The 143,067-nt window shown below is 47.0% G+C and overlaps 8 protein-coding genes, 1 long non-coding RNA gene and 1 other non-coding gene across 10 annotated transcripts in view; 4 read left to right on the forward strand and 6 right to left on the reverse strand.

The window, feature by feature from the left end:
- Positions 1-1,796: 1,796 nt before the first annotated feature.
- Positions 1,797-1,869, reverse strand: trnar-acg (transfer RNA arginine (anticodon ACG)). Its single transcript has one exon. It is a non-coding gene; the product is annotated as a tRNA-Arg (tRNA).
- Positions 1,870-7,308: 5,439 nt separating this feature from the next.
- On the forward strand, positions 7,309-15,643 carry map1lc3b (microtubule-associated protein 1 light chain 3 beta). The gene is made up of 4 exons (XM_048973024.1): positions 7,309-7,598; positions 10,955-11,010; positions 13,215-13,321; positions 14,148-15,643. Exons 1-4 carry the CDS (start codon positions 7,559-7,561, stop codon positions 14,320-14,322), a joined length of 378 nt encoding a protein of 125 aa, XP_048828981.1. The 5' UTR covers positions 7,309-7,558; the 3' UTR covers positions 14,323-15,643.
- A 657-nt stretch (positions 15,644-16,300) lies between these two features.
- On the reverse strand, positions 16,301-35,422 carry zcchc14 (zinc finger, CCHC domain containing 14). The gene is given in 15 exon segments (XM_048973019.1): positions 16,301-18,235; positions 18,328-19,255; positions 19,257-19,474; positions 20,179-20,331; positions 20,435-20,544; positions 23,186-23,274; positions 23,501-23,596; positions 23,598-23,775; positions 24,305-24,350; positions 24,586-24,680; positions 24,769-24,851; positions 26,567-26,638; positions 27,181-27,251; positions 31,454-31,580; positions 33,836-35,422. Coding segments are annotated over 15 exon segments (2,952 nt in total). The 5' UTR covers positions 34,466-35,422; the 3' UTR covers positions 16,301-18,179.
- Positions 35,423-38,364: 2,942 nt separating this feature from the next.
- jph3b (junctophilin 3b) lies at positions 38,365-71,328 on the forward strand. Its single transcript, XM_048973341.1, has 5 exons — positions 38,365-39,947; positions 50,450-51,251; positions 60,266-60,390; positions 66,998-67,950; positions 70,808-71,328. The coding sequence occupies exons 1-5, from the start codon at positions 39,566-39,568 to the stop codon at positions 70,886-70,888; spliced, it is 2,343 nt and encodes a 780-aa protein (XP_048829298.1). The 5' UTR covers positions 38,365-39,565; the 3' UTR covers positions 70,889-71,328.
- Positions 71,179-72,642, forward strand: LOC125706799 (RNA-binding protein 6-like). The gene is made up of 3 exons (XM_048973634.1): positions 71,179-71,238; positions 71,325-72,125; positions 72,156-72,642. The coding sequence occupies exons 1-3, from the start codon at positions 71,179-71,181 to the stop codon at positions 72,507-72,509; spliced, it is 1,215 nt and encodes a 404-aa protein (XP_048829591.1). The 3' UTR covers positions 72,510-72,642.
- A 3,637-nt stretch (positions 72,643-76,279) lies between these two features.
- On the reverse strand, positions 76,280-89,362 carry klhdc4 (kelch domain containing 4). The gene is made up of 12 exons (XM_048973040.1): positions 89,168-89,362; positions 88,746-88,837; positions 88,234-88,312; positions 87,880-87,978; positions 86,975-87,111; positions 86,438-86,530; positions 84,530-84,692; positions 82,850-82,928; positions 82,179-82,387; positions 80,472-80,883; positions 79,237-79,344; positions 76,280-76,726 (listed from the first exon to the last, which is right to left on the reverse strand). The coding sequence occupies exons 1-12, from the start codon at positions 89,264-89,266 to the stop codon at positions 76,539-76,541; spliced, it is 1,758 nt and encodes a 585-aa protein (XP_048828997.1). The 5' UTR covers positions 89,267-89,362; the 3' UTR covers positions 76,280-76,538.
- Positions 89,363-96,397: 7,035 nt separating this feature from the next.
- Positions 96,398-115,436, reverse strand: slc7a5 (solute carrier family 7 member 5). The gene is made up of 10 exons (XM_048973038.1): positions 114,644-115,436; positions 109,879-110,004; positions 104,427-104,532; positions 103,176-103,220; positions 102,350-102,473; positions 101,922-102,025; positions 101,504-101,600; positions 100,736-100,885; positions 100,062-100,239; positions 96,398-99,966 (listed from the first exon to the last, which is right to left on the reverse strand). Exons 1-10 carry the CDS (start codon positions 115,212-115,214, stop codon positions 99,911-99,913), a joined length of 1,557 nt encoding a protein of 518 aa, XP_048828995.1. The 5' UTR covers positions 115,215-115,436; the 3' UTR covers positions 96,398-99,910.
- Positions 115,437-125,561: 10,125 nt separating this feature from the next.
- On the reverse strand, positions 125,562-133,834 carry ca5a (carbonic anhydrase Va). Its single transcript, XM_048972832.1, has 8 exons — positions 133,710-133,834; positions 133,199-133,379; positions 131,538-131,735; positions 129,418-129,536; positions 128,713-128,808; positions 128,338-128,400; positions 127,890-128,048; positions 125,562-127,791 (listed from the first exon to the last, which is right to left on the reverse strand). Exons 2-8 carry the CDS (start codon positions 133,338-133,340, stop codon positions 127,627-127,629), a joined length of 942 nt encoding a protein of 313 aa, XP_048828789.1. The 5' UTR covers positions 133,341-133,379; positions 133,710-133,834; the 3' UTR covers positions 125,562-127,626.
- On the forward strand, positions 132,624-133,378 carry LOC125706245 (uncharacterized). The gene is made up of 2 exons (XR_007381951.1): positions 132,624-132,676; positions 133,154-133,378. It is a non-coding gene; the product is annotated as an uncharacterized LOC125706245 (long non-coding RNA).
- Positions 133,835-138,505: 4,671 nt separating the features above from the next.
- Positions 138,506-143,067, reverse strand: part of uba2 (ubiquitin-like modifier activating enzyme 2) — a 7,274-nt gene continuing 2,712 nt past the window's right edge. Inside the window, exons 6-17 of the mRNA XM_048973193.1 lie at positions 143,042-143,067; positions 142,330-142,397; positions 142,118-142,239; positions 141,938-142,037; positions 141,358-141,509; positions 140,968-141,061; positions 140,768-140,880; positions 140,512-140,667; positions 139,912-140,008; positions 139,687-139,792; positions 139,471-139,610; positions 138,506-139,336 (exon numbers count right to left, since the gene is read on the reverse strand). The exon at positions 143,042-143,067 is cut by the window's right edge and continues 96 nt beyond it. Of these exons, the coding sequence (XP_048829150.1) occupies positions 139,140-139,336; positions 139,471-139,610; positions 139,687-139,792; positions 139,912-140,008; positions 140,512-140,667; positions 140,768-140,880; positions 140,968-141,061; positions 141,358-141,509; positions 141,938-142,037; positions 142,118-142,239; positions 142,330-142,397; positions 143,042-143,067 (1,371 nt within the window). The 3' untranslated portion in view covers positions 138,506-139,139. The remainder of the gene's footprint in view (positions 139,337-139,470; positions 139,611-139,686; positions 139,793-139,911; positions 140,009-140,511; positions 140,668-140,767; positions 140,881-140,967; positions 141,062-141,357; positions 141,510-141,937; positions 142,038-142,117; positions 142,240-142,329; positions 142,398-143,041) is intronic.

The raw sequence follows: 143,067 nt of genomic DNA on the forward strand, positions 1-143,067 counted from the left end.
AACCTATACCTGATACAGGGTCGGGACTGAACTGCCATGGTAAAAATTGTCTCGCAGTGCAAAAAGGTTGAGAACCACTGTACTAGATAGTTGAAACGGAACCATCATTAAAATTGCAGAGCTTGCTACATTTTATTTTTCATGTGGGTCAATTAACTGCAGTGACGGGGGACTTGCCTTTACTTTCCACGCTTTCAGCATACCTGAAATTAATGGGGTTAAGGGGCTAGCTCAAGGGCATGACACTGATGTGATTACTCTGCCGGCCACGGGACTCAAATCCACAACCTTCCAGACATGGACTCAGATCCATAACTTGCTGATCTGCACGCCATACTAATGTAACGTAATGTAACCTCAGCACACTAACTCACAAGTGGCGACCCAGAATTCACACTGGATGTGATCACGCCACATGCCAGTGGAGTTCCTGGGTGTCATGACCAGTGCGGCACAGTTACACTTGGGGGCCGGAGCCCAGGAAGAGATACACACACAGACGCCCTCATTCTCATCTCCACCTACGTACACACCAAGGGAACATGCAGCTGCTCGTATATAACTGCCAACGACTGAAGGCAACACATTCTCATACATATTGTATGAGGGTATACCAAACTGCAATGCCACAGCTGAGTTTAACAAAACAGCAATTAGTACGGCAAATTCCCGAAGCTAAAAGGAAGATTTAATTACTCAAAATGCCTTTAAGTTAACATTTCTAGCAAGGCTAATGAAAGCGTCACTAGTGAGGTTTGCAGCGCTCGGATGTGCTGCTTAAAGCGCTTTCTGTGTGCTTCCGCTCCTGGCTGTAATTAGTCGGCTCCGCAGACAGGGGACAGCGTTTCCTATCGATTCTGGCTAGGCTAGAATCTCGTGCCGTATTGAAATCTGCAAACGTCCTGGTAATTCATGTCATCATACCAGTTGTCTAGTTTTCGATGCACTATACCATCGATTCTGTATTGCTTAGTAGGCTTCTGCTTGATTTTCTATTTTGATAGAAAATCCTTGGAAAACTGTTCTTGCCTTTAATCAGTTGTCGATGTATCAAACGTAACATTTCTGAATGCTGTTAGTTTTACGTGTTTTAAGTTGTTTAATCGGAAAAGTTATGGAATATTATTTAGCATTATGTAACGTAGAATATAAGTATTATGATATTATTAAAAAGTATGCCAAATATCCATGATGCAATTAGTACAATGTAAACATTATAATGTAATCAACACCATGTAATCAAGTGAGTAGCTACTTTATGTTAGTCCTGAATCTAAGAATATCCCCTTTTATTAGCGTGTATTTTATCACTATGTTAAAGGACAAGGGATTCGCCTGAGTTCACCAAAAGTACACGGCTGGGCATTTTTTTAAAAACCAAGTGGAGATGGTCACGCCACCATTATGTTCGGTCGAGGGACCAAACAGTAAAAGAAATGACTGACAAACTTATCACCTAGGGGTGTGGGTTAAGGGAAAACATAATGATTGTGAATGGTTGAATGAATGATGATATTGTTAAATGATAAGAACTTGTATAAAAATTGGTGTAGAACAGTATTGGACACACTTTAAGTGTGTAACTTCATTGTTGCAATAAAGACTGAATTTAGATTACACAAGCGGCTTCTGACTTCTGATTTGGCGGGGAAGGAAAAACCACAACAAAGTCATAAAGTACATAAACTGCTTTAAGTCACAAATTAGCGGAAATGTATGTAAATCTTCAGTTATTCAAAAGGAGACGAAACTTGAAATTGTTTTTTTTTTCAGATTGTTAGATTAAGAAAAAAATGCGAGCCAGCCAGGAGTCGAACCTAGAATCTTCTGATCCGTAGTCAGACGCGTTATCCATTGCGCCACTGGCCCGACGAATGAATGTGTTTCTGTATGCTTCTATATCAAAATATGCGAAGTATTTTTCAATTATTTCTTTTTTTAATAATATAAATTGATCTTTTCCCAGAGTTTTATATAAGTTTGCGCAGTTCGCGCTATATAAAAACGAGATCTTTGTGATCTTTAGATTTCGAATCAAATGGTGATTATACCAAGCGAAAACGGTAAGGTTGCCGTTAAAATTAACCAACAGTATCGCCGATTATACGTATACGTATGTATGAATAAAAGCATATTTCAAAAACTACTAACATGTGTGTTTTGATTAAAGTTTTTTTTAAAGAATTACAGTTACCTTCACAGTTCTTTATGAAATATTGGTTTATACCCTCACATGACAATAAGTAATTAGTACTGAGACATGTAGGCTAATAAAAAACAAATACAAGAATGCGGAAATAATCAGAATTATATATACTAAACAAAAAACTGCAAACACTGTAAATTCTGTGGAGTGCATCATGTGTGCCAGTGTTTCTAAGTTACGTCAAGTAGGTTTATGTGTCATTTCAGCCATATGCACAGTATACAGTCAAACATTCAATCAAGCATTGTTCCTCCAGGACCAAGGTACACAAAAAAACAAAAGGACAGAAATGTCACAAGACTAATGTTTACTTTTAATATGGAAAATGAATCAGTGTAATTACATTGAAAGTGTATTAAGAGAAAATAACACATGCCAACAACTATAAGAATACAGAATTGCATAGGAATAAATAAGAAATTTATACAAATAAAAACTACAAACACTGAAAAAGTAATCAGTATAATTGTGTGTGTGTGTGTGTGTGTGTGAGTGTCATTGTTCTTAATGTTTTTCTTCTTTGTCCCAATAATCACCTGCCAGGTTCTCACTCAGCCAATGGCACTGTGGCTTTCCCCTCACAATACCAATAGCTAAGATACTGTTTATGTGTGTGTGGCGTCCTCTCTTTTGGTGCATTTCCACTGCCACCAACTGAGCCATACTGAAAACTAACGGTTTTCCCTTGTAAATTATCTGAGCCATACCTGAGCCGTACCCACACTGATATGACCCTGCTTACTAGCAGAGTCGAAACTGTGACCAAACCAAGTTGGTTGCATCACCACTGTCTGATTGGTTGAAATTGAGATACTGGTGTTCTGTGCTCAACCAGCTACTTAAAAAGTATTACAGAACAGCTGAATTGAATGAATTCATAATGCTAATTTTCGCAAGCACATGCTATTCCGCTAAATTAGCATATAGTAAATCATGATGTACACCGTGTGAACAGCAAATAAGCATCTCTGCCGGTTTATATTACTGGGGCTCTCCAAACCCATGACTAACTTTACTGCAAGTCTGTATGCCAGCCTGCTCCCTCTGTAACTTCTACCTGTGGTATCGATGTGTTGTGTATGGCAAATCAGATATTGATGAACCCTGAAATGGTCTGGCTGTTGCAGAGTTATTCACAGGGGGAATGAAAGACAATATGAGGACAGGGATACTTAGTTGATTGCCAAGGGAGGGTACAAAAGGAAGGGGCACTAGACCTGAACCTGTAAATCCTTAGCTAGCTGCATGGAGCGCAGGGTCTGGGCCTATAAATCCTTAGCTAGGTGCATGGGGAACTAGGCCTGAACCTGTAAATCCTTGGCCAGCTGCATGGGGTGCAAGGTCTGGGCCTGTAAATCCTTAGCTAGCTGCATGGGGAACTAGGCCTGAACCTGTAAATCCTTAGGTAGGTGCATGGGGAACTAGGCCTGAACCTATAAATCCTTGGCCAGCTGCGTGGGGCACAAGGTCTGGGCCTGTAAATCCTTAGCTAGCTGCATGGAGAACTAGGCCTGGGCCTGTAAATCCTTAGCTAGCTGCATGGGGCGCAAGGCCTGGGCCTGTAAATCCTTAGCTAGGTGCATGGGGCTCAAGGCCTGGGCCTGTAAATCCTTGCCCAGCTGCATAGGGCACTAAACCTGGGCCTGGAAATCCTTAGCTAGCTGCATGGGGAACTAGGCCTGAACCTGTAAATCCTTAGCTAGCTGCATGGGGTGCAAGGCCTGGGCCTGTAAATCCTTAGCTAACTGCATGAGGCACTGGGCCTGTAAATTCTTGGCTAGCTGTATGAGGAACTCCCCAGCAGTGTTTAGAGGAAGGACAAAGACATCAGGCTTCTCTGTGGAGATGATGATGAGACTGTCCTTTTGAGCTGTAGAGCAGTGTTAAACACTGGTGCCTCTGAAGGATGTTTGCTATGATGAAGAACATTACACTCCTAAGCCCATGTATGTCTGCAGTACCAACACGTGAAAAGATTTAAGGCAGCTCACCTTGATAATTCAGTATTATTTTGTGATGCAAAAAGCTTTATTAATCAAGTTTGATTCTTTGACTTACCACTGTGTAAGTGTAGTGCTGTTGACTTCTGACCATTGGGTGGTGGTCTCCTGCATTACCTGTACATTGTTTAAAATGCACTCCCTCATGTGCTTCTACGTAGAGATGAGTGTCCGCCTGGACAATCTGACGCCATAAATCTACTTTGGGTTTGGTTTTGGCTTCTAAAACCTCCACAGTTGCTACAATCAGGCCATAGCTTATGTGCTAAAACCAAGCACCCCACAATGAGCAGAAACAATCTAAATCAACTAAAGGCTTAAGAATCGGGGTAATGGGAGATAATTAGCACAACAGTTTTCTTTATGGCCCAGAAGTATCCTTTGTTGAAGCTGACCACATGATGTGGTGTACACTGTGTGTTCCTCGTCGTAGCGAGCAAACACACGCCAGAGGGCAACAATGTGGCTTGACCCCACGTATCAAAGGAAGGCTGTGAATGTCTTCAGAGATTGAACTATTATGGCTTGAAAAACACAAAGGTTGAATTTCATCATACAATAGACATACTGATCCATACTAATCAATTTCAGTTTCTCATATAAAGTATAAGCATAAGACCATGAGAAGGTGTTTATGTGATAATTGCAAAATCAAATACATAATTATTATGTAAAACCGTTCTCAATACAGACTCAGTCAAGGTAGTTGAATAGGCAAGTAAATTTTCTGTTTCATCTTGGACAAAAATCTTTGGCTTACTACTGACACTTGTCTGCTTTTTAAATAAATACTTCACCTGTTATTACCTGAAAAATATTCATATTATATTAATTTACTTCTGAAAGCTTAACATGTCTATTGAATGACGAAATATGCCTATATTACAACAAATACACAGCTCTGCTCGAATCTTGGTAACAGCAGATAACGTGATTAGCCGTCTCTACCAAGAATTGATGGAATCTTGGTAGCAGGAAAAACTGTGATTGACTGTCACTACCAAGAAATACCTGGAATCCAGAGCCATTCGGCTCTGCTCGAATCTTGGTGGCAGGCTAAAATGTGATTGCCTTTCGCTAGCAGGAATTACCTCAATCTTGTTAGAAAGAGGAAATGTGATTGGCTGTCGCTACCAAGAATTACCTGGAACCCAGAGCCATTCGGCTCTGCTCGAATCTTGGTAGCAGGAAGAAACGTGATTGGCTGATGTTACCAAGTATTACCTCAATCTTGGAAAGGAGAGGAAATGTGATTGGCTGTCTACTAAGGATTACCAAGAATCACCTCAAGTCATAGTTGCCAGTGGGTACCAAGTGGCCCTACAAGTGAGTCGGTTGCCGTATGCTTATACATCAAAATATACTGCGTATTTTTTATATTTTATTTGTTTTATTAAAAATTAACATACATTTAGAAAGTTATGTATACATTTTTTATATATTCAAATTACATTAGACATTCAGAGAAAGATCTCGTACTTTTAGCATGAGCAAAGCACAGGAATTTTTGTTTACCGAACCGACGAGTTCACAGTAAAGACTTAGTCTCATATGTTATTTTGCCCAGATCGACAGGTTCAGAAAGACAAAGGTAAACGCAAGTCACTACTGTCACTTAGATTACTATAAGAACTACCTCTGGAGGGTATCTGCTTACATGTATTACCTATCATGTGTGTTTTTTGTGTGGAATATAATGTATAACAAATGTAGTGAGTACATTAAGCCTATACATTTAATCTAAACACAGGAATTATACTACAAAGATAACATTAATGTAGTGGAGTAAATGCTTGTCACGTGGGTACTCAATAGCAACAAAACAATAGAAAATAAAGTGGACCAATTATACCCTACAAGCAACACAATATGGCAGTTGGACGCATTTGTAAAACACTGGTGCTTCTATTTTATATTTTATTTTAGTTGGTCTTTATATCCAGATAAAATGAATTGGTAAAAAGTACAGTTTTCATTGCAACAGTAGATAATTACAGCCAAATAAGATGAGCTCCCAAAAGGAACACATTCTGTGTACATTTTTATATTATAATGACAATATTGTTTACTTGAATTAAATGATTTTAGAAGCATCAGATTCCCAAGATTTTAGCTGCTCTGAAAGACCAGGATCTTTCAGGAGCTGTATTTTGAGCCATGTCTGTAAGCACAGGCCAGTCAGACATGCCATGACTCAGGCCTGGATTAGAGAAAATCAATGTAAGGAGTCAGTGGTGGGTAGCTACCAAGCTTATTCTTACAGAGGTTAGTTTTACGTGATAAACTGAAGCAGATCAGATGCAATTCCATAATGTACGCGTCTGCACACATTTTAGTTGCGAAGAACAAGAATACTGTAAAATCATGCTCGCTTTCTTTCTTCTTCTGGAAAACAATTGTGGGAATGGAAAATGCCTACAGAAGCTAGTTACACCAAACGCCAGTCCAGCCTTTGGTAACATCCAGTCCAGTACCTCTTCAACATATAGATGCATGGTTTCCATCTGCTGGTAGTTTGTAGGTAACACCATCTCAATGTCAGCAGCAGTAATAGTACAATAACTCATTACCAGCATCACCCTTTTTGCAAAAATATTTTGGTTCTCCGTGCTCAAACAAAGACACACATACACAACTCGATTGCCAGAATTACTTTCTGCATTTCGACTACGTGCGTCCGTGGCCGAGGTTCGCTTCCATTATAACAGCTTCTCCTTGAGCTGGTAATATTATATCATCATATGTCAAAATCAAAATACGTTATTATTTTACAGTAGCAAATGTTTTGTTTTACCGCAATATATATAAAAACACTTTACCTGTGTATGTAATATGTAGGTATTTCATGTGAATTATGAGTTAGCTTATAGATCCCTGTTAAGCAATACCGTATTATTATATTAATAATTATTATTATTCTTCAGAATTTGGTGTTATAGAATATCTATTTATATTAACAAATATATAATACACTGGAAGTGGATTGTATTTCACAATTTCAGAAAGAGCAGCATTGCGTTGACTTTAACGTAATGTGCTTCTTTTTCACACGACTTCATGTCCCATCAGGCCCCTCTGCCAAGTCCCCGCCCACTACGTTTCTCTCTGTGGACATAACGTTAGTCATCAGCTGACGGGTTTGTTTTGTTCCTTAAGGTGGACTCACCGTACGAGTTTAGCTGGGCGAAGGTGCGACGCAAGGCACCATTCCTGATAACTTGTTCTCTTGAAATCTCCTGTTTTTATTTAATTTTATATCATCGCCAATAAGCTATACAATAAGTAATCTTAATCGGCGTCGCGAAACAGGCGTCTTGGCCTAAAAAGGGAAGCGGTGTGACCCCCGAAAAACATGCCTTCCGAAAAGACGTTCAAACAAAGGAGGACATTCGGTGGGTAACGATGTATTTATGGCTGTAATGATGTAGGGTGTGTAACGGGATCGCGCGTAGATGTGTTATTAAATGTATTTCAGATCCGATTCTTTGTATGCGTCTACCCCTTAGTTATATATACACCGCTGTCACAGCCTAACCAGGTAGTTGAAAATGCTAATCCGTACCCCCGAGGAGAGGGAGCGGAGTCCGCCTGTCACCCTCCCGGACAGGGTCATGGACGATAGGGCGAGGATTAGAGGAAGGCTGAGGGGCGGACGGTGGCACCGTGATCGCGGCCCCTCTCCGGTCCCCGGTCCTTGGAGGGTGGGGAAAAGAACGAGGCCCACAGAAAAGAAAGTAAGATTAGAGTGACGCAGACTGACACCTCGGCCTTGTTTTTGGTTTCTCTTAAGTAAAATCGAAAGGATGCAGCCCGCCGTGCATCGCCATTTCCCAACTGTGACCTGCCACTGTGTTTATACTCGTTTTGCGAGCGTGTATTTGAAATAAATTTGGCTGTGTAAATAACAACTGACCCCCACTCCAGCTCCAAATATCAGAATAAAAACGAAAGCACAAAGAGATCGTTTGATGTCGGACTTCGTACTTTTATAGCCCGACAAAACAGTTACGTTCACACTCACATGACGTACTTCAAAATATGTCTAAATATGTCTTATTAAAATAATGTGACGTGCTGACCGTTCTGTAAAGTACTTTTTAGATCTTTTTCGTGGAACACAGGTTGGCTTAATGTTTAGAGATTTCTTGTTTAATCTCCATGTTATGTATTTCCTCCTGGAAAAGCATACTAGCATTGCACAATATTAAACTTCACATGCATGGTGTAACCACCAGTCAAGCTTGCGTGAACACTGATTGTAATGTTCATTAATAGATGCATTATGATTACTTGTGAAACCTGACGTATTATTTTGAAGAATCGTATATGACTACAGTGATAATTGTTTGATGGTAAACGTTTTTAACATGTGTGATAAACGTACCCTGTACATAAACTCTTTAGCCAAGTTTCTTTTTCAGTGTCGGTAAATTCTCAGGTGAACAGCTCCCTGTTCAGGTTTCTGCCTTACCCATTACTTAATTAAATATCAAAACCTTAAGCAGGCGCCCTATGCACAGGGGCGGATTAGCTCATTTTTGGAGACGAAGAACAAACAGGGTTAGGGTTACAATGGAACACCAATAATGTGCCAGTGGTAAAACTGCCGATTAGGGTGGGGGTTGGAGTGCTGTCGGTATATTTTGCCCAATCGGGGGTTGGGGGTATCGCGCCCGCGGGTCGATCGGCCAGATTTTAAGAAGTTTAATCATAAAATCTTTTGCTAGGGTTATTCTTGCATTTTTGCACGCGTTTGTTTAGTTGTATTTTCTTTACATCTGTTCGCAATATCTATCTCCACCAGTCTCCCGGTATAGTATCAAAAACACGGGAGGTGCATTGTTAGTCTTGTATCTTTGCGCTGTTTTCTTATTCTGTTGTGGTGTAGATTTGAGTAGTAACGAGTAAGTAAGTAACGAATACCAGGCTATAACGAATCGACACGAGTATTCAGCCGTTCAAGTATTCGTTGCTGCCAGTAACGAAATGACTGATCAAACCGCCCAATGCGACGTCTGTGCCAAGTGAATTGATATTTTCTAAGTGACCAGCTAATTAACGAGAGACGTAGCCGGCTGTCAGCTGAAAAAGTGCAAATGCTCATGTTCCTTATGAACCACGATCTTCGTTCAAAACTGTATGAAAAATAGCTAATTACAGCTTGACAGCACATTGACTTTTGAGTTAACTGACTGCATGATAAGCCTATTTAGTTATATAAGCGTTAGAATAGATCAATTGCATAAAATTAATATTCATAATACAAATTACAATATTCAGATTTTTCTTTTTTTATAATCTTTATTCAGTAGGCCATATTTTTTATATAGGCTCTCAATTTTGAGAAAGCAATCGTGATTGCAGTTTTTACAACCAGCAATAGCATCATGCCTCAAATTACGCACACTAACGCGATGCTGCTAATCGCTGTAGGCTTACGGACCATGGTACGGTATAGATAGCACCATTCATTATTGTATGCATAGCCAACCCAAGTAGTAACGAGTACTGGGTAACGAGTATTAAGTAAGGAATACTGGACTGCAGAGTACATGGTAGTAACGATCACTCAAAAGTAACGGATAACCACATCACTATTCTGTTGCGCTACATCGTGCCTGTGCGCTTGGGCAGCGGGTCACGCGAAGTATCAAAATAGAATAGTCCATTACAGCTGGGATAGGGGCAGCTTTGTCTGTCCTAAAATCTGTCGCTAAAAATGCATGTTATAATTTTGCGATATAATATCATCATTTAAAATGTAACTTCTGGAAATTCAATCTTCTGGGGCCTCTAATTTGTGGGGCATCAGGCAGCTGCCTAGCCTTATCCTAAGTCCACCTGTTCTTTGAGAACACTTGGTGTATACATCCATCCATCCATTTTCCAAACCGCTTATCCTACTGGAGTACCTAACCGGAGTACCCGGAGGAAACCCCACAACGACATGGGGAGAACATGCAAACTCCACACCCATGTGACCCAGGCGGAGACTTGAACCCGGGTCCCAGAGGTGTGAGGCAACAGTGCTAACCACTGCACCACCATGCCGCCCCTTACAGTGCTAACCACTGCACCAACCTGCCGCCCCTTACAGTGCTAACCACTGCACCACCATGCCGCCCCTTAAAGGAGCCAATGCGTGAAAAGACAAATCAAGTAAATGAAAAATAAAACTGGATCAAAACACAGATTTTTATAGTGTCTGATATTTACATGTGGGATATATTTGTGGGGACTTTGGTATCACTGTTCTGCTGTTGAGTTGTTTAAAGTTTTGTGTGCACAATTGGATGGTGGGCTTTGGGCGTCATGGCAACAGCTGTTGTCCCTTAGCAATCCTTGGTGTTATTATTCAGGCAGAGGTCCATAGTGGTATGATCAGCGCTGACAATTCCAACGCTGATATTTCCTCCAGGATTTTCGCTTGCCTTTTAGGCCTCGCTGGCTGTGTTGGGGAATGTTCAGCCCCAGAGGAGCTTCTGGGATTGTGATTCATTGTCAGCATTTTTAAAAGCTTTTCCTAGCAAGCTCGGTTGCTGTCAGTTACACAGCATATCATTGGTGTTGTCAAGGATGGGCTTGCTTTAAAAAACAAATCCCTTAGGAACCAGCTCTTCTAATTACTTCCTTAGTTTCCTTGTAGTACAGTAACAGCTTGGAGAAGGTTTGTGTTGTCAGGAGTGAAACATGTTTGCTCGAGAAAGCGTGAAAACCAAAGCTGATGTTCATGGTTATTTTTCTGCAGAACAAAGAGTGGAAGATGTCAGACTGATCCGAGAGCAGCACCCCAACAAAATTCCAGTGAGTACAACCTTTTGGACCTTATGATATTTGTAGTGTGGAGGGTGTGATACTGACTCGGAAGTCTCTGAGGATCACTGTGCTGTCAGGACAGACAGCACAGTTTTAACTCGCAAAATAATATCGCGTCGGCAACATTTCCTGCTTTTGTTAAACACACAGCAGACAGTGAAAATGTCAGAAAAATTTAATCTGACTGGCTGTGGTTCTGGTGCTGTCAAAGCCATAGTGGAAAGCATTTATTGTTTAGGTAAAAATCTGCTTAAAAAAAAAATCGTACCAATTTACCGCAGGTGAGTATGCTCTGATCGCTTGATGTATATTCGCTGAGGCTTTGTTTGTACAAGCAAGATAAGCAACCAGGTGTTTTTGCGCCCCCCCCCCCCCCCCACCCGTCAAGCGATCAGCTTCTCCCCCCCCCTCTGTCAGGTGATCAGCTTCTCCGCACTCTCTCGTGATGGGAAATGTTTAGCCAGTGCAGACCAGAATATCTCTCTTTAAGATCAGTGCTGACGGCTCCCACCACTGGGCCGTGGTGCTCGTGCCTCGCGAGAAAAGCTGACATGCTGTGTAACCTGAGCCCTGCTTCAGCATGTTCAGATGAGGAACCCTTCTGCCGAGCTAAACAAAAGGAATTGAGGGGAGGCATCGGTGGGAGACAGAGCCCTGGCCAGTACAGGACCCCAATCCTGGGAAGCCTCTGTAAAGTGGGATAGAGTGTCTCTGGATGTGGTATCAGAGGGTGAGGGTGGCTGCGTGTCACGCACCGCTGACTGACCCTCCCTCCTGGCCTGGTGTGGCTCACATTGCTCTCGCTAATACTCGCAGTATGGTAGTTAATAAGGTATACCAGGGTATTCTGAAATCTGTGGCTTTCCGTACCATACTAAGTAGCAGCCTCATTCACTATGTAACGGTGAGCTAATGCAGCCGTTTGAGTTGACATATTATAGTTCACATCTCTGGCCACTAGGGGCGGGATGGAACAGAGTCACAGTGATCAGTGTGTTGGGCTCTTCACACGGGTGAGCGAATTGGTGAAGATGAAAGGCGCATCTGCTCAGCCTTTCCTCTGGTGGAAATCCAACAAAACCCAATCATGGTCAAGTGCAGCCCACAAATACTTGTGTATCTGTGCACCAAATACAGCATCCAAGTGAATATTCAGCACAACGGGGAGCGCCGTCCCCACACAGCACTCGCAGCTGAAACCACATGCTTGATTTCTAGCAAAAAAATCTATATTAGATTGACATGCCAGTCAATGGGCTGAACCAAAAGACGTGTCACATGGGTGTTGTAGTCTTTCTGTTCAGATTGATCATGGGTTTTGTTTGTTAAATGTTCATTGTGATTGTAGAAGCCACTCATTTAATTTTTGTTTAAATTCATTCGTTATTTTGTTATTTTTAGCTCTATATAATCCATCCATCCATTTTCCTACTTCGGTCGTGGGGGGGTCCGGAGCCTATTCCAGAAGCAATGAGCACGAGGCAGGGAACAGCTCAGGATGGGGGGCCAGCCCATCGCAGGGCACATTCACACACCATTCACTCACACATGCACACCTACAGGCAATTTAGCAAGTCCAATTAGCCTCAGCATGTTTTTGGACTGTGGGGGGGAAACCGGAGTACCCGGAGAAAACCCCACGACGACATGGGGAGAACATGTAAACTCTGCACACATGTGACCCAGGCGGAGACTCGAACCTGGGTCCCAGAGGTGTGAGGCTAACCACTGCACTACCATGCCGCCCCTTAAAGGAGCCAATGCGTGATAAGACAAATCAAGTAAATGAAAAATAAAACTGGATCAAAACACAGATGTTTATAGTGTCTGATATTTACATGTGGGAAATTTACATTTATTATATAAAGCCCCCGCTTTATATAATAAAAATTTTAAATATATTACAATTAATTGTAATACACTTTGGTCATTTGCATTCTGTTTAAATTCAATTAAATCCTTTTGTTAATTTGTTTGTACACAAACTCTTGTAATAAAATTTAGTACTATATGACTTTAAATAAGACTGATTGATTAAAAATAGCACTTCAGGCAATTAATTTTTCTTCTCAGCAAACCCCTCGCCTAGAACAATGTTGCCTTTGAAAATACCACCAAAAGACAGTATACCTGGTTGTAATGCCTGCAGGCTATGATGCCATGCTGAGGTCACACATGTCTGTCCCTTACAGGTCATCATCGAACGGTATAAGGGGGAGAAGCAGCTACCTGTTCTGGATAAAACCAAGTTCCTGGTTCCTGACCATGTCAACATGAGCGAGCTGATCAAGATCATCAGGTACCAGCAGTCTGAAGTTCCCTGTCGCCTAGGCGGATCGCTGCATGCCCTGCGGGGTTTCACCGCTTCCTGGTCACCGAGTGCTATTTTAGTACCAGGGAATCATGGGAAACTGGCCAACAGGAAGGGATCCTCTTGTGCGAATATGTCACCGTTGTTTTTAAAAGATGTGATAGAACATGGCCCGGAATTACTGTGGCTGCTGTTCTTTAGATTTGAATTGGGTGTTAGTGAGGTTTCCTCTCCATAAGATGCATATAATGCAGCCTATGTGGAGTAATGGAAATACCTTTCTGTGAAATCAGGATGACATTTTTGTCAAATTCAAAGAGGTCCGCTGTGTCTGTCGTGCATATCATATCATTTCCACGCATTTGTGGGCTACATAATTTCAAAGCTGATGCCTAGTGATGAATACAATGAATTCTGTACAATTTTGGTATGTATTTCCGCTCAATTTCCATTTAGGTGTCCCTTCTGTTGTCTATGTATAGTATGTTTGTGCCTTGTTACTATTGATTGGGTGGGTTGAATTGTAAACTTATTTCTTTAGCCAAGCAGAATGTCCGCTGTTCAGATCTGGCCCTTCACTGAACATTAAATAAATATTAAATATTAAATGATAAAGCAAATCACAGTTGACTGTATTATATTTTATTGTTATGTCCGTAAATATGAGTTATGGTCACTAATAATATTTCAGTGCATTTTGCAGTCCATGTATATGTTTTTATTTTGATTAGTGTTTGCAAAGAGTGTAGATAATCCTGGTCTCTTCCACTTCATCAGTGATAAATTTGTTTGTGGTTCTGTGTTTGGCCACTAGGCGGCGCCTACAGCTGAACTCCAACCAGGCCTTCTTCCTGCTGGTGAATGGCCACAGCATGGTGTCTGTGTCCACAGCCATCTCCGAGGTGTATGAGCGCGAGAAGGATGAGGATGGCTTCCTCTACATGGTCTATGCCTCACAGGAGACCTTTGGGCAGGACCCCCTCCTGTAACTGCCCCCACTACCCCCTCTTCGGTGATCACGCCCTGAAACTGACAACAGTTAGCCAACCCCAAGTCCCATCCCTAAATTTCTGTCCTTACCTAAACCCCTTCTTCCTTCTTATTATAAACGTCAGAGAGAGCCCTCCTTCCTGCCAAAGAGACCCCACTGATGGAGCCCCGAAGTCCTGTCCCTGGCCAGGATGCTGGGCAAAGCAGCACCCTGTGTATTGTTTGGGCATCAGAGACACGAAAGCACCGGTAGATCGATCACACCAGTGGGAGGTTTAGTGAGGCTTCTTCAGTGCTCTTCAGCCACTGTGTAGCTGGAAAAAAACAACCATCTCATGGAAACAGACTCTCCCCCTCCCCTGCCCACCCCCCCCCCCCCACTTAGAGAGCTGAGTCACCAAGCATGTTTACACCAAGTAAATAATATTGTTGTAGGCATGTTTTGTGAGAAGCTGTAGCGAGGCCGGAGGTCCACGCTGGCCCGCTGAGCTACGTTGCAGCATTTCTCTCTTTGACTGCTGGTGGCACTAGCCTACAGATCTCCGCCCCCTAAGAACCTTCATGTAGTGCTGAAGGGGGTGATGGTGACCATTCACCTTCCCGCTTCTAAATTTCTTTATTAGGTCTCTGGGGTCTTCATTTTAGGGAAAAAAAAAGAAAGCAAAATGTCTCCCAACTTCTCAGCAAAAATGTGGAACTCTGGGTAATATTCACTGTGCTGCCGAACACTTCTTAGACTGTAGAGTAGCGGAGTAGGATGATAATGTGTCGGTAAGAAGTGGAAATGTAAAATAGTAAATGGTATATAAAGTAATCAGCATGAATGGAATGCAACATACCTAAGAGGGTTCAGGAGGCTGTGGAGCAGGTCTGGGCATCTGCTCATGGCAGCCGGAGTGCATGACCCCCTGGCTAAGATAGAGCTGCCCCCTAGTGTGCTTTTATGGTATTTAATTTTGTCACGTCTGCCATTTTTACCCCTTTTAAATGTGTGCTGTACCTTTCATTTTGTTTTGGACACCCTTTTCTTTGCAGGCAAGATGCCTTTTATCTTAAGCTCTCTTGCAAGTTAATCTTTTTTTTTTATTTGTTTTTATTCTGTGATATTTTCTCTGTGTAAAATAAGGTTTAATAGTGGTGTAGTTCATCATGGAAGACATGAATGTGCGACTGCCCTAACACAGGAACTGTTTCATCCCTAATGGTCTGTCTCTCTATGCCCCCCCCCTATTTACTGCTAAATGTTCATATTCACAGCAATACTACGTCCTTTCTCTTGTATTTATGCTGGTATTTTAAGAAATAAAAGAGAACAATATATGTGTGGGTGAGTGTTTCTGTTCTGCCGGTTTCCTTGGTGCGGTGGCCCTGTTTTCTTCGGGTTTGGCTTGCAGAATGATCAGCCTGCTTCACTGCACTGTGAGTGTGGGGGCGGAATGTGAAGAGGTATCCACACACACACACACGTTTGAAACAGACCTGTTCCACTAAGCGTGAGGGGTGATGTGTGATTCTGCTGGAATGCAGCAGAAACAAGCAGATCCCAAGGTGCTGTTGTGTCCTCAGGCATGAACGCTCACTGCAGCATCTAGTAGGCGGCTGAGATGGAGAAGAACGGGGCTCAGTGAGGGTCAGACATCACAGCTGAGCCAGATTCGAGCCCATGGGCCTGTGTGCCGGAATCTGGGCCATCCCCTCGCTCCACACCGGGTGCTTATTTGTAACTTAAAGTGATTCTTTTGTCTCAGTCGCCCCATATGAGTGTCCCTTATGGGCCCGATATCCAAGGTGTACTCCACCGAACAAGCTATTGCCTCCAAGGCTATGCTAGCAGTTCCATGAATACTACCTAGTTGGATGGAGGAGAATTGTGTGTGTGTGTGTGTGGGGGGGGGGGGGGGGGGGGTTATATAGCCCCTACTGGATTCTGTCTGTCAGTTATGACTTGTAGCACCAAGCACACAGGCAACATTCAGATATCTGAAACATGTTTAATGCTCTTTACAAAAAGATTTCATTTCAGACATATAAAATGTACAATTTTAAAACTGTCTAGTTTCTGTTTGAACGGAGTAACAAAATACAAAAAGGTGGCGTTACAACATCAGATCCACTACATGTAATCAAAGGTTTATATTTTTAAAGAACAGGAAAAAGTACGTTATTGGGCTACATGCAGCCTGGGTATATGCATGGAGAGGGGTTCTGGTGGGCAGTATGACTGCCAGCTCCGCTTGGCCCCTCTGAAAACCATCTCTGTCTATCTCTGAGCAGCCCAGCTCACCCTACAAAGGCTGTGATGTCATGATGATGTCAGCACACTGCACACCATCATCTTGGTGAACTGTGTACATCCAGTTTTTCCTACTTGTCGCTTAACATCGCTTCCATCGTTCCACCATGATATACAAGGCTTTCATAAATACATGTGAAGACTGATTATACTGAGGAAAAACAATTCATTAGTGTTATTTTCTTCTCGTTGATATACATAGTTCTAATAAATTGGACCACGTAAGCCTAGCAAATGCACATAACGGTCCAGGAATTCAGTCAGCCTGTTCAGAATGTTCCCCGGGCTCCTAATCAGCATGTGGGCCAAGGTTTGTTGTTTACTCTCTTTGGTAATCTTCATTCCGGATGGCTTCCGGACAAAAGTCACCTGCTGTGGAGTTTGACTGTTAGTGAAACTCCCATGTAATCCAGGGCCAGTGATATTTATGGGTTTATTTTCCCAGAGGCTTTTACTGGAAGACTGCACTGGAGAGGATTCCAAAGTTCGTAATCGACACATTTTACAATGTCGGATCTTTTTGACTGACAGCAGTTACACAATTTTAGTTAATGTGTGTGAAACCTTACAGCCTAATTCTATAAAATAACACACATTATAATTATCATGAAACTTAGATATTGTGTTTTTTCTGTCCCGAAGCCTTATTCAAACTTGAGTATGGCTGCCTGTTTCTGCTGGTCTTCCTGTCTAATTCCTGTGCCACAGACTGGATGCAGCTTCAGATCAGCCTCTTAGACCAGGAAGAGAGACCCACAGCATCACACACCTATCTGACTGCCTGACAACACGCCTGCCTGACAACACGCCTGCCTGACAACACGCCTGTCTGACAACACGCCTGTCTGACAACACGCCTGTCTGACCACACGCCTGTCTGACCACACGCCTGTCTGATCACATACTTGTCTCACCGGTCCTTCAAAACAAACTGCTGAATTCAATATGGTTTTAAATGAACACAAACATGTATCCATATATGTCCTCTGGAGGTCATACTGATCATGTCAAGATTTTTGTAGTTTAGGGTGAAAATGCATTTTACAGATAGACAATCTGGTCTGTAAATACTGTAAATTATTGTACATTTAAAATTTCTGCAAGTACACAGTTCTGAAAAGTCAGTTTTAAAAATAAGTACTTACAAACCGTAATGTGTGGCACCTGAACACCTCTCCTTTGTTTCCTTTTTGTGATTTTTATTACCATGTAAGCAAGATGCTGCAAAGTAAACCATGTGAACTCCTGTCTACCGGGCAGAGGTGCTTCAGACGGTGGTAAGGGCATGGGGGGGGGGGGGGGGCACCACCTTCCCCAGAAGTGCTTGTGATGTCACAATGCCAGCCAGCCCACAAAGGGTTCTAAGGAGAATTAGAAGGCCCCTTTCACATACACGCGAACCCATCACTTAGAGCCCCGCCCACATTCCTGTGTTCCAGGCTCCTTCTGATCACTCCAAGCAGCGTGCGGAGTGGCAGGTTCCAGTCAAGATACAGCAGGCTTCAGCGTGTATTTGAAGGTGGGGGGGGGGGGCAGGGGTCTGGCCTGCTCCATTTCAAGGCCTCAATCTGCAGAATCTTGACTGTCAGATGGGGGGGCGTACTTCAGCCGGAAGGTTCCTGGAGGAGAAAAAGCCCTGGTTAGTGACCCGGGGGAGACGGGCGTCAGAGAGTAAGCGACGCACATGGGCAGCCTGCCGCCGGCCTGCTACCTTGCTGGCCAGATTCCATGAGGGGCTGCTTGCAGTCCTGCGCCCAGTGCCCGCTCACGCCACAGTTGTAGCAGGAGACGTTGCCCTTCTTCTGCTCGCCGCCCGCATTCCCCACGGCCACCTGCGGCTGATAGATGCCAGCCGCCGCCCCCAGGAAGCCTTGCATGGGTGGCAGCACCAAGCCCGCCTGTGTCTCATGGGGCAGGCTGCCACTGTACAGCGGTGGTGCCACCAGGGGGTAGGAGAAGGGAGCGCTGGCACTGTGGGACTGGGGGTGGGGCCCGGCCAGCAATGGGCTGAGGTGCAGCAGGGGCCCAAGCGTGAGCACCGAGGGGCCCGAGAAGGGGTGCTGGAAGTAGCCTGCGTAGCCAGCAGGCAGGGCGCAGTAGGAGCCACAGCTGCCGCTGCAACCGCAGGAACTGCAGACGCACGTGGGGGGTTGCCCGCCTGCCCCGCCTGAGCCGGTCTCCGTAGAAACTGGGCCGGATGTAGGTGGGGCGGATGGTCCGGGGTGACCCTTTGCACAACGGGTGCTTTCAGGTGCTGTCACCACGGCAATGCTGCTGGCAGTGGGGAAGGCTGACCAGGAGGCCGAGAAGTGTCCCGTGCGGTGAGGGGATGTGGGAGGGACCGAAGGAGACAGCTGCGGCTGGAGGGGGGGCCGCGACACATGGTGCAGGGTGTTGGAGGTGGCTGTCGGGGCCGTACTTGTCTCCACCATCAGGCCCGGGGGGGACCGCAGAGCTGCCAGAGTGCCCTGGGGGGCAGCTCCAGGAGCAGGGCCATCGGAGAGGAGGGCCGGTGCCATCTCCAGACTCAGGCCGGGGAAGCGGCTTTCCAGCTGCATGCCAACTGCCACGCCTGGACACATGGGCTTGGCACGGTCCTCCGAGCAAAGGGGGGACAGGACGGAAGGGGGGGGCGGGGGGAGGGCGGGGCTTGCGAGGGGGACCAAGGACACGCCCAGGTGAGAGGAGGGGCAGGACTTGGGGAGGAAGAGGCAGGTGGTAGGGAGATGATGACGAACAGGCGTCATTCTGGACAGGAAGAACCTGAGCAGTGGGTCGGCTTGGTCCGCTCGGCACCGTATGGTTCAGCAGCACACAAGTCCGCTCTCTGTCCCCAGGTTCTGACCCAGTTTCTGTTCCTATGGCAAGATAAGCAGCAGGGGATGTTGTGGCATGTTAGAGTAATACAGTAACCAAGATACAAACTAAATTAGATCTATTCCGTACTGTTCTCACACAGCTCATGGCCGATACAATGTGCACAAGAAGTCTGAAAAAGTGTTTTGTTTAGAGTTACTGTGTTCACAAGTGCCTTCAACAGGCATCAATTCCTTCCATTGCTGCCACACAGTGCTGCTGCATTTTTGAGGCAACTGGTCTCAAAATGATTTTCATCCACATAATGTTTTTATGAAGCAGTTAAGATCCCTGAAACATTTTCTGAATTTTCACGTTCACATGGTCAAGTGTCGTCTGCAGTCACCCTTTACTTTCAGCAGCACTGTTTCAATTTTGGGGTGATTTGATTAGTTCCAGTTCCAAAATTTCATTAGTTCCAGACCTTCACCCATACAAAGTCCTTCAAATACTTTTGGAGTTATCATGCTAAGGGGATCAAGTGTGCATCAGCTGACCGGTCCCAAAGCCAGATGTATTCCCCATCCAGGGAGCACAATAATTGTAGCAACATAAATAAATTGTGACTGTATTATACAGACTATATTTTATATTTTTACACTCTATATTCTACTGTATTTCTATATTTTTCTGTTTTTCAAGGGTACAGAAATGCCTGACAGGGTCCTAAGTAGTCTGTGTGCTGCGCAGGGGCTGTGGTACTTACGTCTGCGTGGCTCTGAGGTTACACTGGCTTTAACCCTGTCAAGGGCCTCGTCACGGGGGGCCATGGGGCTGGAGGGGGAACTGGAGTACCCTGAGGAGGAACCGCTGTCCCGGGGGAAAAGGTGCGAGCTGCTGTCCACCTCTACGCGCAGTTCTAAGATGGAGGCAGCCAGATACACACACACATACATACACGTGTTGTTTACATACGTGTGAGTCACTGATGGTGGTACCGTGGGTGCTGAGTGTGCGGGTACCTGCACTGCTGGTGCTCGGCGCGATGTGGCTGGATGGAGCCACCCTGGCCACCCCACCACAGGTCACCGGGAACTGGGAAAGCACATACCTCTTCTCGGACTTCTCCCTACTGGCATGGTAGGGGAAGAACACATGAGGGCAAAAAACATGTTTTGATTTCGCGCGGGGGGGGGGGGGGGGGGGGGGGGGGGGGAGGGGACATGTCCATTTGTTAGAGGTCAGCTCGTTAGTGGACTATCTTGTTCTCGTCCACCTGTTTCTAGAATGATACCTGATTTCACGGATTCCAAATTAAGGTTCCCACGCTCCTGACCGGGACGAGCAGCTGGAAGATTGTGTTTGTACTGCATTCTCGGGAAAAGGGCATTAAAGACGGCCGACATGAGGGAGGAGGAGTCACACAGGGTGGCTTGTGGAGAACTACATGCCCAGGTGGATCGTAGATGGGCTCCCGTCATTCCGGGGGCTCGGAGACAAACATGAGCATGTTAAGGACCCCACTGCCGGCCCTCTGCCCACGGTAACGCCGCACTGTGCCGCTGATGCTATTTTAACACCCAGGCCACATATTCGGTTTCCCTCACATGAGATAGGTAGGGATTGGCAGCTCACTCGTGTAAATGTGATCTCACGTTGTAGCGGATCGAAAACTGACCCATACAGTAAAGCGCCGAGAACACGGCCATTAAAAGTAAAAATAAGCAGCGCCTATTAAGACAGAAAGTATCCTGAGGGAAATGCAGCCCTGTTTACCTGCAGGGCTGGTCAGTTCTCTCTGCAATTACAGCCAGGCTGGGGGCCTGTGGCCGCCGCGGCAGCCATGTATCACAGGGTACATGGGGAGCCGGCCTTCCACACTGCCTCCCCAGGCCATGGTGGCCCTGCATCACGTGGTACATGGGGAGCCGGCCTTCCCCATTCCCCCCCCCCCCAAGGCCACAGCAGAGCGCACATCTCCTGGCACACACGCCCCCTTGGCACTTCCGCACCTTCCAACCCACCCTGCCCAGTTCCGCCTGCTCATAAGGACCAGCGTCAGGTGTCTGAGTGGCGCTGCTATGGCTGGGAATATGTGCCACCGAGTGCCTTGCATTAGGATGCCCATCCCCGGGACGGAATGAACCTGCAAATTGCCCACGTATCTGTGTATCTGAAAATACACATTCTCGGAAGGCATGAAAATTACACAGAACAGCAAAGAACTTTCACCCTACTCGCACCCTACTTTCACCCTTATCTGATTATAAAGCAATCATATTTATCTGCTGACAGAAGTTCTCCACTATCCTCCTACTGGCTCCCTTCATCAACACTTCCATGGTCCTGGGGTGTTTCTCATTATGAAGAAGGCAAAGATCGTACTTGTGTTCTTGGCAAGACTGGTCTTGCTAACTTGCTAACTTGAATCATGGGATTGGTCTCGTTTGATGAGGATGCAACCTATGCATCCTTCAAATTAAGGGCTGGACAAGAACGACATCCAGGGATTTTTACGGTCCTCTGTACTTCTGTTCTTGAGTATTGGACCTGTACTTCGGCAATGGAAGATGACATCAAACGGGTATGTGGGAACACAAGAACGGTCAAGTATGCACATTGAGAAGCAAACTTGGTCTCAGGCTAACACTGGATGCTCTTTCTTGATACTGATCAGTCACGGGAAGTTCAGCCAAGCCAGGCTCAGCCTAGCTGGCTCCCTGACAGCTGTATGCATGTAATGAACTATCTGCCTTGCTTTGCTTTGGACAGAATAATCTTCCAAGTGAACAATGATAAAACTATTCTTGTTTACTGTTTTATTTACTTCATCATTGTTAAACTTAAGCCTTTTAGGTGCCTTTGTGTATAGCAGGCTTTCCCAATTGCCAGTCCAGGATTCTACTAGGAATGCTGGGGGGTTTGGGGGAGGGGTTGGTTAGTTTCCAAAAATAAAGCATAAATTTGCAAGACACACCTTTCATACAACCCCTGATGCATCCTGATTACACGTAAAAAAATCGGAACTTATTCAATCTCTCATGACAGCTGATCTACTCCTCCCCGCTCCCAATCCCCATCGGCAGACAGGTTCTACCAGGTCGTGACATTTTTGTATGACATGTACAAGTTCGGGGCCTTTGAAAGGTTGGGACACCATACTCTATAGCACAGCCCCCGCACCAGCCCCACACTCCCCAGGACCTCAGACAGGTCACCAGCAGCAGGCTCCAAGTACAACACCCTGTTGGTGTCGTTGCACTCTGGCCTACAGCCTTACAGACAGTACAAAGAGTCAAGCAAATCGGCAAGTCCTGCCCCCCCGGGGTACAGACGGGCCGATTCCAGGCCGCGGGGGTGAGTCAGGCACCCAGACACTCTCACAGTCACTCCTATCAATATTCGTTCACTAGGCGCCCCTGGAAGGAATCTTACACGTGAATGAGAGAAAGTCTAAGTGCTACAGACGTTAGGTTAGCTTAGGTTATTCTAATTCAGGGCTGCCCAACCCTGGTCCTGGGGATCTACCACCCTGCAGAGTTTAGTGCAGCCCTAATTTAACGATTTAATGATTTAATGATTCTGGGTGTCACTGATACCAGGGACTGGGCCCCCAATAAGGGCGTTTGCCCTGGATGTGGCCTAGCCTGTTCGCTGGCCTCCTTAACTAAACGGTCTGGTTTTCCCCACCCAAGCCCTTCTCCCCTGCACATGCCCCGCGGTGTGGCTGCTCCCGCTTGGAGTGTGAGCTTCTGTAAACCAGCGCCACTCACTTTTGCAGTTCCAGCTGGGTCTTCAGCTTTTTCTTGGCCCCCTGTGTGAGGTCATACTTGTTGAGGTCCTCCTCGGTGAGCGCCAGGAACTGGCAGGAAGACAGAGAAAGGGGAGGCAGCTTAAGATGATGCTGCACTCATAAGTAAGGTAACTGGAACCCTTCATCCTCCAAAATCTCACACCCAAGCTCCTCCCACCAGCTCATAATTGGCTACCTCTACTGTCCTCTAATTCCTCCCACTCAATCTTCTCCCATAATTTCCACAATTTTAATCCCCCCAAGCCTTTGCGAACCACGCCTAAGCCCCACCCACCTTCTCCATGGTGAGCTGCTTGAACACAGGATAGTACTTGTGCAGACGCAGTTTGCGTAGCCAGTCCAGGATCCCATTCTGCTCCAAGTTGGCCTGGGCCTGGAGGGCGGGGGTTGGAGGCCGGATTTACCAGGGCCAGGCAATCCCCAGTGGGCCCCCCGCCGGAGGGCAGCCGGGGGGCCACTCCAGGGGATGGGAAGTGAGTGGCTGAGTGAGGCTGCAGGGGGCAGTGAGAACTGATGACGGGCTGGATGCTGGCCACTCCGCAGACCGGCCTATTAGGAGGGATCATGGGGGAAGAGAGAAAAGGATCAGCTCGCCACAGGCAGACGCAGATGAACCACCAAGAACAAAGCAAACAGTGCTGACACTTTAAAGCTGATACACACAGAGGATATGCTGAGGTTCGTCACATCTAAGTAGATCATAACCAGCTTGAATGCCAGACTCCCCCCTCCGTACTCTAAAGTGGTACAGTCCAGCCGTGAGCAGCAGTGCTAACTACGTGGTCATCAGTGAGATGCTGACAGCTCTCCGGCACTGCAGTACGCACTCCTTGGTTGGCATTTCCTAGTGACAACCAAAGCTTGGAACGTCACACATTCCCATTACTACAGGGGCAGAGTATGTGTCCAGTGTTTATACGCGTGCGTGTGAATCACAAAATGGTGCAACCAAAAAATGACTGCAAAAGTAACAATTTAAGTGTCCACAATGAATCCGACAATGTTAATTCCTATTGTTTTCTGCATTTATGTGGGTCCGTCCGCGTGTGTCCACACGTGGGTGAGGACCATGACTCACCTGGGCAAACTACTGGCTCCTCTGTATTGCAGTGAACAGCCAAAATCTGTGTGGGTGGGAAGAGAAAAAGTATTTTAGAGAAAAAAAAAAACACTCCCACCATTGAGCGGCATAATCACACACATTATTAAGCAGCACACGCTCGCACACTGGGCTTTGAGCTTCATGTTACATCCCATTGTGAGATCACAGTCACACAATTCTGAACTGCGACCGGAGGACGATTACAGCCCACTGACCAAAACATAACGCACACACAAACCACTGTCGGCCTGCCTTACTCGTGTTGGGAGGGAACTGAGGACTCATGGCAGGACTGAAGAACTGCCTGACCTGCTCGTGCATCAGCAGGTGTGGTGGCAGCTTAGCCAGGCACCTTGAGAGAGAATGCAAATGGCTGAGAGCCGCCGTCACTCACAGCATCGCCACCTATCTGCAGGAGGACCAAGGTGCTGTAACCTCACCTGGGATCTGGCTGGTGTGGGGGGTCCAGGGGAGACAAGGACAAGTATTTCTCAAGCCCATCATCTGGGAAGAGCTGGCTGATCTGAGAGGCACAACACAACAGGTGTTTGCAGCCAGGAGCAGACTGGCAGGGTGCAAAACATAGCATCTACAGACCCAAAGACAGCTAAATGGGACTATATATCCAAATCACACTGTCAAACTGATCTATTGTGCTTTAATATATTTGTGAAATATATAAAAAAAATGTGATTCGTGTGATATAATAAAATTATGGTGTACTGGTAGCTCTGAGCTACAGTCACGTTATACTACGCAGCTACGTGCCGGACAGGTGTGCGCTATGATTGGTTGCTACACTCGCTCTGCACTCGCACTCAGCTCATGGGTGAGAGGTGAAGAGGTCGGAGTCAGCTAAGCTAACGCCGCTTTACAACGTGTCGCTCTCAAAACCCAAAAGACGAAAAATTTACTTGGAAAACCGCCAGTTCCAGAGCGAATGGATGACCAAACGTTTATTTGTTTTTCCTGTCGCGACGACTAATAAACTGGTCTGTTTACTGTGCCACGAATGCATATCTGTCATAAAAGAATACAACGCGAAGAGGCACTGCAAATCAAATCGCGGCTCGTTTTCTGCCAGTTTTCCAGAGAGGCAAAGTACAGCGTCTGCTAGTGTCATTTCAACAGAGTCAAGTCGCCCAAGGTCGGCCCTACAGATTACGATACAAGAGCTCTACTTTAACAATAAGTATTAAAAAGTTAAAGAAAATGGATATGTGTCGTTCGTTCATACTAATATAATATCTATTATCATCAAGAGTAATTTTTTAGCCATTAATTGACAAATGTTCTGTGTAGCCCATGAACCCCCAGTGATTTTCATTTTCGGCCCACTTGCTACTGAAGTTGAACAGCCCTGTTGTACGCAGTACACTGAGGAAAGATAACAAGCCAATCACACAAAGAAGGCTCAACTTAATGACAGAAAAGACAGCGACCCGTGAGCCAGGTCATGCTAACTCATGCATCATTTTCTGTATTCAACCTTATAAAAATATATGCAGGCTTTTTTCCAGTCTTTTGGGATTTCTCAAGTCTGTTGAGCAATTTCACAGTCATTCCTGCAAAGACTATGCCTAGGCTTGATTCTTTGTTCGATTTTTTAATCCTTCTGGACCTTTCTATTTTATAAACATAAGTGAGGGGAAGCCTCACTTATCAGGGGCCACATGGGGGTGGGGCTCTCAGCCATGTCTGCTCCTAATTGATTAATGGAATTCTTGAGCAATAACTAACTTCAACCTGAAGACTAGGTGAAAACCGGTGCTTTACCATGAGACAAACATCCGTCTAAAATCTAACGTTCTAAAGTAACGTAACACAACAACTTCATAATCCTGTATTAACATGTGACAACTAATTTTACAATCCTTAAGGGGATATATGATCATTTTTTCCTTAAAATATTGATAAATTATTAAATCAAAACGTGGTTGAATGTTAAGATTTTAAGGTAAACCATGGAAAAGTTGTATGTGTGGTTAACGTATATATGAATGTTTAGGTACATTTCGGTCAACAGGTAAAAAAATCTCAGATTTAAAAATATATCCGTTTTGTTAGCTCCTAATAACAGTTACATTCTGACTGACAGCTGACACCAATAATGAATTGAAAGCAATTTAAACTCCTGTGAAATTCTGTGGGTACACTAACCTGTTGGTAACCTCACCACACCGTGTTAATGAGATTCACACAGAAGTACATGTCATCATCCTCCATCTTGGACCTTACCTTGGACAGAAATTCCATCACGTCCTGAGAAGTCCGGGAGACAACAGACACCGTGGAGTCTGACCACAGCACCTTGAAGACAGGAAGTGACCTTTCACATCAGGGGCACAGACCCAGCTCCTGTGTCTAACGTCACCGCCTATCATCACTGCAGCTGGGGGGCTCTGGATTGCCGCTAAAAAGACTAGCTATCAGACGGCTGTCAAGTCTCAAGTAGCATTAATAATTTTGCTGCGTAAGAGGCAGCACAGATGGAGCTACAGAGGAGCTACAGCAAAAGGTGTGGTTCTGCTTCAGAAGAAGAGACAGATGGAGGTACCCAGAGATGCTGGACCATTGCTGACCTTGGAGGATTAACAGCACAGACTGCAACCTTAATAAAACAGCAACAGGCAGCCCCTTGACCAGGGAGAGAGCCGGCAGGCAAACATTTGAAGCACTCCGTCCTCTCTGAGCCCAGGAGAGCTGTACGATAATCGATGTGGCACTTCTTGAGCACTGCAGAGCTGAGCAACAGACACCACAAGTAACAGAAAGGGAGAAGTGACCCCCCCCCCACCCTGCGGGGTGTCAGGGGGTCCTCCCTGCACTGGCCGGCTGCCCTGCACTCTCACCTCGAAGGTGTACTCGCCCGCCTTCTCCGCTTTCTGCGTCAGGCTCTTCAGCTCAATCCTCTCGATGTTTGCTGGAAGACGAAAAAGCATTTCATTAGCACCTTGTGTCTGAACGGGGGGGGGGTGTTATGGGGAGGCGTTACGCTCCTGCTTAATCCCAAAGCCCCAGGGGGGCTACGGGGACACGCGGTGGGTGGTGGGAGAAGTCAAGGGGAGCAGGGGCGGGGTACAGGGGCACACCCAAAAACAGGAAACGAGCAGCACACACACAGACATGGCCACCCTTCCTGCTGACCGGTGCTGAATGAACATGCTCCACATGAGGAATAAGCAGATACAGAGAACTGCCCCCACCTGCCTCCCACCAGGAAAAGTCCCCCCCCCCAAATGCTCTCAGACAAGTGTGAACACATCTGGAATGTGCTGGAGTGTCATTGCAGCTCCCCAGGGCCCCGCGTCCACGCCCCCCACCCCGCGCCGAGCCCGTTTTGCTCCCTCCATTAAAACAGCGAACACATTATGAACAGAATACCCCCTCCCTGAGTTAACGCAGAGGAACAGCTGGGGTAGGGCGGGGGCAGAGCGCAGTGGGGGGCAGGCGATCTGCTGACAGAGGGCACTGCCACGCTGACCCCAGTGCATCGCCAGGCATGTGCACAAACACCTGTGGTATCCCAGCCCCTCTGCACCCCCTCTGGTGTCAAGCTGACTAAGGCTGCCTATTTTTAGGCCCGGCATGCAAGGCAGAATGTCCCCCCCCCCCCACCCCAAGCCAAGAGCGGTCCGTCTGCATGGCCCCACACGATCTGCCTGGGCCTGAGCACATTCCACAGGTGTCTGCCCTCCTCCCCCCAGCACCCACCAACTCCCACAATGCACTACGCCAAGCCTTTCAGCCAGCTAGAGGGAGGCGGTCCCACACCAGCGTCCTTGGTCAGGGTGGCCCAGGATCAAGCAGGTCATGTGTGAATGGCATGTGCAGGAAGGAGACCCAACGGCAGCACAAATGCGCCGCAGAGGATGCTGGGAAGTCAGCGTGCTTCACAAGCGCCCGCTCTGTCCCCTTGGGCCAAGCCCCCTGTCCCACATCCTGCACCCCTGGGAACACAGACATGCTGGGAATTCCCTGTGTGGAGTAACTGCTCATCATCATGGAAAATCCGGAATGTGCTATGAGTGTGACCATGGCATGGGGCAGGGCGACCCGACCCGCCGGCACGCAGAGCCGTCGCGACCATGACCGACAAAGCGGCGTGGCTTGTTCCATTTCCGCCGTGTTTCACTAAATTTACTGATTTGCATGGAGCGTGTAGGTTGTCATGGGAACACCCTCTTCACATGGCACAGATGGAATCCTGTGAAGCTCACACCCCAGCTGGCAATCCCCGGAATCCAGCCAGCCAATCAGAGCCGTGGCCGGAAGCAGGAGTGCATCCCATTGGCCGATGAGACAGAACACGCACTGGTGGGGCCGGTGCTGCCTGCCACAGACACCCATCAGTTAACTACCAGGACAACTGATACACGCACATATAAGGTATTAAATGCAAGCATTAAAACATGAGCAAGATCCTGCTCACCTGAACAAACAGGCTGTAAGCACAGCGGCAGGTCGCAGCGCAGGGCGCCTACTCCGGCAGCCGGGGAAAGCTGAGCTCCTGACACTCAACTTGGGCTTCTTCGTTACACATGCAGCGTTTAAGGCGCAGCCTGAGCGGGCAGACTGGGTGCCGCTCGGAGGCACATACATTCGCCACACCCCGCCCTGGTGCGGCCGAACACCCAGACCTATCAGCGCGGGAAGCCTTTGAGGAGGGGCGTCGGTACCTGAGCTGCAATACAGAGCCAGGCAGGTACAGCGAAAGCGAGGCACAGTGCAGCCCGGTGGCTCAGCAGCGGCATGCACTGAGAGCGGGCAGTCCGCCAGGCGGTGAGGTAATGCAGCCAAGCAAGACCCGGTCAGGCAGGGGGGCCTCCCAGCAGTCAGCGCCTGCCCCGTGCCCCAGGACACTGGGCTTCACATTGCATGCCCGCAACTGATGGACCATAACCCCCCACCCACCAAAAAAAACAGGCTTAGGGCCACCTGAACATACTTGAATTAGCAATCGTGTCTGAACCCCTGCTGGACTCGCACTGCCCTGACGGTTTGGTGCAAACCTCAAGCTGGCTGTATACTTTAAATTTTGTCTAGAAAAAACACAAACGAACACGTTGGCAAGAACAATATATCGCATATGTAAAAGCAAATAAATGTATTGCGGCGAGTGTGCTTGTCATTTTAATGAAGGAGATGACAGTTCTTTTAAAATGGAAGTTTCTTTATTAACAGCCGCGGTTAATACTAGCAGGGGCAGGCAGCAATTTACACAACAGGGTTACACGCTAAAGAAACACATGCATTCCACGGCAAACATTCCACGGCAAACATTCCACGGTTACGATATTTACCAGAAACACAAATGCACGAGTACACATATTAAATTAATTTACAGATACACACAGTGCAAAGTCTGCCAGTAACTGCATAAGTAGTCCAGCTGACTGTGTCACAAGGATGTGGAATTCTGACCCTGACCTTTAACCCCTGTACCAGAGGAGCTGCACCAAGAGGAAAGGGCCAATCGAGGACAGTGAGAGGGATCGCAAGAAACGAAACAGTCGTGGATCACTGCAGTGCTGAAAGACTTATACAATCTCATATTTCCAAAACGAAGCCTATTTCATCCAAAGAATATGGCCACCTTCAAGTTCACCTTCTGTGTGCATCATCACACCTGCCCCATCCCTGCTGCCACACCCTGCACTGCTGCCCTGCCATGAGACCCGCCCCACCCTACTACCCTGCGACAAGCCCCGCCTCCAGCCCCACCCTGCTGACACACCCCCACACAGAGAGAATGAGGAGAAGCTTCTTCCCTCAAGCTATTCGGTGTATGAACCAGGACAATAACCAGGATGCGAGAGAGTGGCAGTGATGGAGTGACATCATCAACCATTCACTCTCCCCCCCAACACATAACACGGTGGGCTATATGTATTATATTATATATTACATTATAGCATATCATGCACTCCACACTTCTATGCCATCCCACCGTAAACTCCTTGTTCAATGTTATTCTAGAGTGCAATACATGTACATAGCAGAGATATATTTTGTACAGCCCTGTATATAGTACAGGTACTACTATATGTTTTTCATCTCTTTTTATATAGCGTACAGTGTTTTCATCTACATTTCCTTGGAGCAGTTGCAATAGTCATTTCACTGCAGGTTTTACTATGTATGATGATACATGTGACAAAATTTGAATTTGAACACTGCTGCCTCACCTTGCCACTAGGTCCGCCCCACCATGATGCCCTACCCCACCCAACTGTCCCTCCCTACAGCCCCACCCCACACAGCTACCATGCCCCACACAGCTACCATGCCGCACCCTGCTGCCCCGCCTTGCTGCCACGCCCCCCCACTACTGCCCTGCCAGGAGCCTCTCCTTGCCCCGCCCTGCTTCCCCGCCCCAAGCCCTGACCTGCCTCATTCCGTCCACACATACAAAACTGCCCACAGGCAGGTAACAGAACGTTACAGGACTCGCGAGTGCCGATCCTGGCAGGCACTTCCCATGTGATGTCCCACCCCTGCAGATTCGCATGATCCTATTAAGCGATAAAAATAAAAAAATGCATCTTGGCAGGTGTTTGCTTTTCAGCCTGACCTCATCCCCTCCCCCCCTACACATCACATTTTTTTAATGTGGGACGTTCACCCCAGCAGCCCCATGGGGGGGGGGGGGGGGGGGGGGGGGCATTAAACTGCCAGCAAGAGAAACAAGAGATTTTTCCCCCAACCTTATAAAAAAAGGCACTTGGAAAATTATGCACAGAAGTAACCAATGTTGGCCCACGAGGTTAGGGGACTTTCCCAGCAGCGTACGAGGCAGAGCAGGGCTGCGCTCAGCCTCACGGACAGTGACATCATGGCCACTCTGCCAGCCATGCGCCGTCTGAGTCACCTCTGCAACGCGAGTCCAGACAGCCAAGCCAACCAGAAACAGCTACCCTCGCTACCAGCTCGACATCTCCCCCCCTTCGTGAAAAGCTGCAAGGTATGCAAGCCCTCTGCGCCTTCCCAGCCCGAACCTCCGAACCTCGTGTTTGTGCTCTTTGGAAGCATCTCTCTCTCACTGGTGGCTCGATGGGATTGATCTGCTTCTATCCAATACCCCGCAGGAAAGCAGAGGGTCTTTTGGCTGCTGTTGCCGCTTACCTTTATTGGTCTTTCCCGCATGGACCTTAATCAGCAGCTCCTGGCCAGACAGTGAGGAAGCCTGTGATTGGGAGTCCAGGCCACTGCCATCGCTTCCATGCCTTGTCCTTTCCTCTCGGTGTAGTGCCTGTAGTACAGGGGTCAAAGGTCAGGGTCAGCATTCACACGACAGCAAAACCCAACTGACATCATGCCACTAGAATGATCGAAAGGTTGTGAAGTTGTCAACTGACTAAACAGAAGGACTCATCGTGTGGTTCGCTGACTCAGGAGCCCAAACGCATGAGCTCGTCTTCAAAAGGGCAACCTTGCAGTGATCAACCCAAAACGGAGAGTCATTCCAGTGAAAACATCCAGCTGTAAAAACCAGTTGCTACTGAACCACAAACTCTGGAGCGTACAGCTGGATGTTTCGCCAACGTGTAACCAGAAGATGCTCCTACTGCCAACGTGCAGGTGAACGTTCAAGGGAAGCCAGTGACCAGCCACTGAAGCTCGGCCCCTCCTGCAGACCCAGCTCACCACTCCCCCGATCACCCCCACCATCTGTTTCCACTCCCCGGAAGAAATGATGCAAACCTCTTTATATCTAAGCCACTGACTAATCGGCAACATTTCGTGCCTCTAACATATTTTAAACACCGAAGGAAATGATCAGTCATGGCTAATGTGGCCAGAACTCTACAGGGACGGCATGCGGACCGGCTGCAGGTGTATAGACCTCCCTGCCCCTCCCTCCCATCGAGAAGGAACACACACCATGGCTCCTCCTCCACGCCTCCCGGTCCAGCAACTCTGCCGACTAGAGCCGCACAGCCAAGCCCATGTGCCTGCAGCCGCCGCCATCACCGCTGCTGCAACCCACGCGCAAGCCTGCCAGAGCAGCTCTGGAAAAAAAGACGCAACCGCTGGGGGAAAGCTGCGGCGAGGGGGGGGGGGTTCTGCCCAGAGTCCTGTCAGTGAGTAAGCACAGCCGATCACCCTCCCCATAATGATTAGTTGACTTCCTTTATTTGAGCTGGGCTTCTCCTGCCACTGAGAGTACAGGAGAAGCATCTGGCAAAGCGCTGTCACTAGTGAGGCTTTGGGCGGAGCCTAAAGCCCCGCCTCCCATGACCAAAGGGGGAGGAGCTTGTGGTATGGCAAAGCCGTGCTCAAACGGAGCGAAGCAGAGGCCTCGGCAGTGGGCGAGCAGTTTGGGCTTCCTGGTGACTCACATGAGTCTCACACGGTTTATTTCAGCATAAAGAAATGTGCTGAGCAGCACTCGACAGAGGCCAAGACTAACAAAAAAAGCAAAAAAATGCCCCATTTCCTGCAGCCCTGGGTATTTTTTCCTCCACAGAGATGTATTTACACAGTTGGGCTCTCTGTGCCCTTAATTGAACACAGAGACGCGGAGCCCGTCTCCAGCTGGGCACAGAGAAAAATGGGCTCCTTGTGCCGCCTGAAGGATGTGAGCCTCTCAAGGTGCCCGAGTGGATGACGACGCGGTCACATGACCTCTTACACATGCCAAATTCGGAGCCAGAAACACGGATTACCTTCCAAGCCCAAATGTAAGCTGCTGTCTCTGGGGGGCGCTGTCCAGCAAGCCCGGCTTCCACCACGGCTCCCTGCCGCGTCCATCACCAGCGGCTTACGGAAAGTTTCTGCTCGAGACCCCAGATGAGAGACTCCCACGACCCGCCGTATACCTCCTGCTATCCGTCACGCCACATAAGCAGTTAAGCTCTCAGCTGAATTAATTATTTCCCTAAATAAACCAATTTGGCCTCATCTGTCAGGGCTAAGGTTGTTCTGGGCAGACAGCCGGAAAATCAGGGCCTGGTTTCAGCGCCTGACGCCGAAACACCGCTTTCCTCCCCACGCTCTGGCAAGACCCCTTCTCACCGGCTGGCGATCTGGCTCCAGCTTTCCATCCGGCAACTTCCAGCTGGACAAAGGCAAAGGGTGGACCACGGCTCGCCGGGGAGGGGGGCTGGAGGATACAGCCCTCGACCCAGAGAGACATTGTGGAGGCAGGCGAGACGACAGGCCAGTAGGGGAGGGTTTACTCGGCGCAGCCAGGCCCAAAGCGCATGCTGCTATCCTGCCACGCTTACGGGCTCAGCATTTTAAGGGAAGGGGCTTTTAGCCAAAGCAGCACAGGCCATCATCCTTTAACAGTTTACCTGTGTATGACTTCTACACAAACGACTCAGGGCCAGTGTTCTATCAGGCATAAAACACACACTCCCACCCCCCACCACCTGCATAAGTTAAACGTCACACCTGTGGCCACTGAAATCCACCGGAAAATCGACGCTAAGCCGTCAGTTATAGCTTAACATATGTTATTGCAACAGTTCCAATATAGAGATAAGCTGAAATGATACCAACCTTGTGAGAACAGGGGAATCCCGCTGGGCAGGAGTTAAGGGTGGCATTGGTGATGTAGGTTGTGATGGTGTTGGCTGCGGTCAGGGCAGCGAGGGCACTGGTCCCCCCACTCGCATGATTCCCACTGCAGGCCGCCTGCACGATGCTCTGGATCTGCGTCAGTTCCTGCCTGAGGACCTGCTTCTGGTGAAAGCTGAAGGCGGGATGGTTGGAGGCCATGGTGAAGAGCAGGAGGAACTGGTCCCCCGTCTGGCCGTCATTGAGCTGCAGCCCATAGTTGTTGATCACGGAGTCGATGTGGGTGAGCGTCCTGAAAAGTACCCCTGCTGCTCCCCTGTTGTCCGAGTTCAGCAGCGCTAGGGAGATGAGCAGTTTGCTGCGGACCACCTCATCCGTGATGTTGGTCAAATTCGCTAGGTCGGCTGGGTTGTTGGCCTTGATCTCGGCATCCCTGAGGGAGTGGTAGTCTTTCCGGGCCAGGTCCTCCAAGCAGGACCCAAGAAAGCGTAGCTCGATGGGAACGCAGAGGTCAAGGAGCCCACAGAGAAACTCAGCCCTCTTAGAAGAGTTCAGCTGGGAGAACCAGCGGTAAACTCCCTCTCGCTGAAGCAAACACCTCTTTTCAACCATCTTCCAGCAGCTTACGGAAAGTTAAAACAACGTAGTATACTGATATAAGGTCATTACCAGTTATAAGTGTTCTTGTGCACTGAAACCGTCAGCAGCACAAAGGCGCGTTACTTGCATAGCTGGATCGCCGTCATTAAAGAGAGTAGTCAATACTCCCTTTTGCAGAGAATATGTGTATAAAACTTGGCAATGGGGGTATTGTAAAAAGTTGTGAACTTTATCACGTGATCCACTCCCGTTAGATAAATCACTTTTTTACAGTAATCGATCACGTTTAGAAAACGAACAACTTCTTTGCGACAGAAAGATCTGTTTTTTGCCTGAACGTAAATCCATAATTGTTTTGTATTGTTTTTTTATTCCTTCACGTCCCTCTGTAAAAGAATAAGCTTATAAGACAGCGTGTGTCGGTCTGTTTACTGTACTCCGGGGCATGGCGCAGACCGTTCAGTCATCTCTCCTCCCTCGGATACTTCTCGGGCTCACCACGTCATTCCCTTATGGAAAGGGACGGTGCGAGCTGGAAAAACACACAGGGAAAACACACACACAAACACACCGTCTCAGCGTGGCAGGAAAACGCAGGACCCACCTCCAGGTTTTCATCGGTGCAAAAGCAAAATCCATCTCCTGCAAACAGTTTCACTTCATGCATTTGCCATTCTCGGTCCGGGACCTCCGAGTCCCGAATTGTTAGGGAGGGTCGGCCAAAAACACAGGATCACATACAAACTCCACAAACTCCAGCTTTCCTATCAACGCAAGAAGGGGATCTCTTTTTGTTTAATCACATCGCCGTTATAAAGCCGATCCCCGCATTCGTCCAAAAGAACAGGTAAATAAGTTTCCAGCCGCCCCCCTCCGAAGGGGTAGAACGGCTCAGGAAAAAATAAAGTAATATGATTTCCTCTCTCCCTCTTCAAATCATACCCTTCCTTTGAAATGGATCAAAACAGCTGTCTGGTTTACCGTCCCAAACGCCACACATTAGCTCTGCCCTGCAACCAAATTTACAACTACGATTGGCTGTGTCGAACGTCAATAATAGCGGGCTTTAGCGCGATTGGCCGAGGTAGACTACACTCCACATATCTCTCACATGCGCTCACGCTTCTGTGGATTCTGACAGTGAGGTACAGTATTCATTAAAGAAAACTCTGCGTCTTCATAAAGATTCATGTCGAAAATATCGGAAATATATTCATGTCGTAAAACTAACCTGTTTCTTCGATATATGTTGGGTTGACACTTCGTTTTGAAAGTTTCAATGATAAGAAAATGTACAGAGCTGGAGTAAAACGTCGACCATTCTTCCCAATGAAAAACTTCATTGAATTCTGACTTGATTCCCATGTCAGCCGCACTGTCAGTCCTGTCCTCCAAGCGGCTGGGCTATGCACGGCAAAGTTCCCTCTTTGTCCACGCACTTCTGTGCCCAAGCTACGTGGGATATCTTACACAGTAAATAAACACTGGGTTTGGAGTGAAAATATGGCTGTTCTCTTAGAATAGGCTCAACACGGATTTTTTTTTTCTTGCCTCGATGAAAGCTCATTTAACCCAGCCGGTAGCATTAGTAAAGCTGGCATGTTTAAGCAAGTCACATTTTAAAAGCTTTGATATTAGCGCATATATAATGAATTTCTGTACGATAAATATCAATTACATTTGCGAAGTTAAAATACTAGAAATTGTCACATTAACTAGCATTAACCCTGATGGTTTTCTTAAAAAACTGTCAAACTCATTCCGGTAGGTAAACTCCAGAAGCATCCCAGCCATTTAGCCGATGGGCCACTTGAGGGTGCTGTTGTCCTGCTACCGGAATAAACCGCAGTGAAAAGCGGGACGCGTAGGTCGCTTTTAAATGCGTGCATCTGTTAGTGCTGTAGATGTGTGATGTATCAATGTTTCATTGACATTTTCTCTACCATGTCGAACGTTTTCTCAGTTTTTCATTCTATTCGAGCGGACGGAGACTTGAAAGAGGTTATTATGCATTTTGCCAAGATTTAAAGCACATTACTTGTCCTGAGATTTGTAGCGTTTTCATTGTGCTATATGCTTCGCAGACACGAGTATTATTAAGATCTGCTACAACTACAGGCCAGCCTATTTTTCTTTTTTTTTTCAGATCGATTATGTGGCTTGGCCGTTCAGGGCAGCTCTGCGCTATACACCTGATACACGCATATCAACATATAACATTACAGAACAAAATATAAGAAATCCCAGAAGCACCGAGTATTATTGCGAGAGAGAATCGCTTTGTTGGTTTTAATGGTCTTCCTCGGTTCCTTTATTTTGTTACCAAAATAAAGAGTGGTTCTTTTGTGTAAAAAAAATCCCATCCTTGATATTTAAATTCGCTCATGCCTAAGTAATTTCATGTGTGCGTATGTGTATATAATTTTCATGAGTCAGAGCTGCTTGCCCCTTCAGAAACAAGCTCTGTTGATGACAGTAATTCAGTGCCGTTAGACTGCGAGAAACGCCCGAAGACGCAACATGAGCGGCGGCGAATCTTAACCAGCTGTCTTATACCGAAATCCATAGAAATAATTTTCATCTTAAGTGCAGTTAACACATGCACCGTTTTAAGCTTTAAAGGTGCATGAATGTTTCGGAGAGCTGGTGAAGTCAATCCTTGGATCAGGGGTTTCCAACACCTTCCACTGGAAATGAGGAAACTTCCAACGACTGTGTAGGAAGAAGTGTGCGTGGGTTGTGCTCATTTACTGAAATACCCCTGTCAATTTATCGGTTTAAATCTCCTATCATTCCACCTTGGCACCCTGACGGATCTTATGTCATGTTGAGTCATTATAGATATAAGGAGAAATAAGTTGCATATTTCTCGATCGATTTACACGAAGCGAAGTCATATTGCAGTTTCTTTTTTTTCATTATATGCTTATTGTAAGGACTACACGAATCTGTCTCTTTTTGAGGCAGACTGTGTCTTTGGATATAGGCTAGTAATTATGCCAAATACAGTGGGTCGTATGATTGCTGATATTAAACCGGAAGTAGACAAAAATCATGATTTTTAAGGTACAAACAACATCATTATTTTGATCATATTCATTCACCATATGCAGGTAAGTTAGACCCGAATTCATGGTATGAGTAACTGGCATACTGGTGGGAGCTGTACTGTAAATACTACGCATATAGAGGCACAGTTATCTGTACTTCGTTCATTTCTATTATGAGAAACCCAGTCCTTTATTTCTGTTGAGAAGCAAACGGTACAGAACCAAATCTCGAGGAGACAGGCCCATCAGCAATCCCCAGAACCCCGTCCACGGGGATCCAGGTTGCAGAGGCTCCTGTGTGACCGAAAGGGAGCAGCCCGTGTGTCAGAGCCCTCAGCCGTATCTATTTTTACCCAGGTGTGATCTAATCTGCAGGAACTGACTGGATAAACATGAGAAACCAGGATGAGATCCGACATGGGGTGGAGTCGAATGCCGCCTCCCTGCATTGCTGCCTAGACCCCCCAACTACTGTTTCCCCAAACAGCTAGGATAAAGCTTCATTTAGCCTGATATCTGTCTAACCTAATTCATTTTGAAACATCCCATACACCATTTCATCCATCGTGTATTCTAACACAAGACGATGTCAGCAGCCCACTCATACATGGAGAAGCGTTTACTAAAGTATAATGTATTTCTACATATAAGCAGAATCTTCCTGTCTCCATTTCATTAAGTACCTGGACAAATAACGTTTGAGCCAAATTGCTGCGCTCTTGTGTGGTCTAATTATTTTCCTGTGCACAGCAGAACATGGCCAGACTGATACGAGAGAAAGAAGGAGAAAGGGAGTGAGCAGGGCAATTAAGAAAAGCAATTTTTCCCTCCCAGAGGTACCGGGATAGAGCTGAACGACGCCTCTGCTTACGCAGGCGCTGTCTCTTTAAAACTGGCAGAAGGACGGTGCTGCTTAGGGGGGGCGGTTGGCTGCGATGAAGCGGTCCCTCTCTAATGAGCAGGTTTGAGAGACATCACAGAGAGAGAGAAAGAGAGAGAGAGACCCCAGCACAACGAAGGACGGGGGAAACAAGACAGCGGCAACCTGGAACAAGAAAAGACGGAGAGGAAGGGAGACAATTTGAAATTATGACAGTGAAGCTTTTAGGAGAAATCGCGAGGAGAATATCATTGGATTTTATGCCGTTGAGCGGACCGTAGCAAGGGCTTCGACGCTAGACTGCAACAGGAGCCAGGGAAATCACAGAGAGAGAGCGAGGGAAGGAGGAGGAGGAGAAGAAGAAGAGGAGGGGGAGAAGGAAGGGAAAAGGAAAAAGGCAGAATTAGATGAGCCGTTTGTTTCTCTGGGGTGTGCGTGCGCGAGCAGTCTGCCGGCCGGGGTGTGTGTGCGCGTGAGCGCTGCGTGTGCGTGGAGAGAGACCGCATTGGCGTCTCACGGACGGGCTACAGAGAGGAGCCTAGCCGAAGCCACCTGTCTTTCTTTTCTCCGTGCCTCTCTCTCTCTCTCCCTCCCTCCCTCCCGGTTTGTGGCGAGCCCGGGTGTCGGGATGGCGCTAGGGAGAAGCCGGGTCGCCCTGGTGCCGAGCGGCGAAGGCGCCCGTCCGTACTGAACGCGCAGTCGGTGGCGGCTGCGTCGCCCACAGGACTCCGGCTCTCTAGGTGGAGTCCGTGTGTTTTTCTCTGCTGGGGGAAAAGGAGGAGAAAACAAAAGGGAAGAAGAATAAGGAGCCAGAGGGAGATTGTCGACTGGGAGGGTGTGGGCGCTGGGAGGGGGCAGAGGTGCGTTGGTGTGAGGAGCGAGGAGGCGCATGGCTGGTGGAGGCCTCCCCCCTTCCCAGAGTCACGGCCGCAGGAGATTCGGCCAGGAGTAGCATCTCCAGAAGGATGGTCTGAAGAAGCTTGCACCACACCAGCCTGGCCTAACAGGAGGGGGGCTTCTCTCTTGTGGGGGCTCTTTTTCCTTTTTTTTAAAGAACCACCAAGGAGGATTTGTCTTCAGTGTCTTCCTCCCACCCCCCCAATCAGCTTTATTTGTTTATTTTTTTCTTTTTCTTTTTTTTTTTTTTGAAGTTTGGGGGATTTGCCAAAACCTATTTCATGCATGTCCACTGGGGGCAGGTTCAACTTTGATGATGGGGGGTCATACTGCGGCGGGTGGGAAGACGGCAAGGCCCACGGGCACGGCATCTGCACCGGGCCCAAGGGGCAGGGCGAGTACGCCGGTTCCTGGAGCCACGGCTTCGAGGTGGTGGGTGTCTACACCTGGCCCAGTGGAAACACCTACCAGGGCACCTGGGCGCAGGGCAAGCGCCACGGCATTGGGGTGGAGAACAAGGGCAAGTGGGTCTACAAGGGCGAGTGGACACATGGATTTAAGGGACGCTATGGCCTACGTGAGAGCACTGCGAGCAGTGCCAAGTATGAGGGCACCTGGAACAACGGGCTGCAGGATGGATACGGCACCGAGACCTACTCTGACGGAGGTAAGAGCAGCACCGTACCCTGAAGCATGTTCCTGCGTCACATAGATCAGAGTTACTGAACCAGAATCTCGATTTGAACTAAAAATTGAAATAAACACGTCTGCTCCTAGCTTGTCTACCACTCCAACCTTTTTCATCCATCTCTCGATCTACCACCGCCAACCTCCCCTCCCCCCCCCCCCCCCCCCACTTTCTCCCTCTGCCGTTTTGGTAAAAGAGCCTCCTCTCTCGACGTTGCAGAGGGAGATGAATTTTCAGGCCCAAATTAAGGCCATCCGGGCTCCGCAGCTGGAGAGAGAAAAATTCCAGGTCATCTGCAGTGGCTGGCGGAGCTTTGGCCCAGCACTGTCAGAACCGGACCAGAATCAGGCCAGAACTGGGCTACGGCCAGTGCCGGTTCAGCTGAAACCAGCTTCGCATGGGGCAAAAAAAAAATCCCAAGCTCAAAATGTCGTAATAAGCTTTTGGGCTCCCAGATGTTTTGCTTAGCAAACACTTGTTACTGTCTCAGACTTATCGCGCATTGACATGGCACTGATGGAAGACAACCCTTACGCATCACTTACAGAGCTGCCAGAGTATCCCTCTCATTAACCCAGAAACTTCCCCATAGAACGCTACACGTCTGCTCCCAATAACATATCATAACCTTTCGTGGATGCATGAGTAGGGATGTGGTTGTGTAATAACGTGATGTAGATGTCTAATGAGGCATTATAGATGTGTAATGCAGTCTTAAGTATGTCTAATAATGATATAGCTGTTTGAAGGGGTGTTATAGATATGGAATGATGAATTATGGTTATGTGTATATAAGTGTATAGGTTGCTGCATATATGTGGGAATGATAAATTATGGATGAGGATGTGTATTAAGCTGTTGTGGGTAAGTGATAAGGCATTGTGGATGAGTAATGATATGTCATAAATGTGTAATAATGAGGTACTCTGGTTGTGTAATAGGGATTAAAGTGTGGTTGTGGATGTGTAATAAAGTGTTGTAGATGTGTTACGGTGTTATTCGTACATGATAGGGTGTTACTGGGTTTTTGTTAGTGTAAGTTGGTGTAAATTTGTATGGCTTTGTGGATTGAATAAGGTGTCGGTAATTTGTGATGAAGTGACATGGATCTGTACGTCGGATAAGCAATGTGGTTGGGTGATAAGGTGGCGTGGAAGTATAATTAGACAGCATGAATGTTTAATGATAACATTAATAAGGTTATAGATGTTCACAAGTGGGTGCAATGGAACGGGGTTGTGGTGTTCAGGCGGTGCAGGCAAGGTGATGTGAACCTGGGGGATGGGAGCCTTGTTTGCTGGACAATAGATAGGAGGAACTAGGGCTCTGCAGCAGCTCAGGAGATGCATTTGGATGGACCATTTGTCCAGGCTGGGTACAGCGATAGAGTGGGCTTAGGTGGCAAAGGTGGATCTGTGAGGGAGAGAGAGATGCTCCGATTGGTCGGTTTCAATGATCATCCCTTTGCTAACTGACACACAGACCTCCATCCCTGAATCTCTTCAGCAGACTTTTTCCATTATCTGAGCCTCCTAAAGGGACTCCATTGCCAGCTCCTTATGTCATCCACATCGGAGCCTTAAAATGGAGGAGAAAGGGATCCTTCTGCAGTCTCAGCAGTTATTTAGTGTCAAGTCTGGGCAAGCGGGCATCTCTGCACACTGGGTGAATGTTTTGTGGGTGTCCAAGTGTGCGAGTGTGTGTGTATACATGCGTAGGTGTACGTACTTCCTGCATACAAGTAGGAGTTGTTCTTTAAAGAACGTGGAGAAAATGAAAAGATGGTGCTGGAGACAGGGAGATGAGCACAAGCACTTCAGTGGGCAAACCATACTCAGTCTGTTATTGCTCAAATGGTGCTGGTTGTTGATCACTATACTAGAGTATTAGTGACATAATGCAAAACTCCTGCGGCAAATTTTAAAAATTAATACATCATGGTGGAAAAAAACAATGTGAATAAAGGACTTCTCTAGCAATATGGATACCTGGACTACTTGGTTCTGGGTGGGAGAAAGCTTGCACTGCATTACAGAAAAGACACCGCTGTACAGTAAGTTGCCACGGAAACGCACGCAGACACAAGTGGCAGATCTGCGAGCCACTGGGGACCCGGCGCTCTGCATTCTGATTGGCTGGCTGGTCCTGCTAATGGTGTTTACTTACTTGAGTGCTAATCTGGGCTGGCTAATCACGGCCACGGCATACACAGAGATAGAGGGAGAGGGGAGATGACAAACAGAATGGGAGAAACCGATGGGGAAGAGAGACAGGAGGGGGACACAGGACAGAGAGACAAGGAGATACTCAGGGTGTGGGAGCTTCATAAGCTCTCCGGTTTCCTGGACTGAATTCAGAATCCCGTAAAGCAAAATGGGGTAATCCACCTATATGCCATAATGCGAACCAGCAGTGTTGCCAAGCGACCAGGCAGGTGTGGTCAGGTGCATCAAATGTGGATCAGTCCCTTATTCGCATTAGAGGCATGTCACAGGTCTAAAGAGCTTGCACTGAAACAGCACACACACCTGTAGCTGAAGAGATCTCACCACTCATCCTCTTTGCTGCATTTTCACTTAGGGTCTCAAGTCCAGGGACAGCCTGGACAAACTCACTCGCATCCTGACAACTGGGAGACTCACGAATCGGCCAGTCCACCATCGATTCATTCCTCTGCAGTTTGTCCAGCAGTGAAGCACTAAATGTCCGCAGCGTTCCCCTATTTTGTCATCAAAACAATGAATCAGTAATAGTGTACCAGGCTGCAGGCAGTACTGACATTAACAGCAACGTGTCTGATTGGCTTAAGTTTGTTTTTATGTCTCATCCATTTATTTCATAGTTCACATATCTTGTTGAGTTGATGACAGAGGAACTGGAGTGTAGAGGTGAAGCCCATGGCTGAGCTGAGTTCATGGGTGGAGCAGATGTTAGTGGACTGAGTACCATGAGATATTCATTGGCAGAGTAGATATAGCAGAAACAGGGCTGTGTAAAGTGCGGGTCGGCAAAGTAGTTGCTACAGGACTGAGTGTTGTAAAGTGTGAATGGGTGAAACAGATATATAGCACTCAGTGTTGTCAAATATGAATATTACAAGCCCCTTAAACTTAAGAATTCCAGTTAGGAAAGATCTCTCAGTGCATCTCGAGCTTGTTAGGTGCATTAGTATGTAAGTAGGTAGGACTTAGTCATGTGTGGTTACATAACGGCAACATTACAACTCACAAAAATCACGCAATACAGACACTGCTGCTGCTCTGGTTAGAAAGACAGCAAAGTAAAATTGCATCAGAAAACATTCGTTTAGCTACGTGTGAAATTGTAAAATGTATAAATGTTACTGGACAGCAGCGTCCTTTAGATTGTAACCATTCTTGCACTATATATATACATGTATGGGGGCTTGTGCAAGGCAAATTGATTAACATGGCACATGCTTTGTGATGTAATAAGATTATAGTCCGCGGATTTGCGATTGCTGTGCTGGATTAGCAGAGAGCTGAGCACGCGGACCGCACATGATAACGGTGGCCACAATACAGAAACAACAGGTCACGCAAACCGTTTTGGTTTTTTTTAAGCACATAAAAGGACAACTTACGATATCAGCCATTTAGGATACAAATAAAGAAATTTAAAATTTAAGTGCTGTAAGTTTATATAAAACTATAATTTGTGCGAAGGAGGGAGCCTGTTATGTAGATGGCTAGTTCCGCTGTTCAGTTTGGTTCTGGAAGTCCATCTTAAAACTTAAATATGCGTATTAACACTTTTTTTACTTTTGTGTAACCTTACGATTATTTTCATTAACATCTGTGTGCATGGGAACGGGAATCACGTGAAAACCTGTCTCTGCGGACCCACAAGTCTCACGAGCTTCACTTCACGCACTGGTGTAGATCGCATTCGTGTCATTATGACATCGCTGCTTTTCATTTGTTTACTTTGCGTTAAGTTCGGCTGCTTCTGCGCCGCTCTCCAGGGCCGCAATCTTTTTGTTTACAAAAGTAACATGCTAAAATTCAAACATAATCTAATAGAATACAGTGCACACAGACACACACACAGACACACACACACACACAAACTACACTGTGCACCATTACTTCGATATGTAAGTGCACAGCAAGTGCTGACTGTGTGAGAAACGGGGAGAGAGCGGGTTACATTAATAATTAATAGAGGAAGCCATCCAGACACACTTTCTGATTGTTGCGCTGAAGTTTCAGTCTTCTGCTAATGCGAATTTAACCCGCAAGTGCCCAGAAACAGGGTATAAACATACGGTAGTAATATTATTATTATTATTATTATTAATAATAATATTATTATTTATTATGCATAAAATTACAGGTATAAAATATAAAACACGAACGATACAAACCATTGATTCATTAATTTGAAGGATTTAATCGTTGTAAGAACATTCTGCGGGTCGCACCTGAGTATATCCAATAGCTGTGATACTGCTTTATCGGTTTTATTGTATTTCCGTAGATGTCACCTAAAAAGGTTACGGTGAAACTGTCTAAAGTTCATTTAAACACAGGCTTAATGTAGGGAGCGAGAAAACCAACACGAGTGACTAACTCTATCCGTATCTTTGCGGTGATGCGCTGTGTATCTTAGCGTATCTTTTGGTGAGGACGGAATACATCTATGAAGCAAAACAAACTAAATTTACAAATATAAAATTGTAAAATCACGGCTTCAGGTAAAATAAGTAATTGACATATTGGATATTAGATTGGTTGCATACCACTGTGAAATCTTAGTCATTTATACTGAATAAAGGGAAATGTTCCATTAAAGTACATTTGCTAAGGTCAGATCAGTTTCGGGAATATGTCATACAGGCGAAATTACTGTGTTTATCGGATTACATTTATGTTCCCATTTTCCGATTAGACGCATTCACGACAACTAGGGAAATCTAATTATAAATAATGTAAAGAAACATATAACACCTTGATTATATGAATTATTATAAGTTACGTCGAACGACGGTGAAAGATTCTTGCCAAAGCTTAACTCCGCCTCGTCTTCAGCACCGCAGACAGCGCCTGCGTCGGCGGAAAAATTGGGAGCGTTTTTACTTGGAGCAGAAGAACAGCGTTATACTGGGTAAAGTTTGGTTAGTAGTGAGAGCTGGTTTTTCGGTGTGCTATAACAATAGTAGTACCATTTATTGGATGGGCATGATTATTTTTCAGCCATGCCAGATGGAATGGAAGAGAGATTTCTGTTCTACTTTATCCTGCAATGGCTTCTTATTTGTTTCTGAGTGGTGTTTAGTGTTGGGGAGCATAGCATTAAATTGGGCATGAAGGGGAAATCCTCTCAAATATAGCCATGCCTATTCAGTCTGTGTGTGTGTGTGTGTGTGTGTGTGTGTGTTGTGCATGTAAGTGTGTGTGATGCCTCTCTCTTTTGACCATGTGCAGTGTTTATTGGCTCACGGTAAGTTCTGGTTGAACTTCATATAGAGCCGTAGTATTTTGTGTGATGCACAGTTTGCAAACATATACAATGAATTTTAAAATGTGTATATTTTTGGATCCCCAGACCTTTTTTTTCTCCCTACTTGGGAGTTTTCGGTTCCTCTCCTCTGCTGTCATCTGGCGTTCATTCATTCTTTCATTTCCGAGTCTTCCCTTTTCCTTGTTTTTGAATCATCCCACATAAATGATGCAGGAATGTATTAGAACATGCCTTGGGGTGATGCTGCCGTGAAAGACGCTATATAGGGAATAATCGAATTGAATATATTTATAAGCTGAGTTATGAAGACGGGCCCCATATTCGCCCGGGTTTCGGTTTTCCCTGGTCACGAATGACCATTAGTGTGCATGTGCACAAGCCACAGGATCCCCAGGGAGGGACTGGAGAGGGGGACTGGGCATCGTGAGACTCGCATGGACGGAGATTAGCCATGAGAGGAGATCCGAGGGCCTAATGTAAATTCCACTAAGAGGCGGTAACTGGTGTCACTTTGATAAGGCCGAACAGGGTTTATCATATAATAAAATGATTACCTTTTTATCAAATGCATAAAAGCACCATGCCTGTGCAATAGCAACGGATTCTGTTTGGCAGGGGGGTCCAGGAGAGAGGGCTACTGCTCTGGAAAGGAGCCAGATATCCGTAACCGAGTGTCAAGCTATGTGTGAGGGAGCACTGGGGAGGCTAGGGCACGGCTGCCTGTCCCTCAGGCCTGTGCATGCTGGGGTGTGGGGAGGGGGGCATCAGCTGTAAGTGTAGGGAGTACACAAGTGGGCCCACACCCCCACGACGCACAGGACACATACACACGCAAGCACAGCCTGCCAGGATCTTGACGAGGAAGGATGGAAGCAGAGTGAAATTCTGAATGGAGCCAGGACAGGAAATGACCCCCCCCAGTCCCCCCAGCCCCCGACATGTAGCGGCTAATTTCTGTCCTCTCTGTGGAATTTTCTTGTGTAATCCCATAGGATTATGGCCTTGTTTGATATGGTGCAAAGCAGGTTGTCATACGGTGGACAGGTGGATAGGGGCGGGGCTAGGGGCATGGCCAGGTGTAGGTTACAGTGGGTGTGGTCTGTCACTGGCGGCCATAGGCCGTGATCTCAGCCCAGCATGCTTATTACTCCACGCTGACATGGTGTTCCTGGAGGCCTCTGTGTATCTGGGTCTGTTGCTTATGCTGGTGCCCATGATGCTCTCTGTGTCTCTTTCTCTCTCACACACACATACAAAAACACTCTCCCTGTCGGGAGCACAGACACACACACAGATGAGATATAAAGAGGTTTCTAGCTCACCGTAGCAGCGGAAGGCAGTGGGGGCAGGGTGGCCGCTCTCTGCTGTCCTCGTTCTGCTCTTGCCTCATCCAGTCTCTACAATTCATTGACATTCCAGCAAGCAGGGATCAATGGGTCCTGAGAGGGTGGGGCTCGCCTGTGTGTGTGTGTGTGTGTGTGTGTGTGTGTGTGTGTGTGTGTTTGTGAGCGGGTATACCTATCCTTATGGGGACACAATGTCCCTATAACGTGATAAATATCAGTTTTTTTCTCTTAAACTCTATTTTATAAAAATCAGTGACTGCTATGAAAAAACTAAAAACTAAAAAAAAAAAAAAAAAGTGTTTTACTTGGTTACTTATGGTTAGGGCAGGGTGGGGGTTAGGGTTGTCATAGTTAGCGTTAGCATTTTTCCTATAGAAGTGAATGAGCGGTCCCCATAAGGATAAGGTATACTCTACATGTGTGTGTGTGTGTGTGTGTGTGTGTGTGTATGTCAGCAAGAGGGAGGAATCTGTGCACTGACAGGCATATGGAGCTAGTTTATTATGGCCTGTCTGCAGGGCCAAAGATGAGGTGCATAAAAGGGAGAATGAAGGATCTCAGTAAGACTCACACACCAGGCAGGAGACCTCTGATCCCACGGTAACAAGAACAGCTCAAAATGATGCTGTCAGTGCCTCCATTCCAGTAATTTGACTTCAAATCCAACTCTTGTACTCCACAGTGGCCAGTTTACACTTGGGTAACAGAATCACATATTGAGCCATGTCCTTTAGGCAAATATTTGATAATGTCTTTGTAAAAAAAATGCTGAGAATTTTCATATCCCCCACATTTCTCAGTCTCATTTGACTGTATAGTGTTTATTGGAGGGCTGTCTTTGGTCTGATTGATCTTCTTTTATAGTCCTAACATTTTGTACAAACTGCATTTTGCTAGCATTTTCAATCCATATATATTGAAATGGTGAGTTATGCAGAGGACCCTAGTGGTAGCATATGAGAGAGGTCAAGCCAGGAGAGCCTTCACCCAGAAAGGTGCAGGGAGCCATGGTGTAAAGGGCAGAGGAGCGACAGCAAGGATTGGGGGAACGCTCAGCACAGATTCCCCCACGATGAGAGGCGCCCAGCGAGGCTGGCCTATTTTTCAGCACCACGGAGAGATCCTACTGCTGGACTGGCGTTGGGGGATGGGGATAGGATGACAGACAAGGAAAGAGAGAGAAAGACAGAGAGAAGGAGGGAGGGAGATGGAGAAAGAGAGAGAGAGAGAGTTTTTCTGACCTTATTGTGAGCTTGAAAGTCTGTTTTGTTTCAGACTATGCCACCTGCTTCTGTTTACTGTCACCTCTGTCTTGGCAACTCTACCATGTCATAGTAAGACAGTACTTTTAAACTGGGGGAAAACAGGGAGAGAGAGAGAGAACCGGAGCAGAGGGTGACACAGCGGACAGTAGAGAGACTCTCTGTACCGCCATCGGCTTTCCTCTTTCTCAGCTGACACTAAGCCTGGAAAACCATGCTCTTTGGTGGGGGTGGATGGGGCTTAAAGTACTGTAGATACAAACATCGGCATGCTATATCTATCAGTGATGCCGTTCTACCATAGAACATAGGACACTGTCACTTGAGTACCGTTCACCTTTCCTAAAAACACACGTACTGGACTGGAGAACAGATGAAGATCTGATTTCCATTCCATCCGGGCGTCTCTCACGACATCTTTCATGCTATTCATTTAATACCCATCCGCAGTTTATACAACGCATCTGCGGCGCAGCTTCGGTCAGGAGAGGAGTAGCATTCGATATTTCCCCTTTCCGGGACCCGGGAATAAGCAGGAGGGGTGAAAGAACGAAGGCTGTAATTAGGCACCTCAGACAAGGGTTCAGAAATGGGCCCATTTACTGGAAAAAGAGAAGCAATATATCTGGGCATTTATGAAAACAACACTGGCACCATGGCCCAGGTGACACTTACAGTAAACCATCAACAAACCATTTCGTAAATTATTATCAGTGTTGGGGAAGTTACTCACAAAAGTAATCCATTACAGAGAGAGGTGGAAAGTTCAGCTCCAGAAAGCACAAATCCAGACCTAGGTTTTGTTTCAACCAACCAGCTGTAACTATGACTCTTTATACTCAACTAGTTGGTTGAAACAGAACCTCTGGTATGGATTTGTACTCTCTGGACCTGAACTTTCCACCTCTGTCATGGATTACTTTTGTGAGTCACTGATGATCACAAATCAGATCATTTTCTCTGTTTCTCTCCATGAAAGCTATGTACCACCTAACACACACACACACACACGTGCGCACATAAAGTATCCAAAGCATTCTGTTACGCAGGGCAGCATTAGAGAACAGCTAAACCAGGTGTAACATCATAAGAATCCAGGAACTGCTGGTTAAACAGCGATGACTGCGTGGGCCTAATCATACTTCAGAGTTTAGTTTTGTAAGGAAAAAATGATCCTTTGATGACTGGGTCCTTTTTTTCTGACACAGTGTTGGAAAAATATTTCCTGAATCCATGGAAAATGTGTGTGTCTGCAGCCCATTCTGTAGCCCTACAAAGGTCCTCAGCGGGCCAGCTTTTCCAGGCACACACTTTCCGTCAGCCCCACAGTCAAGTCCGCGACCGATTAAGGAGATCTGAACAACATATAAATAACAGTGACGCCAGAGATTCATTTCATTCTTGTTTTCGTGAAGTTCTGGTGTAAAGTGGCAGCCATTTTAGCGTGAAATATAAAAATAATAAGATACCAATACCAATGATAAAAACATATGGTATATTGAAGATCAGCTGAGGTTTAAAATCCGAAGCACATACAATTATAGGAAATTAAGTACTTTATTACAGTAGGAATGGTCTTCGGTAGTATAGGGTCACTGCTATAATCCAGCGGAAAGCAGGGAGCAGCGAATGGCCCGCGCTGGGAGATGAGTAACGATCGGCGTGCGCACCGGCGCAGCGATCGGCTGCTTCCCGTCAGAGGTGCATTTAGGCGGCCGCTGTAGCGCCACATCGCTGCTCCATTTTATTTCAGCCGACATTAGCACTTTAAAAAGCTTCACGTCACATCTGTTCGTTTGTGAAAGGGGGGAAACATATTAAAATGTAAATAGAATTGTTTCCCAAAGAATACTCCTTTCGTACACATTCAGATGTATTGCCTTTCGTTCATCTTCGCAAATGGGAAGTGCAGTGCAATAGCTTTTGATATTGATGAAATATGTGAGAATAATAAAAAAAAAGCTGCGTAAAGCTGATCAGCACAGGTCGCGTGGGGCTATTTAACAGATATATAATATGTAACATAACGCAATCTTCCTCCTGTCCGAAGACAGCGCCAGGGAGAGTGAAGGTTTTCCTGGCTTTTTCCACACTTCTGTCCATGTCCCAAAGAACCCTTGGCTTCATTGGAGGTTATAGTGGCTGGACTATGATTTGGGAGGTTTGTTTGTAGAGTGGTGCGGTGTGAGATTTATTGGCTGAGTGGTTATGGATGGATGGATGAAGCACAAACTGAGAAGTGATGGTTTACTCATTCTGCACTCGCCTTTGTTTACCTGTCAGCCCAGGAATGGATAACAGCAGCAGATCGTCGTGTCCTGCAGTATGTTATCTACACAATGTAACATTAGAGTGAAAGCTGCCTCGTTTGTTTCCCTTCCTTGTACAGGAACCTACCAGGGCCAGTGGGTGGGCGGCATGCGGCATGGCTATGGCGTCCGCCAGAGCGTCCCCTACGGCATGGCGGCCGTCATCCGCTCTCCATTGCGTACCTCCATAAACTCGCTGCGCTCGGAGCACAGCAACGGCACCGTGCTGCACCCGGACGGCGGCGGCGGGGGAGGGGGCGGGCCCGGCGGTGCGGCGGCAGGCAGCCCAGCCGTGTCGCGGGGCGGCTTTGTGCTGACGGCCCACGGCGACGCCGAGCTGCTCAAGGGCAAGAAGAAGAGCCTCTTCCGGCGCTCTATCCTCAGCGGGCTGAAACTGCGCAAGTCTGAGTCCAAGAGCTCACTGGCCAGCCAGCGCAGCAAGCAGAGCTCCTTCCGCAGCGAGGCGGGCATGAGCACCGTCAGCTCGGCCGCCTCCGACATCAACTCCACCATCAGCCTGGGTGAGGGCGAGGGCGAGCTCTCCGTGCTGGAGGACGACGTGGACGCCACCACGACCGAGACCTACGCCGGCGAGTGGAAGAACGACAAGCGCTCGGGTTGCGGCGTGAGCCGTCGGTCCGACGGCCTTCGCTACGAGGGCGAGTGGGCGGCCAACCGGCGCCAAGGCTATGGCTGCACCACCTTCCCTGATGGCACCAAGGAGGAGGGCAAGTACAAGCAGAACGTGCTGGTCAGTGGCAAACGCAAGAACCTCATCCCGCTGCGGAGCAGCCGCATCCGTGAGAAGGTGGACCGCGCTGTGGAGGCCGCTGAGAAGGCAGCCGACATCGCCAAGCAGAAAGCCGAGATCGCCCTGTCCAGGTACGGCCGAGAACCACTCGCGCTGCTCTCACAGGTTGGTGATTGTGCCGAAAGCATCTGGCAGGATGTTTCTTGGAGCTGCAGGCTCCCGTGAGCGACAGAAAGGCGATGTTTGGGAGTGATTCCTTGATGAGAATGAGAGCCTTTCTGTTGGGAATAACAATGTCCTTGCTCAGAGATACGATCTGTCTCTCTCCTTTTGAAGATTGTGTTGCACGAGTGTTGCATAGACATATAGTGATTTTTGACAAGGTCACACAGAGGTTCCCAGAATCAGAACCTTCTATTAAGGGTATGACTTACTAGCCTGTGCGTTCGTATCAACACTCAGGGATGCTCATCGTCAGAAGCAGAGAGTTAGATACTTACATGGGCTATATTCAGTGACAAGACAATGGGAGGGAACAATCATGTTATTAATAATGAAAACTCAATGATGACAAAAACTTTAAGCTGCATATGACCTGCTTTGTGTGCTTTTAAATTCAATCTGTCAGTCGTAGGCATTCATGCGTTCAGTCATTACATAACTTGCAATAAAAAAACCACTTTAGTACAGTATTGCACACTACAGCTTGCATAGATGAATAGTACAAAATTGCTTGGCCTCATTGCACGGACTCACCCGGTGAGCTTTACACAACAGCGTTCACCACATTCCTCTTGTTTTCTCCACTCTACCTGCTCATTTTCTCTATTGGCTAGAAAGACAGATGGCGGAGTGCATGAGAAGAAGCGGGTGGAGGAATGGGCGGGCCTCCTATTTAAGGTGTTTGTGGCGGTCGCGCGAGGTGTCGCTTTGTCGCGTTCCATCCAACAGCAACTTCCAAACTTCAGTCTCACCGGCGTCGCCAACTCGAATTAAATTCCGAATTTCGGGATGAAATAACGAGGGACAGATGGGCAAGAGAAAGGCGGATGGAAAAAGCACAGGAGTGAGAGAGAGAGAGAGAGAGAGAGAACGGAGGGAGGGGGTAGAGAGAGGGAGTCAGAAAGAGAAAGAGAGACAGAGAAAGAGATTTCCGCATTATGCCAGAACACTGTTGGCTGCCGGCCCGAGAGAGAGAGAGAGAGAGAGAGAGTGCCAGATACAGAACAGACTGGACTGGCCAGCTCACAGACCGTGGCACACACACACCCCCACACACACACACATAACACATAGAGCCACCCACAAACTTATGCATACATGCATATACACACATGCCCAAGCAGTCACTGCACAGACATGTGATCTTCTGAGGGTGTTAAATGCTACATGTACCCAATAACGAAGCACGTGGGCGTGGTGGTCTGCTCCCGGGTGCTCTGTTGGCCGTGGCAGGTGGCTACATGCTGGACCGGGAGAGGAGCAGTATATCCCCCCTCCCGAGGTGAGTGAGAGCTTCGCTGGACCAGTCACACATGGGCTGGGGGGGCGGTTAGTTCCTGCCTGGCGGGATCCAGCGCAGCCTACCTTATGGAGCGGGCAGTTTCCGCAGCAGCGGAGCTCATGGGGGCCTGGCAGTGCTAGGGGGGGGCCTGCTCTCTGTCCAGCAGCCCCGCAGAGCCGCTCCGAGGGGTACAACCATGATGGGGGCGCTCTGTGGGCTGGCCCTGTGTAGGATTCAGTCATGGATGGCAGTTAAAGGGTTTAGCAAGGGTTAGCAAATGCAGGCAGACGTGCGGAGCTTATGGAAGCAAGCCGGCATTTTGGTAAGAGGCTCACAGACATTCAGGCAGACAGCAGCTGAGGGGGGGGGGGGGGCATTAATATTGTATACCTGAGAAACACCATGGCTTATTTTAAGCTGGCCTAAAATACCAGATATAACACACAGAGAGTAAGAGCACATGTTCCATTTGTCTTTCGTGGGGGGGGGGGGGGGGGGGGGGACAAAAAAGATAAGTTTTAAGAACGTGAGGGGAGGAGGGGTTTGGAGCAGGAGACGTATTTTCGCAGAACACCTGGAGGGAAAGTCAAGCGGCGCTGAGCTCGGACAAGCACAGTCCAGAGTGTTCCACACGCATGGTGGCGAGGCTCGCTGAAACGCCCCACCAGAAGCTTCTGCCGCAAACACATGGAGTTCTTGACATCTTTGAGCGATTGAAGGAGTTGCTGGGGGGCAGGGCCTACAGAGGGACACTGAGGCAACGCAGGGGGCGGAGAAATAGACTGATGCGGAGAGGAAAAAGTGTTCAGGACCACATGGGCGTGAGACTGACAACAGCTCGTTCAGCAAAAAGATAGCGGTGGCACCCCCATGTAGTGTGCATGTGGGATGGCCACGAGCGCCTCCCCCCAAATAGCGCACGGGGCTCTAAGGGCCCCCACTCCTGCAGTGGCCCCTAGTGATCCGTGTCACCTACACTGCTCCGCCATAAAGCGGCATGATTGTAATCAGGCCTGCAAACAAGGGTCTGTCCCCCAGGAGGCCAAGGGGGGCTGATTTGGAGTGACGGGAGGGGTAGACAGAGCTCTGCTGGAGGCGGGCAGCACCAAGCGGGACCACGTCATGCTCTCCGGAAACATCCGCGTCATGTGGCACCTGTGTGTGTGTGTGTGAGAGAGAAGGGAAGTGAGAGATAGAGCAAGACACAGAATGAGGGTCAGAGAGATGAGCGTGCGTGTGTGCGTGTGTGTCTCTGTGTATGTATGTATGTTCTTCTGTTGGGGAGTAATTAGCTCTCTAACTTAAGTCATTAATGATATGCTGCAGCCCTGGGTCCATCTAGTTATAAATAGAAACCAAAATCCTGTCAGGGTAATTATTTTCTATGCGTTTTTCACCCGCATCTGGAAACAACATCTGGATATGCATAAGTTCTCACATGCTCATCAGCACATTGTGAAGGTAGATGCAGGTAGACACACACCCATTCATACCCAGGCAGCACCTAAATGCTAAGTCGTTACTGTCATTCATCGTGCTAAACTCTGACCTCAGTCCACTGTCCTACACTGAACACTTATTCATTCCCTAACGGGGCACACCTGATTTACACATCATGTCAAAACGTATCACTGGACGCGTTAATATTTTATGTTCAAGGGTCACCAGATATGGAAACAGGTCATTTTCTGTCAGGAGAAGGACTATCCTAGCAGAAAATGACCTGTTTCTATACCTGTTCCTTTGACAGTGTGTTTGAGTGTGTCTCACCATGTATGTCTGTCATTGAGGGTGTGTTTTAAATGTGCGAAAGTCAGTGTGTGTCTGTCATTGGGACGGTGTGTTTATTTGAAAAATCAGGGTGTCTGCGTAACAACATTGTGTGTACATGTGTGTGCGTGTGCGTGTGCGTGTGTGTGTGTGAGAGAGAGAGAGAAACAGGTCGGGTCTGTGACTGATGCAAGCTCTCAGTTACAGAGACGAAGTAACACTGAATGGAAGATTTCTTTCCCTAACGCTCTAGTGCTTTCCCTCTCTTAGACTTGTGGTTGCCAGGACAACAAGAGAGAGGAGAGCTGGCTCCCCCTGTAGGCTAGCAGAGGGAAGGACCCAAACTGTCTGGGGCAATACTGTGTGCCTTGCACAGTCCATCCCTAGCTAACGCTATCCAAAGGTAGCCACCTGCACAGTGACTGAGGCCGGCACGCTGATTCTTTCGCCCGCTGGTTGTTAGCGAGCTGCCCTTTATGGTGTAGTGTTAATGCTTAGTTCTCACTGTAGTTACATTCAGACTTCCATCATTTGTAGACAATTCACGACTGTTTTTGGGATGAGCGTGATTTTTCCCACAATTCCCCCTTAATTTTAGAGTTGGCATGTTTCAGACAGGCCAGGATAAGTGCTTAGGAAAAGCATGGATGGATGGATGTTTTAGAGTAAAAAAATGGATAAATCCCAAAAGCAATCCTTCATAGGCCCTGTGTATCTCATGCAGACTCTTTTATAAAGATCACATTACAGAAAAGTCAACAGTGTCAGTGAGTAGATATCGTGCTTTGTAATTATACAGTTCAAATGATAATTATGTCCGCAGACACACAGTCTCTGTGGTTATGCTTCTTTATAAGATATCAAGAGCTTGCCCCAGCCACAGTAAAAATCTGGGTTTTATTATGGTTTTTCTATGATCTTGCCTCAAAACAAAACACTTCATACTGCAAATTTAGCTATTTAATTTGGTATTTTTAAAAGGCAATTAAGTTACGATGATGAAGCAACTAATAATGATCATTCTACCATATAATTTTTAGTTGACCATTTCTTCCTAGTAAACACATCCGAGGGGTAAGTGTTTGATGTGATATGCTCCTCAAACATCATATGCACAATTGCACACATCTCTGTGCTTCCTGATGCACCACTTATAGATGTGGCCTTATAAACTCCCTTTCCAAGCAATTTTTTTTCTTTCATTTCTGTGGAAGTAGCGATGAGCCTCCAGCTAATTAGCCTGTAGATGTTGATTTTCTTCAGTTTTATTTTAGGTTTTTGTAAGGGATCTTCCCCAACACCTCCGGTACCCCTCCCACATCACACCCCCACACCCACCTTAAGGAGGCCTTTTTTCCCACCATCCCCCATATGAGGGGCAGGAGCTGGAGAGGGCCGAGGCCGTCTGGCGGGGTTGGGGGGGGGGGGAGTGGGAGCGGACATCGATAACCATCGATGTGCCACACTGCACCAAGACAGTCGCTGCACAAACAAGTCAGTGGGGGAGGGTAGGTGGTGGAGGAAGGGATGGAGATTATGAGAAAAGCCTTAGTCATCTGCAAAGTGCTCTACAGGGTGAACAAGGGGGACATAGCCCGTGGTTCCAGACACACACAGTCCGGCCGGTTCGCAGTTCCAGACACACACAGCCCGGCCGGTTCGCAGTTCCAGACACACACAGCCCGGCAGGTTCGCAGTTCCAGACACACACAGCCCGGCCGGTTCGCAGTTCCAGACACACACAGCCCGGCAGGTTCGCAGTTCCAGACACACACAGCCCGGCAGGTTCGCAGTTCCAGACACACACAGCCCGGCCGGTTCGCAGTTCCAGACACACACAGCCCGGCCGGTTCCCAGTTCCAGACACACACAGCCCGGCCGGTTCGCAGTTCCAGACACACACAGCCCGGCAGGTTCGCAGTTCCAGACACACACAGCCCGGCAGGTTCGCAGTTCCAGACACACACAGCCCGGCCGGTTCGCAGTTCCAGACACACACAGCCCGGCCGGTTCCCAGTTCCAGACACACACAGCCCGGCCGGTTCGCAGTTCCAGACACACACAGCCCGTCCGGTTCCCAGTTCTATATGCATACAGCCCGGCTGGCCCTTTTGCAGACATCAAGGGCAGGGACAGCCGGCGTCAGCAGCCTAACGAAGAGCAGTGGCTTGTGCAGGTGGGTAGAGCTCCCCACGCACGCAGCCTCCATCCATCCATATAAATTATTTATCAGCCTGAGGGAGCTGAGCTCTGCGGCTGGGGTTTTGTCTACAAGAGGGTCTTCTGAGAGGCTCCCCCCCCGGCGGGGTCACCAGAGCAGCGCTTTTCAGCCTGGGCCTTGTGAACTTGGTTACTTTCACTAACCACTAACTGAAATTTAGCATACCTTCCTTATGAAGGTAGCCTGCAAACCAGTAGCATTAGTAGTAGACTTTGTCACCAATAGGAAGGGCAGATATTTTTACAGGTCATGGTTCTGAGAAGGAGTCCAGTGGGCCACCAGAAAGGTCAGGAAGCCCCACTCTGGTAATCTGTGCTCACCTACAAGATTGAGGCCACGGCTGAGCCGTCTTTTGTTTCAAAGACATGACTCGGGACCTCACTGTCGTCTGGTTCAGAGACACAGCTCACAATCACACGGTTTTCTGGTTTAAAGACACAACTTATAACCACAAAGTTTTCTGATTCAAAGACACCGCTTGTGACCGCACAGTCTTCTGGTTCAAAAACACAGCTCACAACCACACAGGCTTCTGGTTCAAAGATACAGTTCACAACCAAACAGTCCTCCCGTGTGCTGTAGCTGTCATCTTACAGCATTGAATAAAAATAATTCTAATTGCCTTGACTCAGAGTACATCGTCTGATTAAATCAGGCTTCTCCTGTACTGAAGCGAGAGACATTAATCATGGTTAATCCATCTAGTTCAAAACATATTTATGCAAAATACTTTATGTTTAGAATCATATTTCTGTGTGTAATTTAGTTGATGTAAAATCTATTCATTATTAAGACGTAGCGACAACGTGACAAGATATTATATGTATTGAAACTATCAAAGGTAACAGGCTACATAATACGAAGGTAGTGTGTGTGTATATATATATTTTTTTATATATATACAGTACTGTACAAAAGTCTTAGGCAGGCAAAGGAATGATGTTTAGATTATCCTTGTGTTGGTGTAAAACTATGATATTATGCCTGTCGAAGTGTGTCAGCTTCGCCATTTCAGAACCTCTGCTAAAATCATCCTGGTATTTGCAGCGACCGTCCAGTGCAGCCATGTATTTTTTGACTTGGCCACTAGCACACCTCATACAGCTAGTCAATCTGTCGCTGACATTTTAAACCAATATATTTAATTATTTAATTGAGCTGTTGGTGAAATTTAACAAAATCATGGAACGGCTGAGGTGCCCCTGAGGAGAAGTTTGGGAACTGAAGCGGTGTTCATCTAGCCATCCAACTAGATATCAGTAACTTTTTAGAATACAGAAGAAATTATTACTAGTTTTTATTGTGTTACTCTTAATTTGCACATGTTCTAATGTTAAATTGTGTTTTTTGCTCTAAGCCAAAGTACACTTGCTACCCAGATAAACAGCTTTAAACATTTCTTTGGACTGCCTAAGACTTTTGCACAGTACTGTAAATGTATAGAGAGAGAGTATTGTGGAAATGTGATAGGCTGTCAAGGAAAATCTTGTAAACTATTTATTTTGGGAGAAAATGCATATTTGCTCAGAAAAAAACACAGTTTAACATTAGAATATATGCAAATGGCCAGTAACAATATAAAAGTACCAAGAATTTCTTCTGTTCTCCAAAACTACTGATATCTAGTTGGGTGGATAGAAGATCACTGCTTCAGTTCCCAAACCTCTCCTCAGAGGCACACCAGCTGTTCTGTGTATTTAAATTACATAGCTCCACCACTATCATTCTTAATCTGTTAATTAGATAAATAACTTGATGAGGTGTTCATTAGCCAAAGATGGTATGTTAGGGGTCAAGTCAACAAATACACGGCAGGGACGGATTACGGACCGGGCCAGCAGGGCCGCTGCCCAGGGGCCCTTGGGGTGCAGGGGGCCCGTGGGGCCCCTAGCCCAAAACAATTTGCAACGCTTATCAACAATGTATTTTCGTTTGTCTATTTTAGAGGGCCTACATTCTTTGATCCTCTGCCTACAAGGGCCCCTGACCCTATAGGGAGGGCGTTTGGCTGCCAAGGGCCCTTGAATTGTGGTGGTTGTGGTGGTGGTGGTGGTGGTGGGGTGGGGGGGGGGCCCTCGCGAACGTTTTGCCCAGGGGCCCACACAACCCATAATCCGTCCCTGATACATGGGTGTATTGGATGGTCACTGCAAATACTGGGGTGACTTTAGGGAAAAATGGCCAAGCTGACACAATTTGATAGACATAATATCATAGTTTTACACCAAGATGAATATCATTTAAACATCATTTTCTTCGGCAGATTAAGACTTTTTTATAATACTGTTTATCACTGAGAAGAATTATGTTAAAGGGGCAGTTCACCCCAAAATATTTTTATAAGAAAAAAAAATTCAGCATTAATGTCTCCTACCAGAAGTCATGACCCGGTTACTCAAGATAATCCACAGACCTTGTAGTGAACAGTTTCATGTAGAAACTGTTTTCTTTCCACGGAACTCCATGCACCAACAGACAAGTTAGCGCTGGGGCTCTCCCGGCAGCATGACCTTATGTCAACATCAATGGCATCCTCCTCGGCTCAGCCAATGAGCCGAGGAGCTGGACTGGGGTTAGGGACAGCAGTGCGGGGTGCAGTGTGTGTGATGTGGGCCGCAGGCATTCAGGGAGCCCAGAATTACATACCACAGGTAGGTTTATAACACCTAAGAAAAACAATTCACAGGTTCAGGCGCTCAGGAAGTACAGGCGAGGTAGCAGTAGGCTGCCTTTGTTCCTGGGGAATGGATGTGTGTGCGGTCGTGCGGTGGTCACGCTGTGGTCTGGCCCGGCTGGCAGGGCTGCCGTCAGGTCATCACTGGTCCATTAACATTTTCTCAATGGGTGATTTGAGGAACATGAGGACAGAGTTACTGTTCAAGCCCTTCCCCCATCACCACATATGCGTCTCCTGCAGAAAGTGGACCTACATACAGTACATAGAATGGTACAGTAGGCAGTGTGGGAGTTATGGGATGCCGGGCGTAAAAGCGCGAGGTGAAACCAGGCCTGAATTTTAGCATTTTTCTTTCTCAGCGTGTTACACTGCATTATATTTTTCAATATGGGACATAATATATGGGGCGGAGGGCAGACTCTACTCCCAGCTTTCTATGGCCCGGTCGGATTCTGGTAACGCAGATCAGTTTCCAGATCAGATCAGTTGGGAAGCCCTGTCCAATCGCATGGGGCCACTTAGCTGTGTCACCACTGCATCCGTGTTAATTGAACAGATTTTCTTGATTAGTCATACAGGACAGTCGCAGCGCAGGCACTTCTGGACTCCATGTGGTGTCACATCCATGCTTCCAGTCTGCGATCGATTCATACTCCTGTCTTCTCGTCCATTAGCTGTATATCCTCACATCTTCACCTACTCCCCGACATGTGCAATGTTTGCACTTTGCACACTCGCTGCGTGACTCCGGGGTTCCTTTCTGTTCATGCAGTTTGTTGACTCTAACTTATTCGTAGAATTTGTGTGTGTGTGTGGCAGTGTGTGTGGCAGTGTGTTTTTCTGTGTGTATATCCTGCAGTGGACTGGCATCCCATGCTAGGAAGTGTTAAAGCAGATCTATGCTTGGACACCCTCCTGATTACAGGCTACATCGTACAATGTACTAACATCCATCCCCTCCCCCCTCCTGCAGGACAGCCCACGCACGGGGAAAGGCGGAGGCGGCGATGGGAGCAGCCCAGAAGGCCCAGGAGGAGTGCCGACTCGCTAGGGTCACTGCCAAAGAATTCTCCCCCTCCTTTCAGCACCGCGGAAACGGTCAGTCTGCTGCCGCCATGGCAGCCGTCGTCGCGGCAGAGTGGCACACCCGGCCGTCCCCCCACAGGGGAGGCCGAGCCAATGTCCACACGCCGCCCATTAAACGGGCGTCGGCCTGTTGCCTTGGTTACCAGGCACTCGGTTGCTCAGGAGCGCCCTCTGGGCTATTCGGGCCTGAGGGTGATCCCCAAGCTCGGCCCCCCCCACCTCCGCTCTCGCGCGGGGGGTGCTCCCCGTGAAACGCGGCAGATGCTGAAATCCACTCTCTGTCTGTCTCTGCCTCTTATGGCTGATGTCCCCTCTTTCTCCTCTGTTCCCTCCTTCCATCACTCTCTCCTTTCCTCTGCTTCTGCTTCCGTTCACGTCCTGCTGATGACTAGCTAAATGTTACCATTGTCTGTCCGAGGTGCTGGATCATTTCCAGCCCTGTCTAATAGGCTCATCCGCTAATAGGATTAGCCAGACCCTCCTTAGCCAGCCCCCGCCTCACCTGCGTCCCCAGCCCCCACCCAGTCCCTGCACACTCCTGCAGACCTATACCCCACCTCACAGATGTCACATGATTCCTCTAATCATCAGTAATTGCTAAAATGTTTGGGTGTTAACATGCTTATGGAATTACTCATAAACACAAACACGGACACACGGACTGACAAAGGCGTGCACACTCATGGCCACTACATACACACACTGATCATTTTGTGGGGCCTCCTAAAATACTGTAATATGCTAATACCTGAGATATTGTCCCTAACATCCAATAGATAAAAATCTAAAACTTCCAGTAGATAAAATCTCTGCCAGTGTTAGTTTATTTGAAAGTAAAAGCTGGAGCAGAGGGCATTTATTTTGCCACTGAATTATAGCAGAAAGCACATATAGGCATGCTCTCTCTCTCTCTCTCTCTCTCACACACACACACAACACACAGATTAAGCATTTATATCTTTGTGAGGACTCTATGGGAATTACGATTTTCTATGGGAAAATCCTAATTCCAACAATGACTTAACCCCTACCCATCCCTCACCTTAACCATAGGTGATCAAACAAAATACAAGGCTGTTGGCATTTTTACTTTTTTGATTGCATTCGAAAGAGTTTTATACAACTGAGTTTCCCATTGTGGGAACCAAAGAAAATGTACCCATAAGGTTAAATAATAGGTTTTTATGAGATGTTACACTTTGGGGCCATTTGTTGAAAGTGCTAACTTCTAATGATAAGTTTCACTAGCAAAACTACAAAACTATTTTTTTTTTTCACAAAACAACAGGAGTTAACAAGTAACTTTTTGTAAATCATCCCCTCTGCACTCCTGTATACAGCACATGTTTATTTACCTAAAGGGATATAACTTACAGACACACAGACTCTCACACACGCCAAGCACACACCATACCGGGAGATCTCACACACCAAACACAGCCCAGACCAGGAGCTCTCACACACCAAACACAGCGCTGTCCAGGAGCTCTCACACACCAAACACAGCCCAGACCGGGAGATCTCACACACCAAACACAGCGCTGTCCAGGAGCTCTCACACACCAAACACACCCCAGACCGGTAACTCTCACACATCAAGCACAGCGCTGACCGGGAGCTCTCACACACCAAGCACAGCGCTGACCGGGAGCTCTCACACACCAAGCACAGCGCTGATCGGGAGCTCTCACACACCAAACACACCCCAGACCGGGAACTCTCACACACCAAGCACAGCGCTGACCGGGAGCTCTCACACACCAAACACAGCGCTGACCTGGAACTCTCACACACCAAACACAGCGCTGACCGGGAGCTCTCACACACCAAACACACCCCAGACCGGGAACTCTCTCACACCAAACACAGCCCAGACCGGGAGCTCTCACACACCAAACACACCCCAGACCGGGAGCTCTCACACACCAAACACAGCCCAGACTGGGAGCTCTCACACACCAAGCACAACGCTGACCGGGAACTCTCACACACCAAGCACAGCATCTGACCGGGAGCTCTCACACACCAAACACAGCGCAGACCGGGAGCTCTCACACACCAAACACAGCCCCGACCGGGAGCTCTCACACACCAAGCACAGAACAGACCGGGAGCTCTCACACACCAAACACAGCCCAGACCGGGAGCTCTCACACACCAAGCACAGCGCTGACCAGGAGCTCTCACACATCAAGCACAGCGCTGACCAGGAGCTCTCACACATCAAGCACACCCCAGACTGGGAGCTCTCACACACCAAGCACAGCGCTGACCAGGAGCTCTCACACACCAAGCACAGCGCTAACCGGGAACTGTCACACACCAAACACAGCCCAGACCGGGAGCTCTCACACACCAAACACAGCCCAGACCGGGAGCTCTCACACACCAAGCACAGCGCTGACCAGGAGCTCTCACACATCAAGCACAGCGCTGACCAGGAGCTCTCACACACCAAGCACAGCGCTAACCGGGAACTGTCACACACCAAACACAGCCCAGACTGGGAGCTCTCACACACCAACCACAGCGCTGACCAGGAGCTCTCACACACCAAGCACAGCGCTAACCGGGAACTGTCACACACCAAACACAGCCCAGACTGGGAGCTCTCACACACCAAGCACACCCCAGACTGGGAGCTCTCATACACCAAACACAGCGCAGACCAGGAGCTCTCACACACCAAGCACACCCCAGACTGGGAGCTCTCATACACCAAACACAGCGCTGTCCAGGAGCTCTCACACACCAAGCACACCCCAGACTGGGAGCTCTCACACACCAAGCACAGCGCTGACCAGGAGCTCTCACACACCAAGCACAGCGCTAACCGGGAACTGTCACACACCAAACACAGCCCAGACTGGGAGCTCTCACACACCAAGCACACCCCAGACTGGGAGCTCTCACACACCAATCACAGCGCTGACCAGGAGCTCTCACACACCAAGCACACCCCAGACCGGGAGCTCTCACACACCAAACACACCCCAGACCGGGAGCTCTCACACACCAAGCACACACCACATCTGAAGTGTTTTTGGAGCCAAACATAATGCTTCATTTTATGAGTTTGGTTGGGACAATAAGGCAGCCTTTCCTAGCGACAGTTAGAATCATACGCATGCTGCCCATAACACGCTTTGCCCACTGAACAGCTGGCAAAGGCAGAAGATGGAAAGCAGCACAGGATGCAGCTCGGTTAACTCATCAGATAAAATATGACAGCAGCTGTTTTGAAAGTCATGTCTCTTTCGATGTTGACCATCATGCAAATAGCATTTGCAGATTCACACGAAAGCCTAATCTGTCTCCTGGAGATGGAATCAATCGAGGAGTCTAATTAGATTTGTATTAGTTCCCTTCAAGATAAAAGGTCAAAGGGCAAATTCCGAGCTGCATACAGATGACGTAAAATCACCTCGAGCTTCATTAGTATTGTTAGGTAGTAGGATACCAAAAACATTTTGGTATTTAATTAATTGTCACAACGGGGGATATAGTAATGGAAACAGTACTGGACTGCAGAAAGGCAATCAAAAATATTTTACCAATTATGAATGAAGCAGTCAGATGTGTTTTTTGTGTATTGTTGCCTTTAGAATAACACGGCAAACAAGTTGTTATTGAATGCAGAATGTATATTCAGCAAAAGAGACAAGATTATTGTTTTATCACTGTGACTGTGATCTAGTGCCACCATGTAAATCTGTTTTACTAAGTATATATCATTTCACAGGGCCATCAATGAGAGATTTACATCTTCTAAAAGCATTTTTTGGCTAAAATACTATGTTGAAGGGTTGATATCCCATAGTATACCTTGTAAGGATTCATTCTTCTGTCCATCTCCTGTGCCTGACACATGAACCCTGTGTGAGCTCATCATTTAGTGTGCAACTGTCCATGATTTCTGTATCAACAAGAACATGTTCTGGGACCAACAATGCAACTTTACATCACCAGCATGTTACACCAACACCACAACCTTACACCAAGAGCACAAACTTGCATCACGAACACAATTTTAGGCCTGAAATGCAACCTTCTATCAATACCACAACCTTACATACATTAGAACACAGTCTTAAATAACTATATGGACCAAGAACCATATTTCGATGGCGATACCCTGTATAAGGTCACACATCCGATCAGGTTGGGCACTCCACTTAAGCTGCACATTTTTGCACATTGGAAGGAACCTGGAGGATCCGCTGAAAAGCCATACACATGCAGGATGAACATGCAAACTCCACACATGTAAAACAGCAGTATGAGGCAACAGCGCTGACCACTGGACCACTGTGCCACACTCATTTTATACACTTGCCCGGTGTGCAGTGTTAATGCTGACATGGCATTTCATGCACATGCAGTTGTGAAATCGCAAGGACCACTGGGTCTAAACCATCGGTCACTGCTTTGTGCTTCCTGGCACCACTCACAGCACCATCAACCTGTCTGACAGACTCTGTTAGTAAATAAGTCCTATTTGGCTGTATAGTTACATTTCAATTGCTAAATATTGCCAAAACTTCAAATGTTGTAATGTGATCTTTGTCCAGTATCATTTACCCTAACACACAATACGACCACAAAAAAAGAATTCATTCTAATTGGTTATATGTACTGTATTTTGCAAAATGATGCGGCTAAGCAACGGTGTTAACCTTTGTTTAAGCGCAGACTATATCGACACTCAAGAATCGTAGAAAGTAAATTAAGCAAAATAACTGAAGTCAAAGTGAAGGAAAAGGCAGGCTAGGCTACTGTGAGAGGCTAAATGGAACATATCTCTGGCTAACCTCACATTATTGGATGAGTCCATCAAACCTTAATATCTTCTTTTAAGATGTATTTGCATTGCAGTCGTGCAGTGTTGATATTTAAGTTCTGCCGTGTAATACTGACAGACGACTGCATTTTCATTCACTTTTAATGTGAAGTGTATCCTCACAAATTATGCTTTTGCTCTTTATGTGAATCCTCGTCCTCGATGCGTCATCTCGCCGTTTTGCCTAGTAATAGAGAAGGAATATTTGAATCAATAATTTTTAATAATGGAGATTTATCGAGTAATCGTGACATCAGCATTTTCAGTGAAGTGTGCTAAATGTATAAGCCACACGTAAGATGTCACGAACACTTCTAATAAAACAGAGTGCAGTCAAAATGAAATGGAAATACATGGTTTACTGCAAACAGAATTCTCAAGACAAAAACAACAAATGCCCATGTTGCATGAGTCCAGTAAAGCAGACTCCGCATAAAACCCTTTCACTCCACTGTCTACCAACAGGTTTTTTCTAGTCAGTTTGCAATATTCACAGAGGGTGAATGTTTGCGTGCAAAAAAGCTAAAATGTAAAACTTATTTGGCAAATGGTTTAAAAATAGAAGCATGACAATCATTGAAAGTTATTACTCTTCAAAAAAATAAATATCGCAAATCATATTTTTGACCTGTGAGCTATTTATCAGTGTTTTAAAATGAAATTAACCAGGTAACAATGATACCCCGGCTTTCCCCTCCATCAGCTTCCCCGCGAGACGCCGCTAACGGAATGTTTTGACTTTGACTGTGAATTCTGGGATTCGGTGCAAAGTCACAACTGACGTGCTCACTCTGTTTACAACCAGGAAGGAATATTATTGTCTTCTACGTAAAATCTTTATGTAGATGCATAAAAATTGCATTGTGTCATTGTATATCTTTCTGAAAATATACCGTAGATATACCATAAAAATTCCATATACCACCCAGTCCTACATTATATGAACAAAGCAGCCCAGCAAAACGAACACAACCTTACAACAGCAGCAAAATAAAAACCAGAAACACAGCCACTACAGTATATCAATACCTCCTTACATCATCAACGTATTACATAAACCCAACCTTACATCAAGAACACAAATGTACATCCGTAAAACAACCAAACATCTTGAACATGACCTTCTGACAACAACATAACGTTACAGCAAAACTATGGCCATGCCAACTGTTTCGTGTTGGAGCGAATCCAAATAATAGCATGTAGAACCAAGCTATAACAACAAACCATTTTGGTAACTGTAATTACAACTTACTGCTATACATACTGAAATAAGATGTATAGAATGTGGGCTTAGATGCTGCCTGATTATCCAGTATCCGTGTGGGCAGATGCATTGCTGTAAGCTGTCAGTACACTGCTGGTCCCGCATATGTACCACTGTATTGTCACTTCCTGACATCTTCGCAGGGCTAGTCGGTAGTGTAGACTAACCCTAACCCTAACCCTACTATTCACTCGGTATGTTAGCGTAAAATGCTAAAGCCCGGTTGGTTGTTCATAGGTAGAGCATATGCTGTGGCCTACAGAAGTGACCTAGCATTTAAACCTTTACGTGGTCTGTGTGGCCATGATGTGTAGTTACATTTCTGCGAGCGCAGCATGTCGGACTGCGATGTAGTATACACAGCTACGGCAAACATGCGTCATACTAACAGCATTAATTCTATGCACAACCATCCATCAGCTTAAGCACCGTGCTGTTCTTCTGTGATGTTTCCTGCATTTTCACGCCTCCCCACCACTGATTCTGTGCTTTGTCCTCACCCTGTCCATCAGGAGTAGAGTGTCAAAGGCCAAAGCACCAGAACTCGAGTGAGAACGACATAGAGGTGATTTCCAGCGGCACGCCTGACAGCCCCGAGCTCTACATGAAGGGCACCACGCCACCCGACCTGACGCCCGACCTAAGTCCGGCACCCAGCCGGCCTTCCACACCCCCCTGCAGTCCACCCAAGCCCACCCACCGCGCCAAGAACGCCCGCTTCCTGCGGCAGAGTGCGGTGGACGACGAGCGAGGCACCGCCGAGATCCAGGTGCTGATGGAAGGGCGGGGTGGAGGTGGCGAGTATCTGCGTCCCAACAGCTGGGGCGAGGACAAGCACTCGTCCGGGGGCGGGGGCAGCAGCAGGGGGGGCAGCCGGGGCAGTAGTCGCTCGACAACTCCCTCGGTGCAGGACGAAACACGACTGCCGCGCACCAACGGCCACAGGCACGCCCCGTCCAACCACAAGCCCAGAGAACATGCCTCATCCAATCACAAGCCCCGGGAGCGGTGGGCAGACTGCCCCACGGTGGCCTGGACTACGCAGCGGGCTCTCAGTGAGAGCCTGGCCCACTCGCGGCTGCTGGAACAGGATGAGGAAAAGCTGAGCAACTACGAGATGGAGATGAGACCACTGCAGCCCATGGACTCGTCCTTCCAGAAGCACTACGGGCCGAGTGAGGAGCGGCACGGGCACGCGGAGCCCCGCCCCCACACGCTGCACAGACTGCAGCCCAAAAGCCGTGAGGCCCGCGAGGCCCGGGAGGGGGTGCGGCCCCCCAGTGCCCGTGAGGCCCGGAACGGGGACCCGGACTCAGTGCAGAAGCTGGACAGCCTGCGTGCCGGGGGGGAGGTGCTGGAGGGGAGATCCCTGCGCCGGGACCTCACACTCTCCCCCCCACAGAAATCCTCCCCCATTGCACTAGAACACGACGAGGAGAACCTGGTCCAGCTCAAGTCAAACTCGGTGAGTGAGCATTTGGGGACTGAGGGACTGGATCTAGCATGTGGCAGGATAGTGAGCACACTCTAGGTGCCCAGGGAGCTGAGTGGGGTGAAACAGAGGCAGGATGATGAAGCGGGACTGTCAGACACCCCCACCCCCACCAGAAAGCTCTCCGATAACAATCTGCACCCCACGGTGCAGCCTGCCGGGCCGACCCAATCCGACGCATTCTGCGGCTGCACTGCAGACCCAGTACAGAGAGGAGTCTGATCATAGCAGGGTATCTCGAGAGCCCGGGCGTTCCCTATGTCCACGTGGGGTGGCGGGGGCTCAGTGGGGGCTCACAGCCACCCACTCTCAAAGCGTCCCTCAGCAGCATGCTCACACGCACGTAAACACACAGACAAACGCAGAGGCCAGTGCAGAGCCGCCTCCTCGCAGATGTCCTGTTTGTCTTCTGCCTGCTGCAGAGAGCCTGAAAAAGACACCGTGGATGAGCTGCTGTGCTGCATATGTCATCTATATAAGGGATGGGGGTCCTATGTATATCCCCCCCATGAACCCCCCATGATCCCTGGCTGCTGCTTGTTCACCCACCCCCCACACACACACGCTCACACACCTGTGCTATTGGTGCGTAGCTCCATCCACGCTCTGCTGTGCTTCACACTCCTTAGTAACAGTAGATTGGCATAGTGGCCCTGTCTGCAATGCAGCCCCTCCATTGGCTGCCTGGCGCTCTGTTGCTAGGGAACAGCTTATGCCTTGCTCTGCCAGGAGCCAATCAGCCTGCAAGCAAGGGTGCCTGGGGAGTGGGGGTTGTTTGCAGCAGATAAATGCAAGCAATGCAGCACTCTTGTATAAGGCACACTCAAGAGCACACACGCAGGTCCACATATCACACACACGCAGGTCCACATATCACACACGCGCAGGTCCACATATCACACACGCGCAGGTCCACATATCACACACGTGCAGGTCCTCATATCACACACGCGCAGGTACTCATATCACACACGCGCAGGTCTACATATCACACACGCGCAGGTCCACATATCACACACGCGCAGGTCCACATATCACACACGCGCAGGTCCTCATATCACACACGCGCAGGTCCACATATCACACACGTTTCACACACACGCAAGTCCACATATCACATACATATGTTTCATACACACACAGGTCCAAATATACACAAATGTTTCACACAAACACATGTGTAGGTCGACATATGTCACTCTGATATGCTTTTACATATATATAAATCACATCTTGTACGGACTTACAGGTCCACTTATTACACATATAAGCTTGTACACAAATTAACATACCATGCATATATATCAGTCACTCACACACATAGACACATAGGCTGTTCTCCTGTGTTCATGTCAGGTTAGTGTGCTGGTCACTGTGCAGGTCACTCTGCTGGTCAGTGTGTGTGGGTTAGCCCAGCTGCAATAGTGACATGAGGTCACTCTCGGCAGACCAGTCTCTGGGCATTCCCTGGGATCCTGGGTTTTCCCATCACAGCCAGCAGAATGGCGAGGTTGTCAGGGAAACCTGGGATTGTCAGCCCTACGGGCCAGGCCCTCTAACAGGGGAGGGCCCTGGGGAAGACCTGGCATCTGCCAGGGTAGGCTGAACGCTCCTAATGGACAGAGCAAGACAGCCATGGCTGTTCTCTGTCCAGCTGTGACGCCCTGTCCAGCCCCACTCTATCAAACTCAGCCCTGTGCCACCCAGCTCCGCTCTGCCTCACAACACCCCACCCTGCCCAGCTCTACCCCACCCTACCCAGCTCTACCCCACCCTACCCAGCGCTACCCCACCCTGCCCAGCTCCGCCCCACCCTGCCCAGCTCTACCCCACCCTACCCAGTCTCGCCCCACCCTACCCAGCTCTACCCCACCCTTCCCAGCCTCGCCCCACCCTACCCAGCTCTACCCCACCCTGCCCAGCCTCGCCCCACCCTGCCCAGCTCTACCCCACCCTGCCCAGCTCTACCCCACCCTATCCAGCTCCGCCCCACCCTGCTCAGCTCTACCCCACCCTACCCAGCTCCGCCCTGACCAGCTCTACCCCACCCTACCCAGCTCTATCCCACCCTGTCCAGCTCTACCCCACCCTGCCCAGCTCCACCCTGCCCTGCCCAGCTCCACCCCACGCTACCCAGCTCCGCCCCGCCCTGTCCAGCTCTACCCCACCCTACCCAGCTCTATCCCACCCTGTCCAGCTCTACCCCACCCTGCCCAGCTCCACCCCACGCTACCCAGCTCTGCCCCGCCCTGTCCAGCTCTACCCCACCCTGCCCAGCTTCACCCCACCCTACCCAGTTCTACCCCACCCTATCCAGCTCTACCCCGCCCTGCCCAGCTCCGCCCTGCCCAGCTCCACCCCACCCTACCCAGCCCAACTTTGCTCCACCCCACTGAGCTCCACTCCTCGCCACCCTGCCCAGCTCCACCCCACCTCAGCTATGCCCCACCCAGTCCTTCCCCACCCCACCTGTGGGTCTGTGTAGCCTCTTGGAGGCTATGAATTGTGTAACAATGTGTGGTGATGAGGGACTACAGATGCACATGGACAATGGGACTCCAAGGGATGAGCTGCCAGACCTTCTCCTCGAGGAGAGCTGAGCAGCAGCCATGTGCCGAGTGTTCGGCCTGAGTGGGAGCAAGGGAACCGCGGGGGCAGCCACGCGTTGCCGTGGTGATCGCTTTTGGCCAGGCAGGAGCAGTGCCCAGCTGAACGTGTGATGTGAGGGAAGAGGTGTGCCAGTGAGTGTGTGTGATGCACTGGGGGAGGACAGCGGGCACACTAACACTCTCCTTCTCCCTCCCCCTCTCTCTCTTTCTCCTCCACACAGGGCTCCAGCTCGATTCTGGTTGTCATGGTGATTTTGCTCAACATCGGAGTTGCCATTTTGTTTATTCACTTTTTTATTTAAACAATGTATTGCCTATTAATTATTCTTATTATCTATACTATTATTATGAATTGATATGAATATTATCATGACTATTCACCCGTTGCCCGTTTTGATGACAAATACTTCTATAACGAATAAGACGCTAAAAATAAACTCGAAGAAGACGGCATACCTAGGAAGCTCCTGCCATTAAAACCTGGGCACAGCAGAATTCTCGCTCGGCTCCCCGCCCCCTCCCCCCCCACCTCACCATTCCAGAGCCTGCATTCCTCCTAAGTTGGGATTCACTATAAGTCACTAATGATACTATGCTACTCGCTGTTCTTGTTCGAACCCTCCCTTATCTGCCTTTTTGCTCTGCTGATGATGTGGGTGTTTCGTTTTTCCTTTTTCTTCTTTTTTTCATTTGTCACTTTTCGGCTCAGTTCCACTGAGAGGTGAACGGCCTTAGTAGCGGCAGGCGCGGGCCTGTTCGGTGCTTTCATGCTGCGGCACCGACATCCACAGCACCGACATCCACAGCACCGACATCCACAGCACCGACATCCACGGCACCGACATCCACGGCAAGGACATCCCAGTCACCGACATCCACGGCAAGGACATCCCAGTCACCGACATCCACAGCACTGACATCCAGGGCACCGACATCCCAGTCACTGACATCCAGGGCACCGACATCCACGGCACCGACATCCCAGTCACCGACATCCACGGCACCGACATCCACGGCACCGACATCCCAGTCACTGACATCCAGGGCACCGACATCCACGGCACCGACATCCCAGTCACCGACATCCACGGCACCGACATCCACGGCACCGACATCCACGGCACCGACATCCACGGCACCGACATCCACAGCACCGACATCCACGGCAAGGACATCCCAGTCACCGACATCCACGGCAAGGACATCCCAGTCACCGACATCCACGGCACCGACATCCACGGCACCGACATCCCAGTCACTGACATCCAGGGCACCGACATCCACGGCACCGACATCCCAGTCACTGACATCCAGGGCACCGACATCCACGGCACCGACATCCCAGTCACCGACATCCACGGCACAGACATCCCAGTCACCGACATCCACGGCACCGACATCCCAGTCACCGACATCCACGGCACCGACATCCACGGCACCAACATCCACAGCACTGACATCCAGGGCACCGACATCCACGGCACCGACATCCCAGTCACCGACATCCACGGCACCGACATCCACGGCACCGACATCCCAGTCACCGACATCCACGGCACCGACATCCAGGGCACCGACATCCACGGCACCGACATCCCAGTCACCGACATCCACGGCACCGACATCCACAGCACCGACATCCACGGCACCGACATCCCAGTCACTGACATCCACGGCACCGACATCCACGGCACCGACATCCAGGGCACCGACATCCACGGCACCGACATCCCAGTCACCGACATCCACGGCACCGACATCCACGGCACCGACATCCACGGCACCGACATCCCAGTCACCGACATCCACGGCACCGACATCCACAGCACCGACATCCACGGCACCGACATCCACAGCACCGACATCCACGGCACCGACATCCAGGGCACCGACATCCACGGCACCTTCCACTCACCCCTGTGATTCCCTGCAGACCCCCGACCAGTGCTGGCCCACTACTGGCTCATCGCCTCCAGGCAGAGTGCCCCTCCCCACCCAAAGAGAGAAAACACCACAGCCCACCTTCCCCCAAACCCCATATACCCTACTGCCAAACTTAAAGGATCACGGCCCCCCAATAAAAATGATTTTCCTACATTATGCCCCCCCCCCCCCCCCCAGTGAAATATGGCAAGCATGTGAGGGCATCAGTGGGTAACCGTGGACGACACTTAAAACAGGGCTACAAACTTTAAACGTATGCAACAGAAGGCTAGACTGAGGACTAAGGGCTGCACTGATGCGTGCTTTCAGCACGGAAACACAGAGACGGCAACATTTTCTCACTATGATGGCTGGACGCCCCGCAGATTGTTCACGGGCCCCCCGCCCCCCGCCCCCCGCCCCCCGCCCTCCCGCTTGATCTCCCTGTGCCCCAGCGGTCGTGCAAGTAGCAGTTCGTGTAAGTCTACTGCACCCACCACCCCCCTCCCACCCATGTTTGTCCACTTAGTTAGGCCCGTTGGCCCCGCCCACTCTACGCTCAGCATTATAATGAGACAATGTTTCAGCCAATCGGCAAGCCGCAACAAGTTGGAGTGACATGCTGGGTGAACGATGCTGCCACGCCCACGCAGAGTTCAGAGACTGTTACGTTTCAACCGCTGCTTTCAAAACAACTTATTTACTGAAAAAAAAGAAAAAAAAAATTTTTTAGCTATTTGCAAGACGTCTGAAAAAACGCCAACTGCCTTGTTTTTTAAGAGTAAAAAATTGCATGCTCACGTATGTTTTAGTTTTGTATAGATAAAATATTTAAAATAAATCTCTTCTAGTTTTGGAAGCAGTATAGGGTTGCAAAAAAAAAAAAAAAAAAATGGTTTTAAGTTCATCCCTAAGTAAAGATTAATCTTTTTGGGCTTTGCCAAGATGCTATTTATTGCAAACCTTCCCAAATGGGTCCATGCATTAAAAAAAAAAGCAGATTCTTCCATGCGAATGAGTGTTCGTGGCCTGGACTGCATCCATCTGCAGACGTAAAAACAGAAAAAGAAATAAGAAAAGTGTTTTTATTTTTTATAGCTGGCTTCCGAACAATGACTGTCGATGACACATTTTTATAGCATGTGTGTTTGGGACTTGTGCTCCCCTTTAGATCTCCTGCTCCCCGCTGGCACCATCTACAGTCCGTGCATCTCCCCCGTCCTCCTGTCTCTCTATTTAGCAAAAAAAACTACGTTTGGCACCGAGCAGGAACAGAGGCTGGGTAAACACTCCTCGAGTAGTGTCCGCATGCCACACTTCAGTTCCCCGAGTCACCCGTGAACACCCTAGGACTGAAGGGATGGTAGATGGATGAAGCGACAACTATCTGCTCCTGTACTTTTACACCATCACCCCCCCCACCCCACCCCCCCCTCCGGAATATTCATCACCCTGTGACATCATCGCATGCCCCAGCATGCCCTGTTCCTTTTCTCTTTTTTTAATTACTTTATTCATTTTTGGGGGCTTTGTTTTGTTTTGAATTATGTGGAGAAAATAATGAAAGTGTTTGAAAGTACCCCGTTCCTGTGTGGTTATTCCTGTGTCTTCTCCACCTAACTAACCAGCAGCTTGGAAAATAACGCGATCCATTTTCACTGTGATTTCTTGAAGAGTTAGGGTTAAAGGTCAGGCTGAGAAACAAGCAGCCTTAGACTTTTTCTGCACGCATGTGGCTTTCGGCGGACGAGAGAACAGAGGCGAAGGGAAGTAACAGAACAGGGAAGGGTGCTGCGTCTTTAAGCCTCGCCCACGAGGGTGGGCCGCTGCCATGGAAACCTTGATTCAGGATTGTGTTCCATCACGAGGGGCAGGGCCAGACAGATGGGGGTGGGGTTTGTCTCCTGAGACCTCGCGCTGCCCAATGAGTCTGCTGAAGAGAATGAGAAGAGGAATACAGAGCGAATGCCAGCCACATCTGTCTGAGAAAAAATACTTTTATGCAAAATCAACATTCATAAATAAATGTCTCTTTGTATTGTGTGAAATGATTCATACAACCGGAAGGTTCCTGCCCCATTTTCCCATTCAGCTGCCAATAACAAAGGCATGAGAACTTTATCTGATCCCAGATCAATGAAAAGGGGGGGGCATCTTGGAGGGTGCCCCCCCCCCCCCTCCCCCACGAAGACTCACCTCTGGTGTGGGGAGGGGGCATGACCCTGCATTCTTCCTAAAGGAGGAACTCCCCCAGTGCCCCACTGCTTCTGATGCCCCTAAACCACTTTCATCCAGTGATTACAGTAATAAAATCACCGCGCATTACCCAAGTTCAGCATCATCCAGCCATGAAGAGGATTACATGCTGTTTCACTAAACCCACTTGGGGGGAGGGGGGGTGGAATCTCACCCAAAGGGGTGGGCAGACTTACCCAAAAACACACAGATGCCACTCTGTTACTGTTCAGCGCCTTTTTACCAAATAGCGGCCAAATGAATTCAATATCCCGAGCTGAAAACCTGAAAGCCAGAAAGGTTATCTTTTTTTAATGCTCCTATTCACCGCTTTCTGCATAAGCAGGTAGATGATGGATGATGGATGCATGGCTGTTATACCAAGACAGCTGTTTGTTCAAAAGGCACTACTATGATAGGCAGTAAACATTTTATTCAAAGGAGTAAAATACTATGCTTCAGGACCTTAGCATAGCCTTGTTCTACAACAGCTCTTCTATAGACCTGCCTGATACTGCTGGAAGTGAGAGCAATGAAATATTACACAACAATAGAAGTGACTGGAACAGCACGAGGCTCCGTGACAAGCCTTGATGAGGGTGAGGGAGGTCCTACGTGCGACCGGCGCTGACAGGAGGGGACCAGCTGGGAGAACGCGGAGACGGACTGCCAACACCCTAATCGCCGGATTCAACTATCTACCCACACCGCCATGTCCACACGCACACACACAAGCACACACACGTACGCATGCGCCTGCACGCACACACAGCCCACCGAGACCCAGCTGACGTGCGTTTGACGTTCACAGCCCCTGTTCCTAAAAAAAGTACCTTTTCAGTTATTTATAAATTCTGCCTTCTTATAAATAGAATTTTCTTTAATGTGTTCGAAAAAGCCAGAAAAATGGGAAAGGGTATAGGAAAGAAAATGAAAGGGGTGAGAAAATAGGGGAAGGAAAGGACAGGAAGTGGACAAGAAAGGATTGGGAAAGGAGATGAAAGGGATATGAAAAGACAGGGATGGGAAAGGAGAGAAGAGATAGGGAATGGAAAGGAAAGGGGTATGAAAAGGGAGGGAAGGGAATGAGGAAATGGATAGTAAAAGAAGGGGAAAGAGAAGGGATAGGAAAAGATAAGAAAGGAAAGGAAATGAACAGGAAAAGATAGGGAAGGTAGAGGAGAGGAGAGGGATATGATGGGAAAGGAGTGAAAGGGAAAGGAAAAGAAGGCAAAAGGATGTTGCCAGCATGCCCACAGCTACCTCGTCCATCTTCCAGCCCATCATCAATTATTCATCCCTTTTTTCCATCCCTTCATTCTTCTCCTCCATCCACCCTAGGACATGGTTTAATTTGCCACCCCTTCCACTTGCTAATAGTATGAAGAAAGTACCATGTGTGACAGGGAGAAACTGGGAAAAAGAGAAAGTAGCCGAGGAAAGAGCAAGAGGACACAAAGGTCCATAACGGCACTCCTGCTGAAATAAAAGCCGGCCGCCCCCCACAATCAAGACAGAGCACGAGCAGCCACCAGTCCTTCTAAAAACTTTATTGTACAGTAGAGACTAGTGCCAGACTGGCTACATGCACTCCATTATACAATACAGAAAAAGCAACATGATGCGTTTCCAAAGAGAGAAACAGCAGGCAAAGATAGAGATAGAGGCCTCTTTGTGGGTCAGTATTTACAGATCTGGGCTCACAACGTACATGCACACTTAGAGACACACTAATACATGAGCTCATTCACGCATACGCTCACACACACATGCAGGCACACAATCCCACGAAGATCAGGACCGGTCTGCTCCCTCCTGCTCCTCGTAGAACACCTTCGCCATGGCCTGTCCCACCTTTAGCGCCTTTTTGTCCTTGGCGTCAGGACCCATGTTGGCCCGGGCCAGACGCTGCCAGTACGCTTCCGTGCGGGTCTGAAAGTCAGCTAGCGTCTCGCCGGATTTCACCGGAGGGTGTTCCTCTTCTAAAAGAGAGCACAGACTGTTAATGCTCCTGTTTCTGGGATCCCGTTAACAGCACAATGCTGACGAAACAAAGACTGCTGCAGCCACAACTGTCTGCACAACTGCTACTTCTGCTCCGGCTGACCCTACTGGCAGTGTGACTGCTACAACTGCTAATGCTATTGCTAACACTACTGGCAACAATGCTTGTGCCAGTGCCACCAGTTGTGACACTGCAACTTCACCGCTACTATTCTTGCTACTGCTGTACCTGCTGCTGTGATTAGGTAAGCTGCCATTGCCGACAGCCAGACAAGCGTAACTACTACTGCTTTCTCAGTCTTCCTCCATCTGTAACTCCTGAAGCTCCCGCTGTAAGCAGCAGAACTCCTGGTGGTCAACAAGCTATAAAACATAGCCAACGTTCCCAAGCCCATGTTATAGCCAATGCTACCAGGAGAGGCTGTACGCAAAACGCTGGGTTTACCAGCTTATTTATGAGGTGGCAGAGGAGGAGACAGACAGCAGAATAAAAACTCATCCTTCAGTGAATTTTGAGTTTCTTCCATGTTAAAATCAGGAATCTTTTAGGGTCGCTCCACCTGTCCACCATGGGCGACCCAGTGAAGCAGGGAAAATCATGTGCATGACATCCCAGCGCATTTTACGGACGCATCCTCGTGAGGACGAGACCGCAGCAGATGGAGTCAGAGCCCTGCGCACGTCCACACACTCAGGTACATGAGCAGATGGAGGCGGTGTCCACCCCTGACAGATTTATGACTGAAAGACAGATTGCACATCTATGAAACGGGGGGGGGGGGGGAATGTGGGTCCTGGCTGTTCAGCTCACTCAGAATCCCAAAAATCACAGAAGAGTCAAAGTGCTCGTGCAAAGCCACTCACACGTACGGAAGATACGCGTGCAAATGCGGCCAGGCACCCAAAGCTCCATCGGCATTGGTCTAAAATAATGAGGTTGAGGTTATGATGCAATTTCAGCATTAACCTCTTGACAGATTTCACTGATCATAACATGATTTCACACGTTCTTCATAGCCGATAGTGAGTAATTCTTTGTGGGAGAAAGAAATATTTTCTGTGATTAGGAGGCTCTCTGCAGCTACAGGGTGACCGTGCAAAATCACAAAGTCAAAAGGCTCCAATTCAAAACCCATTACACCAAAAAAACTGCATGTTACATGAAATACTTCTCCGGGTGTTTAAAATATTATTTTGCATACCAAATATAAAACATTATCCCATTCTTGCTGGTTTAGTGTGCCTCAAATAGCCACATGTAAGACCACTCCTTGGTTCTGTCGAACTAAAACTGACCCATAACCTCATTACCATGGTTCATTAATGACATCTAAGGAGTGGTCTGAGGTGAGACTAAGGAATGGTCTAATCTACTTCAAGTCCACTTCCCAGTCATGGTTAAAACCATATGAGGTATCTGCCTGCAAAAAAACACATCATCACACAGACACTACACACATACTTCCAGACCTTGGATGTAAAAAGAGTTGTGTCGAGAAGCTGCGACTCAACACAAAATGGTGCAGGACAACATCCAGCTTTACAAATGGGTAAAGGCTGTATGGTGCCATGTATAGATACATGAGCTAAGCAGCCAGAACAGAAAAGCGAAGACGGCCTGTTGGGCACAACACAGAGCACACCGAGCCACAGGTCAGCAAAGGCCTGCGGGGCAGAATGCAGAGCACTCCGAGCCACAAGTCAGCCAAGGCCTGCAGGGCAGAATGCAGAGCACTCCGAGCCACAAGTCAGCCAAGGCCTGCAGGGCAGAATGCAGAGCACTCTGAGCCACAAGTCAGCCGAGGCCTGCAGGGCAGAATGCAGAGCACTCTGAGCCACAAGTCATCCAAGGCCTGCAGGGCAGAATGCAGAGCACTCTGAGCCACAAGTCAGCCAAGGCCTGCAGGGCAGAATGCAGAGCACTCTGAGCCACAAGTCAGCCAAGGCCTGCAGGGCAGAATGCAAAGCACTCCGAGCCACAAGTCAGCCAAGGCCTGCAGGGCAGAATGCAGAGCACTCCGAGCCACAAGTCAGCCAAGGCCTGCAGGGCAGAATGCAGAGCACTCCGAGCCACAAGTCAGTCAAGGCCTGCAGAGCAGAATGCAGGGCGCACCAAGGCACAGCTCAGCAAAGGCCTGTGGAGCACAATGCAGAGCACACTGAGCCAGAAGTCAGCAAAGTCCTATGGGGCAAAATTCAGAGCACACCAAGCCAGAGCTCAGCCAACGCCTGCAGAGCAGAATGCAGAGCACACCGAGCTGCAGGTCAGCAAAGCCCTGCAGGACAGAATGCAGAGCACACTGAGCCAGAGGTCGGCAAATGCCTGTGGGACAGAATGTAGAGCACATCGAGCCAGAGGTCGGCAAATGCCCGTGTGCCAGAAAGCAGAGCACACCAAGCCACAGAATCCCATCCCTCACATGCTCCCTAACCTGGACAGGTGGATGGGACCAATGCGAGCCGCCCCCTGCTGGTCAGCACTACCTACCAATTCCGTCAGACTCTTCATCGGACTCTTCATCCTCTTCTTCGCCTCCTCCAGCCTCCTCCTCATCTCCTGACTCAGACTCAGACTCCTCCAGCCACTCCTGTGTCTCTGCAGGTGGAATAGCATCAAGTCACCTTCTGTCTGAGGCTGCAATGTGACACAGGCACCGTCGACATTCAACACAAACACACACACACATACATACAATGTAAAAACAGATTTATAATACACTCACAGGAACCGAAGAAGCCTACAAGGCACAGCCCATAAGGCACAACTCATCCAAGTACTTCAAACCAAAGTTCAGCGGGTGATCAACCTGGACTTGCTGGGCCTGAATGCAAAGATTGTCTGTCTTCTGTACTAGGAAGCTCATATTAACACTGCCGGGAAGCGTAACAATGCTGAAATAGCAGGTCATTCTACAGTGAAGCTGGTCCCACACTATTATCCTCCATGTCCATTTCACTTGTGGTAAGTGAGGAGCATGTCTGGCACTAAAGGGGCAGACCCCAAACAGGTTGTCAGCCCATATACATGGCACAGAAGGATTAAAGGACTCTTTTATCCCCACACAGAGCTGCTTTTGGTGGAGAAAGCCTTGGAAATGCATCACTCCTGATGCCCCATTGTTGGACTCCCTCTAAAGCAGCAGTGTCCTTCTTTTTGAAGTTGGCCTCGCTGCTTCTCACCACACTCTGAGTACCACTTCCTTAGCTGGTCTTTTCAGGGCTCTACGGACCTAAGCGACTCCCGCCATAACTGCTTCACTCTAGTGTGGGGGTGTAAGCAGGACTGGTGTAAACGCCTGAACCCCCAAAAGAAAAAAAAAAGGAAAAATTGTCTCGAGTCTAGAACATCCTGTATAACACACACCACCTCTTTCGAGAGAGAATTGACTTCATCCTTGTTATGTTAAACTTTGGCCTCTTCACCATTTCATTCCAGTCTTTTAACGGACTCCAACTGTCCCACCTATTCGATTCAACATATATGTAAACATTCATGGTGAAATTCAGTGCCGAGTCTGTAGGTGAGAATGTGTAAGGGCCAGAACACAGAACCCTGAGGCGCTTCACTCATCACACTGGGCTAACTGACAGATGTGCCTCCTTCACAGCTAACTTTAGACTCGTGTATAGGGCCAATTTTGCAATAAAGTTCGCTTGTAGGAGCTGACTGACATACACTGACATACCAAACGCACGCAAATTAACAGAGAAAGGGACACTCACTGGGGTCCATCTCCACCAGCACTTCCCACTGGTCCATCTTGTGGAGGTCGAGGGCATAGAGGTCGCCGAGGGTGAACTGCCGGTCACCCACCTCAAACATGCCACCGTACAAGTAGAGTTTCCCATGCTTGACAGCAGCCATGCCACTGGACCGGGGGCTGGGCTCCATGGGCGCGACTGTGGCCTCTTCCTCCCCCTCCTCTTCCTCGCTTTCCTCCTCCACCAGTGTGCCGGGAATGACCTCCTTGATTGTCATCACTGTCCCATCATCAGCCACAATCTCCTTGACCACTTCCACGGGGCAACGCTGCTCCAGCTCCTCTGCTTCACTGCCCTCCTTGCCCCCATGCCCCTCCGACGCCCCCTGCTCCTTCTTCCCACGGCGACGCTTTTTCTTTTCTGACTTGGAGCCCTGCAAGACCAAACATGACGTTCAGATGACAAGACAGGCCACCAGCTACACCCAAGCCTACAAATGCCAGGTCAGCCAGACGTCCGTGGTTTTCCATTTCCATAGCGTAATCACTCTAATACACACACACACACACACACACATTATGTTTACTATATGGAAGCTGTATTCCTCTAAATTAACATACATCAATTCATCTTTCAGCCACTTATCCAGCAATGGGTTGCATACACAAAAAGCAGAAGGGCACAAGGGGGACACCCTGGACAGGATGCCAGTCCATCGCATGTCACACAAGGGGGACACCCTGGACAGGATGCCAGTCCATCGCATGTCACACAAGGGGGACACCCTGTGCAGGATGCCAGTCCATCGCATGTCACACAAGGGGGACACCCTGTGCAGGATGCCAGTCCATCGCATGTCACACAAGGGGGACACCCTGTACAGGATGCCAGTCCATCGCATGTCACACAAAGGGGACACCCTGGACAGGATGCCAGTCCATCGCATGTCACACAAGGGGGACACCCTGGACAGGATGCCAGTCCATCGCATGTCACACAAGGGGGACACCCTGGACAGGATGCTAGTCCACTGCATGTCACACAAGGAGGACACCCTGTACAGGATAACAGTGCATTACATGACAGACAAGCACTCACACATATAAACAATCTGCGATCTGAGTATGCCACGTCACGTAACTATAGGATGAAAAGTTCACACAAGAGAGGAAGAGCATGCAAACTCACCATAAGCAGAGTGGGGGCAGGATGTGAGGCAACAGCACCACCAGACTGCCACTTAAATGTACTTTATTCGCAAAATGATACACAAAGCTCATGCATGTTCCCTTTTGGTTTACTTCATTCAGTAGTTTATTAAATTAATTATTATTATTATTATTATTATTATCATCATCTATATACTTATATATTTCTGTAATACTACATTATTCTGTTTTCAGAATATTCTTTTTGTATACCATGTGTGTTTTTTAAATTGTCCGCACCACTTCTATTTGTCTGCGCTGTGTATACCGTCTTAGTCTGTCTGGCACTATCTGCATGTTTGTCTGTGCGTGGCAGGCTTACTATTGCATGCTGTATTTCCCCCTTGGGTGATTAAGATCAATCTTAATCGTAATCTAAACTGAGAATTGGAATATCGAAACAGCGGCTAATGGGGAATGCAAGAGGAGAACAAAATGCGAAATAACGTAGCCATTAACCACAGTTACAGTAACAGGCCAGTCCATGTAAAGTCACACACACACTGGCCCACACAGGTACCTTGAGCTGGAGAGAGAACCAGCGGTTCTTGCTAAGGTCGTACTGGTACAGATCATTGTAAAAGTCTCCTTCCAGCGTCTCCTCCTCTTCCTCATCGCATACTCCCCCAAACAGCAAAAAGCGATTTCCTGGGGCCAAGGCCAGTGAGAACCCAGAGCGGGGGTTGGGCTTCACACCCAATGGACTCACACGGGACCACATCCACTTTTCTGCCGGACCAAAAGGGCGACTTCTTTTACAATGTATAATGCAAACATTTAGTTTGATTTTGGAAAGTACAATTTAAACAGGTGGAGAAAAGCAGGCAGAGAAAGGAGGACAGGGAGACGGGCAGATAGACTGACAGATAGTGGAGTGTGAGAGGTAGTGTGAAAGAGACAGGCAGAGAGAGAGAGAGAGAGAAATAGGCAGAGAGAAAGAGAGGGACAGGCAAGCAGAGAGACAGGGAGAGGCAGAGACAGAGAGAGACTGGCAGAGAGACATGCAGAGAGTGAAAGACAGGCAGAGAGACAGATGGGCAGACAGAGGGACAAGGATAGGCAGAGAGACCAGAATAGGCAGAGAGATGCGTAGGCAAAGCCAGCAAAGGTGAGGCAGGCAGACAGACAAGAACAGGCAGTCAGAGAGACAGGGAAAGAGAGAGAGAGAGAAACAAGTTTGTGATGCGTTACCTTGGTCCTCACTGCCCTCTCTCTTCAGCAGTAACATGTCAGAGTGAATGCTGCCTTTGTCCACATCCTTCTTGGATTTCTAGGGATGAAAATGTCCATTAGAGGGGCAGAACACACAACCTACCAAGTAATGCTAGGCCTGGTGAAAGTGAGCCTGAGCCACCAGAAGACAGGCCCCTGGGCTCCAGAGATTGCACTGACATTCGTAGCTATAAAGCAGCTCTGTCCAGGGTCAGGCAGCTTCCTCACAAGGTGGCGTTTGTTTCTGCATGTCTAGGCACCACCTTCCTGCTCTCAATCCTGAAAATCTCACTATGCTTCTTTCCCCTGCCCAGACCTGCTGTTGCCAGGCAACACCCTGCTCCCCCTTCTGCCCTGGTCAGTCTGTGTTGTTTGCAAGCAGATTTATAGCATCTCAAACAGCCTCTGCATCCCAGAGCCCATGAAGTGGCCACATTTACACGGCTGCCACAGTGAAGTGTGTGCAGGGTCAGATCAGCCCAAGACCTGTCATGTTTACTTGAGTGTGCTACTCCCAGCTTCGGTGTGCATTAATGAGCATGATATGCCACTGCCGTCTTTGTTGTGCATTAATGAGCACGAGTGTGCCGCTCCCAGCTTCGGTATTCATTAATGAACGCGAGTGTTCCATTCCCAGCTTCGGTGTGCATTAATGAACGCGAGTGTGGCACTCCCAGCTTCGGTGTGCATTAATGAGCGTGAGTGTGGCACTCCCAGCTTCGGTGTGCATTAATGAGCGTGAGTGTGGCACTCCCAGCTTCGGTGTGCATTAATGAGCGTGAGTGTGGCACTCCCAGCTTCGGTGTGCATTACTGAGCGTTAGTGTCTCATTCCCAGCTTCAGTGTGCATTAATGAGCGCGAGTGTGCCACTCCCAGCTTCAGTGTACATCAATGAATGTGAGTGTCCCATTCCTAGCTTTGGTGTAAATTACTAAAGCATGAGAAAGCCACTCCCAGCTTTGGTGTGCATTAATGAGCATGAGTGTCGCATTCTCAGCTTCAGTGTGCATCAGTGAGCGTAACTGTCCCAATCCCAGCTTCAGTGTGCATCAATGAACATGGGAGTCCTACTTCGAACTTCCATTGGAGAAAATGTCAGAACTGCTCAGGCCAAATGGAAGGTTTTCCCTGACAGTAATGAGGACGTGCAACGGGGCCAGATGCAGTGGCAGACATGGACTGGGATCCTCCCGCATCTACTGCCTGACACTCGCACAGGACTCAGCCAGAAGCCCCACTTTGAGAGCGACACGTCTAAAACAAGTGGAGAAGCTCTGTCATCCTGTCAGACAGCTGAACACCCCCGGCCTCTGACTGACAGGAGAAATCTGCGCATAATAAATCAAGATAATGTCCCATATCTCAGCACATTACAGATAATATTTGTCTGCACTTATCTTTATGAAGCTCTCGCTGTACTGAGGCATTCTGGGAAGGAGGATGTGCAGTTAGCACCCGGTTAAACAAAAATGGTGATTGTGCTGCAGTGTGCAGGAAAATAAATCGGTACTTTAAATACATTGGGAACCAAAAAAACCACACTGAAATCTGACTACAAAGAGAATGTCGAGTTCTCACTGCCTGAGGAGGTGCCACTATTCAGGCCCCAGCTCTACTGCTACCCCAGAGGCTCACAGGCAAAGGAAATGGTAGCTCACCAGTTTGGAGTAGCCACCATAGACAATGACGCTGCTGCCATCAGGCGTCGGGGTCAGGACACAGGCGGAGCGGGGTGAGGGGGGGGTGCCCATGGGGGACAGGCGACTCCAAGTGAAGGTGTCCAGGTTGAAGGTGTGAACATCATTGTAGTAAATATAATCCCTGAGGCAAAATGCAACAACTCGTGGCATCAATGAAGATGGTCGAACAGAAGTACACAGAAACAGGTGATGTGGGGGCCTAGAAAGGGGCAGAGACTGAGGCAGGCACATTCATTTGGCTTTCAGTTAGCTATTATTCTCAGGGCTGCAGGGACTGAATGCCTGTCCCAGAAAGAATGGCGAGTAATGGCACCTTTCCACTGGCATACAGGAGCCAAGCTGTACCCAAGCCATACCGCAATTAGAGATGGTTTACAGCGCGGTTCCAGTTCACTTCGGTTTTCCACTGCAGGACGGTCGGCTCAGTAAGGGCCTTGAGTGGCAGTGACGTAAAACTGAAGAGACGCTTATTTACAGTTGTTACGGTGTACATCATGATTTACTACAATAATAACTGCACATTTTTCTATGGTGTGCTAATTTCCACTAGCACGTCTGTGAGAATTGCCGTGTTCTGCAAGTATCAAACATTAGCGGAATTAGCATTCAATAGCGTATATTTGCATTACAGAACCACTCCGTTCTGCCGCTGTATAGTATTTTTTCCAAGTAGGAGGTTGGAAATTTTCAAGTGCAGGTCCGGGTCGGGTCCAGCTCGGTATTTGGTAACAGTGGAAAAGCACCATAAGACGGGGTTACTCCAATGAGAAGATGCTGCACATATAAACATACATTTTCACGCAAATATATAATTAGAGTCAACAATCCAGCATGGAGTAAACCCACACAAACACAGCGAGGGCAGGCAAACTGCCGAAGCACACAGCCAGGGTCAGGCCTGAACCTGTAATCCAGGAGGTCTGTGCCAATAAGGCCACCTGCTGCTAGCCAATCATCCATATTTTGTTGCTCACCTTATAATGTTACCCGAAGAGACTTACAATTATAACTCATTTATACAAGATCGGTTCCTGGAGTGACTGAGGATATATACCTACTAACAGGTACAACAGCCTGGGAGTCCTGGAACAATAAATCAGCCTGCCGACTCATTCTAATTTTATAATATAGTGCTGCCTGCGGCTCACGAACGCTGTGGTCTACGAACAATTTGGTTCACGACCAAAAATTTAGTGGAAAGAAATGCATTGGTTCACGTACAAAATTTAGTTTATGAACAGATTCCTTGACCAGATTCCTTTTTTTATCCTAGTGTAGCACCAGTGGGGCGCATGTCCCCACATGTCCCAGCATGCCCCAGCATGCCCCCGCATGTCCCATGTGCAATTGTAAATAGAAGGACCACAACAGTCACCCGACAAGCACCAAACCCAAACAGACAGACGGGAAACACAAGGTTGTAAGACGCCGATCTGCAAGATGCACAAACGGAGGAAGATTTACAGACGCTAAGTACACGCGAGGATCGGACCAGGTACACACAAGACACGGGCAAACACACACGTGCCAATAGGAAAACGTAACCATCAACATTGACAACAACATGCATGCTGAGGCTAATTGTAGTTGCTAAATTGCCCGTAGGTGTGCATGTGTGCGTGAATGGTGTGTGAGTGTGCCCTGCGATGGGCTGGCCCCCCATCCTGGGTTATTCCCTGCCTCGTGCCCATTGCTTCCGGGTTAGGCTCCGGACCCCCTGCAACCCAGTAGGATAAGCGGTTTGGAAAATGGATGGATGGATTTCTCCCCCCACCCGGTGCCCTACCCCAACCCCCATCTTCCCCCACCTCCACCTCCCTTCACCCAGCACTCTCCCCCCACCCGGAGCTCTCTCCCTACCCTCACCTCGTGCTCTCATGAAAGCCTCCAAAAATCAGGAGCTGTCTCTTGCTCAGGACCATGCGGTGCCCACTGCGGCCAGAGGGGGCGCCAGGCACCCTGGAAACACAGTACAGCATTGCACATAGTTAACAGCATGCATAGGTACACAGATATACCACACACAGACATAAGCACACATACACTTAGACTGCATACTAACTGACGTGTGGCAATACTCAGATATACTCTAGTTCAATATTTCTATGCCACTGTGGAGCACAGAAGCCTTTCATGAAAATGCTGGAAAAAAGTCAAAGACATCATCCATCTGCTCCCTCATCATGCTGAAACTCTATCGCTATTTCATTTTTCAATGCTTCTGGTCAGAATCAATATGCCACAAATGCTTCTAAATACAGTGAGAATAAGCTGGCACAGCAGAATGCCAGCATTCCAATAGCAGGCGCTTCCAAAGGCTACAGCAGATCCACAGGCTGCCCCACACACACACACACACACACACACACACACACACACACACACACACACACACTTACTTACTTGACTTGCTCCCAGACGTGTGTGTTCAGGTGAAGAACCCACAAGTCCTTATAGTGGTAGAACTGCTCTCCGTCAGGTGAAGCAAACTCGCCCCCAAAGACCCACAGCTGCCCCCCAGCCTGAGGAACAACCACCGCCTGCAGAGGCAGAGCCCATACATTAATGGATCAAACAAGATGGGATCAGCACAGGGTGAGCAGGGCATGGAGGATGGGGACAGGAGACCACGAAGGGCGTCCCACTGAGCCGAGGGCAAGGCCTCCCACAAAGCAGCAAGCCATTTATACTGCACTGGAAACTGTACATGTTTCCTACTCACAACTTGAAGATACAGGAAGCGAAAGGCTTAAGCTGTGATATTAGTGCTTTTTTGAGCACAAAGGTGCGTGTGCAGAGTGGGGGTCAAGTGAATTAATTTTACTTGAGAATGATGAAGTATACAGACGCTCCTCTACTTACGAACTTTCAAACATACGAACGAAAAGGACTGCAGGTCCAAATTGTGTTTATTGAGTTACCGTTTTAATTTTTTTTTTTCTGTGTGAAAATCCCGCCTAGTACGACTTCAGGCCGCTACTCCCGCCACTCAGCAGCGTAGCGTGCGTACTCCCAGCATCCTAGTTCTTTGTACTTGCCTATACCCTTAAAATGATAATGAATAACGACTTACGGACATTTCAAGTTATGAACGGCCGTTCGGAACGTAACTCGTTCGTAAGTAGAGGAGCGTCTGTATTTACATGCTGAACGAAAACCCAGCCCTCTAGTGGACATACATGCAAATAACACCTGACTGGGCTGCCTGCCAGTTCAGACACCGCAAGGCCAAGAACTGAATTACGGTTACACAATACAAACGGGAGGAGAGGGACACCCCGGGTGAGAAGAAGAGGCGTGAAAGATACCTGGTGAGCACAGCGGCGCGGAGGGGGATTGGGGATGTCAGACTTCACCCAGGTATTCTTCTTGATGTTATAAAAGAAGAGGTCGTTGTACAGGAAGGTCTGGGAGGGACAGAAAACGGGAGCCCTGTAATCACCTGCCAAGCCTTCATTCCTCCTGGATTCCCAGCAGCAGCCCAGAGTGTTTAAGAGCTGTTCTGTTTACAAACACAGGCCTCATCCTTCTAGCTGTAAATGTGAACCTGGGATGTGGGTCCCATGTGTGATTATAGAGGAATCCAGGAGGGGTGCTCAGAGCCAGTGAAACACACCCAGACGTACAGCATCCTTGAGAACATGCTCTCACTCAAAACTCACCTTCTTCCCATTGAAAAATTCACCCCCAAACAGGATCAGCTCATCCTTTTCAGGGTGGGGGGATAGCGATGCGTTCAACCTGGGGGTCGAGGGGAAGGGATGTGCAACACAGAGCTTCAGTTTAATGTGTATCCGCACTGGGCATAAATTTAGATCCCAGATGTTTCTGCAGTATTTTTTTCAAATCTAGGGAATATTTCAGAATTGCAATGTGTGTACAGGAAACAGTTTTTTAATATATTATTTGGGGGGAAAACAGTAAAAAATATTCCATATCAATAGCCACTTATTTAGAAAATTAATGAAAAGGCTTCGATCTATGTTGGTGATTAGGTGAAATCGGAATCATTTAGACATTTTATATGAAGTTCATTCATGGCTTTCTGATGATGCTACATTTTAACAGATGGTATGTTTTTTAAAGCTATTCTTTCTTTTAGCCACTTTTTAAATGTGGTAATCTGATTCCATATACGGTAAAGCTATCATTCTCTGCACTTCATCATACTTACCTGGGCGAAGGTGGTGGGCAAACAGTTTCTACAACTTGCGTCTTCTTCGCATCCAGGGACTGGAACTCTGCGATCAGTGCCTCCAGATCTTGCTGTAACACACCAGGAGGTAGCGCGATAGTTAACGACCCAGGAGGGGCACTACTACAGTGTAGGGTGCTTAACCAGAAATGTCGTAGCAAAACACTGAGCTGTGTGACTTGTTTTGTGTAGCGCCATCCCACGGAAGTGTAAAAGTAAATCGCTATATGTTCAGCTCCAAAACTACATCAGCTATACTGCCGCTAAAAACTGTGTGCATTTACCGATAAATCTTGCCATTTCACTCAGCTCGTCGACTTACGAATTTACAATTAACTGCAAGTAAAATAAATAACATGCAGCTACCAAGCTAACTAGTTAAATTACTAGATATCACTTGCCTCTTCTTTCTTGGATCTCTTGGAAACCTTCTTTTCCATTTTGGCAGCGGTCTTTTCCGCTCCTTTCACTTTCTTTTCTTTTTTATTCTTCTTACCCATTTTCAGCGCTTGGTTGACAGTTAACGTGTGCGGATTGTAGTTAACTCACGTGGACGCAATCCTGCACAAACTACAGCGCTTCCTATGACGACCACAGACAGCACTCCTCGGCTCGTAAGTATAGAGCCCCCTCTGGACCGGAGGAGTTACGTTTTTGCCATGATAAACATTTGGAAAGGCTTAATCTAATAATTTGAAAGATTTGATTAAATTTATGAGAATATTATACAATGGTGCGAACTATTACAAAATATAAAGTAAAATTTATTATCTGAGCCCTCCGTGGGCCTCCCATATTACCGTAAATATTTTGTAACTTCTTAGTTCATAGCCACCTCAGTTCCTCCGCTCTCTGCTCCTTTTTATTGCCCTCTCTTAGCAGGTCTCCGTTGTTTTGTGAAAGCCACTAATCTTATCTGCATCTGCATCTTAGCTGGACAGTCATCTCACTCTCTGTCTCAAAGATATACCTACATCTGCAGTCAGGATTACCTGTGGGATACAGCAAGACACAGATATTGGCTCCATAATACCTGACAAATGCATCGTCTGCTCATCAACCATTGTATGTTCATCTTTCTGTGGGTACCCAGACATTGCCGTCTCACCCTGAGCTGTCTAAAACACTGCCCTACCTGCCTTCTGAATTTCCTGGGTATTCGACACAGAGTAGAGTCACTGATGTGGATTTGAACTCTCACAGAGCACTCTCCTTTTCTCTCTTCCCGCCATGAGGCTTGCCCTACACAGTGCCTGGATCTCCCCCCCCCCACACTGAAACCAATCCACTGTGCCATCACTCGTCTGTTAGCCCTCGCACTATCGCAGGGAATGCGAGTAAAAAAGGAATTATGCTAACAACCCAATCCACTGGACCATCCGCCTCAGAGGCGGCATACTAGTGCCCATGGTCAGATACACCAAACTACTTATAACAGCACCTAGCACTATGTGTCTCATTGATAATGTCACTTCTTGGAATAGAAAAAGGGTTGAAGCCCATCACTACACAAACAGCATATCTTTCTGTCACTGTTGAATGTAGCACAGCTTATGAGAACGGTCTGTCCTGCCTTGTAAGACTATGACAGCTTAAATCTTGGTGGCTCTATTCTATTTGTGGTTTTCACACCCACTCACTAATTAATATGGAATTTGATGTGCCTTCCTTCCTTCCTGGCCTGTCCTCTCTAGACCACTGTGCTTCACTGGGATTCTCCCTGCAGTCTCGATTCCTCTGTGTTGGTTGGTATTGTAGACCTTTGTGCGTAAGATATCATTTTCCATGGTTTGTCAAACCCCCCCACCCCCCGTTAATAAGCATTCTCCCTGCATTATAAATTCCAATTCTTTTCTTTGAATTCAACCTTCTCCCTCTCCCTCATTTACTATTCAAGGCTTCTGCTTGCTAGTTGTCATGTTCCATGGGTCCTCTCTGTTCCATGGAAATCACTCTGGATTCTACCCTTTGTTCTAGATTTATCAGATAACGTACGTTGTAGATCCCTGTACATGTGTTAATACTCTCTCTCCATTTGCTGGAACCTTCTGCATGTGCAAGGACCTGCTGAATGAGGCACCAACACTAACATCAAGCACTGAATCTTCTCTGTGGCATCTACAACACAAACAGTTGCAGCTCCTATCAACGTTCTTACAAAACAGATCCCATGCTGAACCCACGAGAGCGGGAGATGGGTACAGATAAAGGGAGATACTGTGTTCTCAAGAACAAGAGTTACTTCAGTTTTTATGGTGATAAACACAGAACCTTTTTAGATTGCTCAGTGCAGACTTTGGTGGCTTTCGATTGCTTCAGCCTCGGCTGAATGGAGGAATCTATGCCAATATGTCACATAACCTTCATTGTGAAAGAGCAACTTGAAAACACATGAAAAAACCATGAAAGGTGGTTTCAATCACCATGCATAACTGTGCAGGAGAAGGTCAGGGTCATAGGCATCCCAGAGCACCCAGTACAGCCCATAATACAAAAACATATAGTGTGACAATGCACTTGCATACAGATTAAATATCACTCCGATTCTCAGGACTTTTCATTGGGTTCCATTTTATTTTAAGTAGTGATCCCACCCGAAACTAAAAAAGCTGAAAATAAAAATAGTTATTTTTTCTAAAAATAAGTTGTAAAAAGTAAACTAGTCTTAGAGGACATCACCAGTTTATTTCTTGTTCCCTCAGCACAGATAAATATATACGTACGTGTGTGCACACCGGGGACGTAATTACAATATCTGGGCTCCAGGACAAAATGTCACCTGGGTCCCCCAGCTTGGGACGGCACTTTCAATCTGAAGAAATACGAGTCCCACAGTAAATAGAATTTATAGAGGGGTTGGGGCCCCAATAGTAGATTCTGGGGTACCTAATATTTGCTGGTGCCCGTGATCTGCCCGGGTATGCGTCCCCCTTCGATGGCCACACACACACCCACAATACAAACTGTGCGTGCATTTGTTGCAACAAGATAATGCTGCCCAGTCAGACATAATATGAAGGAAATGAAAAGGATAAGAATCTGTTCATAACCTGTTTCATGGCAGGCAGACAAGCTGAACCCTCACACGTCACTGAAGATTAACAACCGCATTCAGCATCTCCCCCCGGCTTCAGGCCCATATTGGAAAATCGGACCCCCACATAACCTACCTCAAACGCTGACACACGATTCTAGACAAACACGTAAAGTTCTCTGGTATAGCAACCGAAGTCTCAGAATATTTTTAACAATTACACATTCCAAAAAAAGAATAAATGCATCAATGTTGCATTCGTTTATCGCATATGTGTCGGAAATGCAGAGCAGCTGATTATGCAATATCTGCCTTTTTCTTATTTATGAAAATTATTCATCCTCGAGGTGCTAAGGGGCTCAGTGGGCAGCGCTTCCACGGCTGTGCTGCTCATTCCTGGCTTTGCCTGTGGATTGCGCACATTCCCGCATGCAGGCCTGGATTACCTCTGGGCACAGAATGACTCTTGAAGCTGTCTCCGGTGAGGTCAGCATCGCCATGGGGGTCGGCTGTGTTACAAGGGTCCAGTGTAACAAGGTGACTGAGGAGGTCATGTTAGTTGATAGCTGAGTGCCTCAGAAGATCTTCTGTTATGGTCACCCAGGGTGGAGCATATACTGAGAAGCATAGACTTCACCCAGGTATTCTTCTTGATGTTATAAAAGAAGAGGTACAGGAAGGTCTGGGATACAGATACAGTCTGGATGGACTCATACACACAAGCTGCATGTGTGACTGCAGAAGGACAGCAATTTACCCAGAAATACACAGAACACGGGGAGAGCATGCAAACTCCACACAGAGAAACTGGGGGTGGCATTCTGCAACTTGGGGCCACTGTGCGGCTCAGCAGGCTGAACCTCCATGCCTGTGATCAGAAGGTTGCTGGTTTGAGTCCCAAACTCAGCAGAATAATCTCTCTGTGGGACCTTGAGTAAAGGTCTTAACCCCCAGCTCAATGGGCTCTGATGCAAATGGCCCAAGCTTGCGATCACCTGTCTGAGAGCTAGATGGAATAGGCGAAAGGAGAATTTACCAACGAGGGATCAGTAACAAAATTATTATTATTATTATTATTATTATTATTATTCCGTATGACTGCACATCATATTTGATCCACACAGCAGTACCACTTTAGAACACATGGTGGCAACAGAGGAAAATGACACCATCCTCATTGTAGTTACTATCCAGTGAGCATGTTTTACACAAATCTGAACAGTATAAGCACTTGAAATACAATGATGCCATGTGCTATTACAGGCCCAGGCAGGGGAAATAGGGGCAACAAACCATCACCAAATTGCAGAAACTTTTAGCGACAGCTTGGTGAAGGAGCGGGAAGAGTAAAGCTTGCCTGAGGTACACATGGGCTTCAACTGCTTCTGTCCGTATGTCCTGTGGTTCAGCAGATACAGTGACCCTGGATACCATCTTCCTCCATTCTGGACCAAATCCTCATCACAGACTTCCACTGGGACCACCCCAATGCCCCTCCTGGAACTGGCTATTACATGGGGGGCTCTGACATGGGGGGGGGGGCTCCCTGTTGCCATGGCACCTGGCAAGGATGATCACCCCTGTCGTGACTCCCACCTTCCCCTTTGACATGGTTACCTCTCACAGCTGGCTAATTACAGCCCATTTAAGCTCCACAGCTTTTATTTTAGAGAAATATTTCTATTTATTATAGACTCTGGACCCTTTGTGACCCTGAACAGCACAATAGGTTTCAGAAAATGGATGAATGGATTTCTATTTATTCTATATTTAAAGATATATTTCTATAGAAATTTTATCTCCAGGGATAAACTGAAAGTTGTAGAGCTATTTCATGTGTCTGATCTTTAGAGAATCCTACATGAATACACTGTGCACATTACTAACATTCTCAAAACTGCCAAAACAATCTGCAGACATTATTAATGGCTATTATAAATAAATCATGAGCACAGCAAAAAATGAATTTTAAATTGTCAGTTTTGGAAGCAATAGTTGTAGCTTTTTATTTTAAATTTACAAGAAGTTTTTCTTTCTTTGCTTAAGCTACTGCTGCCGCGACCCGACTCCCGATGTCTGGGAATGGAATGGAAAAAGTTTTTCTTGTAGTTCGAGTTCCAAGTACCAATAATAAATGAAGTACCTGTCACAGTGTAGTAACAGCTACAGTGGAGTACCTGTCACAGTGTAGTAACAGCTACAGTTGAGTACCTGTCACAGTGTAGTAACAGCTACAGTGGAGTACCTGTCACAGTGTAGTAATAGATACAGTGGAGTTCCTTGTCACAGTGTAGTAACAGCTACAGTGGAGTACCCAGTGAAGTGAGAGGTACAGTTGAATACCTGAAAATGTAGTAACAGATCAAGTGGAGTTCCAGGAACAGTAAGAGTAATAGATACAGTGGAGTACCTGGCACAGTAATAGAGAGAGAGATTCGGTGAAGTACCTGGCACAGTGTAGTTAGGGGGTCTGCAGAGATTTTGGGCCCATAATGCATGTTATAATGGGCCCCCCAATCCAGGCCAGGCCAATTTTTTGCCTAATTTTTTATGGCTCCTGTCAATCAGGGGACCTCAGAAATCATCCCAAATTTCCCCCCCTCTACAGCTCCCCTGAGTGGAGCACCAGACAAGGTGTAGTAACAGATACATATAGTACATGATACTGTGCAGTATGTTTCCATGCAATCTGTCTGCCTGGTCCTAGACCTCCCATTGACAGCTATGGGCAAGCATAGCTATTGCTCTTAGCTATGCACTGTTTATGACTGTGATGTGGGTCGTACACTTTCATTTTTCATTTTGAAAAGAAATATTGCGGTATGTACTTGTAATTGTAATACCACCCTCGTTTAAATAGTAGTTCTATTGATAAATACATTTTCAGTTTGTAAATGTGAAAATATCGTCTTCAAATACAAGCGTGCAAACCAAAGGTGTGGCAACCGTGGTAAAGGCGTGTGGTAATTCCAAGACGTGCGTTTAAAAACATGTAATACATGACTTTAGTGAAATAATCCTACCCCGGTTAATGCACTTGTTTTTATTCTCACTTTATCTAAGCCGGATATTAAGGCCAAACTGAGAGAGCTTAAAGGACAAGGAGAGGGAGCCAAGGCCAGGATGGTGCCCAGGTGATAAGGGATCCCAGACAGCTTAGAGAGGAGATGAGGGAGGAGAGGCGAGATCTAAAAGGCCGTGGCCCTCGCTGAGCGGGGCGTGCTTCCTGGGATACTCAAATAAAGCACTATAATGTTAAACATTGTGCCTCATCATAGCTACTTCCAGAGAACTGGGACAGAGTAGCAAAAATATCAGAAAACAGAGAAGTCCAACATTATGGAGGGGGCCCTCGGTGGTGGCATGGCCTTCGAAACGCAAGCACACTAAAACAAACATGACTTTCATTGATTGAATCCCAGATCTGAGGGACCATTCTATACGGTTTCTCTTACCTTTCATCCCCTAACAATAGAGAAGAAACAACCGTAAACAACCCATCTTTGATCTGGGTGGAGTGTCTCTCATTTATTTCACCCTTCTTTGAAAGTTTTCCAGTAGTGAGAAACAGAATCAGGAGGACTCGGTATAAGCACTCAGGACAGGGTGCTACAGGCATTTGGACAGCCACCTATGAGCTCCAAGAAAGAGTGCGAGGACCAAGCTGTGAGACTGAGACTTCCCATCAAGTCACATTATTCTTTTGCGGTGTACACTTCATACAGTATGATGTCTTTTTAAATGTATAACTCTGGCAAAGAAAATATTTACTTGCAAATATTGCAAAGTGGGCAGTTTCATTCAATTCAAGAAGTAATTGAAGTGAATTCATCAGGCAATTCTCTCCAATGGTACATTAAACATTATCATACTAACATCATTCTATTCAGTACTTTCTGAAGTAGACTTCACATTCAGCTCAACCACATACTGCACAAGTGGTACGAATAATGGAAAGATGGATTTTAATAAGGAATAAGAAGCATAGCTGGAAGATAAACTATACATAGCCTAATACTTCCCCTGCAGGAAGTAAACTTAAAGTACGTCTTCAGATGATATGGCTTTTTTGGCAACCTGGGTTGATGTGAAATCTTTAAAATTAATTGCATTGTAAGTAGTCAACAAACTTTACAACCATTGAACTTAAAATATGTGAAAGCAGATGATGGAGAGCCATGAGTTCTGTGTTACCAGGAGAAGCCAGGAGGCCTGTGAGAAGGCTGCACTGAGGCATTTCGTGCAAATGTGCGATGAGACAGAAGGGAGGGAACATGGCATACACACAGACACTGACCCGCAAAGGGCAGAGCCACATGTACAGGCACATCCCTCTAGAGTCTTTATGAAAGCCCAAAGTCATGGGAACCAGCAGAACCCTGCGTCAACCTCACCCCAGTCACATGGTCCTGATCACGGCTGGCTCTGTCCCAGGCCGCCTCAGAAATGATCACATGACCCCTGATCTTCTGACTTGAGGAACCAACGGTCTGGCTGAGAGAACCTTCAGCTTTAAGCTGCATTGAGCACGTGGGGGAAATCACAGGGGGAATACTCTGGAACACGCAGGTCTGCAGAAACACACCTCTCACACAGCTCTCTGCACAATGTCACCTTTTTATTGTATTCACCAGACATTTTTAAGAAACAGACAAATGACAAACGGTGCAGTAAACTACCTTCACCTTTTGGCATTTTCTACAGAAATGTTGAGAATTTTCATCCCAAAGACCAGTGAGCACAGGGGAGATTAAGTGGTAAGAAAGCCAAATCATACATCACGCCTGAAGAGCATATTCACAAAAAGAGTGTGTCCTCGCACGTGCCTCTGGGACAGCTTGTGCGTGTTTTCTAATGGTACTGTGTGTGTGCGTGTGTGTGTGTGCATTCATCCACACCCCTAGGCGTGTACATGTGCCTGCGTGTGTCTGTGCGCAGGGCTGGCAGCTACGGCCAGAGTGAGCTGGGAAAATACGGGTAACAGAGATCCTGGAGCACAGGACCAGCATCCGGCCTGAAACAGTGCGGAGTGCAGCAGCAAAATCCTCGGCGTTTTTCATCAAACAACAGAACGAAATGATTAATGATCAGAAAGCCTGGTGTTTTCAGTGTGGGCTGGGCGGCTCACAAGACAAAATGCACTTTGGAGGGCTTTTTTTTTTGGGGGGGGGGGGGGGGGTGTGGCCGGGCATTACAGTTTGGATTCAGTATTTCAATTAAACATGACCAGCAGTTAAGATATTCGCACTAAGCCTGGGCCCACGCTGGGAGGCCTCAGAACCTGGGGTGGGGCCTGATATCAGGGTGTAACCGCCGCAGGAGCGGGCAGGACACAAAGAGCAGGATCTATAATCACAAGAAAAATGCAGAATGTCCCGGCGTGGGCGTGCGTGGCAGACCAGGGCCGACTCATGTGAAAGCAGGACGTCCGTCCAGGAGCAGCAGGACCACACCAGGACCACCCAGGCACAGCCCCGAGATTCAAATCAAGAGAGCCTCAAAGGACCCAAATCATCAAACGCACTCACGGAAGTAGACTGCTTCAGATTTCCTCAGGAAGGGATTCGCACTCCGATCATAAAGCACTAAAGTGTTCCCTGCAAAAGATCTAAGCTCTGCAGTAATCATCGAATTCGTCACCAGGAAGGAAGAGCGAGCTGTGGTTTCACACTGAAGTTTCCGTTACAAGGAAACGTGGCGCGTCACATGAGAGAAGCACACCTAGGTGCATGTCAAACCCGAGAATAAGCGTCCTTTCATTCTTCAGGAGAACATTAAGTTGCTTCTCATGTGATGCAAAAACATTTGCCACACCCAACAGTCTTACATCTTATGTTACACCCCAAGCACCCTCAACCTGTAACCTATGACACCCACTCCCTATCGCACACATGGATATGACGCTTTCCCACTGCCACCAAGAACTGAGTTATACCTGTGTCTAACTGCAATGTATGCAAACCACACCCAAGCTGTAGTCGAGCTATACCCACGCTGAACATGAGCCGACCTAAATCTAATTAGACGAAATGTACGGCGATACTGGTGTTCTGCTCATAGATTATCTGAAGGGGAAAAGGTCATATTCTATATTTTATTAATTATTAGTGGCATTGCGCATTGAGATGTATTGATACATTCCTGACAACGTGGAAATTTTGGAAAAATTTTATAACCGCCGACTTAAAAAAGTACAAATGGCTAAACAGAACGGATTTGTGATGCAAATTTATGCAACCTAATGATAATTCCACTAATATTACATGCTAACAGCGTGATCCTCACAGACATGCTAGTAGAAATTAGCACATAGTAAACCATAAACTTTGAGTGCTTTTTTGAACAGAGGGCGCCATCTAGTGGGCTCAGAAAATACAGCCAGTGGTTCATGAAGTTTAATGTGGCTATCATTAAAGTTCACCGAGTAAACAGTAAATAAGCATCTCCTTGGTTTTACTTCACTGTTGCTCTCCAAACCCGGCAACGCCTCTACCAAGCCGGCCCCTCCGTAGTGGAAAACCGAAGTGAGCTGGAACTAGTGGGTCTACGCAGCATAGGTCAGTACAGCCTGGTTCCTGTATGACAGTGGAGAAGCGGCATGACTCCTGTGATGTCACAGTGGTGAGCCCAGTTCATGGAGCCCGATGACGTAACCAGCCCAGTCATTAAGCATCGTAACCTCATTAAATCAATGTTGCACGTGTTAGAAAACCAACAATGTGAGTAAACGGCAAACTTAAAAAAATGTGTCCACTCTAATTCTCTCAGCATTGTAGTAGTAACAAATTGAAACTATCCATAAAATATTAATATTAAATCATATCATACTGTTATTTTATGCTCTAAAATATCATCGATGAAAAAATAGGCTGGATATTTCCAGCTGATCTCTATTTGAACCAGAGGCACGTAAAAACAGTACTGATAAAAATATTAGGAAAACGAAAGTAGCTGTCCAATTCTGGATGAATTACTGACTATTAGCATTCTGATCTCAGCTAATATTGAAATTTGTTAAAAATGTGTCAAATTAATTGTCAACAACAACAACAACAACAAAAACAACAACAATAATAATAATACTAATAGATGATAGTGTGGCCTGTTACAGAAATTCTACTCGGTTAACTGAAAAGGATTAAACCTAAAAACACAATACAAAGCTATTATTTAGCTATAAAAATAAATCAATATTCTAGCAATGAGGATTTAAAAAAATATCTGAATCATAAATATCGAATCAAGGCACAGATAGCGAGTGAGGCAAAAAGGCAACACGCCTTCGACTCGTAGCCTTGAGCCTGCTGGGCAGAGCCTGACCACAGGGTCTGATCTTGGGGAATGTTCTCCGATGTGGGGGACAGGTGGCAGGCCCCACGAAGGCCTGCACTGGGGCACCTTCAGAGCACTAAGCTGAGAATCCCTTCGTGTGGCCTAATATTTGGTTCTGGGCCGTTCTATGTCGGAGAGATGCAGAAAGCTGCCCCCTGCAGGTTGAACGTCTCCATGCCGCTTCCTCTAGGCAGACATGGAAGCCAGAGGTTCCATCCGCCTCTAACCAGCGCTTGCACAGGCCCGAGTCCCACTCGCGAGTCGACTCGGGGTTGTGAGGAACGCCGCAAAGGTCGTCGTGAAACTGGTGTATTTAACAAATAAGAAAAACAAAATAGTCCTTTTAAGATAGAGAGGAAAGGAGGCTAAGGAACTGGACATGTGATGCTGTCAAAATCACTAAAAGGCTAAGGGACACTGAAAGGCAAGAAACACAGAAAAGGAGGTGATGTCATCTGGAAAGTGCATTCCAGGTACAGACGTGTAAATATAGTTTTAATTCAGTATGTCAGGCGCCACCCTCAGTCTCTACTTCCCCACCTGCCTCCTATAAAAACAAGAAAAACTAATTTAAAAATACATGCTTCGCTCCTTCAGTCAGTATATTAGGAATGCAGAGTTGGAGGCAGGGCAGACGAGGAGACGAGTGTGTCACAGATTTCCACCTCCTATTGCTGAGGACCTGTTACAGTGTGAGATGCATGGATCCTTTCAGGCTTGTGGAGGCAGTGGCGCGGGGGGGGGGGGGGCGGGTAGGGGGGCAGAGGGAGCTGTCAGCTCATGATTCCTGAGGCACCACCTCCAGGATCTTCTGACACAACGCCGTCGATGAGACTGCGGAAGGACGCAGAGGCAGTCGAGTAATGCACACACGTACATGGTGAAACACGTAAACCCGCCCCTCAATCCCCAAGGTTACGGGGACTCACAGATAAGATTCAGCAGCCACTTGGGCTTGTTTTGCCACCAGACGCCAAAATAGTAGACGGGCACACCGGTGGCGATGATGCCGAACCCGATTCCACACTCCCGTGGCGTCTTCCAGACGGAGACGACGATGAGGAAGAGACAAGCCAGCACGAAGGACACAGGCAGCAGGATGTTCACCTGCGAGGGGGAGGAGCCAACAGCACCTCTGTCACACCTCCTGAACAGTGTTTATAAAAAGCCTGTGAGCAGCGCTGTACTAGAGCAGCAGATCACGGAATGAATTAAAGAGCAAAAGTAGGCCAGTCCCTGCACTGGGTAATTGACTTTGTTGCAAATTCCTTAATTTAGCAGCATTAGTGATGTTTACCCCCATCCAGTACTCTTCATTAAAGTTGCTTCATTATCATTACGACCTGCCTTTTTAACAAGGACCCTCTACCCTCTAACAAAGCCCCTCAGTCACAGGAGGATAAAGACCAGCAGTGACTGGAGACTTACACAAAGGGCCTCTTTGTCCTCCTGTCAGGCTGGCCTAGCTCACTCCTGCCTCACACATGCACACTGCCCCAATTTCATCCCCCTGGTGTCTGTCTGCACAACTGCGAAATTTCAAACCATCCAACGTCATTGGTCGGCTGATAGCTGGTACCGCCCCTTCCTGCCCGATGCTGACCTTGATTGGCCGCTCCAGCTCGGGCTTCTTATAACGTAGCCACATCATGCCAATGATGGCCAGGGCAATGCAGAGCCAGTTAAAGAAACTGAAGAAGTTGATGACAGAGAAGATGTCGTTGGAAAAGGCGTAGAGCAGCGTCATCAAGCACTGAGTGGAGAGGGAAAGACAAGCATGACCATTTACATACAGATGCAGCTAGACTAGCAGGTATCAAACAGTAGACCAATACTGAGGTGCATGTCATTACTTCCTACCAGACCAAGAAAATGACAATTACTGAACCAGGAGGACAACTCAGCCTGAGGAGGTGGGGTCAGTATATACCAGGGGGACAAGTCAGCCTGGGGAGGTGGGGTCAGTATGTACCAGGGGGACAAGCCAGCCTGGGGAGGTGGGGTCAGTATGTACCAGGGGGACAAGTCAGCCTGAGAAGGTGGGGTCAGTATATACCAGGGGGACAATTCAGCCTGAGAAGGTGGGGTCAGTATGTACCAGGGGGACAATTCAGCCTGAGAAGGTGGGGTCAGTATCTACCAGGGGGACAAGTCAGCCTAGGGAGGTGAGGTCAGTTTGTACCAGGGGGACAAGTCAGCCTAGGGAGGTGAGGTCAGTATGTACCAGGGGGACAAGTCAGCCTAGGGAGGTGAGGTCAGTTGCATGAAGATCTGGCCACAACAGTATGTATGGGGAGGCTCAGAACAAAAAGTCAGACTAACGCAATGTCAGCTACGCTGGAGGACCCTAAAGCCGAGAATCAACATGTACCGTGAAAATCAGCGAGGGCAGAGGGGTCAGCAAGTTGGGGTGGATCATAGACAGCAGGCTGGGTAGGTGCCCCTCCCGAGACCCTACAAAAAATAGCCTAAAACACAAAGAGAAAGGAAGCTTAGCAGGACAGGTGACACTGCATAACAACATCATACACACAAAAAGTTACTTGTACTCTTGAATATCATTACTGGGGGCTCGTAGAAGCAGACAAAGCACTGATGTATATGTGAGTGTGTGCAGGGGCGTAACTAGAAATTTTGGATGCCCTGACAAAATCTTGGGTAGATTTTGCTGGGCATGGGAAGCGCCGGCGGTACATTTTGGGGCCTCTGTAAAGTGCCGGGCCACCTAAATCTGCCAGTGTCTCCATGTCCCTCTGACGCCAAGTACGTATATGGTGTGTGTGAGGTACCTGGAGGAAGTGAAGAGGGAACCGTTGACAGAACCGAAGCAGGAGAGCCCCACAAACACTGGGATGATCCAAGCCATCGGACCCAGGTGGAAGTTCCCAAAATCCTATATGGCATGGAGAGAATGGGGGAATGAACCACCACAGGAACACCATCAGTGTCCTGTCATCACTGAGGTTAAAGGCTGCATCCACTAAGTCAAGCATCTTGCACATATGGGTCTGAGTGCCTATGTGTGTGTGCATAATCATGTCCAAGAGATGGTCACAGAAAAAATGAGGCATCCGCAGCTTTTATCTCCAAGCACCAAAATGTCTGCAATTTCCATAAAATTTCGAGGTTTGCATGTTTCGCAGGGATACGCATCATTATTTAAATTTAAGCAGAACTTTAAGGATGTGCCCATAAAGACAAAAACACAATCACTCACCACGGCAACAGCCTCCGACACAAGCATGTCCTCTGGACTCAGGGTGGTGAAGTACGCCAGGTTGGTGAGCACGTAGACGATGGTGACGATGGGCAGGGAGATGATGATGGCACGAGGAAGGTTTCTGTGCGTGCGGGCAGGGGGGGAGTTATAAACTTTAACATCAGCCCACATAGTACTGTCTTCGCTATTCTAACAAGGTAGTCAGAGGCTGTGGGCAATTAATAGTGATGGCAAAAATGACGCTTCATGAACCATTTGTGGTATTTTTGATACCACTAGATGGTGCTGTTTGTTCAAAAAAGGGGCCAAAGAATGCCCCAAAGTAAACCAAGATCTAGTGGGATCAAAATTGATTAATAAGTAACTACTGCTAAAGACCCTTAAGTTCACTTAAGTGAATAAAACTTCGCTTTGGGCATTCCTAGGCTCAGATGAATCTGAAGCAGACACTGCCTTCCCAGCTACTCGCTTGACAGGTCCAACGTAAATCCCAGAAATCTTAGCAGCATGAGCAACAGCCCCTCTTTGTCACGGTGCGCTATGCGCTCCCATGGAGGCAGACACTTCTCATCACTGCCTACCTCTCACTGTCTTTGTGCCTCCTGCTAAATCAAACCAGCCCTGTAACTGGTTGCCTTTTCAGCTGAATTAAATAGCCTGTGTTAGAGGCCAGTCTTTCAGCTCGAGTTAATTGCTCAAGATGGCGGCCGTGCTGCTGCAGGCTGTATCTGTGTTTGGCTTTAAAAGCCCCCAACTGAGCATGAGGGCACAGGTTGGTCTTCAAATGCACCCATCACACCCCACAGCAGAGGTGAATACTCACTTGTATGGTTCAATCATCTCTTCCGTGACAAAATTCAGGTAATTCCTGTGAGGAAAAAAAAGCACAGTGGCTTCACTGAGTGCAACAAAAATGTAACTAATCAAAAATCCACTCTTCAAATTAACTGTTAAACAGAAGCCTGCTTAAAAAAAACATGGAACTTTGCAGTCCCCAACATTTAGTGCAAACCAAACTGTAATGAAATACTGTAACGAGAGAGAGAAATATGGCAACTCTAAGGCCTAACTTAGCAAAACAATACATGCAAAGACTGAAAGACTGCCGTCCTTCTTAAGGTGATGTCGTGCACGGCAGAGGAGGCCCCTTTCAGGCTGCCAGTTGTGGTTTTGCGTGTCTGAGTCGCTCAAAAATTCTCTCTGAACGGAAACAAATTTAAACGCAACGTCTAGCAGGCATCCGTGGCTGCAGTAATTCAAAATTAGAACCAAGGTGAGGTTTTTTCAGAGAGATGCTCACTGATGTACAGTGTGATGTTAACACATGTCTGAGTTTGACACCTAACATGCGCTTTAAAAACACTTAAGATACACCCAGTGATGCAACCCACATGGTGAATCACTTAAGGAAGTTTCACTGAATAAGTTTGTGAAAGTTGTGTCATCAGCCTCATTTCCTTGCATGGTAACTGTTAAAAAAGGTAAAGGAGAAAACCTGTGCGCTTCCTACATACAGCAAAGGAGGGTTTGTGAATACACTGCAGAATTAGGCCATTACGGTCAAGCAGGCGCAGACCCAACCTGGCTAACGGTGGCTAAACTGCCTCAGAACAGGGCAGCCATTTTGCCAATTATAACGAAATTGCAGCACTTCCTGTGAAACTCACATGAAATGGGGAAGACGACCTGTCATTAGCCCGGAAAATGAAACACGAAATAAGGCTGCTGAAGAAAATATGAGATAAGGAGGCTCAGGTGGGCGGGGGTGTAAAATACAGGCACAGAAACCCACAGCTAACGGAGCCTCCCAGTTGGTCTGAATTGTTCCCACTGGGCCACGCCTGGCAGGGACTGGTTGTGCAGGTGAGCTGAAGTTTCATCCCACCCGAAATACATCAGCTCCGAGCAGCAGAACATTCCGGAAAGAGTGCTCTGTGGAGCTTTACGGCGATATGCATAGCTTGGCGAGATGTAAATGGAGACTCAGAGCTCTGTGTGCAAGAGAAGCGCGCCGAGGTGTAAGTCCAGAGGAGTGTCAGAGTCTTTGGGACGGGATCTTGATGGCTCCACCTACCAGCCTCCGTATGCGAAAAGTCCGCTGTACAGGGCCAGGCCAATTTGCCCAAAGTCTGAATTGGATCCCTTGAATGCATTTTCTGGCAAGAGACCGTCTGTTTCACCTGAAGGAGGAGGGTGGGGGTTGGGGGTAGAGAGCAGAGATGGAAGAAAACAATTGGCACTTTTACTTTGTTCCAGATTCGCCTCATCTGAATGTTCAACCTTGTCACCCATCCCACACTCAAAGGGGGGGTGGGGAGGTTCTTCTCTTCTTGGGGGCCCGAGGGATGTTGGGAGGGCACATTCTTGGCCTAAATGGCCCATAGAACCTTTTGGTCAGAACAGACATTCAACCACTTGTTGCTTCAGCCAGAACTCCAGCCCATGTGACCCGATACGCGCGAGCCTGCCCTCATGAGGTCCAGAACAACACCCCCGTGCTGTTGCTGCCCGCTCTGGGCCGTGTGACCTCTCCGCGTGTTTGGTCATATGACACTCAGCAGTAAAGTGGGAAGGAGATGCTGAGCCCCTAAACGCAAACTCAGGCACATGCCCAGTAACTCGCGCAGCATTTAACTGGCTAAACTGATAGCAATCCTCCACAGGGATGGAAGCGGGAAGGAGGCACAGGCTGACAGACGAAATATCTGTCTGGAATATTCTGAGAAGTCCTACAAAAGCGGCTGCTCCATCCCCCCACCTATCATCTCGCTGGACCCAAATGGCCTTGAAAGGGGCATTTAGAGATAAAATTCTCACTTGATAATGCAGTGAAGGCAGCTACCGTTTGCTTTTGGGCTCACATGAAGGCGGCCATATTCCATCATATCCATATCCATATCTGAGCAACCTGCCAACCTGCCCCCCCCTGAGTATCAATGCCAAAATAGTCCTAGCTACTATAATCACTGTAATCCAGTCAATGGAGCGATCACTCTGTATTACATGTTAAATATATAACTATTTTAGTTACAGTATTAACCATGATGCACTGCTCTAGGCTGGATTGAAGCACATTATTACTTTAATATAACAGATAATGAAGAACTAAATCACCTTCTCTTTTCATATTTTTACCAAAATATGTACTATACCAAAGAAATATGTTATTTTAAACCATAACGGTTATTGAATGAGATGACATTGACTCAAAACTAGAGGTGGGCATTGGCAGATTCCTCTTTGCTATTACATCAGTATTTGTTTGCCATTTCTTTTTGTATTGATTTTTCAATAGTTTTTTTGCTGAATAAAATTTCAGGTCTATATTTAAAGTAAAGACAAGGCCTGTAACGGTACACGTTTGTCACGTGCGGTTTGGTTACCTCAACTGAGAATGCACAATAAAACCAAAATTCACAAGCAGATGTTCAACACAGGGAACATTATGCTAATTGTGGCTAATGCTGGTTATAGTCAGCTATAACTGGCAGTGTGGGAACATTTTGGCTCCCAGTAAATTAGTTCATAAGACCAACTACTCTAAGGCTTTGTTATATCAAACTGGGATGTTTCTGAAAGTACATCCAACATGCTCAGGTATTTACCAAACATTGACTTTTATGCATTGTTACACCCCTAGTAAAGACTGTACCTTCTTACATTAAAGAGTTTTATTGAACTACTGTGTCAAGGGTCGTTGCCACGCAATCATCCAATTAGGGGTGGCTGAAAAGAAGCACATGAATGTTAGTGCTGCCACAATATTTCACCATGGTAAATCGCACAGATGGCTGTACTCATGTCTAGGTGTCTGTTTACGTTACACAATCCAAAGTTTGTCCAAACTCGGAATTTAAATTGAGATGGTGCTGGAGTAGTTTCTGCACACGCCTGCTCATTCATGATAACATCACGCCAGACTTGTGCATGCGAGTCCCTTAATAAAATGTGTCTACAACAGTGCAAATACATTGGTAGTAACAAATGTGACCAACATAATTACAGTAATTAACGTTTAAAGCGATACTTTAAAATCTATTTTAAGTCTTGCAGCAATCTAAAACCACACCTTAAAGAACTGCGAAATGTAACTGAATCAATTTTCCCCTGCTCCTCTACTCAGCGCTACTCCCGAGTGTGTGCTACCATCCAGGACTTCAAGAACTCACTTTAAATTCGTTATTCAACAGACCACTACTCAGACTGACAACTACAGACAAACAAGTCTTGTAAATATGGGCGATATTAGCAACTGAAAGGTGTTTTTGATGGTGAAAATGGTTGAAAAGTATAACCTGAAGCAGGTGTACAGCATACTTGAACCTTAGATGTGGCTCTGCCATAATGGCGATATTAAAATAAAAGTGTCTTTGTCTCCAAGTACTAGCACTAATTTGCTGTAATTACCATGAGAATTAATCTGTGTTGCTTGGGTTTTAATTAATGAAGTAGACAAAGGACACAGACAAATGAGTCTTTATTCTCGAGGCATGACTGAGGCTTTACAAAATGTAACAGGACCAGCAGAAGAAAATGTTTGAAAAGCACATTCCTTGCCCTACAGAACTGTTCTGGAAGCCCACCGATCAGTAACAGGAAAGCAGAACCTGATCGTACCTGGCTCTGAAGCTCATCAGCAGGTGTGTGTGTGTGCGTATTATGTTTATATTACTTTGTGGGAACCAAATATTTCCCACAATGTGATATAAACCTGTTATTTGATGGGGGACCATTTTTCAAGTCCCCACAAAGATCTGAAAGTGCAATCAGAAAACTAAAAATGCCAAAAGTCTTGTATTTTGTTTGGTTACTTATGGTTAAGTTTAGGACTGGGTAGGGATTAAGGTCGGCATTTTGGGAGTAGAGATTTCCACTTAGAAATTAATGAAGAGTTCCCACAAAGATATAATTACAAACCTGTGTGTGTGTGTGTGTGTGTGTGTGTGAAAGAGAGAGATATTTTACACTGCACCAGAGAGGTATTAACTCTTACAGCCCCACCTTAATGTTGCAATGTGTGTAATCCCACTACACTTCAACTCATAGACACACAAGCAAGCAACCCCTGAGCCAAAGCAGGCAGTCCTCACCTCCCAGCTTTTCATTGGCTTTCCAATTAGGCCACGTCCACCATTAGCAGCCCCTGTGCCCCTTCCCACTAAACACAACAAACAAGCATCAGCGGTGGGCGGGCAGGTGAAAGGTCAACCCCGCCCGCGCGCCTCACTTCAGCCCAGCAGAGTTTCTGGCATCGACGACACTTCGCTAACGAATTACCTGTCGCTGTTTGCTGCCCAGTACTAACACCTTTGCTGGTAACGCTGGCTGTGGAGGACAGCCTGGGAGGTGGATCAGTGAAACTGGGTCGACGGAGTGGGGGGTGGGGGGCGTGGAGCTGGTAGGCAACGGAAAACAGGTGGCTGGGTGCTCATGTGTGAAGAGAGTGTGAGCTTTGTGCTGCAGGACCGGGCGGAGAAGCTGAACATGACAGTGGCGGGGCCGGCTGGACGAGCTTGTAAATAAACCAGAGGAAGATCCGATTTCCCCACACCTAACACACACACACACGCACACACACGCACACGCAGCCCTGTGGGGAAGGTGTCAGAGGCTGCTGTCTCATGGTGGGTGAAGTTCCATTGAAGAACCATTATATCTGTGATTCTTTTTTTAAAGGTGAACAGTCCAGAGGCTATATCAGAACGGGGGCTTAACTCACTCTCTTTCTAAAGAATGGTCAATTACCATTTACCATAAGACAGCCAATCAGAAGAGGCCTGCCACAAGTAAGTTCTACCTGTTCTCAACACTGATTGGATGCAGGGGCATTCATTAAAGAACAGGTTTATATTAATGGCTCATGTTACATCTCTGATCACCTGAACCAGATACACCGCCTAGCATTTTAGCCATTCAGTGAATGATTGTTAGGTAAACCACAGGTATCCTCTAGAAATAAATGAAGGAAAACTTACCATCCGTCTACAATTATACAACAAAGAGCACCAGTTCTTTGCAATGAAAATAAATGTACATTTTGCACAGTTTACGGCTATGCATTGTCTTAACCGAGATGAATTTGACCGTTAAGCAGCGGGAATGCCTGGGCCAAAGCCAGCTGCAATTAAAAATGTTATGCAAATAAGTTTCAGGAGGAACTGCAATACGACTCTTCCAGTCAGAGCACTGGCGTCACACCTCTTAACAATGATTCAGACGGTACCACCCTGGATCATCTCATCTCCGGCTTATTGGGGGTTATCTTACTAAAACCACCGAGCTGGGCGGTGACAGAGCCGACCGATCCTCCTGATACTACAAAGTCACACGCTTTATTTTTGGGGACTTCTCATAGGCTTATTTAAATGCAGTTAATCAATCATTCATTCATTCAATCCATCCATCCATCTTCCAGCTGTTTATCCCAGGCAGCAGAGAGCATGACGCTGAGGTCCACCATGGTGTAGCACACAACTAACGCACACCCATTCACTACGGGCAACTCAGAGATGGCGATAAAGCCTAGTCATATGACTTTGCTCTGCGTGTGCAGTTTGCATGTTCTCTCAATATTGCATGGGTGTGCAGTTTGCATGTTCTCCCTATAATCGCATGGGTGTGCAGTTTGCATGTTCTCCCTATATCGCATGGGTGTGCAGTTTGCATGTTCTCCCTATATCGCATGGGTGTGCAGTTTGCATGTTCTCCCTATATCGCATGGGTGTGCAGTTTGCATGTTCTCCCTATATCGCATGGGTGTGCTCCTGAAACCCAGAGGTCGCATGTCAGCCCCCAACCCTGAAGGAATAAGGCAACAGTGCCACCCACTGACCCACCTGCTGCTTCATTTTTGTGCCCAGGGTACGTCCGCTGGTAGGGCTGGAATTGCCCTGCTGACATTCACTGCGAAGACTTCTTAGGAAATTGAGGATATACAGGATTTCTTTGGCCAGATACTAAAGCACTTTAAACACTTTGAGGAATGTCCAGTAGAGATGTGCACCATCGCTGTCATAGAGCAGCCCAAGGAGGGGCAGGAAGACAGAGGGGCATTGGGGCATTCCACAGACCCCCCCGTCTGTCAGCCAGAGAGCGGCGGTTCTGCCGAGCCTCCACCCACCTCCCCCCATCCGTCTGCCATCTGGGCCTGGGGGGCGCTGCTGAAAAATGCCCCCCCCCCCCCCCCCCCCGCGATCTGGACCGTATCCCCTGGGCGCTTCGGAGGCAAAGGCTGGCGAGATGGCCTGACTCTTCCAGAACCGCGAGGACCCCCCCTCCCAAACATGTGACGGCGATGTGAGAATCCCCCTCCTCTCTATAAACTGTCTAACAAGGTTTACAGAAACATCAGTTTACGGTCAACGCTGTCCACCATTAAGCCATTAAGAATGATCATTTTGTGCGGTTACCATAGCAACAGTGACGTGTTCTCCAAAACCCTGTCATCATCATAAACCACACACCCCACAACAGGAGAAAGACCCCCATTACCTAGGAGAGGGCACACAAGAACCTCCCCCCCTCACCTTTGCCGATCTGGATGAAACCGATGATGATGATGAGCGCCAAGGCCAGCAGTTTGGCAGCAGCAAAGGCGTCCTGGACCCGCGTGGCAGCTTTTACACTGTAGCAGTTCACAGCAGTCAGGAGCACTGGAACACAGAACCACACACACACACACACACACACACCATGTTATGGACATGCGCAGCCGGTACAACTTTACAGCCATCGCTTCAAGTTGCACATTCTGCGCTCTATTAAAGCTGAAAAATTATAGCTGCCGTACAAAGGTCAAACAGCGGAGAGCTTTCAGGGATTTGACAGCACGCACATTCCTCTCCAGCTTCTTTCCTCAGTAACATCACCTGATTGAGTCAGAACAAAGGTCGGGTTCCCCAGGCGCTTCCTGAAACATAACCATGTCGTATGCTGCAAGACATGAGGACCCGACTGAATCTGGGGCTGGTTTCGGTGTGGTACCCACAGGATGTGTCAGTGCTGCAGGCGTGGGTCGGTATGTGGCACAACAAACACACAGCGTGTCACTATGCCCTTCTGTGGCATCCTGCGGCCCCTCACCAAGCACGCACCTCACCAAATTACAGTAAACCCACCCCCCCCCCCCATCTCTAGGCTTTTCAGGCCTACCCCGGAGAATTTACGAAGAAGCTCTGCCATAAATCGTGCAGGACAATGAGCTCTAAGCCTTCCTGAAAGGGCGCCAAAAAGAGGGATGGGGCTACAACCCCCCACCCTGGACAAAGGCGGGAAACACAGGCCAAACGGAGGGAAAAAACTGGTGGACAGTCAGCAGAGCCAGACAGGCGCCGTGTGTGACAGAGCAGCAGGGGGCGAGGCAGAGCTAGGAAGCAGGCTGCGTCTGGCAGCAACGTCACCCTCCCTCCCCCACCATCGCCCAGCCCAAGCCCACCTTCTCGTGCCCATGCCCTGCCAGTGAAAGAGCTACATAAACAAGGAGGGTGCTGATTAGGGAGGGACTGCCAAGGGACAGCAAAGAGGCCTCCCCCAGTCCCTAGACTGAGAGCACTGCGGGGTGGGGTCCCAGTCCCTAGACAACCGAATATGGGGCCCCACCCCTCCGCTTTCCTGCATGCGCGGAGTGACAGACAAATTTTCACAGCATCTTGCATAAAGCAAAGCAATACTCCTGGACACGAGAACAGCCTACACTACCCAGAATGCATCCTGATTACCTGGCAAAGTGGAAAATGACATTGCACAGCCTCTATATTCAATATTCAAAAGACAGTTTCTAAACTGTTACTGATTGGTCAGTGCAGAGGTGGCGAAAGCTGATACAAGGACAACCTTAAACACCTGAATCTTCATCACAGCTTCCCTTTACTTTTTAAACCATTAGCACACTTGGGCATCAAGTGAATAATTTGTACATTAAATTGCTTTATACACCTTTGGGTACATGAGTCTGCCAAATATAACATATTGCCCCCCCCCCCCCCCCCCCCCCAGCTGATATCTGTAGGTATTTATTTGCGGGCATGTCCAGGAGACAAAATAAAAACCTATAATGAGGGCTGCTGAGCGATGTGGAGTTCAGCCTGATTTGTGTCATTCTTTATATTTATGTCTCCAGTGGGATTAGAGGATTTATTTTGATACAGACACAGCAAGAAAAGCAGAAGCTAAAGAGAGCTAAAGGCTGGTAGCGTGAATACAGGTCAATGTCGTGAGCGGCATGCGGCTTAAGGACTATATCTCGGTGCATGGGAGGCACTCCTCCTTGCAGGACTCATCACACAGAAGGTGCCTTCACTGCAGGCATCTTTTACCAGTATGGAGGAAATGACACGGCTTTCATGTGAAACAAAACAACACAGCGGCCTTGGAATGCCCAAGCTCCACCTTCCAGCCTAAATATCGCATGTCGACGGAGGAGGTTTCTCGCCAGCTACCAGTATGTCATGACTGGTTCTTGTTTTATCACCATGGTCAGTGCATCTGTGAGACTTCCTGATAAGGCTCTCCGAAACAGTCCTGCCTCGCAGCAAAGACGAGGCAGGACAGACACAGAGCTTGTTTTCCTCGCCACACCATCACACATCTGCATGCCGATAAGGGAGAGCCCAGCAGATTATGTTTAAATAGTGGGAGATACAGGCGACACGCCGATGCCCCCGCTACAGCTTTCTGGCTTCCCCTTTTTGTCACATGCGCGACCAGCCTACCGCCAAACCGGGCTCAGAATTACAGCTGCACAGTGACTTCATTCATTACCATACCTTGCAATTCAAAGAATGTTAATTTCAATTACAATTTTGACTTTCAATGAAATTATCACAAAATAATCTAGATAAAATTATTATTGTATCACATTTCATTTTGCAATGATGCTTCCTTTTTTAATAGTTTGATACATGCATGGTATTTCTGAAGTCAATGACTAATTGTGTTAAATAATCATGTTTCAGATCATCGATATTAGGTTAATCAATATTAATCAAAATAATCATAATTATGATTTTTGTCATAATCAAGCAGCCCTGGCTATACCACAAACAAAATCCCAGATTATCAACTTTCCAACCAACCATGGCCAAATTTCCCCCCGCCCACCACCACCTCAGCCTGCTCCTCCCATTGGTTTCCCCCCTCAAGACAAGCAAATAAAGGCTGTAGAATTCTGGTTCTGTGTCACATCCACTACCCTCCCCTGAAACCACACACAGAGGCCACTCTCTCAGCATATGACTAGCGTGTTATTTTACTGTGGCACGTGTCAGGTGAATGCTTTTATGACCACAAATACATAGTGAAGACTGGGATTGATAATAGCCAGGCAAACGGAAAATGGAACAATTTGAACCTGAGCGCCCCAGGTCCCCTCTGTGACTGGCTGCTTAATTTGTCGGCAGACATTAAGGTAATCCCTCGCTAATCTTGGATTCTTCAAAGATCCCTGGGTATGGTACTGCTGGCCAGATCATATTAGAGTCCGGCTAAGTCAGGAAAACTGTGCTGCCACAGTCCATACTTGAGAAACAGGGGCTTACTCTCCCGAAGGACTAACGGCGGTCGCAGCATTTTCACTGGATTCATGCATGGTGTTTCCTTGTCATAGTCAGAAGTACGGAGGGTCAAGTCGTAAGAGATCGGACTGTTAGGGGCGGCAGGCTGCGCCCTGCTTACACTCGAACCATTAGAGGAAAGGCAAACACGTGGATCTGAGATGATCGGCTTACAAAGCACAAAAGAAACACTTTTTAACGGACAACTAATATAGCCTACATGGGCATCGACGCAGGCACTATTTTATACAGTGAAAAATAATTGTAAATATAATGTAATGTAAGATATTTTCCCAATTCAACACAAATCGTATTGATATCGCCCTTTTCCTCTGTTCATTCTCCTATTGTGCCTATTATACTACGGTCGATTTAAAATAACGATTTCGTAGTTCTGCAAAACTAGTTTTACAATGCTGTTTAAAGTGTATGCGCGACTGTGAGAGTAAAATAAAACCCGGACATAAACACGTGTTTAAGTACAGTCTCGAGCTCTGAATTTGAAATAACCAACACTGTTAGTTACACTCATCATTTAATAATAGAAATACTCCATATATTTATTCAATCAGTAAACCGTCAGTGTATATTGTGTATATATGGACATAAAAGCCGGCCAATTAATCAAACTATTCGATTTTATTTGTTTTACCCGTGTTAAATGAAGCGATCGCTGCAAATGTCACACAGACACGTGGGATTACTCATAATTTACCATAAGTCAAAGCTTTCATCACGGAAACTACGAGATGGCGCACTTCTCCTTAATTCACTTGGTTGATGCAACTACGGCACGAATTACATTATGGAAATAGAGAGAAGTCTGACTCCAAAGTGAATGGACATTACATCAGACGAGATGTTATTAGGTTTATACGTGAAATAGTCACTATAGGATATAATAGGTTAAGAATCGGATCAGATTCAGACTTAGACATCTCACCAATATAACTTCATTTAGAGTTTTTGGACTACGTTTAAGAGCACTAAATTACTCGCATTGCCACACCTAACAGCTTATCGACGATATGCATTGTAAGCGCAATTGTTATACAAGGTGACGCCATATCCCTCTGCTTTGTCGATTTATGCAAGTAAAGTTCCCCTGGCATGAATGAAATTCTTGCAACAATAGATACAAGAAAAAATTCAATGGCACAAATCCTGCTCATTCTGCCTTTAAGGTACCCAACGCGACTATAACCACCTCTTGTAATTGACTGGTTCAGGTAAATAGAAGTGGAGTGGATTTGGGGCAGGTAGTGACAATTGCGCAAACCGGTAAAAAGAACGACTTTCAAGTACGACTCGGTTCCCTTCGTTCGTATCCAATAGAATGGGATTTTCTGCGAAAGTAACATCACTATCAAAACCATCACCACAAGTTTGTTTATACTGGAGTGCCAATACAATAACCAAGAAAAACCAAACCTGAGAACTACCGCGTGGATTACGTTACGTTGAAGGAGGGAGTCTGAGCCCAAAGTGAATGAAATTGCATCAGATCCCTTTGTGATCATCATGGGATAAACTATAATGAAGAATATGTTTATACGGGTACCAATATGATAAGAAACCCAAGCCCCGTACTTTGACTTAAGGTTTAATACACATGAACCGATGTTCAAGCCGGAGCAGGTGTAATAAGAGACACCACATGTAATTCAGCTCCACCGAAACAAGTGCAGCTCGTTGAGACAATGATGGCGAAAATACTGTAGTGGACGCCGGTAATACTTACATATGCAGAGACATGCGACGACTTTAGCTCCAGTTTCGGGGACCGGGCACATGGGGAAGATGGGCTTTAGCAGATAGGTAGCGAAGACGTAGGCGACAATGTACTGCGACGAGGGTCGGATGATGAGCAGCTCTATCCAGAGCTTGAGGAAAGCCAGCAACGAGCCATACACCTCCAGAATGTAGGCATAATCGCCGCCCGACTTGGTAATAGTGGTGCCCAGCTCGGCGTAACACAGTGCTCCCACCGTGGAGAAAACCCCACAAACTGTCCAAATGATGAGCGACAGTCCAACGGAACCGGCCTCCTTCACCACCCCAGTTGGAGTCACAAAGATGCCCGATCCTATGATGGTACCCACGATTATGGCTACGCCATTCATTAGTGTTATCGTTCTCTGAAGGACGACCGTCTCCTCCCCGGCGTCATTCCCTTCCCCGTTCGGACTCCCTTGAGCTCGGTTTCGGGCCGCGCTCCCGTTCTCCCCTGGGGAAAGCATTTTTTCGGTCACCTGCTCCTCTTCATCTCGCTCCGCCGACGAGTTTGAGCTTCGCTTTTTTAAACTTGACATTGTTCCTCTATACGGGAACAAAAACCTCCCCCGCCGATGCGCCGATTGCAGATGAAACGACTGAACCGTGCTGCGCAGCGACCGGATCTCAGATGCCGGGTAGCGAGAACACACTGATCATATGCCGGAGACTCGGCAGTGCCTCTGCTCTATCAGGACAAACACCTCACGGATCACAGCCAGTTTGACGTTTATGTAGTAGCGTCATGGTTGACTCCTCCTGCTGATGCTGCTCTTACTGAAAAGACAAAGCGGGTTCGCAACTACGCCACCTAGAGTCGCAGTGCTTTGAAACGGAATTATAACTCTAAGTCTCATATATTGATGAACATACTGTACATTTACATGTATACTGCTTCACTGAAAGTGCGAAGTGAAATGGTCTGTGAAGGGAAACATGGATGTTTTGTTATGATCTGCCGTTTTCACGTTGTGCCATAGCAAAAGTAGCAAGGAGTGGTCGGAGGTGCATGGATGGAGGCTGGAATGCCGGGTAGGATCTGTCTTCCAGACGCTACCTTATCCCGTTTGAGGTCTTTTCCTTTCATGTGCTTAGGTGAGGACCAGCCTCAGGCTCTCCATAATGAAAATCAGACATATTTAACTGCTTTTATAAAACTGCTCTTTTACTGATATTATGAGTGGTTATTTTTTCAGCTGACCACTTCTGTGAGTGAAGACCCCTGTTTGGGAATACTTTCTTCTGGTTGACTCTGAACATGACTGACCTCTTCTAATGGCATTTCTCTTTGACCAGTATCATTCCTTTCCAGTCCACTTGCCGGCTAGGCAAATGTCAGTGTCTGTCAGGGGGCCCTGCTCTCACACTGCTCCCCTTCGCAGGCAAAGCAGCCAGTAAAGATGTGCTTTTAGTTGCAGCATTAACCCTGTGGTAATACTAGTGTTAACGTGCTTAACCTAAACCCACCTCTCCCACTTAACCAGTACAGGGTTACGGAGTGCTTGGAGGTGACCTGAGGGAGCAGAGGAATTGGGGAGGGCACAGTGTGGACGGGAGGTGAGTCAATTGCAGGGTATCAACCCGAACGGCTTCTGTCTCTGCCAGAGGTGGAAAGTTCAGGTGTAGAAAGTACAAATCCGGACAAAGGTTTTGTTTCAAACAACCAGTTGAGCACTCTGTGATTGTGACTCTTTATACTCAACTGGTTGGTTGAAACAAAACTTTGGTCTGGATTTATACTTACTAGACATGAAGTTTGTACCTTTGGTAAACGCATTCGGTAACATAAAAAGAAAGTCTAAGCTTTGTTCTGGGCAAAAGCAATCACTAAAAAGTTGCTCAATTATAAATTCGGTATTTATGTTCCTCATCTCCCATTGGGCTGTGTGAACTCCCTCTTCTTTGCTCCTCTGAACTCTCCTATCATCCCTCCTTCCCCCTACTAGTCTCTTGTTCCATTGGATTCCGTGGAAATTAGCATTTACCCAGCTGTGAAAAGCTTGGGGCCCCAAACCGGCTTGCTCTGATGACTACAGGCCAGCCCCCCTGGCCCAAGATGTGGGGCTGTGGCCCCCGCTGTACCCAGATGTAGGTTCTGGCTTTCTTGCAGCTGGGGGTAGATGTGGGTGGAACGTGGGGTGGGCGACACAGCATGGACCCTAAAGACATTTTTAACCCAAGCCACTCACATATATAATAAATCCCCAGAAATCCAATGCCTTTTTTAAAAAAAAAAAAAAAAATAGACACAGATGATTTGATTGGTCACCTGAGTTGAAATTGAAAAATAAAAGTTTTGGTGCAGTTAAATATTTTAAACCAGAAACTGTTGGTTTAGGGTCTGTCTGCATCTGAACCTATTGCCCTCTTCCTCACCCTCCGCTGCAGGGAAGGCAGTGCAGCTGATAGACACAGGGGATGTCAATGCAGAGCTCCAGGCAGGTTAAATATGATGCTCCCTCTGTAGCTTTGGGTGCACGCTAGGGCAGTACAAGGAAATCACATACAGGGGCCAGGCTGAGCCTCCGCTGCTTTCCAGAAAAATGAGGATGGAGGGGGTCCCGGCCATCTAAACAGCCCTGCCCAGGCCTCACGGCCCAGCTGTCCAATAGCATCACAAGGCCCCCGGATCGCCCAATCGCAATACAGAGAGACAGGCGGTGCCCCAGTACAGAAAAAAAATAAGAATCACAACTCTGAGGAGGAAAGGAAACATTTGGAAGTGAGTTCTGGGAAATATTGTGCAAGGTTTACATTTCTGTTTACATTTGAGTCTGCCACCTTTACGACTTGTGTTTGTAAAAATAAGTATCACATTGAAGGACAATACAAAGGTTGTGTGCAACCTTCTGGGAAACTGGGAATGTAACTGTCATGCTATAAGAAGTGGCTCTCTGCGCTTTCCGATGGATTGTAAACAAAGCACCCTGCCTGTCTGTCACCTGGACTGATCTTAATTAGGTTTTTCATAACTGCAGCTGATGCAGAACACAGCATGATAAGCACCCTGCCCCACAGAAGAGTATGCACACTTGGTGAGACACTTTTTTCGGTTGGGTTTACCTCCCTATTTATTTTCATACTCAGATCAAAGACTTGCAGGTTCTGAAGCATTCCCACAATTATGGGAAACTGTGGGTCCTGGAGCCACAAAGCGACATCTTCCTTCTCCTTAGAAACCCCTGGCCAAGTTCAACAAACATGCCCCAGAGTCTGTTTGAAGAAGTCTGGCACAGATCTCAAGCAGGCTTCCTCTCCTTTCTAAGCACTGCGTCCCAGGATGTTGTTTTTTGTTTGTCTGGATTCCAGGTGACGCTCAACCTCCTCCACGCCCGTGGACTTGAGACAGGCCCCTCTTGAAGGGACAAAACAATGAACCATCCTTAGCTGCCCAGCCTGGAAGTCTCCTAATTTCTTGGGATCCTAGCCTGATTTTTCTAGTTTCAACTGTCTTATCACGTCTCTATGCATACAGGCATCTGCCCAGCCCTAATTCATCTCCATGCTCAGCGGCAAGGTCAAAAGGACCAAGTTTGACTGAAGAGTTAATGTATGAGACCTCGCTGCTATAGACTGCAGCCACTGTTCCATGGTGATTTTCGGTAAATGCAGGGGAGGGAAGCATGTAAACCAGAGGAATAATAGCACACTAAACAGGACGCAAGACCGAACCTGCAGATAGTGTGTCTTTTGGATTAGGGATGGGCAATATTGTGTCATTTGCAATACGCCGGGAAAAAGAAACCCCCACGATAATAATTAGTCATCCTGCGATAATAATGTTAAACTCTATTTTCCACCTGTGCAAAGCGCGATGCAAAGTGGTTTTGCTAGTTTCTTGCTAGCGCATTGCTGACTATCACACCATTTAAATGAGGTGTGGCCGGGCGTATTCTTGGCGCATTGCTATTTTATGGCATCGCGATGTTATTGCACTTTTGACCAATGAAAACTACGTCTAAAGACAGTGGCACATTATTAAACAGTATTTAAGTGGCTTGTTTTAAAAATGCGTGGGTGCACGTCACTCGTTATTGACCCAAATAGGCACTTGACGTGCACTAATGGTATTTTGACATTTTATTTCATTTATATTCGTTTTATTATAGAGCACATCCCATTCTTCCATGTAACCACAGCACCAAAAGAAAAACAATATACATATATTAAGTAAAGAACAAACTGTATCATTAAAAAACCTTCTGAGTTCTCTAGATTGTATGCAGTGATAGATTTATAGCCAAAAAGATGGAGCTGAATTGTAATATTTTTTATCATCATTTAAATCGTTATTGCAATAAATACCAGAAAATATAGATAAAATATGATGTCCATATTGCCCATCCCTACTTTGGCTGTGGGGTTACAGCCTACTGAAGCTCGTTGGCACCATTAATATATTGGACCCATTCCTGACCAACAAATGAACATCCATCCATTTTCCAAAACACTTATCCTACTGGGTCGCGGGGGGTCCGGAGCCTATCCCAGAAGCAATGGGCACGAGGCAGGGAACAACCCAGGATGGGGGGCCAGCCCATCGCAGGGCACACTCACACACCATTCACTCACACATGCACACCTATGGGCAATTTAGCGACTCCAATTAGCCTCAGCATGTTTTTGGACTGTGGGGGGAAACCAGAGTACCTGGAGGAAACCCCACGACGACATGGGGAGAACATGCAAACTCCGCACACACGTGACCCAGGCGCAGACTCGAACCCAGGTCCCAGAGGTGTGAGGCAACAGTGCTAACCACTGCACCACCATGCCGCCCCCACAGATGAACATATAACAGCAAATTTTAAGTGCAGTTTTACTTGCTTATGAGCTATTTTCAGGGAAAGTAACTTATGACAAAGCTTAATTCCAAGCCCGGAACAAAGGCAGCAGAATATGGGCAGGGTGTCCTCACGTAGCCATGGTGAAATCTCTGTCAGCTGTCAGCTCATTGGACACAAATAACAATGGAATCACGAACAATGTTGATTGAATGAAGATTTTCTTGAACCATGCTTCAAATCGTCATATTAAAACTGAAGACTTCCCATTTTTATTTTTCATGTGAACAGTCATTATGAAGTTTCTGTTCCATTTCATTGGATTTAATTGGGTGAAGCCTCAAAATTCAGATTTTTCAGTTTGGTCTGTGCAGTTTGTTCTCATGTCTTCTTTGACTTTGATGCGTGTTCAGGATCAAAGTATAGAATGCCTGTGGTTAATTGTAAGCTTTTTGCTACAAATGAAGTGATGCTTGGTTGTAATGTCTTATACCTTACTTTCATGATCTTGTTTACTAGATCCTGTAGATGTTAACCAAACCCCAAATGTGCAGGACTCACGTCACAGTTGGACTGCAGCTCTTTTATGTTGGAAGTTCATCCCTCTGAGGCTAAACAGAACATTCACCCTTGAACAGTTCGAACTGTGAAATTAAACTATGAAACTAGTTAATGTCACAAGCCAAAGTCAACTGTGTATGATGCTGTTTATTTTCTGAAATGCCATACCAACAGAGAAGTTCCCATATACAGTAGCCTCAGCGTCCATGCAAAGATGATGTATATCTTGTCACATTAATGCTCGCTTCCAGTGTGTTTGTTTCATGTCCACTAAATAGGTTTGTTGCAGAAAACTCCAGGATTCCTGATTTTTTTTGTTACATCTTGCTATTTTTTGCAGCCAAATTCGATCTTTAAGGAGGTGAAGGTCAATTCAGATTGTGGAACATGCACCAGTACTGTGTGTTGCCACACCCACCACATGAGGCAACACCTCGGGATCACGGTTGGTGGATCCAGGACCTACAAGCAGTCCAGTCCCCTCCTCTGGAAATGGCTGTCTATTTGCTGCAGCCAGGTGTTACGTTGGCGTCCCCTTGGCCTGGTTCAGCCAGTCGGGACCTCAACAATAAGGATCCTGCAAGCAGGATCTGCCTTAGGGAATCGCTCCACTTGGCCATCAGTTACGGCACAACTGATGCTCCCTTACAACGCAGGTAATTCGGGACTCCCTGAGCAACTGCTCATTTGATACAAAGTCAAACTAGTGGTACCCAAAGATTCTCTGAAGAGACTCAATTGCAAAGGAACCCAGTCTTGATCTCACTGGATAGCGTCCATGTCTTGCAGCCATACAGAAAACAGGGAGCACCAGGACTCTAAAGACTTGGAACTTTGTTCTCTTACAAAGATATCGGGAGCGCTACACAGCCCTTTTAAGTGACCCCCCCCCATGCTGTCCTAGTCTGTCTACTGACTTCATAGGAAGAGTCACCAGAGACATGAATGTTGCTGCAGAGGTAAGTGAACCTCTCAATGTGGTCAACATTCTCTCTGCAGACAGACACACTGCTGATGGCTGTACCCAAGAGGTCATTAAAGGCCTGGATGTTGGATTGCTTCCAGGACACTCACAAGCCCAGACACTCAGACCCCTCCCTCAGTTTATCCAGAGCCTGATCAGAGTCTCCATTGACTCTGCAAAGATCACAGCGTCGTTAGGCCTGTCACGATAACAATTTTTTCTGGACGATTAATTGTCCCAGAAATTATTGCGATAAATGATAATATTGCCATTGTGAGACCATTTTCAACTGATGTCTCAAAATCACCCATAAAATATTAAACATTAGGCTCAGACATGGAAAACAGGCAAACTGCCAGTCAGGACCTTTGTAAACAAAAGCGCTAACTAACAACAAAACACTCCATGTGAATAATAGCAGGTGCCTCAACAGGCCGTATGCAAATCCGTAGCTACTTTAGTCTGGAAAATTCCAAGCAAGAAATATAATTTATTGCATATAATCATATTCATATAATTTAGTGCCACATTTTACTTTACCGCTTATAGTGAACACGTCTGACTGGGTGAAATTGATCGTTATAATCGGATGATCATTATAACCGATTTTTTTCTTCTTCATGTCTCAGTCTAACGCCAGCCACAGAGTTGAACGAATAAGACTCCCCTTCGTATCCGTGGATGTAAGAGGAGGCAAACATCTTAATGTCCTTCTCTAACTTACTCGTTGTTACTTTGGAGAAGGATTTACAAAAGCGATGTACGTCGTTGATCATAAGTTTGGGAAAGTCCTGTAAGTGCCATGTTATTTTTCACAGACCGGAAATGAGCGAGCCGCATTTCCATGAATGCGGAAGCTGACGTGCAAAGAGCCGACTGACACTAGAGTTCACGCCTCATTACTAGTGAGGTGTCGTTCGCGAACAAGACGTCTCTTTGAGCAGACGCTTTGTAGTGAACGATGGGAACCGGCTCCTGTTCAAGAGCCGTTTTATTAATGTTTGTAGAATTGTCCGGGTTTTTGAGCTACCTAAACATTAAGGACAACATTGGCCGGAACACGTTGTCTTACGAAAAAGCCCTCCCACGAGATGGCGTCTTATTTTTAACAAGCTCAAATCAGGTCACGCTAATCAGCATCAGGTTAAACGAAGAGAGGGGCAGGTTTTATTTTTTTAAAAAGAGCCGCTTAGGAGCCGAAAGAGCCGGTTCTTCTTGGTGAGCTGAGCCAAATGAGCCGGTTTGCTAAAAAGAGCCAATATTCCCATTTGGTAGAGAGAGACACGAGGAAAAGAAACAAGCATGCAAATGAAAATTATTGTGACCTCATTTTAATTATCATGCAATTAATTGATTTATCGTTTATCGCGACAGGCCTAAGTGTCATCAGCAAAGTCAAGATCGGTGAATCTTTCATCACCAACAGATGCCCCACAGCCTCTGGACCCTAAGACCCTTCAAGCATTTAACAGAGAAGGGGCAAGAACACATGCCTGATGAACCCCAGAATCAACCAGAAAGAACTCAGAGGTTCTACCTCCGTTCTACACAGCACCAACGATAGTACAGACCAGCCATGATGCTCAGCAGCTTCAGGGGGATCCCACGAAGTTTCAGGATGTCCCACAAGGCAGCCTTACCACCAGCCTGGAGAAGTTCACCCCCAGATACTACAGATCCCTGCAGCCTTCCCTACCTTCTGCTGGTCCATCACATGTGCAATCTCAAGGTGGTTCACAGCTAATGGGAGGTTCAGCCACAAGAACTGTGGATTTAGATATCCAACGTCCTAGCTGCAGGATCAGCTTTAAACAGCTGCTCAAAGTAGCTAGCCCAGAGGGTCATAACTGCAGTTGGATCCATAAGGACCATTCTATCATCTGCACTGACTGCGACTCTCCGAAGAACAGATTCAGATGAAAGCAGGATGTGGGTCACTATACCATAGATTGTGTGTCACATGCTCAAAGATTCCTCTAAGACCTACTCATCTGCCCTCAGAGCCTTCACAGACGTCCTTCTCACGTCCCAAAACAGACCAGCATCGCCATCAAGCTGCACTGTGACTCTTCTCGATCTAGGGTACCTTGCCATATGAAACACCTCCTTCTATGAACACCAGTAACACCAACACAACCCTCAACAACTTTCAGGGTCTTGTTACGGAGGGTCTCCTACATCATATTTGAATCAGCAGATGCACTCAATTCTGCAAGTTCCTCACACAATCCATCCATCCAATCGCTTTTATTTTCCAAATCGCTTATCCTACTGGGTCGCAGGGGGTCCAGAGCCTATCCTGGAAGCAATGGGCACGAGGCAGGGAACAACCCAGGATGGGGGGCCAGCCCATCGCAGGGCACACTCACACACCATTCATTCACACATGCACACCTATGGGCAATTTAGTAACTCCAATTAACCTCAGCATGTTTTTGGACTGTGGGGGGAAACCGGAGTACCCGGAGGAAACCCCACGACGACATGGGGAGAACATGCAAACTCCACACACATGTTACCCAGGTGGAGACTCGAACCTGGGTCCCAGAGGTGTGAGGCAACAGTGCTAACCACTGCACCACCATGCCGCCCCCCTCCTCACACAATCTGCATGCTAAATCATTAGAAACAGCCTGAACTTGGAGTCTGGCCAGGTCTAGCCTCATTCTCCTAGCATGTGGCAGCCTACTGGACCTGAGCTGAATCTTCAGGAGTGCAACACTGAAAACTGATCTTGGGGACTTTCTTTGGCCCAAAGTTCCAATTTTTTTAGAGATCTCCAATCGATGCTATGCCACTATTAGATTTCTTGCTGTATGTAGTACAGTCTGTTTCTGCTCATGTTGTGGAACAGATGAGCTTGTGTTTGCCTGGGTTGCTGTAGCTCCTGGAGCCTCCTAACTGGCATCATGGAAAACTGTACACTCAAGTTAATGTACTTTCTACTGGGGTCTCCAGAGAACTATGTGTGAGCTAATTTATATGCCACTAGAAAACAATAATTGCCAGTATTGGGCATTTCAGGTCCAGAAGTTACAAATCCAGACCAAGATTTTCTTTCTACCAACCAGCTGAGTGCTCTGTGACTGTGACTCTTTATGATCAGCTGCTTGGTAGAAACAAAATCTTGGTCTGGATTTGTAACCAAAGTCCATTTTAAGGAGGGTGAAAGTCAGGTCAGGTTGGGAAGCATGCACCAGATTTGAAATGCTCAACACGGATGATTAGAGAACATTATCTACTTCCATATGATAAAGCTTTCCAGTTTTATCCAAGCTTTGTTTGTTGAAATAATTGTGGTTGAGAGAACTACACCCCCAAGGTTTCAACAGCCCATGCCTTTCTGTGAACCAGCAATGACCAAATAGCCTGGAAGACCATGTTCATGCATGTTTATAGATACCGAGCCATTCCTCTGGCTTAATGTACCCATTTAGCAGTTACCCGTGGCCCTTGATATGTATGCCTGCAGTTTCCCTAAGATCCTAAAATATTGTCTTAAGTTCAAATAAAATTGATTGGATCATGGGGAATATTGAACGGTGTGATCAGAGATGAGTAACGTCTGGTGGTTATTAATTCAGTACTGTGTTCCAAATTATCATGCGAATAACATATCAGTAAGATTTCATGAAAATAAACATTACATTTTTAGTTTATAAATTAGAGTTTTTGCCTGTTCTACTCTTCATGTCATTTTGAATAACTCAGAGACTTTTGTGAAGTAGTGATTTAGATCAGGTGATCTTCATTAAAGGGAAATCTAAAGAGAGTGCTCCCACATTATTAAGCAAGCCACAGTTCTCATGTATTATGGGGAAGAAGAAAGACCATTATGAAGCTGAAAAGTGTAAAATAATGCAATGCCTTGCAAAAGGTATGAGAACAACTGATATTTAAACCTGATGAGAAATCAGCAAAATGTTAAAAGAATTGTGATTCAGAGCACAAAGAAATGTGGTCAGATAAAGGCAAGCTGAGGAAAATTTCAGCCAGACAAATGAATGCTTTAAAATGGCAGCAATTAAAAAAAACATTGTTAAGCAAACAAATGGGTGTTTGAAGCAGCAAGAGTCCCAAGTACCTCTCCATGCAGGATCCCCAAATGAAATACAAGCAGAAATTGTACATGGCCTTACAAATTCAATGGATGAAGAAGTGGTTTATGTCATACTAAAGAAGGGCTCCTTATTAATATGTAATTTCACCCGTACTTTTGTTTTCGTTTTAGATGGTTTTATATTTGTAAAATGACTTCTTCATACAGCATATGCAAACACCTAGTGCCCTGTGATGGCCTGGCATCCCATCCAGGGTGTGCCCCCACCTAGTGCCCCCTTGATGGAGTGGCATTCCGTCCAGTGTCTGCCCCCACCTAGTGCCCTGTGATGGCCTAACATTCCTTCCACGGTGTGCCCCCATCTTGTGCCTCATGCAGGCCTTGCAGAGACCCTGACTCAGATAAATTGTAGGAATACGCACAAAAAGATGGATTTGATGAAAATTCCACTGCTCCAAAAAGAAAATGAACCCCACACACATATACACAAACAAATAAAAGAATGAATCCACACAGATACAGTACACACTTCTCACGTGTTTAATGCATAGAGATTAATCAGTCTTTCAGCTTTCATGAGGAGTAACAGTTTTTGTGGGTTGGGCCTACTGTCCTTCTGGCTCTGTGACATAAACGAGGTAATAAATTTCTGGAGTGAGCAGGAAGAGAGGAGCAGGAAACAGCAGGTGACAAGGGACCTCTGAGAGCAGGACAGGAGAAGAGGCCTACAACTACACCCAAAGTACTCATTCGTCTGAAAGAACTGCAGAAATGACATAAAAACACTCAACGCTAAACAGAAACACTCAGGATAGACAAAACACTCTATAAATATATTTGCTTATATTCACATTCTGAAGGTTGTGCGTACGGAGATTTTCCTGCCATGTAGTACTTTTGTTGGTATGTGAGGCCAACATGAAAGGCAAACAGAGCAGTTACAACTTTCCTCAGTTGAAATCTATGCCACAAATACAATCACATCGAGTGTAGAACTAACGGAAATATTGTACTTCAAAACTATACTATCCCTTATTTTGTGAATAAGCAAAAAAAAAATCTCCCCCAAGCACAACCACCCCACCCCAACTCAAAACTAGGAAAACGGCACCCAGTCCATCTTCTCTTGGACAGCTTGAAGGAGGGGTGGGTATGAAGAAGCAGATAAACCAAAGGAGAAACCCAAACAAAATGAGAGCTTCTTGAAATATCATCCAAATACTGACTAATGGCAGCCCAATCAAGCTCATCTCTCTGGGCAAAGCGCTAGGCCAGTAGGGGGTCAGGCCGGCTCTGCAGACCTCCATTGTTGGGAATGCGGAGACAGCCTTTCAGGTCAGGTTAGCATCAAATCGTGCCCCGGGCCAGTGAATGGGAGACAGGTGGGGGCAGGGCCCAGGTGGTCCATTCAGAGCAGGGTCTGCGGCTGGGCCAGTTTGCATAAGGCCATTATTCTCTCATGGTCCCAGAAACAACCATCCTCCCGCCCTCCACATTCAGAATAAACCAAAGTCTCTCCGCATTACGCAGGGCAAATTAGGGCTGCATTTTTGCCCCAAGACAAAAATAAAAATGTGCCAATCCAGACATGGGCCAATCAACAGCCAGGTAATATATAAACAGCATAACGTACTGAAAGCAAAAGGCCAAGAGTTTTGGTCCATGGATCCTCAACATCCCTCGATCCCTCCTTTCTACAGCCCTTCCTACCCTAAGCAGAAGAACAGGGGAAACGTGATCTCCATGACAACAGTGTGGCCGGAGACCGATCATGAAACCAGCCCAAAGCAAGGATGCAGGCTGTTCTGTGCCTCTGGGGTTCTGCTGTTCCGCCAGGCAAAGAGGTGGAGCAGGTTTTTCATTTGATAAACACTGGCTGCCAGAAGCACATGAAGATGCAGTCAGGTGACAACAGTTGCTACTCTGGCTTGGGTCAGCATCACCATACTGCGTTTGGCTCGGTGCACTGCCCACTGGTCACAGACCGCTGCAACCTGGCTCACCTGAGGCTCGGGAATGTAGGAGCAGCAGCCGCACCTGACAACCGGCAGACAAGATGGAGCTGCTCTCTTACCCCCCTGCTCTGGGGGAAACAGAGAAAGAATAAGAGCACGAGCTCATGTTTGAGGGAAACTCTTCAGCGAGTCACAGTAAAGGGCATATGTGCTGATTGTTTTGCCTGAGAGGCGAGGAACCTCCCCTGGTCTGTGAATAAGCTATAGACAAATTCACTGTGTGTCTGGCAGCTAATATCTGTGCGGCTTCTGTTAAAAGGGGCTTCTCAGCCTTAAAACTAAAGTCCCATAAATGTTTTGGATCTCTAAAACAGCCCTGATTGTGATCCATAGCACAATAAGACACTGGCACTGCTACAAAGTAAAGGCTATATTATGTAAAATAAAAATTGAGTCAGAAACTGAAATAGAACCACCTTGACTGGTTTTAAAACTGCTGTTCAACTGTTCAATTACTGCATCCATGCTGAACATCTCATAAATGTCCTGCCCAGTTTTATGCTGCAGTACCATCCCCCACCACTAGGAGCCCCCCTCCTGCAGACAGTGGCAGCTCTAAGACAGAACTCAGCGGCCTGCTGCCTCACTGGACACGTCTTCATGGAGGAATGGGGAAAAAGAAGAGCGTACAGTCCGCCCCCTCAGGGGCTGCTGACAGCGGAAATTGTTGACCATGCTCTTTTGCATCTCTTCCTCGGCAGAAGTAAACAGAAGGCTCCGGAACACCGCCAGCTGGAAGAGGAGAAAAAGTTAGAGGCCCCGGTCCAGTAGCTGCATGCAGCCTGGACAACACAAGCCGGATCTCACAGGAGCCCCGGACAAACGCCTACCTGGTCGTGACTGACTTCAATGTGCTTCTTCATGATGATCCAGGTGACGGCCTCCGTCAGCGGGGGGGTGGTCAGGGAGCCTGCATACGTCCAGTAGTCGTCTGTGTTAGATGGCAGGAGGCAGCTGGGGTCAAACCTATTAAACTCCACCACGCTGTCCTGGAGCAGATGGCACAGGGAGAATTCCCTCCTTGAACACACGTCCCCTTGAAACACACACCTGTAGCAAGTTACAATAACTGCAACATGCTAGCTTCTTTTACAACTTCACTGTTACATGTACTCACAAAATAATGCAGCAGTACTACTTATTTCTCAGTGAAACATCACTCATGAAGAACGTTCCAAACTGAATACATGCAGTTCACCTCACTGGCCACTAGAGGGGGGCAAAGATCCATTTCACAATTGAAAAAAACTATATGGAAAGGGCTCACTGATAACTCACCTTGTGCCTGATTGCAGGGAGGGCATCCACGAGTTTCTGCAGACCGTCATGTCTCTTCCCCACCTAGAGCCAGATCAGAAATATCCGATTGCTCTTCTGGGACATTCTGGCATAATTACACATGCAATACATCTAGTCATCATTGAGCTGGGGCTCTCTCTCCTATGTCTGAAGGCCCAGAATTAACCTCAGCTAAGTGCACTAAAATACACTACAATTTACTGCGAGAGTTACTGACTATAACCCTACAATGTGCTGGTTTAGCTGGTCAGTTAACTGGCCAAACACCTCCCCCCGTGCTGTTTTACTACCTCAGCTAGGACATGGGAACTCGGAGCTGTGCACACATAAATTGCGGCAGGGTGCGACTCGCACCTTCAGAAAGATGCCGATGACCGCAAGCCCATTCTCCTCCATCACCGCCTCCTCAAACAGGCTGTACTTCTCCGAGTTCCAGTGGACCAGGTGAAGCTTTGGGAAGACGAGCAAAAGCACAATTATTGTGTTGCTGAGGTGGCCTTTCCCCCCCGATCGCACCCCCCTCATCCTCACCCCCCACACATAGCCTCAGCTGTGGGGACTCTGATGGAGTGTCTGAAGTGAGAAACTTCACCTCATATCCCAGTGCTGTGATTCTCTTTTTGTCTGTGTGAACTGGCTATTCAGACCTCAGTGAGTATCCTGAAATGGGCACAGGCACTCAGCGGCTGTCTGCTGGGACGTCTCATTACGTGTTGACTCTGAATGACATCCTACTGGGTTACGACTTGGTTTAACAAGCATGCCCTGCACCAGCCTACTGAGGGCCAGATCCAGGGACTCCCGGCCTTAGGAGTTGCACAAAATCCACATTCTGGGAGATTAAAGGCTCATATCCGACTAGCAGATTAATGCTACAATGGAGTGATTGGGGGACTCTAATATTACAGTAAGACAGGGTCGGGACACAAAGCACAGGCAGTCGGGACACCGCCTTTCTGCAGCAAATCAACTGCCTATAGTTGCTTCTCCACAATACACCGTAACCATTATTACACCGAACATCAAGAGAAACACAAAGACACGAAAACAAGCGAAAACCTCAGCTGGGTAGAGGCAGCGGTCCACAGTATGCTCCGAACCCCAGGCGTTGCTCTCCCCCCAGTGGAAGTGGAATTGGCAGAGCCGGTATTGGTCTTCCAGGGGGCCACCTCTGAGTGCTGAGGGAAGACACCAGGATCAGGAGAGCAGACAGCCCCAGAGCCTCCGCCCCAGCAAGGATAGAACTCCAAAACATATCACACACGACATGTTAATTTGTAGAAAGTCAGTAAAATAAATCCAGTGGTGAAGTTTGCCTACACAAGTTTGTCTCCTGTCTACATAACAAACACATAGAAACGTCCATGTACTATTACAATGCAGTAACAATCTGAGTGATTTGCTAACACTGAAAGTGCACCTCACTGCCAGTTACCATAGTGAGACGGAAGAGCAGAAGGACACGATTCTACCGGAACAGGGCTTATAACAGCCTGTACTTTTTGCATGGATGATTTAAAGATTAAATGGACTGAAGAAGGAGGATTATTATGGATAAGAATTTAGTCAAAACAAGCCCTGGGCTGAAGGCACCTCAGAGAGGCGGGGGCAGACTTGGTCAAAGAACACCTGCCACACAGCAGCCCTCGGGATGTTGTGACTGACCTGGAACAAATACAGCCAGGCCCCCAGCCACGGCAGCCAGCCCCTAGTCACTGTGTCACTGTGCAGCCTTGGGGGACAGCGCTGCCTTGCCACCCCAGCCAGGTTCAGTAGGTTCACCCTGGTCAGATTAGCTGAGGCCATAAGTCCAAAAACTGGCTGGGGCTATTGTTGTCTGACCAAAGACCGAGCCTAAGCACGCAAGCACTGCGTCATGGATACGTCAAGAAAAATACTGATTACATCTATATTCTGTTTTTCAGCTCTCTAAATCTGCTGCAATGGCATGTTAAACATGGACAGTATTTACATGCACTAATACTCCAGTGTTGCACAGCAAGCCTGTTCATTGATCGAATTGTCTGTTACATATTATATGTTCATGTTGTATTATGTTAGTTACATTATAGGTTTTGTTATAAGTTTCTTATGTTACTTTATGTTATGTAGTAGTCTACCCTCCTACTCCCATCTCCGTAAATTATTGATAATTGCACTATGTCAATTATTCCAGAGTTCCATCTTTTACCACTGTCCTGTCATGAATGTTGCACCGTGGGTTCAGGAGGAACATTATTTTGTATCACTGTGTTCTGTATGTTATTGAGATGACAATAAAGCTTTACCTGGCTGGGCTAAACCATACATATAATGACATAATACACATCTCCAATATTATTATTATCAATAAAGCATATGTTGTCCCAATGACACTGGCTGCTTCCAGCACCTGTTCTGTGAGCATTCCTACAGTGGTCAGACACAGAGCTGCAACCTAAGCTTTTGTTTAAGAACAAAGAAGTGTATTCAGCCAGTGCCCATTTACCCACAATGCAATGCTGCTATGAGAAACCACATTAGACGTAATCAGAGGAGACACTTCACTGAGGCTGCCTTATTGCTTGCTTTCTCTGTCTGCTTTTCTATTCGAATGAAGGAATGCTGGGCACACTGACAAGTTACCTTCTCTATCAATACATACTGTGCCAAGCAGGGCTGTTACATGCCCTCTGGATGTCATATGTCTGGGTGTGTTTTATACTGTTACTGCATGCAGTGTCATTGTGTTTCAAGGATCTCTCCCATATAGCAAAGCAGAAAAACAGCTATGCTGCAATAAGAACAAAGACCGCATAAAGAGAAGTAAAACAAGTGATCATCTTGCATAGAAAAGGAGATCAGCGATGACAGGTTCAGCTTTGCTACTTGCACACAGGTCAAGATGTAAAGATTAAAATGACAAACTCACTAGCAAATTAACAAACATAATGATTGCAAAAGTTCACTGCTCTACTCTAGTGTCAGACATTCTACTCATGAAATTCAAGCTGAAAGGTACAATAGCATTTCCCAGAGGGGCACTCCACACTGAAAGGTTTTAGGCAGCGCTGTGTGCCTTTAACCTCTGTACTCTGCCACTCAACTGGATCGCGTTAAAAACGGTTCCTTTTCACAGATTTATCTGCTTTCACAGCTGGATGCCTAATAATGGATTACAGAGTTGGGCACAAACTCACTGGATTTGTCCGTGGTGTCATCAAACTCCACCAGGAAGGAGTATCCATTGTTCCAGATCTGCTGGCATGTCCTGGGGTCGTATCTGATGGAGATGGGCTGGAGGTGGGGGTCGTAGATGCTCTTGCGCATGGTGATGTTGATTGGGGACTGTCGGTCACCCCCAGGGATGGCCAGGGGCTCCTGCCACATCGGGTGCACTGGTGGGGGGGAAACAGAGGCAGAGAGGTGTCAATGTGCGCACTCATTGAGCTAAGTCAGGTTCAGGAAACCTTAGGCAATACTTGCACTAGCTTGAAATTACTTAAGAGGATTATGAAACAATACGAACGTTCAGCAGACCATAAACTGAATTTGTGCTTCAGGTTTAAGTAATAAATGCACTTTTAATGTGTAACTGGAAGGGATTTCTTCACCGTCGTTTGACTTGCGACTGTTAGTTAAACATGGATGTGGTGTGGCAGTTTTTATTCACTGAATTCTCTGCAGGGCTGTTAACTCAGATTTCCAGGGTGGTGTCCGCACCCCTCCCTGCCTTCTCCCGGCCTGCTCCTTTGCTCCCCAGCCCCGGGGCACATGTCTGCTGGCCCTTGCTGCCCTGTTCTTATGAGCACACCACTGCCCTCCCTCACAGACAAGTCTCCGCTAGGCAAAGCAATAAAGCAGCCGAAATGGCGTCTAATTGCCAGAAAGAATTCCACTACTGACAGGTCTAACAGGGCGTGTAGGTTCACTATGTCACACGGTAAATTGCAGAACGTTATGTACTTCACAATGTCAGTGTTTTACTGACAGCATATAAGCCGAGTAGAGTAAAGCTTCTTCACTTTGCCTCCCAAAGATGGAGAAATCTGTAAGTTTTAACCCACAAATGTCTTAACTAAACTTATGTGACACTGGGTTCCTCTTGTGGGAATTTAAACTTAGAACTATTTTTTAAAAAACAAAAGAAGATGAATGAATGAATAAATGTAAATGTCACCCAATCCTGCTCTCATATTTCACCTTGTCTAAATTACTAAAACTAGGTCACAGTCACATTGTTTTGCATCAGATGCTGCATTAAAATACAAACAAAAGCAAGGCAAGATGTCTAGAGGAAAGACTATCAGCCTTGTAATCCAGTCCTGTTCAATGACAGGTAAGCATAATATTGTATAATTACGTGATAACATGTTTAAAGTCAATGGAACTACATATATCTCCTAAAAATAACACTACAACACGCAAACATGATGAAAATAACTCATCCGATACACCTATTTACCGTTAAAAATCTATGATGACAGTAAAAATGTCGTTTCAAGCATCTAAACGAATTCGACACTGACCAGAAATGTCATTAATTATATTATAATTATAATTATTGTTGTTGCCACCATGAAGAAGAATAAACTAGTTCAAGATCACACCGAGAGCTCGCGAGAGGCTACGTTAAGGGTACCGCAGCCATATGTATCTTTATATATTAGTTTAATTCTTTTATTCTTCTTGTGTCACTCCGAAATAAATGGTTGGGATCCTGTAGAAATCTCTAATACACACAATATAGTGAGTATTTACAATATAAAGGAGGAATACGCGATCTGGGATGGTAACAGTGTGTTGTCCCGGACAGACGGTACCGCACGTACTAACGCGAAGCGGAGTCGCAGTCACTCACCTCGTGACAACACGAATTTGCTGGAGCTGGCGGTGAGACTGCAGCCCCTGACGGGCGTCCATCGCCGACGCTGGGACGGCTTGGCAAGGGCGCCGAAGAGACACCGCCCGAGAGATGCTGCTGCTGCCTTGAGAACCACCATGGTGTTTACACGACAGCAGACACCTACACAGCCAGCTTTCTTCTCAAAAAAGAAAAAAAAACTTATATTGTTTGACTGCAGTTTAAGTACTCGGCCTGTCTTCGTGCAGTCGGTGCAGAGCGCTGAAGATTTTTTTAAAGCAGGCTCATATTACTCCCTAGTTAGTGAGGTGCCACTCCTCCTTCTGGGGCCGGCCTGCATTTCCTGCTTATTGGTTAGAACGAGAACCCGCATTTAGCTCCCCAAATTAAGTATTGTTTTTTTAAAAAAATACAGTCCAAATTACGTTATTTTCCAGGGTGCACCATTTATTTACATTTTCGCCATTCATAAGACGTCATCGAATGTGGGAAGGGGCAACTATCTTACGGCCTACTCCGTGACGTCCGCCAATCAGCTGCGTCCTTCGGGGGGGCGTTCCGCCTTAATATAGTGAAGCCGTTAGACCAGCGACATGTTCACGAATCTCAATAGACGTCCTCTTTTGATCACGTTCCCTTCGTTGCCATTCAAACGCGTGCACGCGATTTCGAACCCCAGTTTCTAGCAATCGTTTTCATTGGCTAACATTTGCGAACTTGACAGCTGATAACATTTAAAAGGTGCATGGACTACAACATATTATATGCGATAACAAATTCATGTATTGATTTTCGCGAGGGTCTTGACGCTAGCATGAGTTTATATTTAACGGAATTGAATTCTTTGGTTTTGGGAAATTTTATGCCAGACAAAAGTTACAACACACAATTAAATCTCTGTTTTTCATAAAAGTAATCACATTGTAAGCAATTATGCGATATTTAGATGTCTCACAATGTGATAAAACCTGTTATTTTGACCCTGTATGAAAATTTTTTCTTTGTATACACAAAGGGAACTCGATTTTATAAAAATATATGAATGCAATCAAAAAACTAAAAATGCCAAAAGCACAACTCTATGCAAATTGTCAGCCTCACACTTTTTGCAAAACACTAAACACATTTGTCACCATTAGACACAGCGATATATCATGATATTGCTTCCTTGCCATTTCCAAGTACTGGCTTTCAAATGACCATACCTATGAACAAATTGGTTAAACACAACCACCATGTGTGTAGACACGTAGGGGCTTAATTGTAGACACACAAGTTTAAGCTCTATAAAAAGCTCTATAAAATTTTTTGTCTTCAACAAAAATGGTGTTAGAGGGAGAGTGAGGATGAAAGGAGGAGACCATGAAGGAGGTGGAGTAAGAGAAGGAAGTGAAGCAAAAGGCTGAGGCCAAGATAGAGACTGAGGTAGAAGTTTGTGCCACACTAGTCGCCCACGTGATAAACCATGGACTAACACTGAGGGTGGTTGGACTGAAAGTTCAGCCAGAACACAGGTGAAAAACATGTCATCTATCTACAGTAAATCAGTAGCTTATTGTATGCATACATCAGCCCTTTTTGCTAGTCATTCCTGTGATATTTTACAGTAGGCTACATGTATTCTGTTTGGTCTAGAGAAGATGGAGGGTCGAGAACACCAAGGAGGAAGGGGCCCCATATTCACACAAGAAAAAAAGAGAGCAGTAATAAATTTGATTTTGGCCAATAGCACAATAAGATATTCTAACCAAAAAACATGAAGTTCAAACAAAACATCTTTCAGGGACTTTTGCACATGGATGCTGAGGAAATCCCACATTTGTTTATATACATTGATGGGGCTGGGTTAAACCTAATACAAGTCAGAAGAAGAGGAAGAAACGTCATTGGTCACAGGGCTATTTTCAATGTATCACGGCAATGTAGGGGTATCACTATCCTTTGTGCTGCCATCACACAGAATGGGCTCCTCCATCACCCTGCCAACTTGTATTCTTACAAGACCACCCTCATTCTCATGTTTTTAGACAGATTACACAACACCATCACAGCAGCAAACCAAATGGACCAGATGCAATACATTGTCGCCTGGGATGCAATGCATCTTTCCATCGATATCCTCTGTTCCAAAACTGATTTCAGTAACATCCCCAATTTACAGTTTAACGCCTTCCACCATACCCCCCCCCCTTCCTAAACCCCATTGAAGATTTTTTCTCGGCATGGCGGTGGAAGGTTTACGATCTCCAACTCTGTCCAGATACCCCACATTCAAGTCATAGAGGAAGCCTGTAATCAAATGGATGCAGCATATGTACAAGGATGGATTTGACATTCAAAAAAGTTCCCATGTTGTCTTGCAAATAAGAATATAGTCTGCAATGTCGACAAAGTTCTATGGCCAGATCCAGCTAGGTGAAGAGATATATTTATATCAGTCTGCAGAGTTCATCTTGTGGAGTATTTGGTGAATTTATTTTTGTACTTTCTCTGTGTACTTTGATCATTAGGAAACTAGAAATGTGTTATGACTCATGCATGCAATATGATGACAAAAATCATGTTCTTCTAAATAATTTAATAGTTTTGACTGAAGTATTTCATTTTGAAAAAGATCTGAGGTGTTCTGATACTTGGGTGTGTGATTGTGATAATGTGGTAATGTGATAATGATCTGAATGACTCTGAAATTCATTGTTAGTTCTATACATGTTAAATTTATTTTCAATTTTATCAGTAATTGTGTCAAAATAACAGATCAAAAAATATTAATAACAGATTTATTCATATTGATTTTAGCTGATATGGCTGGTTTTTTTATGTAACTTCCTTTGTAACTTCATTCTTATCCTTCAGAAATCATGCACCATTTGCAAATTCACAATATTGCCTGAAAAAATTGAGTAGCTTTCAAAAATACACTACCAGTCAGCAGTTTGGACACACTTAGTCATAGAGAGAGTTTTCTCCTTTTTGTTTACTATTTTTTTGCATTTCAGGGTAACAATGACTTCAACCCTAGAGATGACTTATGTGAAGATTTCAAAACTAAAGAATTTATATGAAATTATGCAGTGACCAAAATATTGTTGAACAAATCAAAAAAAGTCTTGAGATTTTTCAAAACACCCGCCTCTTACCTTGATGACAGCTTTACAAACTCTTAGGGTTCTCCCAAGGGAAAAAAATAACATGATTAAATGGTCTTTGATTTCATCTGGAGATTAAAACTGCACTATTTGAAAAAGTAAGTATTATGTAATATGAAAGATAATCGTGGCCTAGTTCTTCCTTGTGAAACCTTAAACAATGTATTCAGAAATGGATCACTTATTATTTAGTGGAGAAAGATAGCATGTTAATTCCTTACTAAGTTTGTTTAAAGGGTGGCCTTGAATTCCTCTTGAAATGTAGTTTTTCACTTGTTACCATGTCACTTGTTAAAATCTTATTAACACGTTCTCCTGGCCTAGACATTGGCCAACATGTTCCCCCCACATAAATACTATTTGGAATAAAAAGGGATATTCATCATTAAAAGAAATCAATATTTTTAAGTACGGTTTGAAAAAGATAAAACCATTATTTTCATAGGTAAAGATATTATATCGATTATGATTAAACAATATACCATTGTAGTTAAAAATGTTGAAAATTTTCAACTGAATAAAGAACATTCCTCTGAAAAGAAAATAATCTTTCATTTACATTGTGTATATTGTATATATGCCAATGTTTGTGTGCGTGTGTTAGTGTATGTTCTGTTTATGTGTTTATTCATTTGTTTAGTAAAAAACAGCTGAAGTGTAAGGGCTACAATTTGTAGTTTATAGTTTTCGTTTTTTGAATGTATTTTTATCTATAGTATATATTTGTCCATAAAAATAGATTGGGAGTCTGTATTCTTTTCAGAATACAGTGGTTCCCCTGGTTAACATGTGTGACAATCGAAAAATGAAAGAAGAAAAAAATAGTCTAGTGACATATTTCATGCATTTTATAGCCCTTCACCTTTCGTTCTATTTTCGATATGGTTTCTTCCTAACCTGTAACCATCGATCTTTACACAGTCAACAACTAGCCAGTTCGTCGCAAGCTGGTTGACGGTTTGACGGCCGCGATGATGTCAGACGCATGCGTGGGCGCGCATAGAACGTCTTCTGTGACGTCCAGTATGGCGGGTAGCTGTTTCTCTTTAAATTAATAATAGTCAATGGTGTCGTAAGATGGTAGATGAGGTACTGGAGGGTGTTCTGTGAAGCAGAACATGTTTCTTAGTTGGGTTCATATAAAAAAATAATTGCAAGCACGCCGTTCTCAGCGTCTGCAGTTAATCATGATTGTCCGATAAGAGTTTAGGAAATGAGCACTTTTATCTTAAATTAACCCAGCTAAGAAATCCCACTTCGTGCAACACCCCAGGCTAATAAAGAATGCCTAAACTAAATTTAAAAATGTTTTTATTGTATTAACTTATGAGTATACGTATGTGCAGTGATTGACTACTGTTATGTTGTCCTGAATAAATCTCAATTTTACAATTGTTTGACGTTTGTGTTCATCCCGTTTTTCAATATGTGGTGTTACACGAGACAAAAATGACTTGTGTGTACACGTGGTGTCACGGTGTACTTTCAAGGTATTCTTATGATTAACTGAATTAAGCCAAGATATATATATATATATATATATATATATATATATATATATATATATATATATATATATATATAAACAAGAATCAAGATTATACTAGAGCCGTTTTTTCCATCCAGGTTTTAACATTTAAGTATAATTATTGAAACACATACAAGACCGAAGTAATTTTTTCTCCACATTTACTGTGCCCCTACAATGAGTGAAAGAATAAAGATGCAATATCTTGTGCATTTTAAATAGATGTAATATACCTAGATCTATGTCTCGTTTTTTAACAAATTCTGTTCGTGTTTATATGAACCGATTTAAATCCAGAACCTATGGAAACACTAAACCCCTCACTAGAAATCTCTAGTTGGGGAGCCATCAGCATGGGTTGTACCCAGAACGGCTGTGGGTTTAGCGCGAAGGAGCCTGATGTTAAGGATCATCACCTAACCCAGACAAGAATAGCTATTCTTCACCAGCTTGGCATCTTCATATACATCTACAGACGGGTTCACAATGACATTGCCAACACACAAAATGGAAGGTGCCACCTATGAGGTAACGGTGCATAAGATGAAACGTGTTCCCTTTGGAGGGGCATCCATAAAGCAGCCCTGCTCATTTTTTTAACAAAATGAATACGCTTTGGGTAATACATCAGTTATGTCCGTTGAGCCTCGGAGCTTTTATTCAGTCGTATTTGGTCCAAATAACGTACAGTATGGATGTGCCTAAACAGATCTATAAAAGTATAAATAATACCAACTACATATGCTCACAATTTGCTCAAACCGTATCCAAATACACACTTATCAGTCATCAATCAAAAAAGGAGGGAAAAAAAAGTCTGTAAAATGTCACTTTCACAACTGGACAAGCAAATTGAGAACCTGTTCACATTGAGAGATGTGGAGGACGTGTCTGGTTTAAGAAACATTTCAGACACTGGATCCAAATAGCCATTTAAAAATACCAATCAAAAGAACTTGTAGGTAAGTTTCTAATAAAAATACAGGCCGAGTTGCAGTCAAGTCTGTGTTCTTTCTGTGTACTTCTGGCGAAAACACAAAGTTGAGTGTAAGTAGGCCTCCAAATTCAGAAATCTTTCCTTCTGATATGGGGCCATCTGTGGTCCATTTCCCTGACACTACTGAAAACCCAACAAACACAAGCCTGAAGCTTTTAACAGTTTTTTTTTTTGTACACATATATTTACAGACATTCGGCAGGAGGAGTATGAAAACAGAGCAATGGATGAGCCCCGCCCAGCAGGGGGAGGGGCCAGACTTCACTAGTCCAGCGCGATAATGTCGTCGTCAGCGGAGGTGGTGGGCTCCTCCAGGCGCTTCCTCTTCGATCTGCCCTCCCCAGTCTCCGCGTCTTGTAGCTTCCTCTTGTGTCCTCCAGGCTCTGCAGCAACATCCGTGGCACTAGAAGATGGCTCTTCATCCGAATCCACGATGAGTACGTCGTCCTGCTCGGCAGGGGCTGGTCGGGACAGAGGTTCACAGAGACCGTCTCACCTCTAAATGCCGGCTTGTCAACAGAAATATTAGACCCACCGGACAAATGAGCCCTGGAAGAGGGTAAAAGGACAGCGAAGTTGGGTGACTGTCACTCACCCTTAGAAGAAGTAGAAGGCAGGGCTGAGTCCTGGTTGCCATTAGCAATGTTCTTGGTCTCCTCAGGGGCACTGGGTGCAGGGGCCTTTTCAGGAGCATCACCCACCACCTCAAATTCCACATCCTTCTCCAGGTCCTCACTAAAGACACACGCCGGACAGGGTTGAATCCCATGCACCCATGAAGAGACACATGGGCACAAATGCGCACACCCACCAGTGTAGTATGTTAACCAGGAGTGTGTAGTCCTGCAGGAAGTCATCCACTTGCAGCTGGCTCCCATTCCGGATGCCAAACTCGGATAGGCACCTGCTGTTATTTCCTGCAGGTTCAAGACGTTTTCTGTGATATACGTTCTAAAGTAGATCGGGCCGAACTAAGGACACAGCACCCTCTACTGGACAATCGTCATAATATTATTTAAAGAGAATGAAGCCTGACCCTCAGTTTCCCCCTCCTCGGAGGAGATAAGGATGGTGCCCTTTCCGTCTTCGATCTGAACATCGGGCGCCACCATGCCAAACTTCTCTTTCAATATCTGCGGCATACAACAGTGCAAACCGGTAAACCATAATGTTTATCACCTTCCAAATTGGTATATTTTCTGGGCCAAGTGCCTTTAAAATATTTATGCTGTTAAAATACCATTTTAACTCAAAATATAACTTCGCAGATAAATGTGAAATTACATTTACAAAGTTTGGACATGAGGGTTGGACATTAAAACACAGCTCACCTAACAAGTAAATATTAACCAAATCACACAGCTCCTCTTCTGAGGGGACAAATGCAGGTTGACATGTTTTGGATGGGATAAGGCAACTGTCACCCAGCTTTGTGTGTGTGTATGTGTGTGTGGTTGACGAAAGAGAACCACAGAAAGTGGACTGTAGTGTTTAGTGAAAGTGTTACTGCCCTACCCACTAAATCTCTACACCTGAACACCTCTCCTCTGTCCACATACTGCACCAATGCTCTGAAATGTTAGTGGTGAGCATGGCAGATGAAAGGTGGCAGAAGTGGCTGAAGTGAGCCCCACACCTTATCCTGCAGGCTGAGCACCAAGGTCTTGCTCACGTTGAGCCGCACTGTGACCTCCGGCTTGCTAGCACAGACGTAGCAGTTGGCGTTGGGCGGGTCCAGGGCACAAGGAACCAGCAGCTTCTTCCTGGGATTGGGCTGCTTGTTCAGGAACACCTGGGGCACAGCAGGTGGCGCAGTGGTTAGGGAGCCGCAAAGTATGTAATCTGAGGTTATGGTGTTTGGGGGGGGGGGGGGGGGGGGGGGGTGTCCACACCGTACGACACTGCTCCAGCTCGCCAGATAGGATCTTCAGTGCCTCCAGCACGATGAGGCCAGCAATGACGGCGTTGGTGGTGGCAATAGCTGGGATAATGTTCCCTGCCATGGCTGGAGAGAGAAGGTGAGAATTAGGCACAGGAGAAGCTAGCCACCCCCCCCCCCCAACCCCACTTAAGGGTCCCAACCCCCACTCACACTTAACGTCAAAGCGGCTCTTCATATTCATGCTGAAGACGTGCATACGCAAATTGGCCGCCGCAGTCACAAAATCCATTGCTGGGGGGTCATCCTGTCAATCGTGAGCAAGACATGTCAGACACTGACTTGGACACTAAAGCAACTGCAACAATAGCCCATAGTAATAACGGGGACAGAAACACTTGCATAGAGTTTACATACTTATGAATATGATAATACACTAAACCTATAACACACTCTAACCTTTAACAATCCCTGCAGTCATGAAATCGGGGGTAAGTGCAGTAAACGTTCCTTCAGCTCCCCTCGGAGGATAAGGATACTCAGCCCATCGTAGCCCTCCTCTCCCACCTCGTCCCAGACCCTGACAGCTTTCCCAGGCCTCACCTTGTCCCACACCAGCTGGGCCCCCTCGCCCTTTTCAGCCAGCTGGGCACGCAGGGTCTCCACGCTGCTGGAGAAGAGCTGGGAGTAGCCCCTGACACTCAGGACCTGCTGGTCCCGCAGGCCAGGCCCTGACGCCTCCTCCTGGGAGCATGCTGCATCAGGGAGGGAAGGGGGGGCACATCACTTGCGTCACACACGCAGGTCCTCAGAGCGGAGGTGGGCCCCTGTCATCAGGACGGAGCCCCACCACCGCAGGTGACACAGGAAAGACACCAGCACTTTTCAAACACAGTTCCGCACCACAACATCACACAAAGCATGGAGAGCAGAACCCAAACAGGACGGGCAGTAAGCCGGACAAAGCGTGCAGTGGGAAGGACATCCTGAAGAGGGCGCCACAACGCAGTCACAATGACAGATGGCACAGACTAATGGGAGGGAATAATGAAGGAAGCTTACAGTCCATAGCTTCATAAATGTCACACGCTTTAAAAAAAGCGCAGCAGTGTCCCACTACTGTCAGCTTCACAGCACAAGTCGGGGTCTGAGGGAAGAGCGGATGAGGTAGAGGCCTGCTCACCCATCTGCTGCACGTCGGCCCAGTCCAGCGGCTGCGGGGCCTTCCGCTTCTTCCACAGCTTGTCCATCGTCAGCAGATACATGATGTCATCTTTGAAGAGCTGCAAATGCAGAGAGCCACAGAGACGGCCGTTTGGATGGCATCCTTGGCAGCGAGAGAGCGAGGGCAACGGGCACCCACCTTGTTAAAGATCTTCATGGGGTCGTATCCGGTGGAGCGGGCCCACTCCTTGGTGGACACGCGCTTGATGTCTCCATCCTGGTTGGATGCTTCTGCTCTTGCTGCACTCTGTGCAGGGTCCCCTGGGGATGGGACAGGGATGTCAGAGCATGGATCCCCCTGCCCGTACGACACGGCGTGTTAGCACTCGGCCGGGCGGAACATGCACTCACAGGAGGCCTCAGGGTCAGCAGTGTCCGGAGAAACCTCTTGGTCAGCGTCCTCCTCTCCAAAGAGCTGACTGCAGAAGGCAGGAAAGCAACAGCTCACAGGTCACTTCCTCCGTACAGAAACGCCACGTGGGTGTACAGACGCCGGCTCATACTCTCTCCTGGGACCACGCTAGTCATTACAGTAACTTCTCGTTTTGCGCACGTTGAAAATAGACCATTTAAAAATAAACGCCGTATATCCTCAAGTAGATACCTCCAACCTCAAAACACCTACTAAGAGTCTGTCCCAGGCAGCCGGGATAAACTCTGGATGGAGTGTAAGGTCATATCAGGACACACAAAGCAATTCACTACGGGCAATTCAAAGACACCAATTAGTCAGAGTGAGTGACTTCAGACGGCGGGATTGAACCTACATGACCGGTTCAGAATATGAAAACATGACACACACAGACACACACTCACACGGAGAAGCAACAGAGGCCCTAAACACAACCGCTTAATACGATAATATGATATTTTAAATCACTCATGCTGGTAAAATGCAGCTCTCAGGTAACAGAGAAACCTCTATGCTTGATCGCAGGCATTATGGAGGATGTGCACGCTGACCATACAGGACGCACACTCTCTGACTGACTGCCTTTCCGGGAAATCGTAGGGATGCCCTACACACCGGACAGCTGCACCCCAATAGCATCCAAACTCTTACTTATAGAGGTACTTGGCCCACACGAT

Source organism: Brienomyrus brachyistius, chromosome 13 (assembly GCF_023856365.1).
Source record: "Brienomyrus brachyistius isolate T26 chromosome 13, BBRACH_0.4, whole genome shotgun sequence".
In the NCBI taxonomy this organism is placed as follows: Eukaryota; Metazoa; Chordata; class Actinopteri; order Osteoglossiformes; family Mormyridae; genus Brienomyrus; species Brienomyrus brachyistius.

Excerpts from the sequence above, each read along its gene's own strand:
- map1lc3b (XM_048973024.1), top strand. The coding sequence starts at position 7,559 with ATGCCTTCCGAAAAGACGTTCAAACAAAGGAGGACATTCG. Across the intron at positions 7,599-10,954 it reads CAAACAAAGGAGGACATTCG|AACAAAGAGTGGAAGATGTC; the intron begins GTGGGTAACGAT and ends ATTTTTCTGCAG. Across the intron at positions 13,322-14,147 it reads GAGCTGATCAAGATCATCAG|GCGGCGCCTACAGCTGAACT; the intron begins GTACCAGCAGTC and ends TTTGGCCACTAG.
- jph3b (XM_048973341.1), top strand. The coding sequence starts at position 39,566 with ATGTCCACTGGGGGCAGGTTCAACTTTGATGATGGGGGGTCATACTGC. Across the intron at positions 39,948-50,449 it reads CGAGACCTACTCTGACGGAG|GAACCTACCAGGGCCAGTGG; the intron begins GTAAGAGCAGCA and ends TTCCTTGTACAG. Across the intron at positions 60,391-66,997 it reads CTTTCAGCACCGCGGAAACG|GAGTAGAGTGTCAAAGGCCA; the intron begins GTCAGTCTGCTG and ends CCTGTCCATCAG.
- slc7a5 (XM_048973038.1), bottom strand. The coding sequence starts at position 115,214 with ATGTCAAGTTTAAAAAAGCGAAGCTCAAACTCGTCGGCGGAGCGAGAT. Across the intron at positions 102,474-103,175 it reads GAGATGATTGAACCATACAA|AAACCTTCCTCGTGCCATCA; the intron begins GTGAGTATTCAC and ends CCGCACGCACAG. Across the intron at positions 101,601-101,921 it reads TCCCTCTTCACTTCCTCCAG|GCTATTTTTTGTAGGGTCTC; the intron begins GTACCTCACACA and ends TTTGTGTTTTAG.
- ca5a (XM_048972832.1), bottom strand. The coding sequence starts at position 133,340 with ATGGTGGTTCTCAAGGCAGCAGCAGCATCTCTCGGGCGGTGTCTCTTC. Across the intron at positions 128,809-129,417 it reads GCTGCCTCTACCCAGCTGAG|CTTCACCTGGTCCACTGGAA; the intron begins GTTTTCGCTTGT and ends GTCTTCCCAAAG. Across the intron at positions 127,792-127,889 it reads TTGAAGTCAGTCACGACCAG|CTGGCGGTGTTCCGGAGCCT; the intron begins GTAGGCGTTTGT and ends CTCCTCTTCCAG.
- LOC125706799 (XM_048973634.1), top strand. The coding sequence starts at position 71,179 with ATGCTACTCGCTGTTCTTGTTCGAACCCTCCCTTATCTGCCTTTTTGC. Across the intron at positions 71,239-71,324 it reads CTTTTTGCTCTGCTGATGAT|CGGCAGGCGCGGGCCTGTTC; the intron begins GTGGGTGTTTCG and ends CGGCCTTAGTAG. Across the intron at positions 72,126-72,155 it reads TCCACGGCACCGACATCCCA|GGCACCGACATCCACGGCAC; the intron begins GTCACCGACATC and ends ACCGACATCCAG.
- klhdc4 (XM_048973040.1), bottom strand. The coding sequence starts at position 89,266 with ATGGGTAAGAAGAATAAAAAAGAAAAGAAAGTGAAAGGAGCGGAAAAG. Across the intron at positions 88,838-89,167 it reads AGAGATCCAAGAAAGAAGAG|CAAGATCTGGAGGCACTGAT; the intron begins GCAAGTGATATC and ends GGTGTGTTACAG. Across the intron at positions 87,979-88,233 it reads AATTTTTCAATGGGAAGAAG|ACCTTCCTGTACAACGACCT; the intron begins GTGAGTTTTGAG and ends TGTCCCTCCCAG.